The following is a 119,714-nucleotide window of genomic DNA, read 5'->3' on the forward strand; positions in this document are numbered from 1 at the left end:
TGTTTGATGTTTGAATCTGTCCGCACTCGAAATTCGATGTAACGACCAAGGCTTGTGGTGTGAATAAATACACTATGTATCCATTAGTCATTCAAACGCTTTTTTAACGCGCGTTGTAAAAGCGCCCGTGGCAATGGGGGTAAAGGTCCGCCGGACGGTATAGGCCCGTCAGTTTCGAAACTGTCAATATTTTGTTCTAAGGGGCCTTTAAAGGATTAATAGATAGCGCCTGTTGAAATTTTTGCGGCAAATCCGCCGATCCTCCGTGTATCACATGAACCGCTATAGCTAGACAGTAAAAATTTTCACAGATGATGTATTTCTGTTGCCGCTATAACAAATACTACAAACAGAATAAAATTTATATTTAAATGGGGCCTCCCATACAAGAAACGTGATCTTTTTGTCGTTTTTTGCGTAATGGTACGTAACCCTTCGTGCGCGAGTCTGACTCGCACTTGGCCGGTATTTTTTTTTGTGGTGAGACCCCTCTCCCTGTGACATTAATTGCATGCAAATACACATAAATGGTTTTTGCACTGATTGACTAGCACGTTATTATTTCGCGGATTAGCAGTACATCAATGCATCATCAGCAATTCTTTAATATTATTTATTTATTTATATGTATATTTTTCGGGGATCTCGGGGAAACGGCTCTAACGATTTTGATCAAATTTGCTATATGCAGGTTTTCGGGGGCGAAAAATCGATCTAGCTAGCTTATCTCAGGGAAAACGCGCATTTTTGAGTTTTTATATGTTCTCCTAGCAAATCTCGGTCTCACAAATATTTATAAACAAAGCGACTCCATGCCTCCCTAGTCCCTACCGACCTGTTGCATGCGCCACTGCTCACCCCGCCGCCTTAATTAGGCGCCGCGATGCGCGCGCGAGCGGAGCGGGAGCGGGAACACAGGCAGAAGCGAGTTTACGAATGCAGCGGGCTAATAATGGTGGTATGTACTACAGTCACAGTGTAAAAATTAGTGGACCGACGCCTTTGATGTTTCCGACGCGTTTGATCTTTGCGTAAATGCCGACACCGCACAAGAACACAGTAGGATTGTCATTGTCACAGACGTTTACACAACTGCCCAAAAAACAGCACATTTCAAATAAGACAGGTACGCTAGCCCTGTAAGTAGTACCGAGCTACTAACAATGGTGATGTATGCAACTCGGGTGTGCGCGGAGTGGCTTTTTGGCAACGGATTCGTGTGAGAGCGTTTTCACAATGTAAGAGCCTCTGACTATTAACGCCAAATATAAAAACCGGGCAAGTGCGAGTCGGACTCGCGCACGAAGGGTTCCGTACCACAATGCATAAAAAAAACAAAAAAAAGCAAAAAGAAAACGGTCACCCATCCAAGTACTGACCCCTCCCGACGTTGCTTAACTTTGGTCAAAAATCACGTTTGTTGTATAGGAGCCCCATTTAAATCTTTATTTGATTCTGTTTTTAGTATTTGTTGTTATAGCGGCAACAGAAATACATCATCTGTGAAAATTTCAACTGTCTAGCTATCACGGTTCGTGAGATACAGCCTGGTGACAGACGGACGGACGGACGGACGGACGGACGGACGGACAGCGAAGTCTTAGTAATAGGGTCCCGTTTTACCCTTTGGGTACGGAACCCTAAAAAGTAGGTACTGGGAACGACACTAATTCTGAATCTCTACTCTTTATAAGCATCAAAAATACGTATTCGCTATGTGCACGACTGGTGCTGCCCTCATTTTGTCGGAATATCTACGTTAAATCTTATGGAGTAAAATTAGTTCAAGCGGCTGCCGCTAGTACTAATGTCGGACATTCCATAAGATTACCCGTGTTTGTGACGATCAGCGCCACCGACTTCGCACGTTCCCAACATAAGAAAATACTGGGGGCGTGAACCCTAATTCTGAATCGCTACTCTCGTGGCTATGACCGCAGCCTTACCAATACTCATCCAAGCGTGTCGCGCCCCGCTCGCAGTGTAGCACCACCCTTGCACAGCAGCTGACAGACATACATACATGTGAGTAAGATTTTGACTCCATACCATTTACTTTACCGGGACTTAATCGCTTAAGTATAGGTATTTAAGCTTTAGGTACCTCCGTTTCGTTGACGGCAGAATCCCGTGGTTTCGGATTTTCATTCATTCATTCATTAGTGTAACTGATATAGTCCGTTTTTTTAGCATTAGAAAGAACTTCGCAGAAGTAAGCTTGTGGTTCCAAATCCGGCACTTTTAGCGGTAATCATTTGAAGTAAATTATATGTATTGACCATGCTACATTAGATAATTCAATAATTATTAACAATTAAAGAGCCAGATAAAAACTGCACGCTTGCTTCTGTGGAGTTCTTTCGAATGCTAAAAAAAACGAACTATAGGATGTCATTTTATCGTATCCTGCAATTTGCTGTCATAATTTTTTAACCGACTTAAAAAAAAAGGAAGAGGTTATCAATTCGAACGCATTTTTTTGTATGTAGGTATGTTACCTCATAACTCCGTCATTGGTGAACCGATTTGGAAAATTATTTTTATGTTTGAAAGTAGGTATATATGTATAGTTCGTTTTTTTAGCATTAGAAATAAGGTAAACAATCTTGATGTAACGTGTCTTTTATTTGAAAATCACATTTTAAAAATAAGTTACGGCAAATATGTAACCATTATGAATCTATTACGATCATTTATATTCTTTTGCCTTCATAAGTAATAGAGTCTGGCTACTGAAATTTTACCCAAATGTTTGGCGGGAAATTCAAAAAATCTTGGGCTGGTCACACTTTGTGTAGTAGGAATTATAGTTTTGATACTAGAAAATATTTTTGATTTTCTGTGCACACGTAAGGTACCTAAAGGATATAAGTAAGTTGAATATACGTAGACGTGCACTCAAAGACAGCTCACATCATTTCTACAACTATGTAAAGTACAGTCAACGATAAACACATATGCTTACACTTTCTCACCATATACCATTGTCACAAGGCGAAAAATGAAATGTAGTGTAAATAAGACCTAGTTCGATAATACCATAATATTAATCCATCACCAAAAAATTTAAATAAGTACGAGTACATACTATGCCAAATTTCAACTCAAGGTCAAGTTCAACTTACTTGTCTTACTACATTTGCATTTTTCTTGCTTGCTTGGTTTGCTTACAGAAAAGACAGACGGCGAATAGGTATTTAAAACTACTAAGGTCCACTTGCACCATTCCACTAACCCGGGATTAACCGGTTAAACCTGGAGAGCCATGGTTTTCAGTACAATTTGACACTAGGTTAACGGTTTAACCGCTTAACTCCGAGTTAGTGGGATGGTGCAAGTGGGTCTAAGTTACAATTAATAATTTTGACTAAGATGAATATTTACACATTTAACTAACCATGACTAAGGGTCGGTTGCACCAAACCGTCTGTCACCGTTAAAGCGTTCACTAAATGTATTTGTATGGGAAATTTCATACTTCACTGCTGTTTGACGTTAATCAGTCTGTTAAATGTGGTTGGTGCAATTGGGCCTTATTCGCTGTAGTTAAAATCGGACTCTAAATATTCTGCTTCTAAGTAGTTATCAAAGTCGGACAGCAAATACTCCGGCTCCGAGTCCCCTCCTGTATATTGATCAGAACTGCTAGAAGACTCGTCATCACCGACGCTTTTTTTCGCAATGCCTGGGTTGGTCCCATAGTAAAAAATGCTCAGTATAACCCCAAAACTTCCCTGTCAACGAGAATGCTAACTGCATTCTCGTTAACAGCCACACTGTATGGACATTGGACATGTTTCGATTTATTTTATATTTTTATATCAACTTTAACTACTGACCAGTCACTCCACAGATTTCTTCTAAATATTGGTTTTCAGTAAATAACTCCTTACGTTCCAATGTTTTGATTTTGTTGATATTTTCCAGAATTTCTAATTTAACCGTTTCTTTACACACTTGTCCTGTTTATGAGATTCAGGCATTAATAAATTTACGTACTTAATCAAACTTATAGGCAAATTTTAGAACTAGTACCTACTTAAAGTATCAAAATATTAGAGCACCAACCTACTAAATTGCTTACGACTTGTAAACATTGCAGTTTTTCTTTATATAACGCTTCTTGGCGACTGCGTACATTACCGTAATTGTTTGCGAGTTTAAATAATAGGTTCCGGACCTCACTCGGTATAGTCATTATTAATATTCTTTCAAATAAACCGCTTATATACCGCGAACAATTTGAATGGATGACATAAATTGACAACAGACTTTTAGCTTTTTTAAAAATCATAGACAATTGGTGATACCACAAGGAAATATCAGTCAACAAAATTTGGCTAGCCAGACTCTAGTTTTAGATTTTCAAAAAGCGTTTTTCAATTAAAAGACATGTCAAGATGGCTTACCTTATTTACCGCTTACCTTCTTTATAATGTTAAAAAAAACGAAGTATAGTTCCAAGTTGGTACCGTTTTTATCAAATCCTAGTTCTGATGATGGGATCCATGAGGACATTTTAGCGTCTCCCGAGCGTCGGCGTCTGGACGAATCTATGGCTGCTGCTCGACGCAACGTTGACGCAACTGCGCAGCGACGCCATTTTTCATAGCGCCGACTAGCGTCGCTCAAAAGACGCTAGTTTGTCTCTAAGCTTTACTTTCCTTCTTTCCCCTTCTAGCATGCAGCGCAACGACCGCTGGCCGACGGACTACGACCCTGATCCGCGCTCGCGGCGCGGCTCGGCGTCTTCTAGAGGCTCCAAGAAGAAGAAGTCCCCTCCTGCCTCGGCTACCTCTACCCCCAAGAAGGTTATTAAGCCGCAGAACCTGGACTTTGTTGTTACTGGGAAACAGCTGCTAAAGAAGTATGTATACCTAATATAATTAGGTAGGTAGATACAGATGTAGTGTATGGGCACGATTCGGATTTTGAAATAGACATCTATTAGATATCTTTTAGACATCACCAAAATACGATAACGATATGTTTAAGATCTAACCTGTCAAATTTGACATTTGCGCGATTCTGGACATACTCTTGAACGATTTCCACAGGATATGACTTAAGAGATCCAATTCACATCTAATAGATATCTTACTCTATCTAACGTGAAAGTGACATTGGTTGCCCGAATTGCGCTGTAAAAGAGAACTAGTTGATATCTAAACTATACCGTATCTAGAATGGATCTAGTACGTGTCGTCTCTTGTGAATATCTTGAAGTTCGAATACGGCAGTATTAGTGCATAATTTGTTTCCCATCGTATTTACTGGGAAACGTTCGTATTTGTCATATGATCAAACTCAGTAGATACCTACTTTTTGTACCGAGACTGACTGAAATTAGCAGCAGTAGGCTACTGCTATTTACTGCTACTGCCAGTAGCAGTAAATAGGAAGACAGGTTCGTAACGTAAGTATCCGTGAAAATACGATGGAAAATATTATATGTACTACATACCTAATATTAATAGCGACTATGCCCCTTTTTTATATAAAAAAAACCCTAACGCAATGAATTATTTTGATAAAATATATCTAGAGTCAGTCCAAGCTAACTTGGCAGCGATTTGGATAGCACACACTATGCTATACAGGGTGCTTCCTGTAACAAGAGCAATAAATTAAACTAAAGGCTGTACTCCTCAAACTGTTCATACAAAATAAATATTGCCTTCAATGTACGCTGACATCAGTGTATTGCAATACATTGCGTCTTAGAATAAACTTTAAAGTGTAATAAAAATCAAACCATGAGTTTAAATAAAGTTTTACTGAATTTAGACTTCGATGTATTTAGTGATAGCATATCGGTAATAAGAAATAAATTAATTGCATTTTTTATGGGTGATACTTCTAGCGCGGGTTCGGGCTTGGCTTACTGAAGTTATACGAGTACTACATGGGTGCACTTGTATATATATATATATTTGTATTTTCTGTATTTCGGTTTTTTCTTGAAGTTTTGTGCAGTCGGCGGTGGAAGTGCATGGCCACTTTATGAATGTTTTCCATTCCTAATGTGCCTATGCAGTCTTGCAGCTAGTTGTACACAGGAACCTTGGCTTGTGCTGTTGCTTAACTTGTGTGTGTAACTGATTTGTGATTATATTTCTTCTTTATTTACCTACTTAATTTTTATAAGTGAGAACCTGTAATTGGCTCTGTGAATCTATTTTAGTTTTTGGAAATGTTTTTAGCTGTTGGTTTTCCATGTATGTAATAAAAATAAAAATAAAATAAAATAAAATAAAATGAGTTATTTTCAAAAGTTGCTCAACAAATGTTGGTCAGTTTGAGGAGTACAGCCTGCAGTTTAATTTATTGCTCCTGTTACAGAAAACACACTGTATAGTATTATTTTAAACGTCAGAATTTCATAGAAGTTTGCAGTTCAAAACAAATCACGCGCCTGCTCTTATGAATCTAATGTATAGGATGTACACTATCGACAGCTTTGCTCTATTTTTTTGCTAGGCGTTTAGTCACGTGATTTAGTATAAGCCTCCACTGTCCGTCTGTCTGTCTGTCTGTCCGTCTGTATGCCTATCCGGCTGTATATCATGAACCGTGATAGCTATACGGTTGAAATTTTCACAGATGATGTATTTCAGTTGCCGCTATGGGGCTGTCCATAAATTACGTCATCGATTTTTGAGGATTTTTGACCCCCCCCCCCTATAATCATCCAAAAATCATGCTTCAAATGACCCCATTTCCTCCTACTTCATGCTACCGTCATGCGATATCCAGACCCCCCCCCCCTAATCTGAAATGATGTAATTTATGAATAATAGCCCCTATAACAACAAATACTAAGAAGTATGGAACCCTCGTTGTACGAGTCCGACTCGCACTTGTCCGGTTTTTATATTTTTGCAATAAAATTGAAATATATATAAGTACGAGTACTTCTTTCATTGACCAGGGGAGACCGCGCCAACTCCCTCCCGGGCACGTACCACCGTCGCCCCTCCCTCGACACCCCCAAGACCAGGAAACCCCCCTCACCGAGGAGACTCAACGAGTCCCAGTCATCCAAGAGCCGGGAGACTTCGCTGGAAGACGACGTGTCACTAGAGCTTAGTCAGGTAAGACTTGGACCTATAGTTCGTTTTTTATAGCATTAGAAAGAACTCCACAGAAGCAAGCGTGCAGTTTTTATCAGGCTCTTTAATTGTTAATAATTATTGAATTATCTAATGTAGCACGGTCAATACATACAATTTACTTCAAATTAGTACAGCTAAAAGTGCCGGATTTGGAACCACAAGCTTACTTCTGCGAAGTTCTTTCTAATGCTAAAAAAACGGACTGTAGTACCGTCTTTACCATAAGGGCACGCGGGGCCCGTGTCCACGGTCCCCATCGTCAGGGGGCCTCGATCGAACAGACAGAACAGACAGAAGATCATGGTAGAAATATGTTAGTTTAATTTGCTTTCTTTACTTTCGAAATGGGACCCAAATTTTTAGGGTTCCGTACCCAAAGGGTAAAACGGGACCCTATTACTAAGACTTCGCTGTCCGTCAGTCCGTCCGTCCGTCCGTCTATCACCAGGCTGTATCTCACGAACCGTGATAGAGCTAGACTGTTGAAATTTTCACAGATGATGTATTTCTGTTGCCGCTATAACAACAAATACTAAAAACAGAATAAAATAAAGATTTAAATGGGGCTCCCATACAACAAACGTGATTTTTGACCAAAGTTAAGCAACGTCGGGAGTGGTCAGTACTTGGATGGGTGACCGTTTTTTTTTTTTGCTTTTTTCTGTTTTTTTTGGTTTTTTTTTGCATTATGGTACGGAACCCTTCGTGCGCGAGTCCGACTCGCACTTGCTCGGTTTTTATGTGCCCGTGGGCCCCAGCACAGTTCAAAGGCCGGGCCACACCAGCTTGCGTGTGCGTGACGTGCGCGTGTGCGTGCGCTAAAATGTTGGAGCCGCACACGCACACGTCACGCAAGCGGTGTGCCATCTCATAAGGATCTGTACGTGCACGTCACGCAGCCGGTGTGCACAGGCCTTAAGACGGCCCTGGACCTAGGACTTATCCTAGGCATCACGCCTCAGCATCACGAGAAAATTATGCCTTATAGTCTTTTTGTAATGCTAAACAAGTGCGAGTCGGACTCGCGCACGAAGGGTTCCGTACCATAATGCAAAAAAAAAAACGAAAAAAAGGAAAAAAAAACGGTCACCCATCCAAGTACTGCCCACTACCGACGTTGCTTAACTTTTGTCAAAAATCACCTTTGTTGTATGGGAGCCCCATTTAAATCTTTATTTTATTCTGTTTTTAGTATTTGTTGTTATAGCGGCAACAGAAATACATCATCTGTGAAAATTTCAACTGTCTAGCTATCACGGTTCGTGAGATACAGCCTGGTGACAGACGGACTGACGGACGGACGGACGGACGGACAGCGAAGTCTTAGTAATAGGGTCCCGTTTTACCCTTTGGGTACGGAACCCTAAAAAACGAACTATAGGATTATCTAACAGCAGATATATCTTAAGATCTGTCTAAGCAAGGCAACCGACGCTTCATTTTCTATGACACTTGTCATTGTGGTATAGAAATCGAAGTGTCGTATGCCTCTGCGGGCTGTTTTAACGTGAGTCATCCTTTAACCACCAAGGGGTCATCCATTAATTACGTCACACGTTTAGGGGGAGGGAGGGGGTCAAGAAAATGTGACATATTGTGACATGGGGGAGGGGGAGACACAAACTTTGTGACGTCACTTTAACTTCATCAGTAACCGAAAATTTATTTAAATTATTTAGTTCGCTGTACATTTAAATAACAGTTTTTAAAACGAAAATAGTTTTTAATCGTTTAATTTTCTTTCCTAAGCAGTTTTGGGTTATAAAATTACTAATATTTATATCGTCAAAAATATTTTGATAAAATATTAATAATACTTAGGTACTTACTTAATTCGATTTGGCGATTTCGTAGAAAAAATGTGACGTCACACTAGGGGGGGAGGGGTTTGCCAAATGTGACCAAGTGTGACAAGGGGGGGAGGGGTCAAAAAACCTAGAAATTGGTGTGACGTAATTAATGGATGACCCCCAAAGATACAAACAGCGACACTCCTAATTGTCCATCGGTGGACCTTATTATAAAAGGCATAAGGTCCACGATGTAGGTAACAGTGCGAGCGATGGTACATGTCATCCACCTTCCATTTCCCCTGTCATTCATTTCGCAGGTCTCTCTGGGGACCCCGAGGACCCAGAAGCCTTCTCCGAAGACCTTGTCCGAGTCCCGGTCTTCTAAACGTGACACGTCCATGGAAGACATGACTTTGGAACTCAGTCAGGTACCTACACTAACATAATGTGCAATATGCGGAGTTTAAAAAAGTTGGAAAAGTTCTCGGAATTTTCAGGAAATTTACGTAGGAAATTAAGGATATTCTTATTATTTTTCATTTTGGAAACGGAAAATTTTGATACTCTATATAAAAATAGAGAGAAAAAGAGAGAAGTTACTGAAAATATTCAATGTGAAAATTTCGCAATTTTTGAAACGTTCAAACCGCATTTTTTATGAGCGAAGATGAGACGACGGGCTGTAATACAATATACTTATAGCATTGGTTTTCTTCTCTACTCCGCTGCATTAAAACTTACAACGAATGCTATTGGTTGATTCTCGCATGCCTCATCTCCGCCTTAGTGAAAAGGCAGCTAATCAATCAACCAAGCAAGATTCTATTATACATACATAAACTGTACATCAAAGGTCTCAAAAATAAATTCCTCATGCCCGATTTATCTGGAAATGATACCAAACTCGAGGTGGTAGGTAAATAGAAGCCGATATGCGGCGTGTAACTTTGGATGCCCCGACCGCTACCCACCAGGGGATGGCGGTTGGCTACCGGGCTGGATTGGCTTAGCTTAACGTATACTACATCTGTGCCAAGTGAATTCATCCGATACCAAAATTTGCACGTCCCATACATTGGGTGACACTACTTCCGTCACTATTATACTTACTGCAAAACGTAATTCAACGGTTCAAGACCAAAAAAAGTAAGAAATGTTGCCACTTTTTTACTAGCGCGTCTTATATTTATGTACAAATAAATAAATAAAAGTACTTTTTTAAATAATAGGAGTAAAATTACTAATGAATAAATTATCTTAGCGTAATTATTTATCAAAAGGAATTTACAATTTTAGAAACAAATTATTGTCTCAGTCTCACTTTTTTTGGTCTTGAATTACGTTTTGCAGTTTAGGTTAGAGAAAATTAATGAAAACGCGCACAAAGTCGCATGAAAAGGCTAGACATTTTATACTCGTAAATTTTCACCTTTTCTGATTTCCAGGTATCAGATTTTGAAGACGCTAACTCAAAATACGGCGTAAAGAAATTCAGCGCACTGGCAACATCCACCCCGAAGAAGAGGGCGTCTCTCCCGCAACCCTCCAAGTGGGACAAGGATAGTGGGCAGAGTGGGCAGGGTGGGCAGAAGACTGGGCGGAGCGTCAGCGTGTTTAGACCGCCTAGTGTCAGTTACAGGTGAGAGGACAGCTTGTGGGACTAGAGTGGGCAAAATGGGCAGAGTGGGAAGACTGGGAGGAGCGTCAGTGTGTTTAGACCGCCTAGTGTCAGTTACAGGTGAGAGAACAGCTTGTGGGACTAGAGTGGGCAAAATGGGCAGAGTGGGAAGACTGGGAGGAGCGTCAGCGTGTTTAGACCGCCTAGTGTCAGTTACAGGTGAGAGGACAGCTTGTGGGACTAGAGTGGGCAAAATGGGCAGAGTGGGAAGACTGGGAGGAGCGTCAGTGTGTTTAGACCGCCTAGTGTCAGTTACAGGTGAGAGGACAGCTTGTGGGACTAGAGTGGGCAAAATGGGCAGAGTGGGAAGATTGGGAGGAGCGTCAGCGTGTTTAGACCGCCTAGTGTCAGTTACAGGTGAGAGAACAGCTTGTGGGACTAGAGTTGGGAACATTGGGCAGAGTGGGAAGATTGGGAGGAGCGTCAGCGTGTTTAGACCGCCTAGTGTCAGTTACAGGTGAGAGAACAGCTTGTGGGACCACAGTGGGCAAAGTGGGCAGAGTGGGAAGATTGGGAGGAGCGTCAGCGTGTTTAGACCGCCTAGTGTCAGTTACAGGTGAGAGAACAGCTTGTGGGACTAGAGTTGGGAACATTGGGCAGAGTGGGAAGATTGGGAGGAGCGTCAGCGTGTTTAGACCGCCTAGTGTCAGTTACAGGTGAGAGAACCAGCTTGTAGGACCAGAGTGGACAGAGTGGACAGGGTGGGCAGAAGACTGTGGGAGGAGCGTCAGCGTGTTTAGACCGCCTAGTGTTAGTTACAGGTGAGAGAACAGCTTGTGGGACTAGAGTGGGGAAATTTGGGCAGAGTGGGAAGATTGGGAGGAGCGTCAGCGTGTTTAGACCGCCTAGTGTCAGTTACAGGTGAGAGAACAGCTTGTGGGACCAGAGTGGACAGAGTGGACAGGGTGGGCAGAAGACTGGGAGGAGCGTCAGCCTGTTTAGACCGCCTAGTGTCAGTCACAGGTGAGAGAAAAGCACGTGGGTCAAGAGTGGGCATGTGTGGGCAGAAGACTAGAAGAAGCGCCAGCGTGCTTAGCCAAGCTAGCCAGTTACAGGAGAGATCCCAGCGAGTCTGACAAAAGTGGGCAAAGTGGGCAACGTGGGCAGAAGACTTAACGAAGCGAAGCGTCAGCGTGTGTAGACCAGCTAATGTCAGTCACAGATACAGAACAGAGGGCCTGCCGCGAAACAATAAAATCGAAATTTCTTTATCTGCCTCTCTATCGTTCGGTACCTATGCAAGAGTGATAACGCAGATAACGAAAATTAAATGTTCGCGGTAGGCCCTTAGAACAGAACGGTTATTGGCATATTGAGAAAAGACACACTTTAAAATAACACTTGCACTGCGCGCGATGTGAATTGCCACTATTCAATTCTTGTATAAGGAATTCTTATGATTCTATCTATATGTCCACAGGCACGGGCCGTCGACGGAGCCCGACTACTCCTCAGTGTCCCCCGAATACTCTCAGTCCTCGGTGGAGACCTCTCCAGCACAGACCAAGATGGAGTGCAGCCAGGACTTGTCCAGGTAACCTTAAATCTATTACTATTAACATGCAGTTGAACTCCCTAAAGTTAGGGACTCAGGGCGCGGAACCGGTATTGAAATATCTGTTAATATCGTTCCAAAACCATTATATTATTTCGTTCAATAAAAAACCGGACCGAACTAACAAATTACGTTCTCTCCCCTAACCGGTAAGAAGAGGGAACGGAACTTTATGGTTCGCAGGGAACGATATAATACCGGTTACTCTTGGCTTTCGGAGACTTTCGGTTAAACTCGTTGTCATACGTGAAAGAGATAGCAATACTTACTCGTTCTATCTCGCTTCGATATTTTCAATTTAACCGGTTAATTTCGTTCCTCGAGAACTAAATGAGAACGAATATGGGATAAACCGTTACCTCAAAAGAACAGTTCTTTAACCATTAACCGCAAACGGAAACGAAATCCTTTTCGTTCCCGGGCGAATGAACGAAACCGGTTTGACTAATGAGAACGGTTTCCGAGCCCTGGTTAGGGTTGCCATATGAAACAAAATCATCATCTCGGCCTATATATGTCCCACTGCTGAGCACAGGCCTCCTCTCGAGCGCAAGAGGGCTTGGGCTATAGTCCCCACGCTAGCCCAATGCGGATTGGGGACTTCACATACACCTTTTGAATTTCTTCGCACATGTATGCAGGTTTCCTCAAGATGTTTTCCTTCACCGAAAAGCGACTGGTAAATATCAAATGATATTTCGTACATAAGTTCCGAAAAACTCATTGGTACGAGCCGGGGTTTGAACCCGCGACCTCCGGATTGCAAGTCGCACGCTCTTACCGCTAGGCCACAAGCGCTTTTTTTTTTGATAACATTGAAACAAAATATATCTGGACAAAAACATAGAAGGTAATCCATACTAAATTTATGGCGGGGAACAAATAAAATGTGACTAATGTGAGACTGTGACAAGAACAAACAATAATAGCTCTTTCGCTGCTACTCCTACTGAAAGATCCATAAGACTATCCTGTTCGGTCACTTCTCCCCACCCTCATGCCAGATCCAGTTTTAATACTAGATTCATGGACAAAAATGAGGACACAGGATAACGAAACTCTATGCGTCTCTCTATCACTCTTCCATATTTGTGCGACAGAGACAGTTGCGTTTCGATCGCTACGGAGCGTAAAGGATTGGCATGTTGGCTACGCGGCCTGGTACCTTCTTTACTCCTCCTAGTCCTCCTCAGTGCCAATTAATTCCCTTATTCCAAAACCCTTTGTAGATCAGTTGAGTCACTAGCCTCTATGATATGTAATAAATGTCATCATCATCATAACTTAAGAGCTTTGCTCTTGTCGGTGGAGTAATCACCAATCATTTCTTTCTTATACCAGTCTTTTGAGGACAATAGAGAGTAGGAGAGGGAAAATGATTGGTCATCTTATACGACATGACGCTTTTATAAATAACATAATAGAAGGAAAGATTGCAGGCAAGAGAGGAAGGGGAAGGCCGAGGATAAGCTACATAACACAAATAAAAGAAAAGGTAGCTGTAATGTCGTATAAGGAAATCAAGGAGGCGGCCCTGGATAGAGTCAAATGGAGAGAGCTACACCGACAAGAGTCTAACTCTTAAATTTACGACGACGACCAGTCTTTTAATTTCCACATACGATGCATTAATTTTTATTTGGCTGAGATAAGTGATTCTAGGTCTCCCTTCTTCTCTTGTCTTTTCAATCCTGCCTTCCAGTGTTTAGGAAAAAGTTGTCATGGCGTATAAGGTGTCCTAACATCATGCCTGTCCTATTTCTTATTGCTTTTAACATCAAGCATCGCTTTTCTCCTATCATTGTCAGGACCTCTTCATTGGTCTTCCTTTCAGTCCTGCTAATCCTCTACATCTTCCGCCAACACCACATTTCGAAAGCCTCCAACCTCTTTCTATCTTGTTTTCTCAGTGTCCATGTCTCACTATAATAACGTCAATTTGTTTTATTTCCTCTAGTTGCTGCGTCAGCACCTGGCTGGATGACTCTGACGACACGCGAGTGGAGGAGACCCGGCGGGCCGACGGCGAGTGGAACACGTTCTGGGTCAACTACAACAACTCTATTGCTAAGGTAAGGAGAAGGGAGTCTTTAGTGGCGTAGCTAGGTGTGGGCGAAGTGGGCCGTACGGCCTCGCGCCCCAAGAGGGGCCTCGCTAGGGTTGCCAGATCGAAAGGCGCTATTATCGGGAAACAATATCAATTTTTCGGGATTTTGGGACTTAAGTCGGGAAAATACATGCTAAAAATCGGGAGAATCCCGCCAAATCCCGACCATCTGGCAACCCTAGGCCTCTCGCGTGGTCCCTTCGGGCACAGTGACAGAATGGGCCTCGCAGATGCGATTTCGCGGCTAGATAAGTTCACGCTACGCCACTAGGCGTCTTAGTGGAGGCACAGAATAAATATACTCGTACTACCATACAACAAGGAAACTTCCTACAAAACCGGAGCAGGGGTGCGAAACTCCTGACTTCGGACAAACTCGGCTCCGCTCGGCTCAGCATTGCTCCGAGCAATTATTAGGGTTGGCACCACTTGACTTCCTTGTGCGTGCACGACCACAGATAAAATAATCACTTGAATTTTGACAACCCTAAATAGCCGAAAGGGATAGGGCCATATATTAGAAAGGGATAGAATGATTCGACCCTGAACCGCTGTCATCGGTTTTGTAGGAAGTTTCCTTTCTGTACGGTAGTACTATTATTTATTCTGTGGCCGAAGTTTGACAGCGGTTCAAGGACGCATCATGCTGGCCCTTTCTAATCCCTTTCGGGTAAACTCCTCCCTTCGGGCTAACTCGGCTCCGTTCGGCTCAGCATTGCTCCGAGCAGTTCCGAGCAATTGTTACGGTTGACACTACTCGCTTGATGTCCCTTTGCGTGCATGACCACAGATAAGATAATGGCTTTATATTAGAAAATTACAGCATGATTCGATCTTAAACCGCTGTCAAACTTCGGTTTTGTAGGAAGTTTAAAGACGGTCAAGCAAATCTTGTCAGTAGAAAAAGGCGCGAAATTCTAATTTTCTATGAGACGATAACCCTTCGCGCCTACATTTTTCAAATTTGCCGCCTTTTTCTACTGACAAGATCTGCTTGACCAAGTATAGTAATATTGCCACAGAAGAAATAATAGTTAGTACTACCGTACAGAAAGGACACTTCCTACAAACCCGAAGTTTGACAGCGATTCAGGGTCGAATCATGCTATCGCTTTCTAATATATAGCACTATCCCTTTCGGCTATTTAGGGTTGTCAAAATTCAAGTGATTATTTTATCTGTGGTCGTGCACGCACAAGGAAGTCAAGTGGTGCCAACCCTAATAATTGCTCGGAGCAATGCTGAGCCGAACGGTGTCGAGTTCGGCCGAAGTCAGGAGTGTCTCCCCACTGCTATTACTTATTCTGTGGTGCAGTTCCATTCGAAGGACTTTCAAAGGGATCACCATTAATTACGTCACACGAATTTCTAGGTTTTTTGACCCCTCCCCCCCTCCTTGTCACACTTGGTCACATTTGGCAAACCCCTCCCCCCCTAGTGTGACGTCACATTTTTACTACGAAATCGCCAAATCGAATTAAGTAAGTACCTAAGTATTATTAATATTTTGTCAAAATATTTTTGACAATATAAATATTAGTAATTTTATAACCCAAAACTGCTTAGGAAAGAAAATTAAACAAATAAAAACGATTATCGTTTTAAAAACTTGTTATTTAAATGTAAAGCGAATAAAATAATTTAAATAAATTTTTGGTCACTGATGAAGTTAACGTGACGTCACAAAGTTTGTGTCTCCCCCCTCCCCCATGTCACAATATGTCACATTTTCTTGACCCCCTCCCTCCCCCTAAACGTGTGATGTAATTAATGGATGACCCCAAATGAGTTATCGCCAAAACGATTAATCCCAATCTTTTGTTTCAAGGTCCCAATGAAGAGTTACTACGACCAGTGCCCGACGCCATATCGGACGGAGAATATCGACCTGGCAGATTTAGGTAACCAACCATATCCACATTTAAAAAACCGGGCAAGTGCGAGTCGGACTCGCGCACGAAAGGTTCCGTACCATAATGCAAAAAAAAAACCAAAAAAGCAAAAAAAAACGGTCACCCATCCATCAAGTACTGACCACTCCCGACGTTGCTTAACTTTGGTCAAAAATCACGTTTGTTGGATGGGAGCCCCATTTAAATCTTTATTTTATTCTGTTTTTAGTATTTGTTGTCCGCTATACGGCAACAGAAAATACATCATCTGTGAAAATTTCAACTGTCTAGCTATCACGGTTCGTGAGATACAGCCTGGTGACAGACGGACGGACGGACAGCGAAGTCTTAGTAATAGGGTCCCGTTTTACCCTTTGGGTACGGAACCCTAAAAAGGGCTGATTTAGACGGCGCGCGAACTCGCATGCGATTTTAGTTACATTGCGGACTGTTGGTTACATCCAATTCAACCGACCGATCAAAAACCGCAATGTAATGAAACTCGCATGCGAGTTCTCGCATCGTCTAAATGAGCACTTTTTAGGGTTCCGTACCCAAAGGGTAAAAACGGGACCCTATTACTAAGACTCCGCTGTCCGTCTGTCTGTCTGTCTGTCTGTCACCAGGCAGTATCTTTATGAATCGATACCTAGCTAATAGGCAGTTGAAATTTTCACAGATGATGTATTTCTGTTGCCGCTATAACAACAAATAAGGTAAGTACCCCTATTAACGAGGGGGTTAAGCAACTTTTACAAAGACAGCCAAAAATGAAACATAAGCTGGCTCTGTATGAACAAATACATATTTTTTTATGACAGTTTGTACATTGAAATTTATATTTCATTCGTTTTTGGACTTATTTTGGCCAGTTAAATAGGAATAAATAATTATTAAACCTAAAACGTCGAAATCGCCTATTACCGTGGTAATTGATCATTGCTACCCAAATACCGCGGATAAGGGTTCCTTTTTACGAGTGTAGATAAACCCATCGCATTTTTAGTTCCTTCTTTATATAAAGAATCCTTCCTAATAGTATACCTATTTATATTTATTTGACAATAGTAGTTAAATAAATAGTAGGTATCATATTTAATCAGATTTCCAATCATAAGATTCCATTAATATTTTTTTTGTTTTTCTATAGAAGGAAAAATAAGAGGATTTTTAATAAAACATAATTATGAAAGTGAATTCCTTTGAGTCTACTTACACCTACTAACTACACTAGATAATAATATATATGTGGTCGTATCAAAAATACATGCTGTATACAAGTATCTAAGTACATAAATCAACATAAAATAAATAAATATAAGGGGACAGGACATCTGACACAGATCGACATAGCCCCAAACTATGCAAAGCTTCTACTATGGATACTAGGCGACGATATACATACTTATATATGTTACTGTAAAAGCCCAAAGTACGGCAAATAAATACAAATTTATACAATAAAAATAATAATTCAGCCTAATATACGTCCCACTGCTGGGCATACTTATATACCTACATAGAAAACACCCATGCCCATGACTTAGGAACAAATATTTGTGTTCATCACACAAATAAATGCCCATCAACATCAAATTGATCCAATGATACAAGATTATGTGAAACCAAATATTAAAATAAATTAATATTGGATGTACTGCATCTTTTATTAACAACACATAATCCAAACATAATTTTAAATTAATTAAAAACTAAACTTAAATATAAACTGAATATGTATAAAATAAACAACCTACTGAAACCCGTACCGGGCTGCCCCCGACGCAAAGGTGCCCATCACGCTCGCTGCGTTGCCGCGTTGGATTGCGATTGTATGTTGGTGTATAATATGTTCAAATTAAAATAATACAAGAGGTTTTATAATAGTTATATCATGAACCTATTTATTTCCTAACAAAGTTGTAGGTGGGTCGGTATTGGGTTCCCATACAACTTATTACCCAGTGATGTCTTTTGTAACCATCGCTAAACGGTTTAATTCACATTATTGTAAAACTCATTTACGAGTAATAAAAATAAATAAAGATTGTGTATATTTTGAACACAATCAAAATGGAAGATACTAAATATTACGAAACATTGTATAAAACAGACTTGGCAGCCATGCTTTTGTTTTTATATCAATATTTAAACAAGATTCTCATATAATGGTTTCTAAGGAAACCTCCAGTTAAGTGCTTAAAACTGTAGTCAAAATTAAGAGTTCTTGAATAGATTTCATACCACGTTAATAGCTCTTTAGGTTTATAGATGGTTAAATATTTCAATAACATCAAGAGTTAAGGAAATATGTATTTACATATGAATATATAACCCTTCGACCTTAAAATACCGTTTCCGCTATTACCGAGGTATACCTCGAAATTAGGATCCACACCAAAAAATGGAACCCAACACCGAGGTTTTTAATTTCCTGTTTTTTACTATTGGTAAGCAAATATTTACAAGTTGAGGATTTGGTAACCATAAATATCATAATTAAGAATTGATATAAAGGCTTACAGCCGTATTCATAAACAGTTAGAGCATTGATCATCAGTTGCTGATAACCGGATGTCACAAAACGTGATTCATAAACACTTTTTAGCGCTAAACAGTTGATCATCTCTTTATTAAATCCTCGGAAAGTTATGGAGCCGTGGACCCTTCTTTATCTGTTTATTATCCCTAAAATACAAGATGGCGGTCACAAAACAGCTGATTTTGACAAGACAGCATTTCACAAATTAGTGCAAACGTCGATGAGACTTGTATCGTAATTTAGTGATTTGGGTGTTCTTTTTGTTTAAAAAACGTCTAAATTTAATAAATGAGTGGTTTAATATGTGTAAATAAGGAGATAAACCATTACATACCTAGATATAGTGCGCAAATAGCGGGAAACCTAGATATTGTGCCTTTGCTAGGAGTTGTTTGCACGATTGTATGTCGCATTCATCAAGATGCAAGCAATTTATGCGATACGAACTGTTATACCATAAGACTAGACTTCTACGACTGGGGCACCGGCGTCGGATAAAGCACCTCACCAACCTATATACCTATCATAAAAGAATGAAAACTACTCCCGGAACTCCTACAGCGCAAAGAAGTGAGTATACCTACTTTTGTTTCATACTCATTACCTGCCATAAAACGCTGATTTATTATAAGATCACGGTATTCTCAAGCTCTAACTAAAAAGTATTAATTGCGCACATATTACATAGCAACCTGTAAGGGCACAGCAATACTGAAGATACTTAATTGAATAATATGGGCAGGTATATAGGTACCTTTGTTGTGGGACATATCATATTCCAATTTGTAGGTGTATTATCATTATCACTATAAAAAACATAAACTGTGGTTGGCCTACTTTGGTTGGATTTCTAGGCACTGTTAATGCTGCCGCTGCACTGAATGCTGTGTGGTGCTATTTGCTATGAAAGAAGGGTGTACTCGGTTAATTGGTATTAATGCTAGCATACTTGAGTTCTGTGTTGAAGTCCACACTGAGCAGAGTTAATTTTTTACATTGTGATAGATAAATAAAACAAGTTCATGAGTTTTTAACTGAGATTTTTATTATAACATATCAACATATTTCATGTGTTAATTTAGGGAAATCAAACAACCCACTTAAATAAAACAATTTTATTACATTTGACAATCATTAAACTAGTTAATATTTTTTCTTTATTTCAGTACAACCAACTTCATTTGATGGCGGTGTGCAGGCCGGTTAGATGCCAGAAGAGTGTGGCCTCCGGATTGTGTAGCCAGCTCCGGACAAATAGCTGATGATGGAATACTCACAACCTGAAAAGAACACAGTTTCAATTAATATACTCATTGAATCAACCTATATCATCTTTTATTTTAAGCTTAAGTATAACATCCTAATGGATATGGCAATATGGAATAATTTCCATATTGTTGTGGTAACTATATGGAATAATGGATCTCCATCCAGGCAGAGATTCTGTTGTTGTTTGTCAATACCATAGCTATCTCACAGCAAAACTAAAGAATTACATACATGTCTGTTTTGTTCATACATACTTCTACCTAGCGTACCTACAGACACTGTTTCTTACCGGTAATTGTAGTTTGATAAAATGAAATTATACAATAATAACAAAGTTATGAATTGAAACGCTAATATACTTTTAAACAAATAATTAACCTACAATGGTGTGTTATGATTGATAAGTACCTTATGTAAAAATCATATTGATATCTTTGTTGATTTAAAATTATATAACCTACCAACAGCGACACTCCTGTGAATAATGAACATTTCTGCCTCATTATGAATTGTGCAGTTTGCCTTTTAATGCGGCTATTGGCTGAGATGTTTCACTGCAAACATTGTCATTGTCAAGTTGCATATATAAGCGCTTATCTTTAACTCTGCGCCCTAGGCGAACAAAAAAGGTTTTTAAGATAAATCACCACTTCACTGATAAATTGGTTCCATCGTGTGGTTGGTTAAGTATGTTATTCACTAATTCTAATTATAAACAGCTCCTAACTAGCTTAGTTAGCTCTGCTCTTCTAAAAAACACCGATAGTACGTCAAATTAAAAATGAAGAGGCCATAATTTTTTGGGTGTCGAGGTATGTTCATAAAAATACTACAACATTTTACGTTAAGAAATGAATAACCAAATCTTGCTCACCTGATTTATCTTCACCGATCATTTGATATGAATAGTGTCAATATCGTTTGTGTTTCGCCACCAGAACAAAATGTGTTGGAATCCGTGGTATTACGGTGGCGATGGCGCGCAGGCAGAATTCTTGACTTGAGATGTGCAACTGCCCTCTTTCCCTCATTCCACAATATATTGAAACTATAAGCAATAACACATAGTTTTATCAATATTGCTTGCAAATCTTGCAATGAACTTTACTCGTAACATATCGGTGGTTGCTTACCGAGTTTCGTAAAACTTCCGGCCGTGCAATATTATTTATTTGTTTTTGTGATGCAGAGGCTATTTTAATATATAATAACCCAGAAAACTGGTCAAAATTGTGCATCGTATTGTTCAGGATTTTATGATTTACCGCTAGTGCTGCTGTCAAACTTTTTTTTTTAATTAATGTTCAGCCATATTTTTGTCTATGATGTGCCAAGATGCCAACATAACGGGTCTAATCTGCTTATTAGTTAAGAAACCCCTAATAAACGTTTATAAATCATGGTTCTTATCAACGGCTTATTAAGCCTAAACAGTGGATTAGCTAATAAGCTGATCATTCCTCATTTAAGGATTTTTTATGAATACGGCTGTTGTCTTTCTGTAATATTCACCATTACTATGAAATCACTAAATAAAATACGCGTTTGCTTACTTGAGGTGTCGCGCGTTAGTATGGAGCGTTCAAATCCTGCGCCCCCGATGAGATAGTTTACGGTTTTCGAATTGATTACTTTGTGTTTCTTTAATAGTGCTATACTGATTCGACAGTCAATATAGAAAGCTATATTTGTGTGTACTTCAATTTTTATAAAGTCACTAGGCTTTCTTATAAAACGCCTTTTTGTACATACCGCGGTAATCAGTGTCGATTTTAATGGGCTCGTTAATAGGGGTACTTACTTACTAAAAACAAGAACATAAGTGGGGCTCCAAAACAACAAACGTGATTTTTTTTGCCTTTTTTTGCTTAATGGTACGGAACCCTAGTACTATTATTTATTTAGTGTCTAAAATTGCGCATACTGTGCGATTTAAGAGGAATTCTCCCTCCCGCGGACGCTCCGGCTGTGGAATGAGCTCCCTTCCGAGGTTTTCCCGAGGGTCTAACAGTATAGAGCTCTTCAAAATAGGAGTGTACAAATCTTTAAAATGTCGGCAACGCGCATGTAACACCTCTGGAGTTGCAGGCATCCATATAACTCGTTTAGTATACAGTGTACAAATTCAATAGGGGGCAAATCTTTAAACGGTGGTTAGGATAGGGCTTAAGGAGTATATTGAGTTATCTCAAAAGGCAAAAAATATGTTTTGCTTAGAAATACAATGAAAATATTAACCATACAAAAGAATTCGACCCGCAATGTAAGGCTACGGTGACTTGCTTACCATCAGAGCCGTATGCTTAATTGCCACGGATGTGGTAAAAAAATGGCTAATATATTCCAGATTACTCGGAAACCCGCAAGCGCTCCCCCGAAGACCTGAAGAACGTGAACAGCATCATCAGGAACGAGGGTCTCCGCCTCACCCCCCGGGAGACTCAGAACATCATCAAATGCGCTCATATCCTGGGCAACGTGCTGAGCACGGCCATAGAGAGGAGGTCCAGAGAGAAGGAAGAACCGGATAAAGTGCAGGAACTGCTTATTGAGACTGAGGTAAGTCTAAAGACTCTAAAGTAAAGTCATACTAAGCCAACTCTACAGAGATTTTACGGAGGGAAAGTGTGGAAATGTCACCTTAAAACTCCTATTTCTATGAAAATATGAGTGTTATAATGGCACTTCCATAGGTGAATAAATAGTAAACTTATTAGGCTGACTCTAGTTAGCAATGTACACCGTAGAGAACGTTTGTAAGTATTATAAAACTCTCCGAACCCTGTGAGAGACTCAGAACATCATCAAATGCGCTCATATCCTGGGCAACGTGCTGAGCACGGTCATAGAGAGGAGGTCCAGAGAGAAGGAAGAACCGGATAAAGTGCAAGAACTGCTTATTGAGACTGAGGTAAGTCTAAAGACTCTAAAGTAAAGTCATACTAAGCCAACTCTACAGAGATTTTACGGAGGGAAAGTGTGGAAATGTCACCTTAAAACTCCTATTTCTATGAAAATATGAGTGTTATAATGGCACTTCCATAGGTGAATAAATAGTAAACTTATTAGGCTGACTCTAGTTAGCAATGTACACCGTAGAGAACGTTTGTAAGTATTATAAAACTCTCCGAACCCTGTGAGAGACTCAGAACATCATCAAATGCGCTCATATCCTGGGCAACGTGCTGAGCACGGTCATAGAGAGGAGGTCCAGAGAGAAGGAAGAACCGGATAAAGTGCAAGAACTGCTCGTTGAAACTGAGGTAAGATAAGATAAATCAGTTTATTCACATAAAGCACTCAGTAGGTACGTACTTATAGGAAAAACATCGTTAGGAAACCGGTCCATTCCCAAGTCTCCATTCAAGGTCTAGTTTCCCCTGTAATGCACCAATATTGCTGAAATGGTGACACTATTTTCAGCTACAAAGTGGGCAGTGCCTCTACTCTAACTATAAATTGTCGTGACATATCCACACTCTGGGGGCCGATTTTTAGGGTTCCGTACCCAAAGGGTAAAACGGGACCCTATTACTAAGACTTCGCTGTCCGTCCGTCCGTCCCTCCGTCCGTCCGTCTGTCACCAGGCTGTATCTCACGAACCGTGATAGCTAGACAGTTGAAATTTTCACAGATGATGTATTTCTGTTGCCGCTATAACAACAAATACTAAAAATAGAATAAAATAAAGATTTAAATGGGGCTCCCATACAACAAACGTGATTTTTGACCAAAGTTAAGCAACGTCGGGAGGGGTCAATACTTGGATGGGTGACCGTTTTTTTTTTGCTTTTTTTTTGTTTTTTTTTGCATAAGGTACGGAACCCTTCGTGCGCGAGTCCGACTCGCACTTGCCCGGTTTTTGAAATTCGACCACTCGATTTCGTGTATTTCGTTAAATAATATCTCCACTACTAGGCGTTCAAATTCTACTACTGGAAATGAAATCGAGTGGTCAATACCACTAGATTCCAAATTTCGATCGCTCGTATTTCAAAAATTTGCATTTTCCACCGATTTTCAAGTGGCGAAATCGAGCGGATGAAATTCAAAAACCGGGCAAGTGCGAGTCGGACTCGCGCACGAAGGGTTCCGTACCATAAAGCAAAAAAAAACGGAAAAAAATGCAAAAAGAAAACGGTCACCCATCCAAGTACTGACCACGCCCGACGTTGCTTAACTTTGGTCAAAAATCACGTTTGCTGTATGGGAGCCCCACTTAAATCTTTATTTTATTCTGTTTTTAGTATTTGTTGTTATAGCGGCAACAGAAATACATCATCTGTGAAAATTTCAACTGCCTAGCTATCACGGTTCGTGAGATACAGCCTGGTGACAGACAAACGGACGGACGGACGGACGGACGGACAGCGAAGTCTTAGTAATAGGGTCCCGTTTTACCCTTTTGGTACGGAACCCTAAAAATCGGCCCCCTGCAGCTTGCTAAATTGATGAAGAGGTGATAATTATGTCCTTGTTCCAGGTTGACACAGACAAAGGCCAAAGGAAAAAATCAATGACACTAAACCTGAAAGAGACAAACGTACCCGCCGAAGTTAAAGAGGAAAAGAGAAGCGAGACCGTAACCACACAAACGGATATTTCTCTTCCGAACACGAAGAGCGCGCCGAGAATCTTCGAGAACATTCTCAGGCAGTTATCGAGAAGTTCCATAGACGAGGCGTCTTTGAGGAAGGCGAAGGAAAGTTTGGAAGTTGAGAAGAAGGAAGAAATTAATAAAAAGGAAGATATTGATAAAAAGGAAGATATTTATAAAAAGGAAGAGATTAATAAAAAGGAAGATATTTATAAAAAGGAAGATATTAATAAAAAGGAAGATATTGATAAAAAGGAAGATATTAATAAAAAGGAAGATTTTGATAAAAAGGAAGAGTTTGATGAAAAGGTAGTAGAGTAAGACTAAGTAAATGGTAATACAATAGTTATTTGTTTCACAGGGGCAAGCGTGTCTCACTCCGCGATTTCGTCGCTATGCTACATAACTAAATGTACATCCGTTCCACACCAATTTTGGTGGCTAGCCATAAGCCGCGCGTGGCGCTGTCGCCACTATGATCGTAACAGACGCGTTTTGTTAGAGCGAGTCTTCTGTACCTAGTACTATTATTTATAACGTGCCAGATGCTAAATGAAAATTGAAATAAAGAACTTAAAATACTCATTTAATAGTGATGTTCGTACTATTCGTAGCGTATGCTACGGGAGTCATATAAAATTTGTAATGCTAAGTAGGTACGTAAATTTGTAATGCTAAGTAGGTAGGCGGGATTCTACGAATGTGCGGTACCACGGGTGCGAAACTCCTGACTTCGGTCAAACTCGGCTCCGCTCGGCTCAGCATTGCTCCGAGCAATTATTAGGGTTGGCACCGCTTGACTTCCTTTTGCGTGCACGACCACAGATCACTTCAGATCACTTGATTTTTGACAACCCTAAATTGCCGAGAAGGATAGTGCCATATATTAGAAAGGGACAGTATGATTCGACCCTGAACAGCTGTCAAACTTCGTTTTTGTAGGAAGTTTCCTTTCTATACGATAGTACTATTAATTATTCTGTGGTGGTACAAAATGCTTGTGCTGTGTGCCGCACGCTGGTGGAATTCCGCCTTAAAATTTTGGTTGTCACAATGTGATGAGACTGTAGTATTTATGATAATTCCCTAGGTTAAAATTATATAATTTATGTACGGTCGAGGAATTAAACTGTACCTATAGGTGGTAAAGCAGACCTTGTCAGTAGAAATAGGCGGCAAATTTGAAAAATATGACACTCCTGAATTCGGTCGAACTCGGCTCCGTTCGGCTCAGCATTGCTCCGAGCAATTATTAGGGTTGGCACCACTTGACTTCCTTGTGCGTGCTCGACCACAGATAAGATAATCACATGAATTTTGACAACCCTAAATTTCGACCCTGAATCGCTGTCAAACTTCGGGTTTGTAGGAAGTGTCCTTTCTGTACGGTAGTACTATTATTTCTTTTGTGATATCGTCTCATAGAAAATTTGAATTTCGCGCCCTTTTCTACTGACAAGATTTGCTTGACCAACTATAGTTGCCATTTTATACCTTGTCTCAGTGAAGATAAGAAGTTAAGAAAAAGTAATCTAGTCGCCATGAATAGTCATATTTTTTAATCTTTTACCAGTATAGCTGTTGTATTTTACGTGTTTCAGTGTTACCATTTTTTGGAAATAAATATTTTATGCGTTTCAAAAATCTGTTTTTTATTCGCTATCGCTCGAAAAGATGGCGCCATACGTTTGGCCTATACTCGTGTAGATGGCGACACAGTTTGATATTTAACAATTTTAACACATATTAGTTAAAGAACAAGGATCAAAGTCAAATGGCGTTCTAAAAGTTTTAATCCTGTGTCGAAAGATGGCAGTAAATTTACTGTGACTTATTTACTTTTACAATACGCCTCTAGTTTGTTTTTTTAGCATTAGAAATAAGGTAAACAATCTTGATGTGTCTTTTAATTGAAAAACACATTTTAAAAATAAGTCACGGCATATATGTAACGATTATGAATCTAATACGATCATTTATATTCTTCTGCTTTCATAAGTAATTGTTTTTGATTTTTAAAAAGGGGTTTTCAATAAAGACATTTCAAGATCGCTTACCTTCTTGCAAGTTCTTTCTAATGCTAAAAAACACGAACTATAGCAGTTACTGTATGTACACCAATTTTAGGTGTAAATGTAAATAATACGATGTTATTATATTTTTATAATTTATTTAACGAACTATAGGGGTCATCCATTAATTACGTCACACGAATTTATAGGTTTTTTGACCCCTCCCCCCCTCCTTGTCACACTTGGTCACATTTGGCAAACCCCTCCCCCCCTAGTGTGACGTCACATTTTTTCTACGAAATCGCCAAATCGAATTAAGTAAGTACCTATCTAAGTATTATTATTATTTTATCAAAATATTTTTGACGATATAAATATTAGTAATTTTATAACCCAAAACTGCTTAGGAAAGAAAATTAAACGAATAAAAACGATTATCGTTTTAGAAACTTGTTATTTAAATGTACAGCGAATAAAATAATTTAAATAAATTTTCGGTTACTGATGAAGTTAAAGTGACGTCACAAAGTTTGTCTCCCCCCTCCCCCATGTCACAACATGTCACATTTTCTTGACCCCCTCCCTCCCCCTAAACGTGTGATGTAATTAATGGATGACCCCATAGCAGTTGCTGTATGTACACCAATTTTAGGTGTAAATGTAAATAATACGACGTAATTATATTTTTATAATTTATTTAACTTAAACTATTCACAATTTATTTAATATCTCGTGTTTATATTAAAGTCGCATGCAGTTAAAACCAAAATCTCTTCCATTCAACACCTAAAATGTATGACAATTTATATGTATGTATGAAACGAAAAATCTAATAAACGAAATAAAAAGTAAGACTGTTGAAAAACCTATTTATATAATATTAACATAATTTAAATTCATATGTTTCTAATTTCTTTGTACCGAATTTTTACCTCAGATCAGATCACTATGGCATTTCGAAAAATTTCAACAAAACTCAAAATCATAAGTACCTCCAATCAAATCCGTAAATATTGATACCGGCAAAATAGCCAAAAATATGTATTCATTAGCGTTCAGATATTATTGTTAATTTGCCAACGTATACATATTTACGATTTTGATTAGTACTCTTTTTATATGGTAGTAATATGTGACGTTCCACGGCAAAAGGTACCTTATGGCGGCCGGCGCTTACGTCGCATAGCGCCGCAATATTGGAGCGGCGTTAATAATAGCGTAAGCGCCAACCGCCATAAGTACCTTTACCCGTGGGACGTCACATATATTTTTTTTAAAGAAAAATCAATAATGGACACACACCTCAGTATGTTAGTTTTATGACATATGTACAATACGAAAACTAATAGCAATTAACTCTCTATTGTTAAATAAAGCGCCCATTGACGAATCAAGCCCTTCCACACTTTCTTTTTTCGTAAGACATACTTATGTGTGTCGCTTAACTTCAAACTCGGGTAAATCCATTGGACCCTCTCAGCAAATATCTACCCTATTACGTTTTCTTAATACCAAAATCGCATAATCTGACAGATGGATTTACCCGAGTTTGAAGTTAAGCGACTCATGTGACGTTCCGCCGGTAAAAGTACCTTATGGCGGTCGGCGCTTGCCCTGTTATTAACGACACTTCAATTAATAATGCGGTGTTACACGACTTAAAGCGTAAGGTACCTTTACCGTGGAACGTCACATATGACTGACGTTATGACAGTAAATTTTCGAGGAACGTCACATATGACGGTAAATTTTGTCTCATGTATTTTTAGAAAAACGTAGAATGCCTTTAGCTATTACTTTTCGTACTTTACGATTTGACATATTTAAAAAAGAACAGATATATGTATAGTTAGACCGTATAAACTCTGCAACGATTTTGATAGCCCACGCAGTGCAAGCGTCATTTTAAACGTCAAACTTCTATGAAATTATAACGTATAAATAACACTTACACTGCGTGGGCTATCAAATCCACTGCAAACTTTTATTGGTGCGACTATTGATTCAATACTATAACCCTTAAATGCATATGGCACCAAAATGTATATCTAGTTGTTATAATACGAGCGATATTGAGTGATACCATGGATTTTAAGAGTTATTAGTGAATTAATTTTCCATTAAAGTAGTCGACAAAATTTAAACGAATTATGTGAAATTAAATTATGCGAAATCGAAATTATAAAAACACAGATTTGAAAGTCCTGTTCAACATTAGGTAATTTATTAAAAACGAAAAGATATAAAATTTTATAATAACTTAATTTTTAACACCAGTTACAACAGTACTATTGTCATCGAAATCTTCAAACTATCAATTTTTAACATAAGTTTATTTCATAATAAAATAATTCTAGAATTATAATTATTATAAACAATATTTACAACTTAATAATAATTCTAGTAAGCGTACTTTCTCGAATTTTCATTTTTATTCTCAGTCGAAGTGTATGTATATGTGTCGTTTCCAAGCAAAAGGTACCAGACGCTTACCATCAGGACGCTTTGACAGGTTATCCATATGAAGACACTAGCAAATATCGTCCTTACGGTAAGCGACCAATTGGGACCTTTCACCAGACTTCGACACATTTTTCGAAACATTTACACAATTTTCGTATGACAAAATATAGCTAATTTTAATTTGACATAATAATAGTTTGTCATAATTTAGTTCTAATAAAAAAACATAACTTCGACTTTGAATATATGTGACGTTCTCAATCAAAAGGTACCATATTGTCGCTTGCCTTAAGGACGCTATGACAGGTTATTTGTATAAACATACAAGCGAATTTCGTCTTCATGGTAAGCGACAAAAAATGGTACCTTTTGATTATGAACGTCATATATTTGTGAACTTAAAACGAGGTTGTCATAATCTCTTATTTTATCAATAATTATATATTCTTCTTTAACTTATGATATAAAGCGTATTTATTTAATAATATTGCCATGACGAACAATTTATTTACTTGTTTGCAACATTTATATTAAATTTAATCAAGCGTGAGTTAGACTCCCGGTTTAAAAAATTCGGATAAAAATAACTAAAATTCAGTGGAAATAAGGACATCTAGTAGTACAAGTATAATACTTTTACGGTAGATGTCGCTAGGGCCTTAAGGCTCATATATGTGACGTTCCACTGCAAAAGGTACCTCATGGCGGCTGGAGCTTACGTCGCATAGTGCCGCAATAATATTGGAGTGGCGTTAATAATAGCGTAAGCGCCAACCGCCATAAGGTACCTTTACCCGTGGGGCGTCACATATGATAGAAATTATTCGCTGTATTGAGTAAGGTCTTGAGGCTCAGAAGAGCACCGGGCTAACGATCCGTCGTGGGTTCAAGTCACACCCAAATCAGTGAATTTTTCCACTTTTCTGTTTCTAATAGTGTACATTTTAAATAAATATAATAATTGCAAACAAGTTCTAGATAACTTATACATAAAACACAAATAGCATAATTTCTAACTAGTTATATACAGTTTTTCTTTGTTTTTAAACGGCACATTTCTTTTATTAAAGCTTTTCACCTACACAAGTATAAGGGAAGGGGTGGGAGTTGGTATAACCAAAGAGAATATCAAATAGAGGGTTACTGTCATGGTAAATTAGGGGTCATCCATTAATTACATCACACGTTTAGGGGGTGGGAGGGGGTGAAGAAAATGTGACATGTTGTGACAAGGGGGAGGGGGGAGTCATAAACTTTGTGACGTCACTTTAACTTCATCACTTTCATCAGAAACCGAAAATGTATTTAAATTATTTTATACGCTAATTATCATTTAAATAACAAGGTTTTGAAACGATAATCGTTTTTATTCGTTTAATTTTATTTCTTAATCAATTTGGGTTACAAAATTACTAATATTTCTTTTGTCAAAAATATTTTGATAAAATATTAAATAAATATATGCCGATTTCGTTGAAGAATTGTGACGTCACACCAGGGGGGAGGGGTTTGCCAAATGTGACCAAGTGTGACAAGGAGGGGGGAGGGGTAAAAAAACCTAGAAATTCGTGTGACGTAATTAATGGATGACCCCTTATGCAGCATACATTTACTGCCATCTTTTGACAGAAGATTAAAACTGTTAGAACGTCATTTGACTTTGATCATTATTCTTTCACTGATATGTGTTAACTTGTTAAATATTAATATTAACGCCATCTACTCGAGAGTAGGCTGAAGGTTATGGCGCCATCGCTCGAAAAGATTGCACCATACCTTTGGCCTACTGTCGAGTAGATATATGCAGCTATATCTAACGCCATCTGGCGTTAATTTCAATATTTAACAAATAACACATCAGTGAGAGAATAAGGATCAAAGTCAAATGGCGTTCTAACAGTTTTAATCATCTGTCGAAAGATGGCAGTAAATTTACTGTGGCTACATAATATAGTTTGACAAGCCGCCTCTATTTCAAATTCTCTTTGGTAAAAACCTTGCGCAGAAAATTGTGTATGTAATTTACCTAGCGTGTTATTGGCAGTGAATTTTTTAAAGGCCTGTGCACTCCGGATGCGTGTGCACGTTGTAATATACAGATCCTTATGAGAGACGGCACACCGCTTGCGTGACGTGTGCGCGCACGGCTCCAACATAGCGCACGCGCACGTGCGTCTACGCCAGTGTATTCTGGCCTTAATAGTGGCATTTCCACACTGTTAGACGGACTAATGAACACAATACACACAAGTTTCTATACAAGGCATACAACCAATTGAAAGGTTTTCATAGGACACTCAAATAAACAGTTCCGACAATTTGTATGTATGTATGTAACTTTCATACAAATAGGGAGGTTTAATTTGAACTGGATAGATTCCCGATTTTCCTAGACTATAACTATATTGCGTCAAATGAAAACTTACATTATGTAGTAACTAAGATAGGTGGGATATACGTTTTAAGCCTATTTTTGTACTAAAAACTTAGTTTTTTTAACAATAATATGGCATTTTTCGTATTTACAAATTAGAAATTAAATTTAGTGTTAAACCGATCAAAAGACTTGGAAAGACTGGTCTACTGAATAGACCGTCAGTTTGCTTGGTCTTTTCAGTAGACCGTGGTCTTTTAAAGACTTAAGATTTGGTTAAAAATAAAGCAAAAAGACTCCTCTATTATAGGTCAAAATTCTTTACGTTGTCTTGTTTTTGACTACTCTGTCACGCTTCTATTTGCCTTTTATCAAATAAATAGAAAAATTTAGTGCTATAGCATGTCTTTCCAGTTGTAGATTATAATTCTCTTGAGAAAAATTTAAGACTTAATTTCACTCCATACAAAAAGCTCCACACCGTCACATTTTTTGGGAACAAAAAACAAGTCAACGAAAAGAATTTTGACCTATATTAGAGGAGTCTTTTTGCTTTATTTTTAACCAAATCTTAAGTCTTTAAAAGACCATGGTCTACTGAAAAGACCAAGTATACTGACGGTCTATTCAGTAGACCAGTCTTTCCAATAGACAAAGCAACGAAAAGACCATGGTCTACTGAAAAGACCAAGTAAACTGACGGTCTATTCAGTAGACCAGTCTTTCCAATAGACCACGCAATGAGTACTCTAAAATCAGACCTTTTTCAATAATTTAAAATTGGTTTAGCGACAACGGGGTCTAGCCAAGATTACAATCATACATCGACAAACGCCAAACGAATAGAAAATGTATCGTAAGGACATTCTACGAAGTCACGTTATTTCCATACATTATTTAAGTTTCGATTGGAGTTTTCCGTCAATGATTGTCACCTTGGCTATGACCCCTGAACTCGGACGTCTCATGCTACTAATAGACCTCAAATCTTTCCAGTAGACCAGTGGTGAGCAAAGTACGGCCCGTAATGGATTTTATCCGGCCCGCCGCCGGCCCTATGAAATAATTAGTATATGGCATTGGCCCACGATTATCGCAAATCAAAATAAATGTTGGCTACAATTCTGGCCCTCCACTTAAATTTCTTAAACTTTCTGGCCCCCCATGAAGAAAGTTTGTCCACCAAAGTAGACCAACATCGTGTAGTATTTCAGATCATTCAGTAGTTTTATGCTATGCAGTTGATCATAGGTTTTTCAAGTAAACGAAGCTAGAAAAGCCAGTCTTTACGAAAGACCGTGGATTTTTTCGATCTAGAAACACTAGTCTTAACAAAATACCATAGGTCTTTCTCGTAGACCATCGGTCTTTTCAGTAGACCATCGGTCTTTCCAGTAGACCATCGGTCTTTCCAGTAGACCAAGCTTTATAATCCTCTAAAACAGCAGCCGATTCCTCCTATGATGCGTAGAAGACGATGGCTGCTGCACAGAGCGGTGCTGCCTCAGCAGGTCCCTGTGTTTCGGATCCAACATGGCGGTGTATCCGGCCGGCGAGCAGAGGTCCGGATGTCGCTGGTAGAAGGCGCGGTAGCCCTCGTGGAGGAGGTAGACCTCGGGGTAGTGGAGGGAGGGGTAGTTCTCCTTGTTCTTCTCGCGGTCGGAGGAGCGGAGAAAGCGAGAGCTGGAAAAAGAGAAAAGATTTAAAATACCTGAAGTACATATATCTTTTTAGGCACTGGTCCCACCGCGAGCTTATTATAGTTACTCGCCCAGCGGTGAGCTATAAATATCGCCGTGTCTCTTTTGGGGAGTGCTTATCTTTTGTTCGTGTTTATAGCCGATAGCTCATAACTTACTAGCTCGCGGTGGGACCAGTGCCTTAAACTATAAACAAATATAACTTAGCAAAGGGTATAGATAGAGCCTTCGACAGAGTAATAAAATGACATCAAATAACTTCGTGGTAAGTTCTGACGTTATGTTACTGCATCCTTTACGTATGGCATATTGAGGAAAGAGATGCAAGTGTTCTTGTAAGAGGTATAAGATAAAAAGTAGTGATGTACCGACTATTGATTTGGCCGACTAGCCGACTAGCCGACTAATCGGCGCTCGAATGGCCGATTAGTCGGCCGACTAGTCGGCTAGTCGGCCAGATCATTAGTTTCATATAAGTTCAGGTGAAAAACAATAGTTTTGCTTCATTTTTTGCGCTATTTATCATATTAGCTTGGCTAAAAGGTGTTCTACAGGTCCAAAGACCTATCACAAGAATTCTCGTTCAATTTATGTCTTTAGTTCTTTTATTTTACGATCCTGAGCGGTCTGTCCGTACAGCTTGTAGGAGGTATCTCAAAGGCTCTATTTCCCGTATGAAGTCGCCAGTTAAGAACCTTTCCCCTGTGGTCAGCGTCTTCACGATCAACGTCTAGCCCTCACAAGCCCTGTCTAAGTTTCTAAATTTTGCAATAACATTAATAGTTCCTCATGGCTCTACCGTTAAAAAAAAAATATCAATAAAAATAATTAACTGTCGAACTTGCACATGAAATTACACGAGAATCAGTTGAGATCGACCTGTAGAGGAAAACACCAGCCCACTAACATACGATAACGATCAAACGGTCAATTATTTATATGAACAAAAGTTTTCGTATGCATCCTGAAAGTAAAATAAACATAAAACATATGGTATTCTTTCACTAATAAAGTGCCGACTAATCGGCCATTTTTGCCGACTAGTCGCCGACTAATCGCCGACTACAAATGTGGCCGGATAGTCGGCTTTCCCGACTAGTCGGCGACTAGTCGGTACATCCCTAATAAAAAGTCTTGAAACAGATAAAACAAAGACGCCTTTATCAAGAAAAACACGATAAATATAGATTTAATAGAAATATGGTATTCGTGTTTATAAAGGTCTTTTGAATATACCAATGGTCTTTTAGGTAGACCGATGGTCTTTCGAGTAGACCACAGGTCTTTCGAGTAGACCGACCCAAAAACGCCTTGATTAAAGTCTACTTACAGCTTAGGTCCTCTCTCCAGGGAGAACTCGCAGTGGAAGACCAGCACCTTGCCCTGCGGCCTCGGTCCTTGGACGAGGGACAGGATCTGGGTGGGGGTGTACAGGTTCTGTGCCCCGGCGATGTGGCCGCCTTCGAACTCGTAGGGGTAGCGGCAGTCGATCACCTGGGGGAGGGGGGAGGGGTTATGGCGTGGAGTTATAAAGGCATAGAAAGTCAGAGATGCAACGGATAGTTGTTTGGCCGGATACTGGATACCGGATATTCGGCCTGACCATCGATTCAGATTAATTTGTTTTAAAATAATAAACAAGTACGATTATGACCGTGTCTGTTTCTTTAATCCAATTTGTTTACTCCGAAATCAAGCAATGTTACTATCCGGTATTCGACCAGATAGTAGGTCACTATCCGGTATCCGGCTGATAGTAGGTCACTATCCGGTATCCGGCCGGATAGCAAAGTAATGGCCGGATAGTAGGTCACTATCCGGTATCCGACTGGATAGCAAGATAATGGCCGGATAGGCCGGATACCGGATAGTAACCGGATATCCGGTGCATCTCTAATAGAAAGACAGTGCTGAGTAAGGGCCAGTCGCAACTATAACGGCCTCCTAGCCTAGTCGGTAGTGACCCTGACTACGACACAGGAGGTCCCGGGTTCGAATCCTGGTAAGGGCATTTACTTATGTGATTATCACGAACATGACCGTGTTCTTGAGAATCTTGAGACATGGTTCATATTTATGTACAGTCAAGTGTAAAAATATGTCCCAAACTTCCCAATTCGCTCGTCGTCGTAAATTTAAGAGTTAGACTCTTGTCGGTGTAGCTCTCTCCATTTGGCTCTATCCAGGGCCGCCTCCTTGATTTCCTTATACGACATTACAGCTATCTTTTATTTGTGTTATGTAGCTTATCCTCGGCTTTCCCCTTCCTCCTAATTCGCTATGGGACTTATTTTTGAGATGATTTTGTGCACCCATATTTTTACACTTGACCGTACATACCTAATATCTATATAAGTATGTATTAGGGTGGAGCGCGCTTGTATGGAAAAAATTTTTTTTTCGTAGATTCAATTCTAATAGTGCGGAAAAGTTGTCTTATGGTGAGAGTATATTGTGTGATTTTTTATATTTTTTTATGACGTCATCTTGTGCCTCCGCATCACCTTCAAAATATTTAAAGAAGTGGAAAAACGTGACACGTGTGTAACCATCAAAAATGATATAAAGCTTTATTTCCTGCCTAAATATTTAATTATACAGTTATTGTAAGCACCTAAGTAAACAAATATTTATTAAAAATATAAGTACCAATTATAAAAAAAAAAATATTGCTTGATGAAATGGGCCTTGAAAATCCATTACCGGCAGCATCAACATCGCTAATGTGAAAATAACCGAAATAAAAAAATAAAACATGATATGTATGTATTGATTATTGTTTATCATAAAAATATGTTTTTCTTCTTCGATATTATCCATTTCCCAGTTAAATAAACCATAATAAATGGTTTCAAATACCTAAGAAGAAACCACCAACACTACGTGAGTGCAAGCAACTTTTACTCTCATATGTATGTGTTAAATATTGTTTTCCTTTTTTTTAAAAAGGTTCTTACTTTAGATAAATATGTATTGGAATACATTTAGGTGTTAAAAGAGTTTTTTCTTTTATTTTGACTCCATAAAAAGTTTTGCAATATGTTTGAAGACTACACTCTTCTCACCGTATAACCCACTTCAGGACGACAAGATATTAAACGTGATTAATTACAATTTAAGTTATATACAACGACATACTAAGTGTCTTCTGAAACAAAAATAATCAACTTTGATAAATAAATCAGAAACAATATAATTGTGTACCTATTTATAATATTATAATCAATATTTAAGGCCAAAGCGATATATATCCCTCCTTCACTTAATCATCAGATAGAAAACTGGAATTCGCAGGAAATTTCGTCAAATTGGTATTTATATTTTGCAATAGCATGGATTCACTTTCATCGCTGACATAATGAAGACATAAAACATACTTTTTTACCACTACTTGGTCAATTTGACTATATTTCAAATATACGTCATTGCAGTGGACTTGGCCCATATTTGACTACTGGTATAATCAATAATTACTATAGAGCTGAATGTCTGATTGAACTTTTTATTCACCTAAAATAATAACTTTAAATAAAAAAGAATAATTAATAAGTAAAAAACCTAAATTTGTCATTTTAAGTCCAAATAATCCTTAAACAAAGTTGGTGCTATATACAGGACAAAAAAATTTCATACAAAAGTTCATTGACCTTGCGGAGGCACTTACTCCCTTTTAATAGTAAAGTCCTCATAATAACTTCTTATCTTAAACCCTAAAGGCAACTTTTTATCACTATTAGAAATCCAAAATCCAAAAAAAATAATTTCGCTCCACCCTAGTATGTATGTATATCGTCTCCTAGTACCCATATTACAAGATATGCTTAGTTTGGGGCTAGGTCGATCTGTGTAGGGACCAAATATTTATTTGTTTATTTTCATTGATAAGTCATTTTGTATCGATGACGGCGGCCGATCGTAAAATCAGGCAGATCGTAATGTTTTGACGATATAGAAACCAATAGTGACCTGCTATTGGCACCGGATAGTGACCTACTATCATATAGAAACCATGAAACCAATATATAGGTAAGATAGGTTCGTTAGGTTGCTTCAGATGCCCGAAGGGCAAACTGCCAAGAAATAGGAGCCCCGCGTAGCGGGGCTACGTCGACTCAGGGAACGAGTTAAAGATTTTCACGTTTCACGATATGCCTAGGAATTTCACGATATGCCTGATCTTACGATCGGCCGCAGACATCGAGACGGCCGCTATATGACGGCACCGATCCTAGGAAAACCGAGCTTAAACCGTAACCCTTATTACTTATATTAAATCGGCTATGTTTACCTGGAATTCGGTGACATTCTCAAAGTCACCCCGTATGAGGCCGGCCAGGGTGTCGCATGAGATGCTCTTCAGGTCCGAGTGGTTGCCTCTGGTCAGCGGCAGAGCGAACGGCTGACTGAAGTCTCCGATCAGGTCCGGGTTCACATCCGCTGTGGAACAATACACTTATTAAAATAAGTTTCTGATAAAAACTTCATTCTTATAAAAACTATTATTGTGTTGACTGTACTTCTATAGTATCTTTAGGTATTTAAAAAAGAGTAAACAAAATCCAAACAGTGAATAATAAGTACTATATCGTGTTCAAATGACTAAATTTACCACAAAACCTACTATGGCGCCGTTAACATATTATTTTTTACAATAAAAAACCGGCCAAGTGCGAGTTGGACTCGCACACGAAGGGTTCCTTACCTTTACGCAAGAAACGGCAAATAAATCACGTTCTTCGTATGGGAGCCCCACTTAAATATTTATTTAATTTTTAAAATTTGTTGTTATAGCGGCAACAGAAATACATCATCTGTGAAAATTTCAACTGGTTCACTAGCTGCTGCTAACTAGCTATCACGGTTCATGAGATACAGGTCTGGTGACAAGACAGGCGGACGGACAGCAGAGTCTTAGTAAGTTTTTACCCTTTGGGTACAGAACCCTAAAAAATACAAGTATACTCACATCGGTCCAAAGCCGACATAATCGAAGCATTATTCTCGGAGAAGCACCGCTGCAGCACAGGCCTGACCTCCTCACACTTCCTCCTCTTACTCTCCCCCCCCTCCGCCGGCTCCGTCCTCTTCTGACTCCTCTTCTGCGGAGACTCCAATATCGACAGCAGAGACACCCTCGCTTTACTCTGGGCCGGGTTAAAACTTTTACTCCTATACAACGGCTGCTTAACATTACTTATAACATTATTCTTAATCTGTCCCGATAGCAAATTATCAAAATTAGCTACTTTAGGAGAATTCGATTCTTCGATATCTAAAAGTTGGTCGTCGAACTCGGATACAAAACCGCTTTCCATCGAAGTAGTGCTTTCCGAAGTGTATATCCGCTTCATCGAGTCCTTCGTTGGCGTCTCGCTGAATTTGAGTGATTTTTTGACCGAGCCCGAGCTTGAGCTTTTCTTGATGACCGGAGAAGGGAATTCGAAGCTGTCCTCAAAGTTTAAGGCTCTCGCTGGGCGGTTGAAGGAAGTTGACTGTTCGGTGTCCGCTAAAGGTGCTCCGAAGACGAAGCTTCCATTAATTTTTCTGTTTGAAGGATTCCGGCCTCTAGATATGATATCCGGGCTATCAGTGGAGATGATTTCATACTTGTTGCATTGATCGAATGTGTCATTATCAAATTCTTCCTCTAAGTCGTGGAGGGTATCGAATTCTGCGTCTAATTCTTCTTTTTCTGGGACGAAAGTGTCTTCAGTCTTAAAATCTTCTTTGAATGACATTTGGAGGACGTCGGTGAAATCCAACTGGAAATGAGAAATATAAGTTGTTATAAATAAGTTATACATAATATACTTAGGGGCTGTCCATAAACCCCCCCCCCCCCGCCCCCCCCCCCATAATCACCCAAACATCATGCTTCAAATGACCCCTCTTTTTTTTTCCTCCTACTTCATGCTACCGTCATCCGATGTCCAGACCCCCCCCCCCCCTAATTGAAATGACGTAATTTATGAATAGCACATGCGGCTCACACCAATTTTGGTGTCTAGCAGTAGTAGTTGCCGCGTACCGCTACGGAACGGACGCCTGCTCGCGTTTGCGCCACCTAGCGGTCATATCTGTCGTTATAGACGCGTTTTACACCTAGTAATATTCTTTATTCTGTGCTACTGCATACACTTGCATATGTCGGCGGTCGGCGGCCGATCGTAAGATCAGGCAGATCGTAATGTTCCTGTGTATTGTTTTGAGGATAATCACATTAAACCAATATATAGGTAAGATATGCCTGATCTTACGATCGGCCGCCGACACATAGACAAAGTGTGTCAATGATTAATATCACATTTCTACGAAAATATGTTTATAATGACACTACTCACTTTATTCTATAATAGTCGGTCAGCGCAAAGTTAGGTTAGACCAACTTAGACGGACGTTAGTGCTAAAATGACATCTCACCTTAGTAGCAGTCCAGTTCTCTTGCTCAAACTGAAACGGAGCCCTAGTCTCCTCTTCAAACCTCTCACTCTCCATTTTAAACCGACTCCGCTCCTCGAAGATCCTGCTGATCTTCTTGAAGGACCGCTGGCTGCTCACCGGAGACTCGAACACCGGTGTATCTAGCAGCTTAAAGAGCGGAGAGCGGGTCAGAGAGCTTAAGTCTTTCGGTGCCGGAGTCGGTGAGAAGTTCTGTAGTTCACCGAGAACCTTCCTTGGTGTCAGATTGAATGAAGACTTTTGGTTCTGAAGTTCTCCGAGGACTTTTCTTGGGGTCGGATTGAACGGGGAGTTCTGGAGTTCTTCGAGAGCCTTCCTTGGGTTGAACGGGGAATTCTGGAGTTCTCCGAGAACTTTTCTTGGTGTTGGATTGAACGGTGACTTTTGGTTCTCATATGTGTGTTGGCTTTTGAAAGGTTTCGGGGTGAGTGAGAAGTCTCTTGATTCTATCCTGTTCTCGTATGAGAGTCCTGTAACAAAGTATGGCAATGAATAACTTTGCCAAACGTTATGGTTAATGTTAAATGTGTTAAATAGATTGACATAAATTAAATCAGGGGTCGGCAACCTTTTAGCAGCCAAGGGCCAAATAATAGTTACCGAAGTTGCCGCGGGCCGCACTTTGTTAATATTTATGACTTTATCAGACCTTGTCGTTTGTCAATACCACATACAAAATAGCCAGGTAGGCTCGCGGGCCGCAAGTGAGAGGTTCGCGGGCCGCATGCGGCCCGCGGGCCGCTTGTTGCCGTCGGCTGAATTAAATGAAGGGAAAAAATTAATTTCAGAAAATAAGCAATTTTTTTAAAGACTATCTTAATTACTTACCCCTTATTCATAACTTTACCGGCCTGATTTAGCTAAATTATGTTTTATCCCTTTCTTACAAATACATAAGTCAAAATGACAGATAAGGACAAACGATTTTTTTTTAATGGCTTTCCCCTCTTGACAAACGATTATTACGTTTACGAGAAAACCGGGCAAGTGCGAGTCGGACTCGCGCACGAAGGGTTCCGTACCATAAAGCAAAAAAAAAAACGGAAAAAAATGCAAAAAGAAAACGGTCACCCATCCAAGTACTGACCACGCCCGACGTTGCTTAACTTTGGTCAAAAATCACGTTTGCTGTATGGGAGCCCCACTTAAATCTTTATTTTATTCTGTTTTTAGTATTTGTTGTTATAGCGGCAACAGAAATACATCATCTGTGAAAATTTCAACTGCCTAGCTTTTTTTTGACCAAAGTTAAGCAACGTCGGGAGGGGTCAATACTTGGATGGGTGACCGTTTTTTTTTTGCTTTTTTTTTGTTTTTTTTTTGCATAAGGTACGGAACCCTTCGTGCGCGAGTCCGACTCGCACTTGCCCGGTTTTTGAAATTCGACCACTCGATTTCGTGTATTTCGTTAAATAATATCTCCACTACTAGGCGTTCAAATTCTACTACTGGAAATGAAATCGAGTGGTCAATACCACTAGATTCCAAATTTCGATCGCTCGTATTTCAAAAATTTGCATTTTCCACCGATTTTCAAGTGGCGAAATCGAGCGGATGAAATTCAAAAACCGGGCAAGTGCGAGTCGGACTCGCGCACGAAGGGTTCCGTACCATAAAGCAAAAAAAAACGGAAAAAAATGCAAAAAGAAAACGGTCACCCATCCAAGTACTGACCACGCCCGACGTTGCTTAACTTAGGTCAAAAATCACGTTTGCTGTATGGGAGCCCCACTTAAATCTTTATTTTATTCTGTTTTTAGTATTTGTTTTGTGTACTGAAAATTTCAACTGTCTAGCTATCACGGTTCGTGAGATACAGCCTGGTGACAGACAGACGGACAGACGGACGGACGGACGGACGGACAGCGAAGTCTTAGTAATAGGGTCCCGTTTTACCCTTTGGGTACGGAACCCTAATAAGGGGGTAAGCAGTAATTCTAAGAATCTCGGTTATAACATAATACTTTTTGCTACGTACTTTACTTGGGTGACAGGTTGAGGCTGTGCGGCGCCATCTTGTACTTGAAGCTGGTCAGCCGCGCCTCATCGCTTGCCGGCGCTGTTGCCTCGTGAGCCAAGTCTAGGTACTTACTGGACTTGCTGCTTTGATGAGATTCTCAACATGGATGGTGACTCTTCTAATTCTTTGTTGTTATAGCGGCAACAGAAATACATCATGTGTGCAAATTTCAACTGTCTAGCTATCACGGTTCATGAGATACAGCCTGGTGACAGTCTTAATAATAGGGTCCCGTTTTTACCCTTACGGAACCCTAAAAAAGGATCATAACTCACCAATATTAGGTGAGCAGTTCTCCTTGGAGCCCAGCCTCCGTTTGGGCGGCGTCGGGGACCTGGGTGAGAGGTTGAGGCTGTGCGGCGTCATCTTGTACTTGAAGCTGGTCAGCCGCGCCTCATCGCGCCGCCGCTTGGTGGCGCTGTTGCCGCTGTTGATCGTGAATGTGTCTGTGATGAGCCTGGAATCATATGGTGGAAATTAGATATTGTTTGTTTAAAAAAATATCAAAGTTCCCTGAAGTGAAAACTTCTTTAGGGCGCTGAGCACTTTTTGAGATGGGGAAACTAATTATAAACTCGAGACAGCGTAACGCGTAACGCTTAATGAAATCGCTAATAAAAGTGAACTCTAGTACTGGTGAATAAAACTCAAAATATCATGACCAAATATATTTAGATGCGAGGTCTGCAAGGTAACTTTACAATTTCTATTCGAATTTTAAACAATTAACGCTACAAATTTAAGACTGGCCAGCAATTTCGGAACTAAAGTTTTTCAATAGAAAGGAGGATGGGTCAATTATACATAGTGCTGCAGGCATTTTGGACTAGTCATTGAGTTTTCACTTCTATCGGCACTCCTGGAGTGCAATCTGTTGTTTTTTTTATTATATAATTATAGGCGAGCAGCTGTTTAGCTGTTGAGCCTATGTCACACAGTGTCCAGTACTATATAATATAGTTCAAAGTTTGTAAAGTCATAAATTAGATATTGTTTGTTAAAAAAATCAAAAATATATTTTTTTAATTACTTACATAGTACTTCTGTACTGTATTCTGACAAATAAAGAATTATGATTATCACTTAAGTTTAATTTTAAACTAAGTTTAATTTCATATATAATATTCACTCAATTGTTATAACACTTATAACAAAACCAAGTAATATATTAATAGAACATTAATTAATTAAAAAAAAAAACAATTTAATATCAACCTTATTATGAAAGCAAGAAGATTCAAATTCCTTCATTAATTTGTTCCATTGCTAAAAATAATTATGGCAGTGCATATAAAATTAATAATAAAATACAAACATCATCAACATCATCAATATTAATTAAGAAGTAGATAAATAAAATATATTGTACAGTCAGCAGCAGTAGTTGTAGTTGCTAAGCGGGCGAGGTGTTCAAAATTAACTTGACACACCCTTATTCTCTTAACAATAAAGTCGCGTCAAGATCATTATGAACACCTCGCCCGCTTAGCAACTTCTGCAGCTGACTGTCTGTACTAACTTATTCTATAAAATTATACCTGCTTTTAACAATCCACAGATACGAAGAAATGACACCACGGTTTAATTCACAAAAAAAATCCAAATGGCCTTCACCATTTTACCACCGCGGGCGTAAATTTAAACTTAAGTTAACAATAAAATTCCACCCTTAAGCTCATCGGGACCCTCTGCCATCAATATCCTATCAAGGGTCGTAAATAAATCGAATAAAAACCAGTTCCTTACCTCCTAAACCCTTCACTGTCCTAGCGTTATTGTGTTTTACTTTTTAAGATAACAAAAGATATCGAAAGTTTTTAAGGTTATGAGAACTTTAAACCGAATTTTAAGGTCAATTTCTCGTGCGAACACTCGGTAATGATTGTCATGCAAGTTATTTCACTGTAATACACGTTTTTTTGAGTCGGAAAGCGGGTTTTAACGAGAATGTTTAAGGTAGACAGAGATTGTGGTATGAATCAGCTGAGCGAGATGCGATTCGCGTTCGCGCGCTTTGGTTTTTTTTTGCATCGAGCTGTCAAGTTGCGTTTCGTTCGGAAACGCGTTTTGTTGCGAAGTTTTTTTTATAATGACTGTTAATGTTTCATTATTTGTTTTTTTGTTATTTATGTTAAATAAAAATTAATTAATGATCTCTAATGTTATAATCAAATACGCGCTGATTAATAACTTAAGTTTTAAATTATAGATCAAAGCCCATTACAAGTTCGAAAGTTTTTGATAGCAATATTGGATAGCCTACTCTACTCTTACGGAGTTTTTAATTATTAAGTATTTTCAATAATTATTATAATTAATGCAATTTGATCGTTACTGATTTAGGTAGGTATAGTAGTTAAACGACTAGAGTTAGACTAAGATCATCATTTCATAGAATTTTGACGTTTAGAATAACACTTGCACTGCGTGGGCTATCAAAATCTCTGCATACTTGGTCTAACTTCTAAACAGTACCTTACTTACTCAATTCTTTATCCATATAGCTGGAATTCTGTTAATATTAAAGACTAGATATAAATACCATTAGCATAATCTTTGCCTCCCTTTATAAGTAAAAGACGCTCAAAGAAATTAGCTTTTTATTGAATTATGTGCATTATTTACAATAGCTAATTCATTTAACAAGTAAATCGGTTACGCGATCAATATTTATCACACAAAATAGGGTTGGGGTGTCCCGCATTCATTAAGTATCGGTTTTTGAATAACCGTTTTGATTTTTTAACGGAAACTGGTTTTTTACGGTTACGTTTTTTCTTCAATCCAAAGGTGTTGAAACTTTATTTAACAATTAATTTTAGCAGTTGCAAAATTGTAGACTGTTTAGCTATTATAATTAACTTTTTTTAAACATTGATCTTATTTCACAGACACGATAGATATAAAAAAAAAAACAGATTTTTTAAAAGTAAGCTTGAGGCAAAGCTCTGATTGCATATCTGTCTGGTTTACTTAACTCTAAAATGAAAGTTTGATTAGGCAGATTCGGTAGTCCAATCAAACTGTATTTTTTAGGGTTCCTTAGTCAACTAGAAACCCTTATGTTTTCGCCATGTCCGTCTGTCTGTATACTCTGTATGTTTTTACGTACAAAAATACGGAGATATTCAAGTGAAAGATAGCGTGAATTGATTTTTTTAAACGGTTTATCGCCTTTAGCATTTCTCTTTGAGAAATTATCAGTGTATAGAGACTATAGAGTCGTCGACAATGAGTAAAACATCAACGTCAACGGTTAACGACACGAGGGTCGAACAGTCTGAGCAGGATTTCTGTCGTTGGACGACTTTTAGGCCGGTCTGCAGTGACGGCAGCGGGTTTATAAGCGATAGCGAGTTACCTTTAACTATAGTTCGTTTTTTTAGCATTAGAAATAAGGTAAACAATCTTGACGTGTCTTTTAATTGAAAAACACATTTTAAAAATAAGTTACGGCAAATATGTAACAATTATGAATCTAATACGATCATTTATATTCTTCTGCTTTCATAAGTAATAGTTATTGATTTTTAAAAAGCGTTTTTCAATCAAAAGACATGTTAAGATCGCTTACCTTCTTGCAAGTTCTTTCTAATGCTAAAAAACGAACTATAGAACCACCCAGCTACAGTCAAGTACTACAACTATTTGAATCAAATATACAAATTTCTATGTCTGTTCCTTCTTCACTGAACCAATTTAGATGACATTTTGCATGGAGGTTTGTCGCGCGGGTGACAAAAAATAGGTGAGTGAAACCGTAAATTAGCAAGTTTGAGGCCTTAGGAAAGACATACGGTAGTTTTTTCCAATCATCATCATCATCATCCCACGCAGACAAAATCGCGGGAAAAGACTAATAGTCAGATCAAGAAAAGTCTGCAGCGGATTTAATAGCCCACGCAGTGTAAGTATTATTTTAAACGTCAAACTTCTATGAAATGATGACATATAAATAACACTTTCACTACGTGGGCTATCAAATCCGCTGCAGACTTTTCGTGGCTTAACTCTAAATTGCAAAACGTAATTCAACACCAAAAAAAGTAAGACAATGTTGCCACTGCAATAATTTGTTTGTAGAATTGTAAATTCCTTTTGATAAATAATCACGCTAAGATAATTTATTTATTAGTAATTTTACTCCTGCGATTTAAAAAAGTACTTTTATTTACTTATTTGTACAAGACGCGCTAGTAAAAAGTGGCAACATTTCTTTTTTTTGGTCTTGAATTACGTTTTGCAGTTTAGTAATTTTATAATCAAGTTCCTTCGCGGATTCCATCTCCGCTCCCGCTCCCGCTCCTCTCGCCAGCGCGCGCGCAGCCTCACCCAACAATGGCTGCATTCGGTGCACTTACCGTTTTCTTATCACAAGGGTGGTTTTTTTGAACGGCAAGGGGAGTTGCGGATTCTCAACGAATGCCGTTAAACGGTAACGGAATACATGAATACAGTAGAACCAAGGTAACTCTGCACGAATTTTGTAATAGTGTGGCAATGTCTCCATTAACGTCAAATTTTTATGAAAATCACCATGCACGTCTGTGCAAAGTTAGAATTCCAGTTCAAACTTCAACATTTTTATTTGCCAAAAATGCACGTACATATTGTACATAATAGATGTTATCAACTTATCATACACCGAATGTAAGTATCAGCGCATTCAGCCAGAAGGCATGCAAATCAGAAACATATTTACAGAATATACAAATAACTTATCAGTATGTAATATTTATTATACAAATAACTTAAAATTGAAATTATAACATGTCAAAACTGAAACGAAAATACGGCTATGTCTATGTTCTCACTAGCGCAGATTGCTAATAAGCATACAGTTCGCTTATTCACTTGTTTTTATGCCTTTTAGACTGATTATAATGGATAGTATAATGTATTTTTTAAGCTTTCGCTCGGACATTGTTTTTTTATTATAAGAGTCCTCGGTTGGTAGAGTTTAATTGTTTTTTTTTTATGTTCCCGCTTTAATTTAAATTACTCCATTTAGCCGAGTTAAAAATACCGAGGCGAGGTTCATATCTTAGATAGGTTTATTACGAAAAGGAATGTAGGATTCATTAACTAACTAAAAAACATATTTATACAGGTTCATCAAGTGTTCAATGAAAAACAAATTCAAAAATCAATACCCCGTCCTATTGTTAACAAATCGATACAAACCAGACCTAAAAACCATACTTTTAAGGTTCAAAACCCTTTAAATCTCGTCGTTATTTAAATCAGAGTACGTAACGTCTTTTGTTGGTCTTTAGAATCAAGTGCATTCATAATTCAACTATAACGCATTAAGCGACTTTTGAACTACGCTGCATTTCCAACCTTATCACATGTAAATAGGGTTTAAGATTGTGTAAGAACTATCGGCGCTTACGCAGAAGCATGCGCGTGGGCAATATGGCGGTTGCAATGACACGACTTGTTGCTTTGATGAGCTTTGATCAAACTAACGATCCTGTATTGTGAGAACTTATCATTTAAAAACAGAATTTATTTCATAATATAGCTTGTGTCTAATTTAAGAATCACATCATATAAAGATAATTTACTTGAAATTTGACAACCCTAAATAGCCGAAAGAAATAGTGCCATATATTAGAAAGAGATCATGATTCGTCTTCGTCACTAAACCGCTGTCAAACTTAGATTTTGTAGGTAGTTTCCTTTCTGCACGGTATTAATATTATTCTGTGGTGTCAGTTTATAGTTCGTTTTTTAGCATTAGAAAGAACTCCACAGAAGCAAGCGTGCAGTTTTTATCAGGCTCTTTAATTGTTAATAATTATTGAATTATCTAATGTAGCATGGTCAATACATATAATTCACATCAAATTATTACCGCTAAAAGTGCCGGATTTGGAACCACAAGGTTACTTCTACGAAGTTCTTTCTAATGCTAAAAAAACGAACTATAAATGTGGATTCAAAACGAGCCCTAAATCCTATAAATATAACTAAATGCGGTTGTCACATGATGAACGGCAAGAGATTCGGAAACCACATGTGCCAGCCAAATATAGATTCAAGGTTGTAGGAAGGATATCGGCTCAAATGTTGCGTGGCTTCCTGTTTTTACCACATGACAACACCTGCTGATCTGGAATTAACTGCCTATTTTGGTTTAACTACGAAAATAGTAGTCAATTCGAGTTTTACAACATTTTTGCGGTATGCTGATAACCATATAAAACGTTAATTAGTATTGTACTAAGTATTCCTGTAAAGTCAAACCGTAAAAAGTCTGTAGCGATTTTGATAGCCCACGCAGTGCAAGTGTCATTTTAAATGTCAATCTTGTATGAAATTATGACGTATACATAACACTTACACTGCGTGGGCTATCAAATCCGCTGCAAACTTTTATTGATGCGACTATAGTCAAATTGAGTTTAAAAATTTTTTTGCGGTATGTTAAAAACCATATTGTGGTTTAAATACTAGATGCCGATATGCAGACAAGTACTTATGTAGTAAATGGAGATACGGGTATGTACAGTTAGCTGCGAAATGACTGCCCCCTTGCATAGAAACTTGTTTGCAGGGGGGTAAGTTATCTCTGCAGCCTCTACTAAGAAAACCATCATAATTCAGGAACATAATTATAACATAGTACTGGGTTTTAGATCTAGTAACTATCGTTACCGACTAGGCTACGGAAACTGTTAAAATAAACATATAATTTACATATATTTAATCAACGTAACAAAATCAATCAAAGTCCTTGTAGAATAAAGTTACATCGTACCTACACTACCTAGTCTACTACACATTACTATACTTCCTTTTTTTTAGCATTAGAAATTAGGTAAACAATCTTGATGTGTCTTTTAATTGAAAAACACATTTTAAAAATAAGTTACGGCAAATATGTAACAATTATGAATCTAATACGATCATTTATATTCTTCTGCTTTCATAAGTAATATTTTTATATTTCTATAAAGCGTTTTTCAATTAAAAGACATGTCAAGATCGCTTACCTTCTTGCAAGTTCTTTCTAATGCTAAAAAAAACGAACTATAATGTACCGATAGTTATGTAATTATCGGTACATTACAAATTACAATATCTTCTTCACAGCAAAAACTATTAAGTTAAAACAAAACGGACATTTAAAGATGCTATTCATATTTTAGTCAATTAGATAAAATCAACAAAAACTAAAGCATGATTAAATCAGACCCTGTAATCCAGCCGAAACGCAATCAGATATAACGTTGGGGAGAAAATCGATCGAAAAACCGTTACCGGCTGCACTGGTAATGCCCAACCCTAGTGCAACAGTAAAAAAAAAGATTGTTTGCGATAATTATTGGGTGTTTTATTGGTCAATGTTTTAACGTGATTTAGTTTTTAGGTACGATCAGTGTTGTAGGTTTATTTATTATTTCTGTAAAAATAAAATTCTGCAATAATATAATGTTTTGACATGAGTGCAAACTATTCCAGTGAACATACCTACATAAAATTGCCAAAACCTCCTTGGAATTGACGTCTCGTGCCAGTTAAAAAAGGCAAAAAGTATAATTTAGATAAATGACATTACTTAGCCATTAAAAGAACCTATTAATATGATAATCAAGGTGGAAAACAATCGAATTTTAAGCAATTATTGATATCAACGCTAAATAAATAAGAAAAACAATTGGCCAACACCAATTTTATTACCACACGGCTATAAATTAAAAAAACGATAAAATTCTAATCTACGCGAAACCCATCTGCAAAGGTCATCGTACCGCCAAAAAAAAAATAGGGCAGAAAGTAACGCCTTCGTCTCAAGACGCAAAGGTGCGTTCGGCAGCTGGTACAGCTGCGTTCAGATTGAAAATTCACTTGTCGCATAATCTATAGTATTGTTACGTTAAGTTTGTATTGTTGGCAGATGTGGGCGCACGAGCCGTTACCTATGACCTGATAACGGAAGTCATTGTGAATTTGACGTCTTTTCATGGTTTTTATAGGTAAGAATTATGTTTTTAATAACTGTAAGGGGGATATTGGGGGTCGTTAAGGTACAACTGGATCCTTGACCACTTGTACAGCCAGCCTATGATAAGAAAGAGCGTGACAGCCACACACATTAGCTAATCTTGCAATGGCCTGGTACTGGTACCAAATTTAGGAAAATTTTAGAAAAAAATCTTATAATTATTACCCCCCGAGAAGGGGGTTAAAGAGGGGTCTTATAAGTTTGACATTGTTTTGGAAGAAAATACACTTACCTACTGTTTTCATTAGAACAAGTTTAGTAAAAGAAGCTACTAATAATATTCAAAAAATCTAAATTTCTTTAAACTGAAGTTCAATAATCATAATCATTTATTCATTGCATCCATGGTATTTTACAAAGGAAGTAAAGATTAAGTTTAGTTATAATATAAACCATGACTGTATCTAACCTATAAATAATCCTTAATTAAGTCAGAATACCGTTATTACAGAAGCAGATGATATTTCAAATAAGGAAGGAAGGAAAAGACGTTACGAATCAATATAAGTCAGCATCTCACAATATAACAATAAAAACACATCAGGTCAAAGGTCTCACCAACGGTTTTCGTATATTACACCCTATTCTCAACTGCATTCAGCGCATTTCATCTTACGAAGGGAACATTCGAATTTCAAAATCTCAAGACTTATAAAGTTGAATTTTTTTTTAAACCATAGACAATCTTATTTGTAATCTTGGCGCGTGCGGGGGAGGCACATCTGCCAACATAACAATAAGGTGCAACAAGTGTATCGAGCAGCTGTTTGGCTGTATGATCACTGATCTGTGCCTGATCCAAACACGTTATACTTATAATAACGTTACAATCTGAAAGGCATATTGTACAGTGCGTTTTCAAAAGACCATACAAGTTGCCCTAAGTGAAATTTTCTTAAATGGACATAAAATAAACCGGGCCAAGATTTTGCAGTGGCAAAGTATGTCAGTGTCAAATTTCTACGAAAATATGTCTATATCTATATTTCCTGAGTTTGTTATTTATTTCAACTTTATTGCACAAAATGTACAAATGGCGGACTTAATTGTTTATTGTTTATTTACAAAATTATATAAGCATTACAGTCAATAAAAACCAAGTCGCTTATATACTAGGACAATCATTCATAATACATACATTATCATTAAGAATTCAATTATAATTACATAAAAATAAAAATTCATACAAAATCTACACAATTATTATTTAAATAAATTAAAACTTTTTGGCTTTTAATGCCTAAAGGCATTTGTTTTGTTCAAATCGGTGTAAGGTTCTTAAAATTCCATTTTTTACAAATACTTTAATAGTACTAATAGTAATAGACAAAAAAAACTTTTTTTTAAACCGCAATTGAAAGCGAAAAAATGAAACCGGAAGAGCACGTGCGCTTCATTCAAATAGACGCATCCGATTCACTTTCATTGAATGTATGAAAGAGTTGTATGATAACAATAGTGTATGGTGACACTTGGTTATTGACACCTTTATAAGATAATTAGTTTAAGCCGTTAGCTGTCATATTAAGCATTTCCATTCATAACCGGACTAAGTATATTTAATACAAAATCTATATAAAACCGTAACTTTTTCGCTGTCAAATAAAAGAAAATATATGTATTTGTTTAAAAACGAAACAGGCGGTAAAAAACAAACAATTAAAAAAATAAAGTGAGCATGATAAAGTACCTTTTCAATCGAACATCTTATTGTTTCAACTGATTTCCGAACGAAACCAAAAACAATCCCGCCGTTTTTTTTTCGCATCCCCGCACCCGAGACCGTTAGCGATCGATACCCGCCATTGTGCATTGTTCTCTATTCAAAATCGAGGGTGCATTATGGTATTATGACGTATTGACTATCTGTGGTTCCACAAAGTTACATTTGCTGTTATGAGTTACTTTTTGTAACGAAGTGCGCGTGGGATTTGTATGTGGTTTAAGTTGGTTGGTAATTTGTTCGCTAGCAGGGATAAGTTGGTTTTATTGAACAAGTTGAGTTGATTGCGTTGACCATTAATCATTAATATTGTATTTTTTTAGTACAATATTGTGGTTAATTGGATATCGTTAAACCATTCGTTATCCTGGTAATAACAACTGTTTTAGTCAAAACAATGATTTTAATTGATATTATTTAAATTCCGACCAAGAAGAGTCTGCAGCGGATTTGATAGCCCACGCAGTGAAAGTGTTATTTTAAACGTCAAACTTCTATGAAATTATGACGCATAAATGACACGCACTGCATGGGCTATCAAATCCGCTGCAAACTTTTTTTGGTCCGATTCTGAACACCTTCTGAAAAAATCCGCATGTTTTTTATTGACCCTCCTAAAAACACTTTATTGTACAAAAAAAAAACAAGAAAAGACACATCAATAGTAGAAAGGCGAACTTATACGTTTAAGGTATCTCTTCCAGTTAACCTTTGAGCAATTGAGGTAGAATTGAATTCGGGATCCTTCCTGTAGAAATAAGCAAATAAAGTAGATACTCGTATCAGATAATGAAATAAAATTTAACTTCCCTATTGTTTCATTTACCAAGAAAAGCTTAAAAACCGGAAAATATAACGCAATTTAAAGACGGAAATCTGCGTCCTGGTCACACCACACGGGCAAGAAGCAAGCCAAGCTTGAATCCTGCGGGCCCCTCTTTCGCACTTACGTACGAATTAACAAGTGTGACAAAGAGAGAAAACTATATCGGCAGGCCCTATGCGGTCGCCCACGACATCCGGTCTCGAATACCCCCCCCCCCCCCATTAACATCCTAAGTATCATAACTTTAATAAGGACATACGCCCTTTTTAAAACTAGCAACGGATTCATTCACTTTAAAAAGGTTCTTTATCGGGTTGGATCAGCGGTCGGCAACCTGCGGCCCGCGGGCCGCTTGGGGCTCGTGAAACTGTCACTTGCGGCTCGAGTGCCGTCTTGGCTATTTTGTATGTAATAGTGACAAACGATAATGTCTCATAAAGTTATAAATATTAACAAAGTACGGCCCGCGTCACCTCCTTTAACTGCTATGTGGCCCTTAGCTGCTAAAGGCTGGCGTCCACTAGACTCGCCGAGTCGAGTCGAAACGCGTAGCCGCAGAAATTCGCCTGACGAGCAATACGCGCGGAGAGTCGAATCGGCGCGCCGCGGCTATTCGTCAATGGACGCAGTTGCATAGAAAATATAGGAGGCGAATTATTGCGATTCGATTCGATTCGCCTCGGCGAGTCTAGTGGACGCCAGCCTTAAAAGGTTGCCGACCGCTGGGTTGGATTGTCTTTGTGCAAAGGAATTCGGATGTCAATACCACTCAATACTCAATAGAGGCGGACCAAAAAAAGTCTGCAGCGGATTTGATAGCCCACGCTGTGCAAGTGCCATTTATACGTCATAATTTCATAGAAGTTTGACGTTTAAAATAAAACTTTCACTGCGTGGGCTATCAAATCCGCTGCAGACTATTCTTGGTCTAACTCTAGTGACAATTCCCTATTAAGCATTTTTATATGATATGATATAAATAGGAGGTAAACGAGCAGACGAAACGGCATGGTAAGCGATTACCGTCGTCCATGGACACCTGCAACACCAGGCGGTTGTAAGACTTGAAAGTGCGTGGCCGGCATTTAAGATGGGAGGACGGTCTTTTCTTGAAGGCTTGAAGTTTTCTTTAATAAACACAATAATATGCACCACTTTGCCCCAACTCAAGTACCGTGTACTTAAAAACCCTTACCGGAAACTCAAAATCACCTGACATTTCTAAGAAGGCGTGTGTGGTCTCAAACCATAGACAAACACCATCCAGAATCCCGAACGAAAATCCGAATTGGTTCCAGAGCTGCCAACTTAACATCTGCTGTTGCTAAACTTCAATTTAGTATGAGAGAGTTCTGATTTGAAATTTTCCCGGCGACGCGTTAAGTTTGCGTTCCATTTTTGAGCTTCGAACACGTGTTAGGTTTTTTATGGTGCACTGTTCAAGGGCATTGATTAGAGCTTTTTTTTTTAAAACCTGAAGTCTGGCTACTGATATTTTGAGTTAATGTTTTCAGTCATCGCTAAAGATGCTGCGTTATCATTTAAGGGATCTCTTCGAGATAACCTTTGCGGGAATTTCGATTTTAAACGAGCCAACCAAAAATACTCAGTTTTTGTGTTTAGTTATCCTATGTCGCCATTTCAATGCTAGAGTCGGACCAATCTAACTCTGCATGGCATTTGCAATGACAAAGTGTGAAAATGTTATCATTAATGTCAAATTCCTATGAAATTATGACGTATATAATTGTTATGTAAAATACTTAATGAAATAACCGCATTTGTATTTGTATATGCAACAATATATGTATGTATTGTTGTTGTTGTTATATGTTGTGTGTTTGTTATTTAAAATTGTTGCAAAGTTAGCTTAGACGGACTCTAAGGTCTCTAAGTCATTTTAGTTTATGCAGATGTCCTATTATTAATATAAAACAAATGTATTATCACACGCAAAGCGCTTATTCTGGGCTGGACGCCATATTGCATGTATGTATGAGACCTCCCACTAGCGCCCTCACGCGTGGCACATATGGCGTACGCAATGGGACATGAAATTTTGCATGTTTAGTCAAATATAGGCTTACACTAACGGTTATGAAGCCATACAGAGGTAATGACTTAGTCCAATGTTAAAATACACTCTGGTAAACAAACTTTTTCAGTAGAAATAGGCAAGAAATTAAAATTTTCTATGGAAGTTCTAAAATTTTCCCTCCGCGCCTATATCTTTTAAATTTGACACCTTTTTCTACAATGGCTTGTCAAACTGTATTTCACAGTTGCACTATTTAAAAAAAAACATTGTCTATGGATGGAGACTATCGAATGATTGAATTTGTGGAAATTTCATCAAAATAAACCTTTCTGAGTGAATTTCGGTAAGACTATCTTCCAAAAAGGGATGTGATTTATGTTATTATTTATTTATTTATTTTTAAACTTTATTGCACATACAAAAAGTACAACAGGCGGATTTAATGCCGTTATAGGCATTCTCTATTTATTTTCATATAACCTATTATGTTATTTAATGAGTTAAATGACATAATGATCAGCCATATTAAAAATAAACAGTTCAAATGCACGGCCGTAATAACGTAAAAAAATATTTAGCTTAAATCATTATAGAAATATTACGAAAATATTCAAAATCGTAAGTCGAAAATGACAGGCCACACATGAAAGACCATAAACAAGATAAATTCGTTCCCATTGTCCGCTGACCGGAAAGGATAAGGCGTTGATGCCACATCCGGTAAGTAATTGAGAACATGACTTGCTGATACGGAGATACAGAGGCTTCGTGAAGAACTTAATTATCTAAGGACCGATGTCCTTTTAAAAGAACAAAATCAAATCGAATTGTGAAATAAGGAATAAAAGAAGGTTCCAAATTCAAAACTGCAAAAATTACTTAAAATTACTGGCTACAGGATTGTTGGAAAATGGGGTTGGCAACTGTCAAACGTTTGCATAGATGGCGCCATCATAGCTTGCCCCTTTTTCTATGAGATTTGGCTTAAAGGGCTGGCATCCAGGGTATTAAAAAAACAAAAAATTTACTCAATTCTAGGGATTGACAGGGCAACCTATGATGGCGCCATCTGCTAAAAACTTCCACCGAACAACACCATTACCTATACCTACATATACTAATTCAAGAAAAACAAGACAATCATATAAAATAATTAGGCCAAGCCCGAGATAGCTCGAGGCATTTAGTGTTCCGTACGGCTACCATCAGTTTGGCATTGACATAAACGATATCGTGAACGTAATTAACGTACTTCCTATAGGTATATATCTTTCGCACTAATATGTCAATGTCAGTACGAGCGAGATGCATAGAAAGTAAATTACGTTCACGCCCACGGTAGCGTTTATGTCAATGCCAAACTGATGGTAGCCGTACCGCTCGCATCGTTACATTTTACAGAGGTTGTTTGCCTGTTTTTAGGATACCGTATTCAACTACACACACAGAACAATAGTACAAAGTGTCTAAGTGCGAAGGCCGAAGGCCGAGCTTTAGCAAAATGTCATCGCTTTAATAGCATAGAGCAATAGTACAAGTGTCTAAATGTGAAGGCCAAAGGCCGACCTCCGTGTAGCCCGAAGGCCCGAAGCGTCCAGGATGTCAGTGCTTTAACACAGAACAATAGTACAAGTGTCTAAATGCGAAAGCCGAAGGCCGAGCTCCGCGTAGGGCCGAAGGCCCGAAGCGTCCAGGCTGTCAGTTCTGTGTTTAACCACAGACATCTTGCAGGCTTCGGGCCTTCGGCCCTACGCGGAGCTCGGCCTCCGGCCGTCGCATTTAGACACTTGTATTAATTACCTGTGTTTAGAACTGACCTCCTGGATGCTTCGGTCTTTCGGCCCAATGCGACTTCAGCCTTTGGATCTTGCGACTTAGACACTTGTACTTAAAAATACTTGGAAAAGTTACGGGAGGCGCGCGTCTGTCGGACGCTTCGGATCTTCGAATCGCTCCTTCGGCCTTTGCATTTAGTTAGATTCTTGTACTATTGCTTTGTGTTTGAATACCGAAGTCGAGCATCTCGCGAATGCTTGATGTATTATAATAATTTATTAGAGTAAGGCCAAGCGCGCACCACGATTTTTTGTCCTGCGATAATTTTGTCGCAGAAATGCAACGTATGTGTTTATATGTTAGTGCGCGCATATGCGACAAAAAAATCGCAGAGATTTTAAAATTGTGATTTGTCACATTTTTCCGCGATTGTCGCAAAGTGAATTGCAGCATGCGGAGTTGTATGGCCCCGCGCGCACTATGATAATAAAATCGCACCCGGCCGGACCTCAGTCGGCATTTCGCTCTCCAAACCCCAACATCCCAGCACCTGCATCTCCAATGGAGTCTCAAAATGAGACGCTAGATGTTGACCATTTAAGTAATTATGGAAATAGACGGGGATCACCTTTGTGTTATAAATGCTCAAAGTCATACAGCAATCGCATATTAAAGACACGTTACATGACAAGCGACTGGTACGAAATCCATGTTGAGAATGAACAAATCGTCGACTTTTTCATCGCAGTGCGCGCAGTGAATTTTCTGCGATATATTACAGCGCGATTCTAAAATCGTGTCGCAAAAATTAAAATCGTGGTGCGTGCTTGGCCTATAATACCTTAAATGTATACTCCTTCAATTTGAATTTAGAACTCATTATTTTTTTACTTTTGATTTTATTTCTAGTTTTATGCCATATATATAGACTTTAATATTATTTAGAACTGCTAAAAAACAAGATCGGCTTACTTTAAATATTTCGTCAATTTTACCTTTGTTTCTAAAAACTGTGATATTTAACTGTCATATACTATTAATGTCTTCCAAAATTATTTACTCGTCACAGGACGGAGGGGCTACCGCGAAAACCGGAATTCGCAATTTGCGGGGATCTTTCTCTTTTACTCCAATGAAGGCGTAATTAGAGTGACAGAGAAAAATGCTCGCAATTTGCGAACTTCTATTTTCGCGGTTATAGCCCTGAATCTTGTTGCTCACCGATCCGTTCAAAAATATACATAAGTACCTACTGAATATAATTAATAGATATTATAATTATAGAATTAATACAGAAATGTAATGGTACTTAATGAAAAGGAATATTGTGTATATTGTTTCGACGAATCAGATACTCTCAATAAAATCTATACATGAGGCCAAAGCTGTTCATAAATATTAAATGACTTTATTATCTCTATACGCCTTACTAACTCTATGTGTCCTATTGTGAAAAAAAAACACAACGACGGTCAAGAACGGAATTCTTAATTTGAATTTTTCAGATTTGTGAGATGCCTATAGTCCATTGGTTGGAAAGCCCGTTCGAAATTTAAACTTATTTGTAATATAATAAGGTCGTATTTTGTAGATCTCTCTCATACTTATAGTAGGCTATTGAGATAAAATTAAATATCCCACAAAAATAAGCAAGCAGAATTAAACTTTGTGTCAAAGACATAAGTCATAAATTTCAATGCCAAAGTTTTAACTAAGGATGTTTCTCGCTAATGCCTACTATGAATTGACCAGTGTAAGCATCAGTTAGCTAGCCCTAAGCAACCAAAGGTCAAGCTGCAGTTGAAAAACTAATAAAGATAAAGTTAAGCTGATAATTTTCCCGCCGTCTCCATGCTTCTTTAAGTTGGGTATTGACTGGTCAGCTGCCTGTTAGCTATAGTTTTCGCGAAAATCGCCAGGACAGAGGTGAAAATTTTTGTATGAAAACTTGCAACTTTAAATGCATTTTTTGACCAAACTATTGCAGTCTAAAATGAAGTCAAAATCAGTCCATCGACTCAATTTTTTGCAAGCTTTCTAATGGTACCCCACACGATTCTTACAAATGAAAAAAGTTTCAGCCTACCCCTCTCAACCCCCTAAATTTCCCCCTTTAATACGAAATAAGCAGTTTTGACTTATTTACAATATGAGTGGTGGTAATTGCTATAACTGTTCCAAATTTTAGGTATCTATGTCAAACGGTCTCTGAGAAAAACGTATTTAACTGATTTGCAAGACCGAAGTGATCCCATAAGTGTTCCGTAAACAAAGTTTTGTACGGAACACTAAAAATTTACATTACCTATAGGTAACGGAGAGCTCAGGTGAATGATTAACACACACAGCTAAGTACTAATCGCAAAAACAGTATTGAATGAATGAGTGAATGAGACTTCAGCGCACGGTATTAAGATAAAAAAAACTTTAAAGAAACGTCTAAAATCCATCTCTCAACTCAGTCGGCGATTCTAATTGATATCGGCACGAATCTTCGAGCAACACCGGCTTCCGACACGTCGGAAGGGAGGGGCCCTAGCGATATCTCACCGTACAAATCATTCTGCCATTTTTCGCGGGGGGAAGGTGCACACAGTCGCACTTCTCACACACTTACATACAAAATCCAATCAAAGGCCCTACCGCGAACCACGTTCGACGTGTTGCCTCTCTAAGGCACTTGTAAATTCATACGTAAGTGTGACAGGGAGGCAACATGTCGAACGTGGTTTGCGGTAGGCCCTCTGTAATGACGACACAAATACATAGAAAATGACACACGTCAAAGACAAATCTTGCAAACCTCGATCTCTTTTTGTGTACGGACGAGTGACTAGTGTCTCAACACGCACACTAACACATTTTCTTTGAAGTATGTCATTGTATTCTGAGAGATGAGAAGTCGGATTTGTCGCTCTACCGATCCGCAATTTGTACTGAGCGAGTAAAATCGATAAATCCAACAATTACTTGAGACTAAAATATAATAATTGTATTTAAATGTAATTAAACGTATGACATGTAAAAAAAAATATTACATGTGAAATGTAACACTTTCTTTTTGTAAATTTGATGTCCCCGACCTCTTTTTATAACAAAAAACCGAGCAAACAGGCATTTTTGTGCAGCAGTGTTCACGCGCGCGTCTGGACTCAGTCTAATGAAAAATCCAAGTGCAACTAGTTTTATTACCCGCGCTAGATTTTATTGACGCGCTAATCTTGTACCTCGGCAGAGGGGAAATAGTGCGAATGCCGCCTCCCTTCCGTGTTGCTCGAAGGCACGAATACTAATTTCAAAAACAACATGTTATTGTGTGCATGACTGTCTTACGTAGAATAAAATACATACATCTTGGATACTCTTACACATTATATAAAAACGAGAAATTTTATTGCACTTTAATTGACACTGCGGAATCGCATCTCATTTTAATAATGTGACCATACTTTGTTGGTGAAGCTGTAATGAGGGCAACATTGTATGACGAATTGTATTTTAATGACATTTCTGGAGTTTTTCTGCAATGCAATGTGCTTATCTTTGAAGTAGGTACCATAAAATCTCCAAAAGCTCTTCAGACTTGACTATGATCTAGACACGCGGCAGCGTGTCAAGCCAAGTTCAAGCAAAGGAACTGGCTAGCCAGCGCCGAGTGTAATATTACACGAACCACTTGGTGCCACTTTTGACCCTTCTATAACTCAAAACATCTTTGACGTAAACACATAAAACTACGTGTGTTTAATTATATCCATAAGGATATCTAGAAGCCCAAATTTCATGAAGCTAGCTCAAACGGTTATAAAGGTATGAAGGTCAAAAAGTCGTAAATTTTAAGACTGACTTATGACTTATAGTACCTAAACCTAACCTACTTCCAGATGACCTAGAAGGATGAAATTTGGAATCCAGCTTGGTTATTGTGTGTAACCGTAGGAAAAAATCTAAAAATAAAATAAAGTTAAAAAATAGGGGGGGTCCCCATACAAAAAAAAACACTTTTTATTGGGACTGACATATAAGTACCTAAACCTAACCTACTTCCAGATGACCTAGAAGGATGAAATTTGGAATCCAGCTCGGTTATTGCGTGTAACCGTAGGAAAAAATCTAAAAATAAAATAAAGTTTAAAAATAGGGGGGGTCCCCATACAAAAAAATATTTTTTTATTGTAGCGTTGGAACCGTTACAAGCAGATATTTGAAACTACCCCAATATATGTATTATTATATTTGCTATATTAAAATAAAGTTTAGTCAAAAAATAAGTGGTGTCCCCATACAAAAAACTTTTAATACGCTCTAAACAACCGGCCAACGGTGTGTCGTCGGCGGCGCGCGGTACCACATAATTATACAAAGAACAGAAGTAAAAACCATACAGCGGAAACACAAGAAAAAACATTAAATCTCAATACCTGCCTAGTTTTCTTTACAAAAAGTATTGATATCCCACCAAAAACATAAATGTAAAAAAGGAGAGCCAAGTTCAATACAAAAATTATGCTTGGCTGTGGGGCTCGCCGCAAAAAGAATGGAGATCTAAATGAGTGCCACTGCCAAGTTCTATGCAAAATCCAAATATGTATTTATAGGAACAAAATAACATTATAAACAAGTATTAAACTCTATTTCCTTGCTTTATTGGATACCTATAACAATTGCTGTTATTTAAAAAAATGTGAGATCTTAAAGTAGGTTAGATTTGGCTTGGCCAGGTTTTATCAGAATTACAATATATATAAAATGATTGATATAATGAAAACTGGCCAAGTCAAATCTAACCTACTTTAAGATCTCACATTTTTTTAAATAACAGCAATTGTTATAGGTATCCAATAAAGCAAAGAAATAGAGTTTAATACTTGTTTATAATGTTATTTTGTTCCTATAAATACATGTTTGGATTTTGCATAGAACTTGGCAGTGGCACTCATTTAGATCTCCATTCTTTTTGCGGCGAGCCCCACAGCCAAGCATAATTTTTGTATTAAACTTGGCTCTCCTTTTTTACATTTATGTTTTTGGTGGGATCTAAAATTAACACAAATATCTTCGTTTTGGTGTGACTTTCTTTTGATATTCGAATACAACATTTTTTTAAATAAGCAATTGGAAGAAGAACAGAACAACTAAGATATATCAATATGTAAATACTAATGTTACTGAATTTCGTATTAAACCTGTACGTATTAAAGTAGATTAATTTTGTGTTTGACCAACATTTTCATCCCTGTAAACTTTCAGAAAGCCGTTAAGACTGTCAAGAGATTATTAGAACCGCAAAAACTACCATAACTCACGCAATAAAAAAAACCTTTTGCATATTTGCCGCCTTTTCAACTGACAAGACGCCATTTTGGAATCCATCCAAAACAGGATGCTCTCGAGACTCTTTGACTAATGTTTTAATTATGACTGGTTGAATGGCATCCTCGAAATTTGGCCAGCTTTTGTGACATGCCGAAGGTAAGGTTTACTCGGGTAATTCCGAATGTCGAAAACTGTCGGATAATTCCGAAAAGAGACTTTTATTATGATGGAATTAAGGGTGATTTTCATAAAGTGGTTTAAGTAGTTTCATAAAGTAGTTTCATGGTGGTTAAAGTACCGAAAAAGATTAATCAATATTCAAATATAGATAAATAGATTAATCAATATTTAATGCACATACTCGTAATACACAATAATAACCACATTCGCTGCCCGAATTTAAAAGAAAAAAATAGAGTTAGACCAAGAAAAGTCTGCAACAATTTTGATAGCACACGCAGTTATTTTAAACGTCTAACTTCTATGAAATTATGACGCACCTACAAATAACACTTGCACTGGGTATGCTATCAAAATCATAGACTTTACTTGGTCTCTAACATTAATAATTTATCAAAATGAACTGTCACCCATTTTTTTATCTTGTCTATGGCATTGACAGCTTCCTTGGCCTAAATGTCAATTGAACTAAATGGGTCAGTATATCCGCTTATCAGTTGAGTAATTTGTTAGATCATAGGCTAGCAACTGAACTTAGAAGCATTCTTTATTGTGCAATTGTCTATGAAATCGATTAGCAAAACGCAGAAAAAAATAAAAACATTCCGCCCAACGAAATGTTTTTTACCCTAAGAGCCCATCGCCCACATTTTTTTAATTTGCCGCCAATTTGTTTTTCTTCTAACGGCAATGGCTTGCCAAACTTTAGAATACTTATTTTTAGTTTATGGACTTTAGCGTCGACCTCATTTCGAGTAGTTTCTGCGATAAAACTAATCACACTAAGTGCCCCAGTTAAAGAATTACACAATGAGATCATTGTGACCATTTTAATATTTTTGTTTCTACATCACAGAAATAATAATAGTACCTACTACCGTACAAAAAGGACACTTCCTACAAAACCGAAGTTTGGCAACGATTCAGGGACGAATCGTGCTGTCCCTTTCTTATTTATGGCACTATCCCTATCGGGTTGTCAAAATTCAAGTCATTATTATCTTATCTGTGGTGGTGCACGCAAAGGGACTTCAAGTTGTGTCAACCCTAATAATTGCTCGGAGCAGTGCTGAGCCAAACGGAGCCGAGAATACCCGAAGGCAGGAATGTCTCCCCACTGCTAACAAGTACTTCATGATAATTTTATATTTTATGTATACATAATTAACTTTAGATTATCATCAAACTATGTTTTTTTGCTTTACAAGGGGGCAAAGTTAATCTTTAACTCCTCGTGCTAATATTGATATCCGAGCAAGCGAAATATCCTAATTTGAGCTACGAGCGTAGCGAGTGTTTCGAAAACTTATTAGGTACAGTCAAGTGTAAAAATATGGGTGCACACATCATACTCAAAAATATGTCAAAAAGATCTCAGCGAATAGAACTTTGGGATATATTTTTGACTAAGTTTTATGCACACATATTTTTACACTTGACTGTACTTTTAAAACTTCTTAGATTTAATCCAAAACATAAACAAGTGACATTCTATTTATACTCATTCATCTTAAATTAACAACCTCCATGATAAACCCAAAACAATCAAATATAAACTTTAACATTCTATAAATACAGTCCTATTTCCAGGAACATATCGCACGGTTGGGGGTGCGGGCTATATCGCCGTCTCACCCGCGCCGCGTATATAGGAAAGAGACAGGAGACTCGAAACCGTTAGTGACGTCACCGCTGAAACGACTTAGTTTTAAACTTGGAACGACCGTTTGGGTTTACAGTTTGAAAATGGAATGTTTAGGTTTATTATGAGTTATGACTGGCTAGGTTCATAAATAGTACTTTATGCACGTGGTTAAAATAAGAATTAGTAATAGGGTCCCGTTTTACCCTTTGGTTACGGAACCAAAAAAAACTATACAGGATGTATTCTTAAAACACAAAACCACTTTAAGACAAAAAAGATTACACCGTCTTAAGAATATGTATTTTAGAGAATATTTATAGTGAGTTTGAAACCCGAAATTTAAAAGCTTATTTTTTTCAAGCAACGCGCATGTTTCAATCAAAAAATTCCAACCGTCCATATACTACGATGTGCGCTTACCAAAAAGTGGACCCTATTTTTATGTATCTCGGTAATTTATTCGTTACTTATTTAATTATGTATATTTTATTTTAGCCGAAAACTGAGTTTTCTTATCTTACAGATGGTTAGTCAAAATAAATAAAAACCTGTTTTGATGTATCCACGATATATCACATATAATAAAATATGTAAATCACTATATAACACTCCGTTCTCACGGTTCCATACATACGTGTTTATTTATTTATATACTCAATGGGACTTCGTAGAAATCGCTAATGATACTCTATACTTAGGTCTCGTCACAGGGAATGATAGATTTATACATGCACTATGCACGAATGTACCTAGATCAATCCAATGCACTATGCACGAATGTACCTAGATCAATCCAATGCACTATGCACGAATGTACCTATACCTCGTTTTTTTTAGCATTAGAAATTAGGTAAACAATCTTGATGTGTCTTTTAATTGAAAAACTCATTTTAAAAATAAGTTACGGCAAATATGTAACAATTATGAATCTAATACAATCCTTTATATTCTTCTGCTTTCATAAATGATAGTTACTGATTTTTAATAAGCGTTTTTCAATTAAAAGACATGCCAAAATCGCTTACCTTCTTCCAAGTTCTTTCTAATGCTAAAAAAAACGAACTATAGATCAAATCAAATATCTAGACTTAAAAAAATGTCATACTGCCCGATTCGAGCTTTAAGATACGTCAATTAATAGATCTAGAAACGATACGGATAACAATGTGCCAGTGTCGAAAGTGACGTTTTTGTTTGAAGAAACGTCACATTTGACACTGACATGTCTAATCCATATCGTTTCTAGATCTATTAATTTACTGGCCGTGTGTTATCCAACCTCGACACTGGCGGAATCATCAAGCCCTGATGGAGCCATAATACACAAAAATTGATTGATTGATTGATCTATTAATTGACGTAGGTATCTTAAAGTTCACGCGATCACCGGTCATCTGTTATAGAAAAGTAAGCGCCGGAAGCTCCGGCCCGCACCCGGCCCGGTCTAACCTGAGTCATCTTATAAACGGTAGACTTTTGTAACAAAGTAATGTTTACATACGCATATTTATAATAATATTATGTTTTATAATTACAAAGCAGGACGAAGATTACATAATCTAAACAAAACAGGGCGACCGTTATTTTATCGCAATAATTATAAATATGGCGGACCTTGTGATAAGCAGCCGTCGAATGCAATATATGGGTCATTGGTGAATGACAAAATATACATTAAAATGTCAGTTAAATTATTACAAGTTTTTATTTGGGAGGGAGACCAAGAAAAGTCTGCAGCAGATTTGATAGCCCACGCAGTGCTCGTGTTATTTTAAACGTCAAACTAGTCAAAATAGTTGACGACCGGTCTGGCCTAGTGGGGAGTGACCCTGCCTGCGAAGCCGATGGTCCTGGGTTCGAATCCCAGTAAGGGCATTTATTTGTATGATGATACAGATATTTGTTCCTGAGTCATGGGTGTTTTCTATGTATTTAAGTATTTGTATATTATATATATCGTGCTGAGATGATGATGATGATGATATATATCGTTGTCTGAGTACCTACAACACAAGCCTTCTTGAGTTTACTGTGGGACTTAGTCAATCTGTGTAAGAATCTCCTATAATAATAAAAAAAAAAACTTAGACTGTGTGGGCTATCAAATCCGCTGCAGACTTTTCTTGGTGCGACTCTATTAAGTAAGACACATTTATAGACGAGTCTATCGCAAATTTATTTCTAGTATCAAAAATGAGAAAAAAATGTGTTTGCTGTCACTCTACATCAGCGGTCGGCAACCTGCGGCCCGCGAGCCGCATGCGGCTTGTGAAACTGTCACTTGCGGGCCTTGCGGCCCGAGTGCCGCCTTGGATACTTTGTATGTAATAGTGACAAACGACAATGTCTCATAAAGTCATATTAACAAAGTACGGCCCGCGTCACCTCCGTTAACTACTATGTGGCCCTTGGCTGCTAAAAGGTTGCCGACCGCTAATCTACATAATTAATGTATAAATCCAAATATTACTCTAATAAAGTAGATTTTTTAACAGTTGATTTTAAATATCTCGAGCAAATTGATTGTATAATTAATGAATAAGTCTAGTGAGATAAATAACTTTTTGCTCAACCCATGCCCCAAAAAAAAGTACGCAAAAAATGCTAATTATCCAGTCCCGTGAGAACTAGATATTTTTTAATGAATAAGAATGAATGCGCCAAACTAACCTGCTAGAAAGTTGTCTATTATCCGCCGTCCTTAAAAAGGGTGCTCTATTGTCTATTCCGCACTCCATTGTGACGGTTTGTCTATGACAATAGAAACTGGTTCAACGATTTGTTTATGCTTTGCATTTTTTTTTAATGCAATTTTTTGCAAATTAAAAACGTGGCTGTTTTTTTTATTGTTTTAGGTATACTGTATAGGTATGTAGAGTTAGACCAAGGAAAGTCTGCAACGATTTTGATAGCACACGCAATGCAAGTGTTATTTATACGTCATGATGTCATAGAGGGTAGATTTTGTTTACTTTTATTTAAATGCCTAAAGATACAGACTACTTATAGCACAGACAATACATCCTCTAGACTGAGCATAGTCGCGCTACCCCCTCTGCCACGCATACGGTAATTTTACTCGATGTTCGAGTCGAAAGTATCTTTGTGTGACGTCCGTGTCTTTTAACGGACGAATCACGGCACGGGACTTCGCTCACTTCGTCCCGCGCACCCCCGCATTTGGCCTCATCGGTTGCATGAAAAATTGCTCTAAACTCGGTCTAGAAGATTCCTATATATTAACTCACATTATAGACGGGTCTAACGCGAATTATATTCAATTACCTTGATTTACCGACGTTTCGACACAAGTTTCACTGGTCGTGGTCGCGGCTGACTGATGTCCCAGCAAAATGTCAAAACAGAGATTTGTGCATCTACCCGACGAAAAGTGTATGGAAAAGTTTGGGGTAGACATCACATTTTGAGTGAATGTGAGTTATACTTGGTCAAGCAGACCTTGTCAGTAGAAAAAGGCGGCATATTTGAAAAATGTAGGCGCGAGAGGATAGCGTCTCATAGAAAATTTGAATTTCGCGCCTTTTTCTACTGACAAGGTTTGCTTGACCATCTATAATATGTATTCAAAACGCGAAAGTTTCAAATATTATAGAGGATTCCTAGTCTATGACTTATAATATAGTCTTTTAAGTAAAGTTATAAATAAAACAAAAGCTTGACAGACCCTCCTAGTTCCCGGAGTTGGTAAAAACAAAACAAAGCTTGTTATGTTTATTGCCTACATCCTGCCGTTGATAAACTTAGACTGGGGTCAACGACCGCTGATTTGAGCTTTCAACACGTACGGGTATGTCACCATACAAATACTTGCCACCATACAAGTGCTTAAGGACAACAGATAAGGTAAGCAGAGATTTTTATCAGAGAAAGACAAACAATTAAATTGTCTTTATACATAATTATAGTTACTATAGGATATAAAAATATCTGTACACGCCTCTATTGTCAAGGCGTTAGAGTGCTGTTCAGATATCTTTGAGCACCTCGGTCGCTCAGATATATCTGATGGCGACTGTACATCTCGCGTCGAATGATGATGCCTATGAAAGTTCTTTGAAATCTATTTTGCTTGAGCTTATAGGCCAATTCGAGTGTTAGTAATTCGATCTGTTTGCAACAATAAATGATGATATAGACGGTCAAGCAAATCTTGTCAGTAGAAAAAGGCGCGAAATTCAAATTTTCTATGAGATGATATCCCTTCGCGCCTACAATTTTCAAATTTGCCGCCTTTTTCTACTGACAAGATCTGGTTGACCAAGTATATATTTAATGGAGATGTTTCCCGTTACATGATAATATGCGCTAAAGAATACTCGATAATTAGATTTGTAAGACAATCAAAACCGTAAGACGTTGCAACAAGTCATACAAAAGTGTAATAAAATAAATAATTCCATAAAATTGTTTACTTTGACAGGACGTTGACATCTGTCTAAAATTAGATCGAAAACATCTGTCCGAATCGAGATCTTGGTCAACCCTAACACAGCTTCCTGGGAAGCTCTGACCATAGAGAATAGAAACAATATCGCGCCTTTAAATTTATTGCCATTATCATAAAAATTTACGCAAACTTCGACCTTAAAGCCAAAGGAATACGAGTTATAATTGATTTAATCAAGAATCCCCTAAATTTGCACAATGCGATGCGGAAGCTTGAGAAACGAAAAAAAAATAACAATTGACAAATCAGATGATACAGATTCGCACGGGAAAGGTCGTGACCCCGGCGGAATAATGCCTTCGCCAAAAGCTGTCTATGGTTTGGCGAAAAGTTCCCGCGCTCTGCGTTAGAAAAAAACAAAATGTCAATCATTAAAATATGGAGCGAGAAATGTATATAGCGAAATTATAAACCCTAACGTTTGATATGACTGTAAAATTGACAATATATAAATAATAATAACATTTAATATTTAAAATACACAGTCGTTATATAAACAGACTTGCTCTGAGTATGTCAATTTAAAAAGTATATTTTCCGTCAAAATTAGAACTCGACGTACAACAAAATTGACAAATAAATTACAAAACCCCAAATGGTGCCTTTTGTATCCTTTTCAAGAAAAATGTTACAACATTTTTTAACACTCGCCCGTATTTGACACTTTAAAGTACTTATTGGAAAAGTAAACGCTTTCGGCTTTCGAAATTCAAATCCCGTTCCTATTTCAAACGCCAACGTCTTAACGGCCTTCCTGTTCGAAGTTTGAATCCGTAGGGCCTTCACGCGTGATCTTTTAATGCGATTTTAACATTTTAACTTTTTTAATTTGCTCTTAATCAAGTTTTTAACCGATATCAGTAAGTCATGTTGTTATTAAATGTTTTTCTTTTAGATACCCAATTGCCTTATCAACTAATCACCATAACCTCGGTTATTTTTTTTTATCTCTACTAGGCAATAATAGTGTTCCTATTCTTAAAACGCTTAAAAACAATAGTGAATCTTAACTTAATAATATAAGATAAAAATATAACAGGTAACAACTAAACTAATAAGGGCTAATTTTATTGCTTCATTCTAATTTTAGGTCTTTCCCATGAATACTAGTATTTTACAAAATATCTCTATAAATAATAAACCACAAACCAAAAGAAAACCACATAATTTTCATCCGATCACTTTGAACTCGCGCAACAGAGACGAAAGGATTAGAAAGAGATAGCGGACGACCGTTGAAGCCTGTTCCATAGAGCAGGTTGTTTTTTTCTAAGACACTGATTTTGTACTAGTCCTTTTCCCATATTCTTTTTTTAAAACGTGTTTAGACGTTACGCTGAGGCATTCAAATGAGGCCTTCGCCCATCAGGATTGTTTAAAAAAAAAGTTTTAATAGTAATAAAAGGTTATGAGACCCGCTTTGCCTATTCGAGACGAGTTAGGAATATAAAACTAAAGAGTATTTTTATAGTTAGTAGAACTTAATAGTAATAAAACATGGTTTTAAAACAGCTTAAGCTTAAGATAGACTGGACATGTGTCGAAGGAATCTAATTTTTTTCGAAAAATATAACAGGGTATTTGACTACTAGTCAAATCAGTTTCCTTTTTTCGAACTGTCAAAACGATTTTGCTACTATGGAATTTATATGAAACACTAGCTTGTGACGTCACAATCAAATTACCTACTCTTTATAGTTTTATACGGGTTTTAAAATTGATATTGTGTCTAAAAGTAACTGCTGTCTACGTTTCTCTATTAATCTTCTGGTGCTTTATTTCATGCATGGTGTAAAATAATTAATTTTAAATACAGTCAAATCTATTATCAATATCATAATAGGTGTAGAACAAGACTGCAAAACTTTTTAAATAATTTTATTTTAACGTTTTTAACGTATAAATTAATATAATAATTGTTTGACTTCAGTTTGTTAAAATAAATGTAACCCGTTCTATATTGTAAGTTCTTAGCTTCCTACTACCCAAAGGTTGTCTTGAAGAGATAGCTTCTTAGCGATAAGACCTGTTGCTACCTAGCTTTATCTGTATTTCATTTTCTGTAAATTATAACACTAGGCTAGACCGGTCTAACGGCTCGATTCGGAAAATGAATTAGATTTCTACTAGACTTCAACAAGTTACGATACGGATAATTTAAAGATATTTGTAAGGGATAATGCCGTGAGTGTTATGGGCACTTTTGCACCGGACGCGATAAGGAACGGGTTTTGACGGATAGTTACTTTCGTAATTATTTAAGATGTATTATGTATTGTGTCTATGAAATAAAAGCTTTCATTTCTTTGTAAGATGGATATGTCAAATTTGGCGTTTCCGCGATTCTGGAGGTCCTCTTGAACGATTTCGACAAGTTATGACTTAGATATCCAAGTCACATCTAGTCGATATCTAATGTAGCTCTAGTTGATCTCTAAATCGTCTCAAGATCTTATGATTATCTCGAAAGCCGAATAGGCCTGTAAGTATAAATATATCCTTGTGTTTTTTACTAGCGGCACGCCTATGATGTAATGGGAAATGACGTCACTACCCATACGAACGTGCTCGTCAAGTCAATTCGACTGTATATGGTAGTTTATTTGAAAAGTTTACCATTTCTTTGAATTTCCGCTTACAAACTAATCCATTTAGTTGTCTGTGGAATAGGTAATTTTTAGGGTTCCGTACCCAAAGGGTAAAACGGGACCCTATTACTAAGACTTCGCTGTCCGTCCGTCCGTCTGTCACCAGGCTGTATCTCACGAACCGTGATAGCTAGACAGTTGAAATTTTCACAGATGATGTATTTCTGTTGCCGCTCTAACAACAAATACATACTAAAAAGTGTGGAACCCTCGGTGGTCGAGTCTGACTCGCTTGTCCGGTTTTATCTTGTTAGTCTCATGATCTAAGTATTGCCAGCTGCCTGCGTCCATAGGTATTTTTACTCTCAAGTTTTTTTTTATTGGAAAAAGGTGAACATTTGACCACAATCTCACCTGATGGTAAGTGCCGATGCAGTCTATAGTTCGTTTTTTTTAGCATTAGAAAGAACTCCACAGAAGCAAGCGTGCAGTTTTTATCAGGCTCTTTAATTGTTAATAATTATTGAACTATCTAATGTAGCATGGTCATTACATATAATTTACTTCAAATTATTACCGCTAAAATTGCCGAATTTGGAACCACAAGCTTACTTCTGCGAAGTTCTTTCTAATGCTAAAAAAAACGGACTGTAGGATGGATGCTTACCTAAAAGATGTCTATTCACTCTCGATTTAAAGAGATCCAAGTACAATTACAGTTACAAGTACAGTTAGATTAACAATCCTACTTCACCCATATTCCCAATATGGCTACTTCCGCCAATTCATATCAATATCAATGTTATAGTGGCCTTGACACTATACAGGGAAACGGGAAGTGCATATTATAAATAATAATAAACAAATTGATAACGGGATTTTCTTATACCAGGCGTGGCTCACTCCGCGATTTCGTCGCTTTGCTACAGGTAGCTAAAAGTACATCCGTTCCACCCCAATTTTGGGGAAAGCCATAAGCCGCGCGTGGCGCTGGCGCCACCTAGCGGCCATATCTGTGCTGATCGTAACAGACGCGTTTTGTTTGAGTGAGTCTACTATACCTAGTACTATTATTTATTCTGTGCTTATACATAACATTTTTTTTATAGTCAGATCTAGGTAAGTTGGCAGCGTTTGTTTTATACCACATCCGTGGCAAACAAGTTTACGGCCCGCCTGCTGGTAAGCAGTCACCGTAGCCTATCACTCCAGGGGTGTTTCATGCGCGTTGCCGAGCTTTTAAAAACATGTGTATTTTTTTTAAGAACCTCATGATAGCATGCGTATGTGTGCAAATGTCATAATAGAGGTTTATACCTTTTGGATACGAAATCCTAAAATAGTATCTTTTCAAGGGTGTATCGTAAAAAAAAGGGTTTAGATTCCCTCAACTTTGTGATACCTACAGAAAAAACGCGAGCTAGTTACATAAGCATACTACTTATAAAATGTGTATGACGGTCATACTATGACCCTGATTTATTTTTTATAACTACAAATAGGCTTTATAATATAACACTTAAGTACCTACCATCTAACATTCTTTGGATTAACGATTCTTAAACCTTAAGTCAACTACATAAGGTCCTTTATTGATCAATTGCTTTTACCCACAGATAAAAAACAAAGATTACAAAAAGCTAGAACAGGCTTCATTCAGCCGTTATCTCGCGTCTCATCTTGCGTCTCTCTCTAAGTTTAACATTCCTGTTATGTCATCATTTACGGCTTGAGCTTATAATATAATACTCAGTGTTGCCAACTTGGCATAAATGATGCCAGATCTGGCATATTTTCACTCGCTTTGGCACCAACATTTTCCATTTAGCATCTGGCATATTTTTTAGCATAATTTAGTCTTAAGCCAATTTTGCACCAACTTGGCAGCAACAATATGCGCCATCGCCTTATGTGGTTCATATTTTCATATGAATTTTAACTTTTGTGGACGGATTTACGTCAACGGACTATATCAAGTTGATCAAGCAGATCTTGTCAGTAGAAAAAGGCGGTAAATTTGAAAAAAGTATCTGTTTTAAGTGTCTAATTTCAAGTGATATTTTAGAATTTTTTTAGCATAGGTGTTTCAAAAATCTTTGGCATAATTTTGGCATAATCTAGACATTAATCTAGCATTTTTTCAAAATCCGAGTTGGCAACACTGATAATACTACAACATACGACGACCGGTCTGGCCTATACTTCGTTTTTTTTAGCATTAGAAATAAGGTAAACAATCTTGATGTGTCTTTTAATTGAAAAACACATTTTAAAAATAAGTTACTGCAAATATGTAACAATTATGAATCTAATACGATCATTTATATTCTTCTGCTTTCATAAGTAATAGTTATTGATTTTTAAAAAGCGTTTTTCAATTAAAATACATGCCAAGATCGCTTACCTTCTTTGAAGTTCTTTCTAATGCTAAAAAAAACGAACTATAGTGGGTAGTGACCCAGCCTGTGAAGCCGATGGTCCTGGGTTCGAATCCCGGTAGGGGCATTTATTTGTGTGATGAACACTAATATTTGTTCCTGAGTCATGGGTATTTTCTATCTATGTATGTATTTATCTACATAAGTATGTATATCGTCGCCTAGTACCTATAGTACAAGCTTTGCTTAGTTTGGGGCATAGACTAGAAATCCTCTAGACCGAGTTTAGAGCAATTATTTCATGAAACCGATGATGCCAAAAATGCGGGGGTGCGCGGGACGAGGTGAGCGAAGTCCCGTGCCGTGATTGGTCCGTTCAAAGACACGGACGTCACACAAAGACTCTTTTGACTCGAACGTGGAATAAAATTACCGTATGCGTGGCAGAGGGGGTAGCGCGACTATGCTCAGTCTGGAGGATGTTTTGTCTGTGGTTTAGGGCTAGGTCGATCTGTGTAAGATGCTCCCCCTAGTATTTATATTTATACCCGTACTACTATAATTACAATATTAACTTATTGTAATGTTGGCAATAGTCTGACGTCATTGCTTATTCAAAACGAGATGTGACCATCTAGTTTTTTTTTTGTTGAAGTACTCAGTCCGGAATCTATACAGATCCGCGGTCCATAGACAAAGGCTTTTTTTTAGGTCCTTTATAGAGCCGCCTCACGACTCCCTCTGCCCTCCATTATGGGAGATTACGTGATTGCCCCGAAGGGACCAGGGCTGCCAGTTACAAAAAAAATTACAAGTGTAATATTTTTTTCTTAGGCTTAGTACTTTTACCTATTTTGTAGTGATGTAAGTAAAAAAAAATCACACACCACACAAACTGTCACACATGTCACAGTAGCCGTATATTACTAAGAGACATCAATGACATCATACACGTGATAATTTAATAATCTGTATGTTTTATGTTAGTTATTTCTTAAGGGGCCTACTGATTACCAGTTCGCCGGTATACGGAACGGTTGTACGGAAATAGCCAGTGTTGCCAACTCGGATTTTGAAAAAATGCTAGACTAATGTCTAGATTATGCCAAAAAATTTTTAAACACCTATGCTAAAAAAATGCTAAAATATCACTTGAAATTAGACACTTAAAACACATACATTTTTCAAATTTACCGCCTTTTTCTACTGACAAGATCTGCTTGACCAACTTTATATAGTCCGCTGACGTCCATCCGTCCACAAAAGTCAAAATTCATATGAAAATATGAACCACATAAGGCGATTGCGCATAATGTTGCTGCCAAGTTGGTGCAAACTTGGCTTAGACTAAATTATGCTAAAAATATGCCAGATGCTAAATGGAAAATTTTGGTGCCAAAGCGAGTGAAAATATGCCAGATCTGGCATCATTTATGCCAAGTTGGCAACACTGGAAATAGCACCTTTTGCGATTAATGTACCACATTTCTGGCAAATAAACGATATTTCTATTTCTATTTCTAACTGACAGGCCGATATCGTCCGGCGAAGAGGTAATCTGTTTTATGGGCCCCTTTAGTTTTATGTGTATATTCTATGTCGAAGGGGGAGGCCTATGTTCAGCAGTGGACGACTTATGGCTGAGATGATGATGATGATGATTCTATATCTTATGGTCACGGTAAGGCACAGATTCCGTCTCAAACGTTCTGAAACAAATGAGCTCGTGATGTGATGTGCCATAAACATAACATAAAAACAAAGGCTCTGTGACAACCCTAGCGCCCATGCGTGCGCGCAGCCATTACGCCCTCTAGAGCCCTCAGCTCCGCACGGAGTCCCCGTCCCATATACTTTGCCAGCTTCGGCATTCAACTCAAATCGTTAGATCCAAGATGGCGGACAATCAAAGGGATGAACATCAAGTCGAGTTCATCTAAAGATAAAATAGGGTGTTTGACTACTAGCAGTGGGGAGACACTCCTGACTTCGGGCAAACTCGGCTCCTTTCGGCTCAGTATTGCTCCGAGCAATTATTAGGGTTGACACAACTTGACGTCTTTTTGTGTGCACGAATTTTGACAGCTCTAAATAGTCGAAAGGGATAGTGCCATATAATCGCTGTCAAACTTAATTCGGTTTTGTAGGAAGTTCCTTTCTGTACGGTAGTACTACAGTGAAACCTGGTTAATTGGCACCTGGATAAATGGAAAACCTCAATAATTGCAACCAAAAGTCCGGTCCCGGTCCCTTGAGACCAAAAGGCCTCTATAATTGAAATTTTGGAACCTCTATAATTGCAATTCAGATTTTAGTGCTTTTCGTAATTTTGCCTCTATAATTGACCACATCGCAACTTAAGACCTCTATAATTGACACTGTGCTAAAAAATCCGTTATTTTTGCTCTTGTTTTTACCTCTATTATTGAAACGAGTCTTGCTTATTACCTCTGTAATTGCAATAATGTAGTTATAGACAGCAGAAACAATATTTTAATAGCAATTATCATTTTATTTATATCTCCATCCAGAATTTAATTTATTTATTGGGTATCTATCACAGCCTGTAGTAGGTGAAAGAGTTTTGATCAATAAAAAACAAAGTATGCTTTTTACATTCTAATAAAACTTTCTTCTACAATTCAAGAGAATTTTTTAAACCCAAATGATAAGAAAATAAAGTGTACTGTAATTAATGTAGTGTAAAAGTGCAAGTATAGACAGAAGCAATATATAAACCAGAAACCCAGAACGTAAGCGTGTAAATCAGTTTAAATGGTTATTTGCACCTCCATAAAAGAAATTTGTCAGAACGCAACCTCTACTAATGAAAACCTCTATAATTGACACAACGATTTTTTGAACCTCGTTAATTGAAACGACCTGCTTAAATGAAAAACCTGGTTAATTGACAAAAACTGGCCGGTCCCTTGAGATTGCAATTATCCAGGTTCCACTGTATTACTTATTCTGTGATATTACTGAAATAGATGCCATTTCATTATAAAAGGTGGCTAAAAAATAACTGCACAAATCACGATACAAACCCCCCCTTAGAAAATAGACCAGCCAAAATGTATGAAACAGCCAATTTTTTTTCTCGATTTCGAGGTTGTTCCCATAGTAAAAGTTGCTCAGTATAATCCCTAAACCTCACTGGCAACGGGAATGCACTTATTTTTTAACCTTTAGGTTGGAGGTGGCAAAATACTATTTAGTTAATATGAATGTTATGATCCCTTCACACGATAAGAAGAATTTTTTAGCCAACCTGTATATATGTAGGTATACCTACACAAAAGCTGAGGCCATATTTTGATCTGTACCCTACTTGTGTTTGGGGAAGCGTTGGTATCGATCCAACAGCCCCTGGTCTACGACCCTGCGCGTGCGCCGTTCGTTCACCCCGACAGATGTACCCCCGCCGTTATACTTAGCAGGGTGTGACGGAAAACTAGGAAAATATTATTGTTTCTTGGCCATAGTAATTAGGAACGGGACTTAGGTGAAATAAACTATTGTACAGTCAGCAGCAGAAGTTGCTAAGCGGGCGAGTTGTTCAAAATTACCTCGACACGCTCTTATTCTCTTAACAATAAAGTCGCGTCAAGATCATTTTGAACACCTCGCCCGCTTAGCAACTTTTGCTGCTGACTGTACTTGTTGCAAGTAAGAGATCGCTTCTATGGTATAAATTGAAGTGTGTCTCAAGTCTCAAATATACCTAAGTTGGAAGATAGTTTATGAAAGATTTATATCTTCGGGGGTTAGATGGCCTCCTAATTCCAAGAGTGATTTTAGTACTAGAGTTAGACCAAGAAAAGTCTGCAGCGATTTTGATAGCCCACGCAGTGCAAGTGTTATTTATACGTCGTAATTTCATAAAAGTTTGACGTTTAAAATAACAACTGCATTGCGTAGGCTATCAAAATAGCTGCAGACTTTTCTTGGCCTTACTCTATTAATTTGGAACCATCTTCTGTTTCATTATAGTTCATAATTCGACTTGATTTTGTCCTTTAGGACTAGGGTTGCCAACCGTACTATATTATATAGTATTGTACTATATTTTGGCTCTCTGTACTTTGGAAAAATATATAGTATGCTAAAATACTATATTTTTGATGGCTTATTCTGGAAAAGACTATATTCCAACAAAAAAAAGTTGGCAACCCTATTTAGGACGTCGAGACTTGTGAGACTATAACAAAATCATTACTTTTAAAGTAATGATTTATAATCTGGTTTAACCAGATTATAAACTGACCTACCCTATCCTTGTCTATTCCCACACTTCCTTCTAATCCAGCAACATTCCAGCGTCAAACCGGCCGCGGCCATTACCTCTATACTCTATGCCTTCCTTTTTTATTTTTTACAGAACGTGTTTTAGATTGTAACCTAACAGCCAAACGTTACACACAGATCGATATTTGATGCAATAAAAATAACAATAGCTATAAAAAGATAAATGTAAAACTATACCTAAATTAAATGTTGATAAAGCACATTTTTCGCTAACGGCAACACCCTTTGCGAAACGCAGGTGGTATCACCCTAAATAAAATTGTAAATTTATTTAGCTAGCAACCCCGAAAGCGAATTGTTTCAAAGATATCGTATCTCATTTAATTTATCTCGTAACATTACTGAAGGCGGCGCAGTAAAGAACCTTTTTAACTTTTTAAACCGCTTTCAAATTTCGAACAATAGCGAGCAATTTGGTATTCGAAATTTTGCACGCAATGTTGGCTAATAAGGAATACTTTCATTATACATATTTTGTACAAGTTTTTTAGTACAAAAGGAGTATTTTTAACGTGATTTTTGTAATGGCGTCTCATACAAATGTAATAATATGTCTGGCCGTCTGTATGATGACACTTAAATGCTAAATGTACACTCGAATAGGGTAATTGCGTTAGTTTTTCGTCCGGTGTCAGTTTCCGTCCACTTGACGAATTAGTAAATAATACATTTCATTTATATTTTGCTACTTGCGAAATATATGTTTTATGTAGACAGATAAATTGTTTAGATATTAAGGATGCAATAAGTCCAAATTTGTGCAGCAATGAAGGATTATATTCAAATTTCGTCAAGTGGACGGAAACTGACACCGGACGAAAACTAGCACAATGACCCTACCATGTGTGCACCGCATATGTCAATTAGTTTACAATGTATGTTGTATCATACGTTATGTAGATTGTTAGTTTAATCATCATCATCAGCTGACATATTTTATCAAAAGCTTGCGACATTAAGTGCGGGTTGGAGACTTTACAAGCACCTTATTTTCTTAGCAAATGCGTGTATTTTTCTGCAATAATATGTTACACAACGAAGACCGCAAAAATATCTGACACGATCGTGTTTGTAGAACCATAGGAACGTGTCACATATTTTTGGGGCTGAAGTTAAACATATTATTGAAGGCGACTGTACGTAAATAGGCCAGAAAGTTAAAAGTATCTGCTACATACTAATAGTTCTACAAACGAGGCATATTTTGTTTAATAAAGCTATTTTTCAAACAGGGTACGGTGAAAGATGTCATCCCCATACAAATAAAAACATATTAATTTATATAAACTTATTTAATATTAATTAATAATCATCATCATCGACTTAAGTCAATGTCCAAGAAAAATCCGTAAAGAAAGGTTAAAAGTCGATGCAACGGTGTGTTACGTCTAAATGGTTAGCGTATAGTCCGATTCATAAGCTAAAGCGATTTACTTTAGCAATCAAAACTAGAATATCTCTATTTTATTTAGAAAGCAAGATCAAAAATAAACGACCAGTAGAAAATAATCTAATTAAATGTGCCATTCTCAATCAAAAGGGTTCAATTGTCGGTTGTCAATAAGGTGCTTCAATTTGAAATCAACCTTATGAACAATCGATAATGTGGTACCGTTTATTTGAAAATGTCACAAAAAAAAAATCCTAGGTAATGACTGGTCTTTTTTACCCCCAAAGTCAGGATACTGTCCCCGTACCACGAGTCACTGACAGTGACAAAACTGACATAAGTATATACGCACGTCTACGTAAATAACTTTGTAAACATCTCACTCGCACTAAGTTTAATATGAGAATGCGAGCGAGATGCATAGAAAGTAACATTTTCTCGGATGTCAATGCCAAACTGGTAGCAGTCTGGTGAAAAACATAACATTTTTTTTCATTCATTTAGGCAACAAACAGTCTTATACAAAAATAATGTAATATTAGGAAATATGTATGTTCATAGATGAGTGCCTTAGTGATAGCTTCAGCCTAGCACAGCTCAGAAAGCTGTCTTGAATAAGGTTTTAATTGATGCCCGGAATAAGGTTTTAATTGATGAAAATTCTCCCCGGTTACACAAGTTAATTTCCCCAAACAAAAGACTAGCGTTCTGCATCGACGCGCAATCCGCTACCGCTTCCGCTTGTCGCTTGCACGCATGCGCCTGCGCACCGTGACGCGCCGTTAACGTACACGTTGTACGTTAGATAAACACATGTCATGCCGACTGTCAACAGTCAAACGTAATTGACATTAGGCAATAGAAGACCCTAGGTTTGTCCTGAATTTGCAGTCCATACTTAGTATAGTCCTCCTTATCGATTTCGATGACGGCGACCTCAACAATGACGGATTACGCCTGTTATGGGCCCGAATGTGGCTGGCCAGGCCTTGGTCTTAAAGACTCTTCTGCAAGTGTTACAATAGAGTTGGCCAGACGCGTTGTATGCATACGCGTAAGAGGGCTTCGGTCTCTCTTTACGTTAATTACGTTGTTGGCGTTTGGCATCTAAGATGTTGAGGCGGTTTTCCTCAAACGATTTGATGCGGTTAAAGACCAACCTACAGTTAAAGGTCTACCGCCAAGATGACCTGTGTGTAGCAAGCTCCTCCCAACGCTCAGGGTCGATATTGCAAGCGCTAAGGTGTCGTTTGATCACGTCCTTATAACGCAGATGCTGACCGCCGTGCTTCCGCTTGCCTTCCACCAATTCAGACCATAGTTTACAGAGGCGGTCCACGTATGACGACCACTTATCTTTGTTCGCGTCGAATGGTTCAATCTTACCGACCGTCATTGCGCCCACACGACACCACACGCTTATGCACAATCCAACATCGAGAATAACATGAGTTCAGCTCGTCGCCAATGTAAAATATGGGACTACTACGGGAATAACATTGAAAATACGTGCTTGCAAAACTATCTGTATTAAAGGAATGAACATCGCAAAAAGACACATGTCAACGCAAGACTTATCATAACCTACATGCAGTATGCATACAACACAAGTTCCTTTATGATGACCAAATCTGACTAATCCGAAACTTGATAACTTCGGCCGGATACTACTAGGTACCTCAACAGTACTTATTATAGGCAAATATCTGGGTGTTTTTGTGGATCGGGGACTGTCCTGGTACCAACATCTCGAATATGTTATATTACGTTTACGAAAGCTTAATTGGATTTTTAAAAATTTAAGACATGTGGTGCCAAGAAGCGTTCCGGGTCTAAATGGCCACAGTAGAGACCTTTTAAAAGAAATCTACACATCGTTGGTTCAGTCTGTGTTAACCTATTGTTTGCCTGTTTGGGGAGGCGCTGCTAAGACTCGCTTTATAGACGTAGAGAGAGCCCAGCGTAGTCTTCTCAAAATTATGTACTTTAAGAGGATGTGGTTCTCAACTGATAAACTATATCAAATGTGTAAGTTGCTTACTGTTAGAAAACTATATATACTAACCTCTGTTCTAAGAAAGCATAAAACCACAACTTTTGATCGCAATCTCTTGACAAGACGGAGGAAAGATATTGCCATGCACCTACCTAAAACCAACACCACTTTTGCTAATAGGCAATATAATAAACGTTCTTCGCACCTATACAATATTTTAAACAAAGCACTAGATATATACCCAAAGCTACAATACGATGTAAAAAATAAGGTAGTAAATTGGTTAGTAGATAAAAATTACGATCAGGTGGAAGACTTGCTAGGATATGTAGCCTAGCCAAGCCGCACAAGTACACACACACACACGCACGCACGCACGCACGCACGCACGCACGCACGCACGCACGCACGCACGCACGCACGCACGCACGCACGCACGCACGCACGCACGCACGCACGCACGCACGCACGCACGCACGCACGCACGCACGCACGCACACACACACACACACACACACACACACAATAGTTAAGTATATGATAGTATAATACTAAATAAATTGTAAATTAGATATGGAAGAGCGGTGCCTCCCAGCACAGGTTATTTTGTAAATAACTTACAGGGAGACACCAGCCATTGGTAAAAATATGTAATGGTTTTTAATGAAATAAAGAATTTTTTTTTTTTTTGTATTTTTGTATAGGCCCCGTGCATGAAATATAGGGCAGCATCGCCGTCAGAATTTTGGCGCGAGGCATAAATGTGTCGTTTATGCTTCCGATGTAGCCCACAAGATGGCAGAACCTATGCACAAGGAAACGTACCGACGAGAACGGTAGATGGTAGCACTTGCTTTGGCAATGTACATGTGCACATGTTTCCTATTCAGGCCACAAGATGGCAGACCCTACGCGCACGGTCCCTATTATATAATACCTATTTAATCCCTTTTACGTACAAAACAAAACCAAAGTTTCATTTTTCACAGATAATAGAGGTGTGGCATAGGGGCCCATTGTTGGCCCGTACCATAGACCACAGCCGTAAAAGTTTTGTTGTCTATGGGTTTGTTTTTTTTAGTGTGGGTTGCAAGTGGTTATTTATATGGGTTGTGTTTGTCAATGATTTGGATTTGTAAAAATATAAAATTAATGGTTTTATTAAATACAATTCGAGTTTTTTTTTAATAGACTTAGACCAAGCTAAGTTGGCAGCGATTTTGATAGGACAACCTAACCTAGATTTTGCAACATTTTATGGTGATGTCACCGTACCCATCTTTGAAAATTACTATAAAAACCCGGACATGTGCGAGTCGGACTCGCCCACCGAGAGTTCTGTACTTTTTAGTATTTGATGTTAATAGCGGCAACATAAATATGTATTTATGTCTATCTGTGAAAATGTCAGTCTAGCTATCTCGGTTCATGAGCTACAGCCTGGTAACAGACAGACGGACAGTGGAGTCTTAATAGGGTCCCGTTTTTACCCTTAGGGTACGGAACGTCAAAAAGTGGCTAGAGTCCGAGTAGAGACCGAGAAAAATTTGCAGCGATTTTAACAGTGTTGCCAACTTGGCATAAATGATGCCAGATCTGGCATATTTTCACTCGCTTTGGCACCAAAATTTTCCATTTAGCATCTGGCATATTTTTTAGCATAATTTAGTCTAAGCCAAGTTTGCACCAACTTGGCAGCAACAATATGCCATCACCTTATGTGGTTCATATTTTCATATGAATTTTGACTTTTGTGGACGAATGGACGTCAACGGACTATATAAAGTTGGTCAAGCAGATCTTGTCAGTAGAAAAAGGCGGTAAATTTGAAAAAAGTATGTGTTTTAAGTGTCTAATTTCAAGTGATGTTTTATAATTTTTTTAGGATAGGTGTTTAAAAAATCTTTGGCATAGTTTTGGCATAATCTAGACATTAATCTAGCATTTTTTCAAAATCCGAGTTGGCAACACTGGATTTTGATAGCCCACGCAGTGCAAGAGTCATTTTAAACGTTAAACTTCTATGAAATTCTGACGTGTAAATAACACTTGCACTGCGTGGGCTATGAAAATCGCTGCAGACTTTCCTTGGCCTAACTCTACTATTGCCAACGTAATACCGCAATGAAAGACGAAAGTAAACTCTCGCTTTCTTCAACGAAACGGAAACATTTCTTTTAACAAAGTTCAAGAACCTACTCTATGGTCAAGGTTACCAAAATGGCGGTGACGCAATGGCTGCTTATAATATAGCATTTTTAGGGATCCGTCAGTGGGGACTTGGGGAGACACTCCTGACTTCGGGCAAACTCAGCTCCGTTCGGCTCAGCATTGCTCAGAGCAATTATTATATTAGGGTTGACACAACTTAACGTCCCTTTGTGTGCACGACCACAGATAAGATAATAACTTGAATTTTGACAACCCTAAATAGTTAGAAAGGGACAGCATGATTCTACCCTGAACCGCTGTCAAAGTTCGGTTTTGTAGGAAGTGTCCTTTCTGTACGGTAGTTAGTACTATTAGGGTTCCGTACCCAAAGGGTACAACGGGACCCTATCACTAAGACTTCGCTGTCCGTCCGTCCGTCCGTCCGTCCGTCTGTCACCAGGCTGTATCTCACGAACCGTGATAGCTAGACAGTTGAAATTTTCACAGAATAGATGATGTATTTCTGTTGCCGCTATAACAACAAATACTAAAAACAGAATAAAATAAAGATTTAAATGGGGCTCCCATACAACAAACGTGATTTTTGACCAAAGTTAAGCAACGTCGGGAGTGGTCACTGGTCAGTACTTGGATAGGTGACCGTTTTTTTTTTGCTTTTTTTTTGTTTTTTTTTTGCATTATGGTACGGAACCCTTCGTGCGAACATCATCTGTGAAAATTTCAACTGTCTAGCTATCACGGTTCGTGAGATACAGCCTGGTGACAGACGGACGGACGGACGGACGGACAGCGAAGTCTTAGTAATAGGGTCCCGTTTTACCCTTTGGGTACGGAACCCTAAAAACAGAATAAGTATAATAATTAATAAATATTTAAATAGGGCTCTCATACAACAAACGTTTATTTTCCCATTTTTGCGTAGTACGGAACCCTTCGTGCGCGAGTCCAACTCGCACTTGGCCGGTTTTTACACGTGTATAACCAAATACTGAATTAAGATTGTTTCCAATGCTTTAAAGTTGAAAATCTAGGAATTTAGCATATATGTAAATGAGGCCTAAGGAGTGCCACAATATAAATTGTCTTTTTCTGACGTAATTGTGAAAAAGATCTATAGATATCACCATGGTGAAGATAGGTATACCTACCGATTTTTTTTTTTCATAAACATGATATATAGATGGTCAAGCAAATCTTGTCAGTAGAAAAAGGCGCGAAATTCAAATTTTCTATGAGACGCTATCCCTTCGCGCCTACATTTTTCAAATTTGCCGCCTTTTTCTACTGACAAGATCTGCTTGACCAAGTATAGTTGTGATATAGTACAGTGACCTGCAATAATATGTTACACGACGAAGGCCGCAAAAATATCTGATACGATTTTATTTATAGAGCCATAGGAGCGCGTCACATATTTCTGCGGCCTCCGAAGAGTAACATATTATTGCAGGTGACTGTACCTAGTTTTTTAAGGCCGAGCCACACCGGCTTGCGTGTGCGTGTCTGCGTGCGCTAAAATGTTGGAGCCGCACACGCACACGTCACGCAAGCGGTGTGCCACCTCTCATAAGGATCTTTATACTACAACGCCGCACGCGCACGTGCACGTCACGCACACACAGCCGGTGTGCACAGGCCTTTAGGATTCCGTCCCGAGGGTAAAAACGGGACCCTAGGCTATTACTAAGACTACTGTTCGTCTGTCTGTCTTCACCAGAGGTCACCAGTCTGTCTGTATCTCATGAAATACATCATCTATGAAAATTTCAACTGTCAAGCTATCACGGTTCATGAGATACAGCCTGGTAACAGACAGACGGGCAGACGAACAGACGGACAGTGGAAACTTAGTAATAGGGTCCCGCTTATACCCTTTGGGTACGGAAACGGAACCCTAAAAACTGAATCATAATTGATCAGCCACTTCCCGAGGAAATCCCACAAACTGATAATGTAATATTGTATGATAGCGAGGAAATGCTGCCAGCATCTACGGCACCATGCCGCAGGTGGATATTTTGTAATCATTTATTTTAAGTTTAGTTTTATTTATTTTTAGATATAGTTTAAGTTTTGTAGGTTAGTTATTTAATTATGTTTTTATAAGTATGTATATTAAGTTCGAATGCACTAATAAATATATTGTATGATTATATACCTAATGTAACAAAATACACGTCAAATATTCGTTATTCAAATTTATCGATATCGAAACGTCATCCAATGTTTATATAGCTTTCTCGTTCACTCTCGCAACGACTAGCAGAGACCGAGCGAGACAGGTATGCAACCTTGGCGGGAACTTCTCATAACCTTAAAAATGGTCTTTATGGTCTTTTAAAAACTGTTTTTCAACATGTTTTATTTATTATTGATATGAATGCTTATATGTTTTAAGTTTTTTTAATATAAAGTAAATAAAAAAAGACCAAGTCCACCCACAATACATATAGGTACCTAAGTCATGTAAATTAATAAAATGATGAATGAAAACTTAACATATCAATATGCATATGCGATATTAATGTTATCAATGAGTCCTGGTTCACAAAACCATTAAGAGAATAACAATCATGTCATTAAAAAAGTAGAACGAATTGATAAAATGTTGAAACATGGCCTCCTAGTGTTGTTTTGACCAATTCATTACAAAATCGGCGATATCTTTTAATTTATTAACTGTATATCACAACAAGAACTTCCTGGGTCAATGTTTTTAATTAAAAAAAACATTGTTGACGCGGATACAAAATTACATGCCTAGTCTGATATTTGCAATTTTAAAACATAAATTGAATTATCGTGTTAATATAAAGATTATAAAGCATAGCATAAGGATATAAAGTTCAAAATAAACAGATAATAATAACATAGAGTAGTTTTTGAGCCCATTAGTTGAGCCGGCGGCCGCGGCACAAACTTTTTTTTCTAAAGCTTTCAACTTACCCAGAGCACTGGCAGTTATTTTCACAACTCTGACTGCTTTCGCCCCACATTTTGATACACTTAAAAAGTTCTCACTACACTATTACAAGTCCATTATCAAATCAGTCTTTTTCTCTCTCACAGATTTTTATTTCAGTAGCGCGTTGCACCGTGATCCGACCCGAACCACGGTTGGCGAGCGACTAAGCGGCTGAACGAATTTGAATTCCCGTGCCTTCGGTTTCGTCCTGTCTGCCACCCCTGCGATCTGGGAGCGACGTGGTAGAAAAATTATACCATTTTGGTAGCTTTTTGGAGATGAGTAATGGTAGAATCTGTAACATTTTACTAATACGTGCATATTGTTTTCTTTAATAAGGTATTTATTTACGAATATGATTTTGACGATATTATTTGATAAATTAAGCTTCTTCCTATTCCTGATTGGAAATTGATCGATAATAGTGTACTATTTTCATTTCTAACTGAGGTACAAAAAAAAACGTAAAAATACTGCATATTTTAAAAACATTATGACTAAAAACGACTGCCATTTGTATTAACCCATGGGATTTTAAGTGCTATATAGTTAGTTATTTTTATTGCCTGACCTGACATTATTGGAAATAACAGAAAAATGTACTAACTTAACTAATTAATTTATGTTCACTATGCAGAGTTTTTCGAGAGCAATAAAATGTTTGTTATCTATATAATTTCATTTATTTTAATTACTTACCTACTTGTTTATAATTATTATTTATTTAATTTTTACTCTCTTCTCTCTTAATAGTAGGACCAAAGTTATCACTTTATTGGTGACGAGAATTAAAACGATGTTTTATATTATTTCCCATTTTGACATACCACTTTTTATTTACATAACATTTTTTATTTCACAATATGTTGTTTTTTCAACCAAACCATTCAATTTAAACCAACAAGCACTTAATATATATGTCCATGTAAAAAATCTGAACTCCATTTAATCATAAATTAAATCTTAATCTTAATAATAGTAATCAATATACTCTGACTTTATGTATAGAAACTGTTGAGATTCAAATATTTAGTAGAGATTTCGTTTTTGAAGCTGGCCACAAATCCTGCGCCTGGGCCCACCCGTCTGGCCTCACCACCTAACTAGATCGGCTATCTTGATCCTTTGTCACGGCATTAGCAACCTTATTCTTATAGCCACAAAACCGAAATCATTGCCGTAATCATTGAAATGGAATGTCATACAAAAATCATATGGGAAACGAATCCTGTTTCCACTCACACAAAGACGTGCCATGATTATCAAACTGTTCCTTATGTCAATGAAGTAAAGTCTCTTTTTGAACAGAATGTGATTTTATCCCGCGCCGCACGCACACAATCTTACCGCATTCAAAGTTAAACGATAATGCGGCTCCGTACACCAATTCAAACTAATTTAAACCTTAAAATCATGAGCACAAGGTATATAGTAATTCATAGAAACAATAAGCTAAGTCCATACATAATATACCAAGTTATTCTGCGAGCGATCAGCTGACGAGACAGCACTTACTTAAATGACGTAACGCACATTCTTGGTTTAACTTTATTTTGACAACTGCAAATGCTTTTTGGTTGTTCCTGAGAATTCCTGTCAAATCATATGGTTGTGCTAAGAGGAATGTCTCTGGTAAGGGCTTTATAGCGCCACAAATTTGGTTTTGCCGACAGTGAAAACTATAGCTAACCATGCTTCGTTGTGTCTTCAATAATTCGCATCGGGACAGCAACGGTTTTAGCCGCAGATATAAAATTGTTAAAATAAGTATTGATGTTTTTGGACCACCGACACTTCGAATTATGAGATATGGACACATTAACACTTTTATTCCCTATGCTAAAAATCTGTCTACAAATATGTCGGTAATAATATTAAATAACTTTAGAAAAGATTAGAAACCAGCTAGCAAATAAACCTGCTAGCGTGTTATCTATTAGTTATCTAATAGTTAGGTCCCCATGAAAAGAAAATTAAGGGAGAAGTTGCTATCTCAACTCCGAGGAAATGATCCGACAATATTCGGCTAAAGCGAACCAATACTGATATTATGTTAACTAAAATTGGACCGCATCGACGCTTCAATCGCTTCATTAACCTTTTTAGCGATATAATTTTAGGTTTTGTATGTGTTGAGGAAAGATTGAGACTTTTGATATCTAAATGCATGCCCAGTGAATAACCGTAAATTTATTCAAAATTGATCGCATAAAAATAAGTGTAGGTAAGGTGAATGTCCCAGTTACATACTAATGCCCAATAGATGACACCCTTCTGTTACTATGTCATTTATAATGGCGTAAGTTTAAAGATGACATTTAATGACATGTAGCTACTGATGATCACTGGTTGCTTGCCAAAATATAAAATTCTTGGTTTTCCTAAAAAACAATCATCAAAATAAATTAGTACCTATAGTCCGTAAACTAGACATACGACAAAAAAAAATACTTTACACGTGAATGTTCAGTATTCAAAGTAAGTCAAATATACAAGTAATAATAAAAGTTAAACGTTATTTTATCACACATAGTAATAATAGCCAATCTCCATTTCGCTCTTGCTAAGTTATGCCGATAGCGTTGTACGTTTTTTGTGACGACCGCGGACGTAAGGAATAATACTAGATATCTTGGATTACCACGTTTTATCTATTTTAAGTAAGGTGTTTTTGGGTAACTTCCAAAATGGTTATTGCTAAAATAAAGAACGGTATAACATCTGACAACATTTGTGCAGCATTAGGTACAGTTGCTACCAGATATATCCGACCAGCCAAGGTGTTCACAATATCTGAACACGCACCCTAACGCCTTGACAATAGAGGCGTGTTCAGATATTTGTGAGCACCTTGGCCGCTCCGATATATCTGATGGCGACTGTACTAATGTAATTTTTATGCAAATTTGTGCGTTTCACTTGCAAAAAAAATTACATTACTACCTAAATGACCTTTCCAAAAGACAGCAATAATAGCATGTGGTTTGCAATACATCACGGCATTTGGTAGATTGATTGAATTCGTTGCACCTACTTAGCCAGCAATTATCTAAAAACGTATGGCATTTGCTGCATCGTCTATAGAAGCCTTAAGGCATAACTGCAGAGAGAGTAGGTATACTATTCTGTTAAAACTCATTATTAAGATTAGATTTGTTATGTTACTTATTAGTATGTATTTAACAACTAGGTACTTACTTTCATTTTCCTTGTTTATGATAAAGTACGGGTTTTTTGCAAAAATTAAGGAAGAACTGTCATAAACTTCATCTAGAAAACAATTGTACCTTTATGCTACCTGCCCAGTAGTTTAAGAAGCAACAAAAAGACCAAATTACCTACAGGTAATCCAGATATTACGTGAGAACGCTTTAAAAGTCACCGAAAGATTAGAAGAGCTGTAAAAAACCTCAAATTGAATAAAAGGATTATAGAAAATTTTAGTTTTGCTGCCTGTTATGTAATAAACTTATTAGTGTTGCCTTTATATCTTCAATACACGTGTCACCATTAGAATTGATTTTTTTCTACCTATAGACGGTCCAGCAAATCTGGTCAGTAGAAAAAGGCGCGAAATTCAAATTTTCTATGAGACGACATCCCTTCGTGCATACATTTTTCAAATTTGCCGCCTTTTTTACTGACAAGATCTGCTTGACCAACTATAGTTGGCAGAGCGCAGTACCTAAAACTTTTTTAATTTTAAACAAATGATGGTAGTTTTTTGTTACTATATCGCTGGTAACACATAATTTGTTTTTTTAGCGATGTAATTCGTTTTTTTTCAAGTTTTATAACAGGTGTGCTTATGTTAAGCTTTTATCCGGGGAGCAAGATTGATATTGATAATTTATTATATGAAAAGTCCTATTATTGGCGGCTATTTATTTTGGAGGTCTCTCAGGAATCAAATACAGGGTGGCAAAAAAATATATGCATTCCCGTTGCCAGGGAGCTTTGGGATTATATACTGAGCAACTTTTACTACGGGACCAACCCCGAAACTCAAAAATAATTTGGCTGTTTCATACATTTTGGCTGGTCCATTTTCTATGGGCGGGTAAATTTTTATGTCGTGATTTCGGGTTGGTCTCATAGTATAAAAATAATTATATAATCCCAAAACCTGCCTGGCAACGGGAATGCAGTAAGTTTTTTTTTAGCCACCGAGTATATAATATTTCCTAAATATACAAGGTGTTGTAACCTGGAGGTATATGGCGACATATACAACATACAGAGTCGTATAGGGCCCCCCCACATCTGGCGTCTTTCGAGCGTCGGCGTCTGTCGGCGTCGGTCCAGCGCTATGGAAAATGACGTCGCTGCGCAGTTGCGTCGACGCTGCGTCGACGTTGCGTCGACGTCGGCCATAGAATTGTAGACACCGACGCTCAAAAGACGCCAGATGTGGGGGGGCCCTTATGTCCTATACAATTTATACATATTCATGCACACGATTTGACGACATATCATAAACAATTACGTTTTGTTTTTTGGAAGAAAATTAAATTAATTAATAGTCTTATAATTAAATTTGTGAATCGTAAAGTAACTTAAAGGTCAGTTAGCTATAAGGTATTTACTTTAAAGCTTTTTATTTAACAATTAACGATAATTAATTACGATATCGTGATGTCGCAGCATCCACTGAGGGCCAACCGCGAACCACGTTCGATGTGTTGCCTCTCTGTCGTACTTATAAATCGTACGTAAGTGTGACAGGGAGGCCTCTGTATGTCGTACCATCGCCCACACTGTTAACTGACAGTTCGTAAACCTTATTACAAAAGACATAAGGTCCAGCATTGGACAGTGTTGCAGTTTGTACGTCATTAGGATAAAACCAGATGAAAATAACATATTTATTTCACATCGCAGGACATAAGTGGCATAACAAAATAATGAGTCATTAAATTCTGGTGATAGTAATTAAAGAAAACGACTTCAAAAAATATAAAATTATAAATTAGGTATTGAAGTCGGGGCCAAACCAAATCTTAAAAGTGTCAACATCAAACCTCTTCGCTGACTTCAAACCTCAATCACTTCGACCGTTTTATTTTAATATTAAGTTTATGGCAAAAATTTCATTTTTGGTACAATCTTTTATCGATGACTGTACTTTTCTTACGACAGACAACTAATACTCATCGAGACAATTCTAAAAACCCCTAACACAATTAGGTTGCGTTGTTTCATCACAGAGTTCCTATGGCCACCTCCTGTCTCCATCATCAGATCAGCTCGATGGTACCATAATATTGCATTGTCATCCGATTTATACATGCATGCAAAATTTCAGCTCAATCGGAAACCGGAAAGTGGATCAAATTTAACTTACAAGATTTGATTACACACAGACAGACAACGGTCAGGCGAAAGTAAATAAAAGCTTATAATAAAAAAAGGTCAACCTTTATAATTTTTGCCCTGTTACAAATCTCACTCTGTATATTACGTGTATATCGTAATAGAGCCTCGTGACACGTTTCCTGCACATATCCAGTTTTTGCTGACTAGCATCACACATATTTATAAATCTGTTCGGAACCAGTTCTAAATGAGTTTTTTAGTCCCAACAGCTGATTGCGTCGAGTAAATAATCTTTTTCGGGTTCCGTACCCAAAGGGTAAAACGGGACCCTATTACTAAGACTTCGCTGTCCGTCCGTCCGTCCGTCTGTCACCAGGCTGTATCTCACAAATCGTGACAGCTAGACAGTTGAAATTTTCACAGATGATGTATCTAGACACGCGGCAGCGTGTCAAGCCAAGTTCAAGCAAAGGAACTGGCTAGCCAGCGCCGAGTGTAATATTACACGAACCACTTGGTGCCACTTTTGACCCTTCTATAACTCAAAACATCTTTGACGTAAATACATAAAACTACGTGTGTTTAATTATATCCATAAGGATATCTAGAAGCCCAAATTTCATGAAGCTAGCTCAAACGGTTATAAAGGTATGAAGGTCAAAAAGTCGTAAATTTTAAGACTGACTTATGACTTATAGTACCTAAACCTAACCTACTTCCAGATGACCTAGAAGGATGAAATTTGGAATCCAGCTTGGTTATTGTGTGTAACCGTAGGAAAAAATCTAAAAATAAAATAAAGTTAAAAAATAGGGGGGGTTCCCTTCCCATACAAAAAAACCACTTTTTATTGGGACTGACATATAAGTACCTAAACCTAACCTACTTCCAGATGACCTAGAAGGATGAAATTTGGAATCCAGCTCGGTTATTATGTGTAACCGTAGGAAAAAATCTAAAAATAAAATAAAGTTTAAAAATAGGGGGGGTCCCCATACAAAAAAACCATTTTTTATTGGGACTGACATATAAGTACCTAAACCTAACCTACTTCCAGATGACCTAGAAGGATGAAATTTGGAATCCAGCTCGGTTATTGTGTGTAAGCGTAGGAAAAAATCTAAAAATAAAAAAAAGTTAAAAAATAGGGGGGGTCCCCATACAAAAAAATATTTTTTTATTGTAGCGTTGGAACCGTTACAAGCAGATATTTGAAACTACCCCAATATATGTATTATTATATTTGCTATATTAAAATAAAGTTTAGTCAAAAAATAAGTGGTGTCCCCATACAAAAAACTTGTAATACGCTCTAAACAACCGGCCAACGGTGTGTCGTCGGCGGCGCGCGGCACCACATAATTATACAAAGAACAGAAGTAAAAACCATACAGCGGAAACACAAGAAAAAACATTAAATCTCAATACCTGCCTAGTTTTCTTTACAAAAAGTATTGATATCCCACCAAAAACATAAATGTAAAAAAGGAGAGCCAAGTTCAATACAAAAATTATGCTTGGCTGTGGGGCTCGCCGCAAAAAGAATGGAGATCTAAATGAGTGCCACTGCCAAGTTCTATGCAAAATCCAAATATGTATTTATAGGAACAAAATAACATTATAAACAAGTATTAAACTCTATTTCTTTGCTTTATTGGATACCTATAACAATTGCTGTTATTTAAAAAAATGTGAGATCTTAAAGTAGGTTAGATTTGGCTTGGCCAGGTTTTATCAGAATTACAATATATATAAAATGATTGATATAATGAAAACTGGCCAAGTCAAATCTAACCTACTTTAAGATCTCACATTTTTTTAAATAACAGCAATTGTTATAGGTATCCAATAAAGCAAAGAAATAGAGTTTAATACTTGTTTATAATGTTATTTTGTTCCTATAAATACATATTTGGATTTTGCATAGAACTTGGCAGTGGCACTCATTTAGATCTCCATTCTTTTTGCGGCGAGCCCCACAGCCAAGCATAATTTTTGTATTGAACTTGGCTCTCCTTTTTTACATTTATGTTTTTGGTGGGATTTTTGTATACAACAAACGTGATTTTTGACCAAAGTTAAGCAACGTCGGGAGTGGTCAGTACTTGGATGGGTGACCGTTCTTTTTTGCTTTTTTTTTTGTTTCTTTTTTTGCATTATGGTACGGAACCCTTCGTGCGCGATTCCGACTCGCACTTGCCCGGTTTTTATGATAATCGTGAGTTTACGCATTAATGAGTCTAGGTCTAGATAATTACGTCACATTTGAGGCCTTTTAGCAGTGAGGAGACACTCCTGACTGCGGGCAAACAGTGTTGCCAACTCGGATTTTGAAAAAATGCTAGACTATTGTCTAGGTTATGCCAAAATTATGCCAAAGTTTTTTGAAATATGCTAAAAAAAATGCTAAAATGTCAACTTGTAATTAGATACTTAAAACACATACATTTTTCAAATTTTCCGCCTTTTTCTACTGACAAGATCTGCTTGACCAACTTTATATAGTCCATCGACGTCCATCCGTCCACAAAAGTCAAAATTCATATGAAAATGTGAACCACATAAGGCGATGGCGCATATTGTTGCTGCCAAGTTGGTGCAAACTTGGCTTAGACTAAATTATGCTAAAAAATATGCCAGATGCTAAATGGAAAATTTTGGTGCCAAAGCAAGTGAAAATCTGCCAGATCTGGCATCAATTATGCCAAGTTGGCAACACTGCGGGCAAACTCGGCTCCGTTTGGCTCAGCATTGCTCGAAGCAATTATTAGGGTTGACATAACTTGACGTGCGCGACCATAGATAAGATAATGGCATGAATTTTGACAATCCTAAACAGCTGAAAGGGATAGTGCCATATATTAGACAGGGACAGCATGATTCGACCCTGAACTGCTGTCAAACTTCAGTTTTGTAGGAAGTTTCCTTTCTTTCTGTATGGTGGTAGATAGGTACCTGTAGGTACGTATATACTATTATTTATTATGTGGCATTAATGAGTCTAGGTCTAGATACTTACGTCATATTTGAGGCCTTAGCCCCTTGGTTGCAGGTATTTTAATAGCAGTTTATGTGTCTCCTACAACATAATGAAAGGCATTAAAAAACGAGTGTGGCTTTACGAAATGAGCTGAAAGCGAGTTTCTTAAAAATATTACCAACGGTGAATTGTCAATGTCATTATTACCGTGACAATAATTGTGATATTGGTAAAACAGGGGCTTGGGGTATAGAAATAGAGCTTAGCTGTCTTTGAATAGTACGGTCACCATCAGATATATCGGAGCGGCCAAGGCGCCAATAAATATCTGAACACGACCTCTATTATCAAGGTGCCGAAGTGCATGTTCAGATACTTATTTTGAGCCGCTCGGCCGCTCAGTTGTATCTGATGGCGGTTGTAGTCTGAACTCTGGGCTATAACCACAAAAATCGAAGTTCGCAAATTGCGGGCATCTTTCTCTGTCACTCTAATTACGCCTTCATTGGAGTATAAGAGAAAAATCCCTGCAATTTTCGAATTTCGGTTTCCGCGGTGTACTGTACCAACGGTACCATACCGGGTATCACAACATCCTGGCGTTCTTTATATAAGTATCTTATTATAGTTATTATATTCTTAAGTATCCGTAGCCACTATACGCCACAATGGCCCGTCCATCTCATTGTTAAGATGAACTGAGGTGTCAATTAATGGCCAGGGCCCACAGGAAGTTACAAACCTTGTAAACTTCTTGTAAACTTATTCAAGTGCTTTGACTCCATTGTGTTTTAGAAAGTGCAAATAAGCTGTTCTTAGACGGCTACTTCGGTTTTGAGTATTTTCAGTTATTGTACTGTATTGTGCGCAAAGTGAACATACAAGTTAAAAAATTAACAATAAACATGGCGACGGGTGGTCTTATCACTAGGTATAGTTGCATCTCTAGGACAACCTATAAGTAGTTCGTTTTTTTTAGCATTAGAAATAAGGTAAACAATCTTGATGTGTCTTTTAATTGAAAAACACATTTTAAAAATAAGTTAATAATATTGTTACAAATTATGAATCTAATACGATCATTTATATTCTTCTGCTTGCGTAAGTAATAGTTTTTGATTTTTAAAAAGCGTTTTTCAATTAAAAGACATGTCAAGATCGCTTACCTTCCTGCAAGTTCTTTCTAATGCTAAAAAAATTAACTATAAGGATATACGTAACTAACTAATGATACCTACAAAAAAAAGATAACTATCATTCCTATCATTACCTACATATGTATTTAAATCACTTTGTATTATGTAAGTACTTGCATTCACAAGGCTATCGGCTTGAGAATGCTTCGATACTCCCCGATATATGTAATGGCGACTGTTTAGGGTTTTTTTTAGCCTATTAGTGTGTCCCACTGGGCAAAGGCCTCCCTTATTTCCCGCCACCAGGGGTGCGAAACTCCTGACTTCGGTCAAACTCGGCTCCGCTCGGCTCAGCATTGCTCCGAGCAATTATTAGGGTTGGCACCACTCGACTTCCTTTTGCGTGCACGACCACAGATAAGATAATCACTTGATTTTTGACAACCCTAGATAGCCGAAAGGGATAGTGCCATTATATATTAGAAAGGGACATCATGATTCGACCCTGAACCGCTGTCAAACTTCGGTTTTGTAGGAAGTTTCCTTTCTGTCCGGTAGTAGGTACTATTAATTATTATATGCTAATGCACACTCCCGCCACTCCACACAGAATGTATTTTATTTATTTATTTATTTAAGCTTTATTGCACAAATTTACAAAAAAAGAGTACAATTGGCGGACTTAACGCCTTAAGGCATTCTCTACCAGTCAACCATTGGGCTAAACAGAGACAGTAATTAATTTGGTGCAGGATTGTAAATAGTGGATATGAGAATAGACACAAGTCGACACTACAAACTATATAAAACTATAATGTATCGAGGTTGTCCCGCCATATCTGTTTGGGTCTTCCTCCGCCCAGTCCCATTTCAGCTTAGCGGCCTTCATGCCCACACCCAATGCCAGTTTTGGAACGCAGTTCGGTGTTTCTAATACGGTCGGTTCTGCCTGTACTGTAGGTAAACAGTATTTTTTAATAATTTTAACTCAAAAGTTTCCCCAAGAGGAAAATATGCGTAAAAATCAGCTCACGTATGGCAGTTTAAACTATTTATATACATCCTATACCTACTTGCAAAGTATTTATGCAATACTGTTACAATCTGGAGCGGTGTTCTTAGAATTCGTATTTGGTCGTCGTTTTTATCTCGACGGAAATGCCTTTGAGAGTTTATTACTGTTAACACTACAGAAGCCTAATTATGGACATTATTTCCTTCCTTAAACAATCAACTGTCATTGTGAATTGTTGGAAAGAACACTTATAGCCGCGTATCGTAAGTATATAGACTACGAGTATGTTGCCGCTTGCACACCTAGCCGCTCCTGACTTCGGTCTTCGGTCAAACTCGGCTCCGCTCAGCTCAGCATTGCTCCGAGCAATTATTAGGGTTGGCACCACTTGACTTCCTTTTGCGTGCACGACCACAGATAAGATAATCACTTGATTTTTGACAACCCTAAATAGCCGAAAGGGATAGTGCCATACATTAGAAAGGGACAGCATGATTCGACCCTGAACCGCTGTCAAGCTTCGGTTTTGTAGGAAGTTTCCTTTCTGTACGGTAGTACTATTAATTATTCTGTGCCGCTGCGCTGTCATTCAATGGAAGCTCTATGTCTCATCTCTGTAGAGGTCCCTTGGAGATAGTTTTAATTTAATGTCATATCATTGAGTAAAGAATCCATACCAAACAATGATATTGTCGTATTCGCAATCCGTACCACGCGAACAAAACGACGTAAGTGCCGTTAAGTTCATGGCACTTACGCCTTTAGGCCGCGAGACTCATGTTCTGCTTCTATGGTTTGCTGTCAAAACAACAACAACTCATGGCGCAAAATACTGGTTCTGTGAGATGGTTCTATACGTTAAGTTAGTAGATGAAGTTTCTGTAGGTTAGGTACTTAATTATCGTTGCTAAAAATCTAAGCGTCTGGTGACCGAAGAGCTGGCGGCTACCTCGCATAACGATCAGCATTGCGATACAGCGGGGAAATGCCGCCAGCATCCTTGATACAATGCCTCAAGGGCCTATTTTAGATTTTTAAACTAGTTATTGATTTCGTTTAGTAGTACCACTGTATACAATATGTATCTTGTATGTAAATATCTTTTACGAGATACAACGTTTAACCATAGGTACCTATTGAGCTAATGTCGGTGTAAAGTTAGCAGACTAGCATATGTTTGACTTGATATCAGTCAGCCGTTACGTTATCAGTGACGTCACCACGGCACGGCGACACGGACATTCGCCGGAAGTTTTGCGCGTGCACACCATGATGAATACAACACGTGTACTGAGGAATGTCTGTGATTTTAGATAGTCCCTTACAAATAGAATAATATAGTTTGGCAAACATTACCGAGGAAAAGCTGGAATACATACATACATACATACATATAATCAAGCCTATTTCCCGGAGGGGTAGGCAGAGACAAAAGAAAAGATGGCAAATTTAAAAAAAATTAGGCGCGAAGGAATTTAGGTCTATAATTTCGCGCTTTTTTCTACTGACAAAGTGGGTTTGCCAGAGTAAGTATATCTTTTTAGCACAATAGCTCGTAAACGGTCTCTTTATTCTTTAAAAAAATATGACAAAGTTGTATTTTATCCACTAGGATGGTAAAGTAATTTAATAGAGTTAGACCAAGAAGTATGCAGCGATTTTGATCTCTACCATGAGTTCCGTGAATGACAGTCGATATCGAGAAAGTTAAGGAAAATGTATGGAGTAATTGTACAGTGCCGCTACCGGTCACCTAAAGAACTAAAAATTTCAATTGGTACCATGAGTTACAAACGTTTTCACGCGAGTTTTCCATACGTGCCTAACATCACACCTAAAGGCCAGAAATGGCAAAGGTGACTGACGGAAAGTTTTGTTTTTAACAAATGCCAAATCTGTTTAACATTTTCTACTCGTATTAATGAATGGTGTAACGTCATAAAACGCAGTGCACCGTTTTGTGCCTGCTTATTATGTAAACAATATTTGCTGTAGGTAAGCACTGTTAGTTTCAGAAAAACATTAAGTACTTAGGGGAAAGTGGGGAGGACACGCACGGTCACCTGCAAGAATATGTCACTCTTCGAAGGCCGCAAAAATATGTGACACGCATTTATGGCTCTACAAATAAGATCGTGTCAGATATTTTTGCGGCCTTTGTTGTGTAACATATTATTGCAGGTGACTGTACAGAGCGAGAATTCGTACAGTGGCTATACTTGTATTCGAGATTTTAATTATCTTGACGCATTTATACTTGTATGGGTGACTCCCGCCCTTGCAGCTACCAACAGGACGAATGGCGGGTACTTTTAATAGTTTTCATAGGCCTAACGTCGTCGTCGTCGCCGTCTACGCCTCGGCTAGTCTGTGGCCATGAGTAAGCCCATTCATAATAAAAAAAAAAAACTTAATCACCTACTGCTGAGCAAAGGCCTCCCCTCATTTTCTCCACTCAACCCTGTCGTTGGCATTTTCTCAGCATTTCGGGTATAATATAATGCATCCAAGTCGTCCCGTCCTCTCCTTTTGCGCTTAAGACACAAGAGAAGGCCATCCTTCAAACTACTTTTGTTTTGATAGGCCTAGAGTAAAAAATGTATGAATCCTCCCCACTTTCCCCTACATTCAGTTTAGTATTTCTTAGCGCAAAAACTTAATGCCTGTGAAATACGTGTGGTTGCATATATTGCTGAGCCACTTGTTAATTGAATTTATAGCTCTTAAGATGTTTCATAAAAAAAAGTATAACAGTATTTTGTAGGTACCTGTCATATCATGTTATTACAGTATATGGTAGAAAATGGTAGAAATAAACAAATATCGCAGTCAACCCTAAAAACTAAAGGTACTTTCAGGAGGCGTTAGCAAAAACAAAACAATTGTTTATTAGTTTTATTACAAAATTATATTATTGTAAATAGGTAAATTAAATACTTAATAAACACGAAGTTTTCCCTATGTAAAATATAGGTAACGAAGGAAAACAATATCTAATTGGCTACTATTAAAAATAATACAAGGCCATTTGTTTCAAAAACCAATAAGCAAATAGGCATACATAATTATAATACTTAACAGTAGTTTTCCCTATAATAATAGAGTAATAATGTATCTATTTATTAAATAATAGTTAATAGGGCGTTTGCCTTTTAACATTCCGGCACAGATTTTCAAAGCATTTATTGCAAAGTAGGTACCTGTCAAAACGCATGGGCAAAAACGGATGTTCTTGTTAGAAAAAACACATGTTTCTCAGAAAAAAAAACTATCGCCCATAATCTGTTACGCTCATTGAAAAAAGTATATCTGTCAAGTGGCTTAACAAAACGTTGTTCAAAAATCAACTGTAAATCCTGGTGGTAGAGTGCATAATAAATCATTACAGTTATCTCTGGTCGCGAAAAGCGCGCGAAACCGAATGGCCGTTGCGGTACCGTTGTAGGCGTTGACTTTCAAATCTGGAATGTGCAATCCTGAACTCTCCCGCCAAGTGTGACCACTGTATTCTCTCAGCTCTTCAATTTTACTATTTTAAAATTAAACTTTATTTATTAAGTCTTAAGGTGTACTTTATGATCTGTTTGTAATATTAAGCGCATGTTAATCGTGGTTTTACTGAAATTGAGACAAATTTATTATTGCGTTTTGTTTATTAAACTCTGATGCAATATTGGTCCCTATTGTATCGTGTTAAAGTTCGTTCGATTATATTTATAAGTACTTTACATCTTAGCAAGGGGTCATTCAAAATGGTGGCAAAGATTAAGTGATTAGGAATATTTTCTAGATATTATAGAAAACGTGTGTGGCAGCGGCAGCTATTCGATCACGTTTATTTAATTAGTAATAACCCTACTTGCATAAAGTGGCTGAATAAGGTTAATGTACCCATATGATCATGGAACACAGCATGTGCCTTAGATCATTCATTCATTTATTTCTTGCTTCCATCATGCATGGTACATTTTTAGGTAGTATTGACATATTTCAGGTAGGTATCACATGAATCCTACATGGAATCAAGGAACCTATGTAAGTAATCTATGCATTATCTATCAATGGACAGAAAGCACACGGGAAAGGGCTCTTTACCGTATATTTATCTTATCTCGTACAAAACGGATCTATATTATTTATTACCGGTGCGCTATCGATTTTCAAGTTTAAAATCGTGGTTTCCGATATTATGTGTCTATTTTAATAAAGATAGGCGGCGCCCAGCTTTTCAGAGTTACATAAATCTAGCCACCGGCCACCGCCACACAGATGTTACTCAGCCGTATTCGAACAAAGAGATACGTCAAATACTAGATATTGAAACATTGAAACGATATGGATAGGATATGTACCTATGTATTTGAAATAAATTATTTTACACCATGCATGAAATAAAGCACCGATAATTATTAGAAAAACACAGATAGGAGTTATTTTTAAACACTAGTTCGATTTAATAAATCGGATAGAAATATAAAGAGTAGGTGAGTTGGCCGTGACGTCACGATGTAATGTTTCATATAAATTCCATATTAGCCAATCGTTATGACAGTTGTAAAAAACCGGGCAAGTGCGAGTCGGACTCGCGCACGAAGGGTTCCGTACCATAATGCAAAAAAAAAACCAAAAAAAAGCAAAAAAAAAAAACGGTCACCCATCCAAGTACTTACCACTCCCGACGTTGCTTAACTTTGGTCAAAAATCACGTTTGTTGTATGGGAGCCCCATTTGAATCTTTATTTTATTCTGTTTTTAGTATTTCTTGTTATAGCGGCAACAGAAATACATCATCTGTGAAAATTTCAACTGTCTAGCTATCACGGTTCGTGAGATACAGCCTGGTGAAGTCTTAGTAATAGGGTCCCGTTTTACCCTTTGGGTACGGAACCCTAAAAAGTAACTGATTTGACTAGTAGGAAAATACCGTATTAAGTAGATAGGTAGGTACTTATCTCAAGTTTTACTTTTAACTATACTTGGTCAAGCAGATCTTGTCAGTAGAAAAAGGCGGCAAATTTGAAAAATGTAGGCGCGAAGGGATAGCGTCTCATAGAAAATTTAAAGTTCGCGCCTTTTTCTACTGACAAGTTTTGCTTGACCATCTACAGGTATTTCAAAACTCTTGTGTAAAATTATTAATTTTATATTCAATAAACGCGTGTCTTTCAGTTATTTGTGTTTTAAGATACTCTTAAATAATTAACTTTCTGGTTTTTCATAAATTTGAAGCGGTCCCGACTGTTACAGTCGGGATCCGAAACCAATGTCCCACAATAAAGGTGATGGCGCGAATGAAACTACAAATCACGTAAATAGCTCCGAGACAATCCTACAAAATGATTCCATGGACTTAACACAACGTGATATGGACTTCGAGTTACAGGAAATGACGACTGATAATGGTGAACCGAATCCATCAGTTGACCTAAGTTCACCTAAGGTCAAGGGTAAGCTTAAGGCAAGACAGTTTCCCAAGGTTAGTACTGAGACAGTTATTACGACAGAACATTCCTATGCAACCAAGAGGAAGGACCACGCTGAATGGACATTAGTTACCAAAAATCCAAAACGCCGTTATGTGTTTAACCCAGAATTATCCGTGGGCACAGAAATAAGCATTACTTGCAAAGATATGCTGCCAAAACAATTTGCGCTAGCGAAGCTGCTAAAAAGTCATGATATTCTAGGTATCATTAGAGTCAGGTACGTTAATTCATATAAAGTGCTTGTCCAATTTGATAATGAAACCAGCGCTGAGCGGCTTATGTGCAAGGTTGCTATGCATGAGGAGTTGGGCTGGCGGTGCCAAAAAACATACGAGGTTGGTGTTTCTTATGGCATTATTAAGGATGTGGATTTAGATTTAAGTGAAAAAGATATGATAGAGAGTATGACATGCGGAGTAGAAATAGTTTCAGTAAAAAGATTAAGTAGAAAAAGTTCAGATGAATCAGGATGGAAGGATAGTGAGACCGTACGTGTATGTTTCAAAGGTCCCATATTACCACCTTACGTTTATATACATGAAATGCGAGTTAAGGTTGAACCATACTTATTTCCAGTATCACTTTGTGCCAATTGCTGGCGGTATGGTCATACAAAGAAAACGTGTTCCAAAAAATCTACTTGTCCTAAGTGTGGAGGCCAACATTCAAATTGCGAGACAACTGTATTCACATGTCGTAATTGCTTAGGAAATCACATGGCTTTAGACAAAATTTGTCCACTCTACCAAAAAGAAAGAAACATAAGGAAGATTATGGCTGAATTTAATTGTACATATAAAAAGGCGTTGAATAAATATGAACCAGGTTCTAGTAGCCCGCCAGCCCCGGCGGCATCAATGTATCAGGAAAACTTTCCCCCTACGCTTCGGACAACTGAGACGACTTCAGTGGCTGAAAAATCAACAGTGGAGCCTGCGGTAATCGAACCAGCATATGCAAAAGTAGTGGTGACCCAAGCTGAAGTTCATAGTGATGCCCCAGGTAAAAAAATATATCGTTTACTCCATCTAAAAAGGCAAGCCGTACTAAACCTAAACGCAGGAAGGCCGAAGTGAGAGAAAAAGATGACAGTATATCTGATAATAACTTATCAAGTATGGAAACTGATGATAATGACGTTCTACCAGAAATAACGAGCAAACCCAAGGAAGTAAGTGAAAATAAACTTAAGTTTAGTTCACTAATTGATAAGTTAAAAGATATCATATTCATGAAAAACTTGACGATAGTTGAAAAAATAAAATTAGGGGTTCAAACTGGATTAGAATGGCTTTTATCTTTTGTTATGAAGAATATACTTGACATGTCCTGCTTAAAATCCTTTTTTAACGCCACAGATGGCTAGTAATTTAAAGCAGTGCAGACTTAACATGTTGCAATGGAACGCACAGAGTATTAGACCAAAGTTAGTATCATTTGAAAATCTACTTATTCAGGAGAAAATCCATATAGCGGCACTTAGTGAAACATGGTTAGATTCCGACTGTTATTTTCGCATTAGTAATTATAATATATATAGGGCGGACAGATCAGATGGATATGGTGGTGTTGCAATCCTTACGCATAAATCGATTAAGTCTGAGCATTGTCGTGTTCAACACCCTAATCCTGGTGTAGAAGTTGTCTACGTTAAAGTGTTTAATTGTGATCAAATTAAAAACGTGATTTCAGTTTACTGTCCGTCTTCTGTAGTGACTCAGCAGAGTGATTGGGATTTTATTTTTTCAATCGTGCAACATAACGTGATTATCATGGGTGACTTTAATGGCCATCACACCAACTGGTCATATAAAACGGATACTCGCGGCACTCAAATATATGATTCTCTTGTGGACTGTAATCTAGTTTCTCTTAATGATCACAGCCACACAAGAGTGCGCCTAGTGAATGGAATGTTACAGGAGTCGTCTCCAGATATTTCTATAGTATCTACTGATCTTTATTTTGCATTTAATTGGAACGTTATGAAAGAATCACTAGGAAGCGATCACCTAATTATAAAGATTTCTACATATTTAAATTCTTGTGTTAACTCTGCTGTACCAAAGAGAAACTATAAAGAGGCTCAATGGAATGAGTACAGAATGTATTTAGAAAATAAGTTTGCTGATTTGTCTTTGCCTGAAGCTCCTCAAGAATCATATAATTGTTTTTTAAGTATTATAAATGAAGCTGCTGATCTTTTCATACCATATATTAAAATTAACAATAATCCAGCAAAAAAATTCCAACCAAAACCATACTGGAACCAGGCTTTATCCAAAGCCGTTGCCGAAAGACGTTTAGCTCTCTCATTGTTCAGACGAAATCCTACACCACAAAATCTTGAGGAACTTCAGGCTAAGATAAGAGACACTCAGAGACTTATTAGAACGCGTAGAAATGAAAGTTGGCAACAATTTTGCAACTCCATAAGCGAGTCCTCATCAGCCTCTGAAGTTTGGTCTCGGATGAAATGGGTAAAGGGCTATAGGTCTTCTCGGCCTCATGTTAGTGCAGAAAAAGCTCATAATCTTCTTTGTTCTCTCACGCCAGATTATGTATCTCCGCCGACGCCAGTGATTGAGTCGGGTGGCACGGTTATAGACGAACCATTTACATTACATGAATTAGATTCTTGCATTAAACCAAAAGATACTGCTCCGGGTCATGATGGGATAGCTTTTTCTATGATTAAAAATCTTCCTGAGAAAGGAAAACTCTTACTATTATCATTGTACAATAATTTCTACTCCATAGGTTTTGTCCCTACTCAGTGGAGAGAAATTAGTGTAGTCCCGATACCTAAACCCGGAAGAGACCCCTCCTCTGACTCTGCTCTTCGACCAATCTCTTTAATTTCATGTGTGTGTAAAATATTTCATTCTATGATAAATAGGAGGGTGGAATGGTTCATAGAAAAAAGATGTATGTTTGCCGAAGAAACTGTTGGTTTTAGAAAGTGTCGATCATCTTTGGATAATTTAAGTAGCTTAGTTAGTCGGATTCAGACCGGATTTTCAAAAAATATGATCACTTTGGGGTGTTTCATAGATATTGAAAATGCATATAATAATGTAAATGTTCCCATTTTAATTGAAATACTTGACAGGCTACGAGTTGGACATCATATTTGTCGATATCTATTGAATTTCTTAAAGGAAAGATACCTCACAATACAAACTGATGCATCTATGTTAAGAAGATCAACTGGTCGCGGGTTGGCTCAGGGAGATCCTACTTCGCCATTGCTTTTTAATGTTTATACTTTGCATATTCAAAAATCAATTACAAGTGTTTACTTTTCACAGTATGCAGATGATTATATTTTATATGTTACAAAGAAATCTATAGAGGAGGCCGAGGATGTATTACAAAAGTCCCTTAATGTTTTTAACAAATTTCTGAATAATCTCGGTCTTGAAATATCTTCATCTAAAACTAAGTTATGTGTATTTAAAAAAGGTATTAATAGAAAACCTGTAAGCATCAAAATTAATGATAAAAAAATAGAGTTAGTCGAGTGTGTTAAGTATCTAGGAATGTGGTTGGATCGATCTCTTAGGTGGGAAAAACATATTAACGAATTAGCTCAAAAGATTCAGAAATATTCCAATGTTTTAAAAGTTTTAGTTGGACCGGGATGGGGTGTCCATCCAAAACATCTCCGAAGATTATACTTTGCTGTGATTCGTAGTCGAATAGATTATGCGTCTTTTCTTTACGACGATAGTTGCGATTCTCATTTGTACAAACTCGATAAAATTCAAAATCAGTCATTGAGGACTATCGGCGGTTTTATTAAGTCTACTCCTATACACGCAATGGAATGCGAATTGTGTGTACAACCGTTGTACATTCGTCGCATCTATTTGGCATCCAAGTTTTGGCTAAAATCTAGATCTTTTGAAGATAACACAACTATCAAACTCTTAGATGGATTAAATAATGACTTACAAGTTCGAGACACTTTGCGAAATAAAAAACCTCTGCTTCTTACCATTCATAATATGTATAAGTTAACAACTATGTATTCCAGTAAAGTATTAGAAATGTTTACTTTGGACCAATGGGTAAATCATATAGATATTTCTAAATCTATTAAGTTAAACATTACTTCTATTAACAAATCTAAGCGCGAGTATGACAAAGTTTCACTAAGAACTTTTGTTAACAATTTTTTACGTACCAATTACTCTGGATTTTATTGCATATATACCGACGGTTCTAAGGAAAAAAACTCATTAGGTGCTGCGATTTATGACCCTCAATCGAACGTATCTGTTAAATTACATATAAAATATGATATGTCAATAATGCACGCCGAGTTGGTTGCCATTGCACAGGCCTTATCCTACATTCAATCCCTAGATTGCAATCATATAGTCATTCTGTCCGATTCTAAAAGTGCTCTGCAGCATATTGCTCGGTGTACCACGAAACATCGATGTCTCCCGGTTGCCTATTCCATTTTAAATATCATTGATAAATTACAATCGCAAGATAAGACCATAATTCTGCAATGGATTCCATCTCATGTAGGTATAGCCGGTAATGAAGTAGTGGATTCCATAGCCAGGCTGGCTTGTCATGGTGGAGTAGAATGTAATACCTTGCCTTTTTATACGGATTGTATCATTTTAGCCAAACAGAGAACCTATACTTTATGGAAAGAATACTTTGATAAGAGATCAACAGAGAAGGGTATTTGGTACAAGACGATCCAACCTCATCCTTTAATGACACCGTGGATTGATTGTTTTCTTAATAGACGTGACATTGTATTGATGATGAGACTACGTTCTGGACATATCCCATTGAATAAATTCGGTTATTTAATGAAGAAAGTTCTTTCTCCTAATTGTGATGAATGTGATGTATTAGAAGACGTGTACCATGTTATAATGGAATGTGCCCGGAATGAAGCTGCTCGGATACAACTGGCTTTTTCAAGCCATAATAATATGTTTGATGTTGGGGGCTGCAATAGCGTCCTGGCTGCTCCTCTGTCGGACGCCGCCATGGCGCTATTGCAGCTTGTACGAAAGGCTTTAGTATGTAGAATAAGTTAGTTGTAAGAATATATTAATTTGTGGTTTTTTATGGAGCGACATGTTCACCTCGGTGACAAGCTCTAAAAATAAAGAGAAAAAAAAAAAAAAAAATCTACAGGTATTTGCAAATCCAAGATGGCGGGTTTAGCAAGAAGTCCCGTGCTAATGTGAAACCTCAACGTCTGAAAGGATGTTACTGTTTGAACGCCGGCCGCAGAACCTAAAAGTAAATAGGCCGAACTAAGTGTAAATCATAGAGGTACAATAATATAGAGAAGACATGGGGGAGGGGCCAAATGACCGAACGAGATACACTTATAGAACTTTCAGTAGGAGTAGCAGAGAAAGTGGTACTATTGCTTGTCCTTGTCACAGTCTCACTTTTTGTTTGTTCCCCACCTTTTTGTTAGTATGGGCTATGGTGGGCAACAAATAACCCGACCGAATTACGTAGATTGTTTTTGGTATAATGTCAGGAATGTTAAAACGTGTTTTTAATATTGTCGCATTGCGTATGTTTTGTCCCTCACGGAGGCACGCGCACACCACTTCTATAGGATGCTACTTCTATGGTGTAAATAAACCGCCATAGGTTTATGAGAACTCACTTGTATACTTACTTTTGGAATTTGCACTAACTAAGCGCCTACTATAGTAAGAACGCAAAGCACAAATAATTTCGTACATGGACCAGCGTGTTCCTATCTCTATGGCACGCGCATAATTTGCTGTCCCGCTCGCAGAGTTTCATTGAGCCAGCATCACGGGCGGGACAGCAATATATACGCACGTGTCATAGAAATAGGAACTGACTGGTCAATGTACGACATTTTTCGTGCAGAGCGTCCTTGCTTTAGAGTCTGTCTTATCTATAGTTAACTCTACACGAACTTTGACTCTTTCATACATTTTTCCCGCAATTTTGCGCATTTTTAGGGTTCCGTGTTTTCCTGTCTGTCCGTCTGTCACATGTCCGGATGCGGCGCCAATGTGTAGTGCAGTGTGATAATCACATTAAAGCCTCGTTTTTAGTCAAATGTAAGTCTATTTATAAAATATATTATTCCGGTTGTAGGTTTCTTAATAATCTTATGGTTTTCAAAGTAAGTATGAATTTTCCTAATTTGAACTTGCTTCCATACTAATTCTTTCGCCCAAATCTGTCAAAATACCATTAAATCAAAATGAACTCTACGGCAAGCTAATAAAGTCAAAAATCGCTCGTATCAAACATTACAAGTGCGGAGTTTTCCCGCGCTTTTTCAAGAGTTCATTGCCGGTCATGGAACAGGTATTTGGATTTCGCGCAATCCAATTTGAATCTTATTAAAATGAATTTAAAGTTGACATTTAACTGTGCTATCTTTTTCTCACGATCAGCATTCTGAATTCGAAAAGTACTTGTCCTTTGAGTTTTTTTAATTTTAAGAACTGTTTTATTTTTTGTTAAGAAATTTAAATATTTCTTAATTACCTACTAAAAATAGCTTTGGTCAGTTGAGGCAGATAATTTACAAAGTGTGCTGTTTTTAGGGTTCCGTACCCAAAGGGTAAAAGTAAAAACGGGACCCTATTACTAAAGACTCTACTATCCGACTCGACTGTCTGTCTATCTGTCGTAGCTAGACAGTTGAAATGTTCACAGATGATGTATTACTGTTGCCGCTATAACAACAAAATACTAAAGAGTACCGAACCCTCGGTGGGCGAACCGACTCGCACTTGTCCGGTTTATTACAAAAAATAAAGTTGAGGACTTCATTTTGTTCCTCTTTACTTATTTTCGTCCTCTGTCAATCTCTACACATCTCTACATAAGAGTACACTCAAGCTAACAATATACCTACCTAGTTATTTGTATTAAGGGGCCCACTGATTAACAGTCCGCCGGACGGTATCGGCCTGTCAGTTAGAACAAAATTTTGACAGTTCCGAACAATTGACAGTGGGCCCCTTTATAATAGAGAAACTACTGTCGAATACCTAGCATAATTTAGTTTTAAGACTGTTGCTGTGCCCTACCAGGGTCCATGTGAAACTCACTACAACTATGTACTAACACCAATGTAACAACCATGGATGCAATAAATAAATTATGAATTATGAAAATTTAACCTGAGCGTGAGCAAAATACCATGAGCGTAGCGAGAGATTCTAATTAAGAAACCTGAGTATATAGCGAGACTCGACTCAAATCAAAAGGCTCAAATGTGTATATCTATCTATATGTAAGTATATATAGACTTGTAGAGTCAGATTTGCGATATATGATGATGATAGAGTTGTATTTTCATTTTGACCGCTGATTCTGATTATCCAATTTATTAATTATCAACATGTTATGCTGGTATGATAATGGTGGGTAATGTAAGCTTTAATATGGTATTTAATCATGTCGAGCGAGCTTTACGGATGCAACTATAAGTGTAGTTTACACCCAAATACCCAAAAACCATCAATCGCCAGTCAACCAATACATTTTGCTTTAATTTCTACATTTAGTATCATTTTACATCAACACGACCAGAACGGGTCGTGTAAAGAAACGTCTTAAACGCCTTTATTTTAGTGGCTTAAAAGACTCGCATCCAGGCCATAATTGTTTAAAAAAAAACTTATTTCAGCGCTGGCGGTTAAGGCGTTTTTAGATTTTAACTCGCGTGTTGAGCCTACGCCCACATACCTGTCCCATAGCCAAAAGGTTGATTTTTTCCAATGAGGTTTCCTACGACTCTTCCCAGAAGTTGGAATAATGGAATGCGGCGCGACAAAGCCAACCTGTTCCGAAATTAAAAAAAATGGTCGTTGAAAAAAGCAGGCTCAGCTGATTCGGCTTTGAGGCGCCCCTGTACCACGAAACGCTGGGACAGAGGTTTTATCGCTAAACTGTCGTTTTGAGATTTTGATTTAAGGCTCAATATTAAATTTTCTTAAGTTACTTCTGCTCTAGATGATTTCATGATTAATAGAAATTACTATGAACAGTTTATTAAAGTTTTTTTTGGTATTTTTCATTCATAAAACTACACAAACATCTCGCAACGAATAATTTACCCTAAATGAATTTTTGGCGTTTTTTACTATGTATAGTAATAATTGCACAGTGATATCTTGTAATTGACTAAGTTATATAGTTTTAAAATGAAAGATACGACTTTAAGTTTCATAATAAAGGCACCGGCCCAACTTGTTTTGCTGTCACAGCTGATTCCCGCCAAAATATGGCGTCAGCCCGCCGGCGTCCGAAATACAATAAACCACTCTTTTATAATTGCTTTTGTTAGAAAATATCTCGTTAAATATCGTGTTTTGGTGTTAACAATGGAGGTTTAGGTCTCATTTTAGCGTTTCTCACGTAGCGGACGTCGATCAGCTGTTTTGGCGGGAGTCGCCATATTGAATTCCGTTCAGACTGGTTAGTTGCCAGGCGATACGTAATATGTTTACTTATGAATTGGGGGGCTATTATCGAAGCGGCCGGAAAACAATATCGCACCTAAAAATTAAGAGTCACACGAACCTGCCGGCAAAATACTTCCATTACCGTAGAAGTTGTGCTTTCATTTGAATACAACAACAACATGGTTTTTTTTTTGTTTTTTTTTTTTAGATGTAACTTGACTTTATCAATTACTTAATAGGTGTATTCGGGTAATACCGAATGTCGGATGATTGCGAAATTCAGATGAAAATCACCCTTAATTCCATCATAATAAAAGTCTCTTTTCGGAATTATCCGACAGTTTTCGACATTCGGAATTACCCGAGTAAACTTACTAAGAAAATAGAGATTTCTTTGTAAGTATGTACAATATTACAATTCTACCAACGAAATTAAGCACAGTCAGCAGCAATAGTTGCTAAGCGGGCGAGGTGTTCAAAATGATCTTGACGCGACTTTATTGTTATGACAATAAAAGAGCGCGTTAAGGTAATTTTGAACACCTCGCCCGCTTAAAAACTATTACTGCTGACTGCACCAGCCGCCGCCGTATAAAAGAAATAAAATTATGCTCTCATTTTAAAACGACAACTGATAATTATAACAAGGAATATGACATCCGTGCAAGGGTTATTTTAAACGTCAAACTTCTATGAAATTATGTCGTTTAAATACTTAACACTTGCACACTATGGGCTATCAAAATCGCTGCCAACTTAGCTTGGTCTAACTCTATGATGTTTTCAAGTAAATGTTCATATAGGTTTGAATAGCCATAAGCGGAAATGCATTGACCGTCTCAACCGCTCTTTTTACAGCGTTGCAACAATCATCCGTCAGGGATGCAGTGGAAATTGATGAACTTCAATTGTATGGGAGCGGCTTTTTGGCGGCGAGTTCGTGTGACTCTTAAGCTTAATTACCGTGTATCGTAAAATGTATTAAGTTTACTTATTACCAATTTCTCTACAAATTTTGTACATTAATGAAATCATAAACTGTGGTGAAATCAAAACTTGTGACATTATGATTCATAATTTATGAAATACCTAATGTATTTCCTAGACCTAAGCCTGACCTGTAACTTGGTGTTATAAATAAATTATTTATATTTGTGGAATCTTGGTGGACTCGTTTTAAAACACCACTAAAATAATTTATACAATTGTACAACGCACTGTCCCTTTTAACGGTAATAACTGTAAACGAAATTACTTTTCAGAAGCTTACTTTAGAAAGCATTTGTCCCAAAAAAAGTAGACAACATAGGTCAATAGTAAACCTTATTCCTTAGCAATAAGGTTTAAGATGTGTCATTTAACAGCATGGTCGACTACCGTAGCAGGTAATCCGCACTAATAACACAAATCCCTATTTTCGTTGGTCTGCCACGCTTGAAATGCGCTGGTGAAGTGACCACCCGGTATGGTTTAGTGTCACAAGGTCCATGTTTTACACATAATTATGGTCGTAATAATGTAGGTAAGCACGTTGCTATATTCTCATCCTAAGAACCTGAGTTATATACCTAGAGTTAGGCCAAGAAAAGTCTTCAGCAATTTTGATAGCTCACGCTCAGACTTTGACGTTTAAAATAACACTTCCACTGCGTAGGCTATCAAAATCGCTGCAGACTTTTCTTGGTCTAACCCTGAACTTACAAGTTCTTGAATAGAACAAAGTGAAAATTAAAATTAAAGAACAAAGTGAGGTAAGGTGTCATAAGTAGATGGCATATTTTCATAGAAATTCGCCATGGTGACCCTTTGTCATTCATGCAAATGCCAATGACTCAGGAAAAAATATCTGTCATCATCATCATCATCTCAGCCATAAGACGTCCACTGCTGAACATAGGCCTCCCCCTTGGACCTCCACTCGTACTGGTTGGAAGCGATCCGCATCCAGCGTCTTCCGGCGGCCTTAACAAGGTCGTCCGTCCATCTTGTGGGTGGACGTCCTACGCTGCGTTTGCTAGTCCGTGGTCTCCACTCGAGCACTTTTCGACCCCATCGGCCATCTTCTCTGCGCGCAATGTGGCCTGCCCATTGCCACTTCAGCTTGCTAATCCGGTGGGCTATGTCGGTGACTTTAGTTCGTCTACGGATCTCCTCATTTCTGATTCGATCACGCAGAGAAACTCCGAGCATAGCCCTCTCCATAGCTCGAAAAATATCTGTGACACAGATACATTCGAATCCATGGCTATAACCGCGAACATCGAAGTTCGCAAATTGCGGGCATCTTTCTTTGTCACTCTTATTACGCCTTCATTGGAGTAAAAGAGAAAGATCCCCGCAATTTGCGAATTTCGGTTTTTGCGGTAGCCCCTCAGGCAGTGTCACTATTGACAGTACAGTACATACAGTACCGATTATGTTACCCTGTTTATGCTCTGGTTTCCTAGGATAGCGGTGCCGTCATATAGCGGCCGTCTCCATACAAATACTACGACATTCATATTTAGCCGTATTATTTAGTATGGAGATGGTCGCTATATGACGGCACCGCTATCCTAAGGAAAACCGACTTTTACTAAAAAAATATCGATCGATAATATCGAGCGCTCAGCTAATAGGCCCTCCGAGATTTAACATGGAGGTCATGTGCACTCATGACGTAACCGTGAAAAGGACGTATATCGCCGTCCTGCTTTATAACCTCCAAAATTCGCCGGTACACGTGTTTTAGAACATTTTCATTCTCTATAGTTCGTTTTTTTTTAGCATTAGAAAGAACTTGCAAGAAGGTAAGCGATCTTGACATGCCTTTTAATTGAAAAACGCTTTTTAAAAATCAAAAACAAAACAAAAACAAAAACAAAATGAAAGCAGAAGAATATAAATGATCGTATTAGATTCATAATTGTTACGTATTTGCCGTAACTTATTTTTAAAATGTGTTTTTCAATTAAAAGACACATCAACATCAAGATTGTTTACCTTATTTCTAATGCTAAAAGAAACGAACTATAATAAATGCAAGAATGTACAGTCACCTTCAATAATATGACCCACTAAGAAGGCCGCTAAAATATCTGCCACAATCTTATTTAAGTAGAGTAAGCGCATAATATGTCCCATATTTTTACGGTCTTCGAAGAGTAACATTTATTATTGGAGGTGACTGTACATAGTTAAAATACAGTTATTTAAACAAGCAAAATGTATATAAGTCTCATTTTGTATGGGAATTTGAGTTTACAAAACGTCCCGCCCGCTTGGTGCGCTGTTCAAAATCCCACACAAAATTAGACATAACGCAAACGCGAACGCACGAACTTTGGTCTAACCACAGAATAAATAATAGTACTACCGTACAGAAAGGACACTTCCTACAAACCCGAAGTTTGACAGCGGTTCAGGGTCGAATCATGCTATCCCTTTCCAATATATAGCACTATCCCTTTCGGCTATTTAGGGTTGTCAAAATTCAAGTGATTATCTTATCTGTGGTCGTCCACGGACAAGGAAGTCGGGTGGTGCCAACCCTAATAATTGCTCGGAGCAATGCTGAGCCGAACGGAGCCGAGTTCGACCGAAGTCAGGAGTGTCTCCCCACTGGTCTAACTCCACTCTATAGTTCGTTTTTTTTAGCATTAGAAAAAAAGGTAAACAATCTTGATGTGTCTTTTAATTGAAAAACACGTTTTAAAAATAACTCACGGCAAATATGTAACAATTATGAATCTAATACGTCATTTATATTCTTCTGCTTTCATAAGTAATAGTTTTTGATTTTTAAAAAGCGTTTTTCAATTATACTGGAGTCAGTTATGTAACGCTGCCATAAGCCGGGTACTCACTAGCGAGCTGTAACCGAACATGCGTGATACAGTAACGAGGTTCTAGTGTGTACGCGTGTTACAGTTTCGGCTCGCGACGTCGCCGGAACGCTTTCACCGAGCGTACTCATTTTGCGAGCTGTAACTGTAACCGAACAGATACATTACGAGGTTCTAGTGTGTACGCATGTTACAGTTTCGGCTCGCGACGTCGCCGGAACGCTTTCACCGAGCGTACTGATTTTGCGAGCTGTAACTGTAACCGAATAGATACAGTACGAGGTTCTAGTGTGTACGCATGTTACAGTTTCGGCTCGCGACGTCGGCGGAACGCTTTCACCGAGCGTACTCATTTTGCGAGCTGTAACTGTAACCGAACAGATACAGTAACGAGGTTCTAGTGTGTACGAGAAGGCCAAGCCGCTGGAAGCCGGATCTATCCTGAGTTTTGGTTTGTAACTCCACGATGTCGGACGAGTATTTTGCGCATGTGCAGAATACATACTAGATGCCTACTCGATGATCATAAACGGCCACGAAGATGTGGGATTCATAGAATTTATCGGGAAAGTAGTTCCATAGAATACACTACATAGTACACTATTTTCCCTGTAGGCGTCTATCAGCAATAGTAGTTTGTGTTACAAGGGATCAAAATGATATATTTCCGTCAAGGGCGTATATTGAATCCTGAATGAAGCGATGGATTCTAAAGTAGAATCCTGAGCGTAATGAGGGATTCAAGTGTTAACGCCCAAGACGAAATAATTTTGATACCGTGTGACACATATACTGCTTTTCACATCAACTATGAGGAAAATAAAAAAATCTTAGTGTTGACACAATCTGATGCTTAAACAGATTATTTAAGCAAAAAAAAAAGTGCAAATAAATATAAAAATTGTGTGCTTGAACAGAAAAGTGCCGCTTTGATCCCTCCTAGCAGGGAAGAAAAGTGCCACTTTGATCCCTCCTATTTGCAGGGAAGTAAAAGCCTTTTTCCGAATAGGTGATGTGAAAAATACATTTATCCTCTGACCATTCACTCATGACGAATAAATACTCGATATATAGCTGGTTCGCAGCGGCTAGCAACAACTAATCTTGACGTCCACGAGCGCAGTGCAAGCGTCCTTTGGTTCGCGACAAAAACCGACAACCGTCGGATCGCTGCGAGCCGCTCGTGTAGCGTTCGTTGCAGGCTCGCGAGCACGTACACACTATGTTTTTGGCAACAGTAACAGTTACAGTTACGTGCAACGTTACGGGTTCAGAAATGAGTACGTTGTAAACGTCGGCTCGCTGCGAGCCGCTCGTGTAGCGTTCGTTGCTAGCTCGCGAGCCACGTACACACTATGTGTTTGGCAACAGTAACAGTTACAGTTACGTGCAACGTTACGGGTTCAGAAATGAGTACGTTGTAAACGTCGGTTCGCTGCGAGCCGCTCGTGTAGCGTTCGTTGCAGGCTCGCGAGCTACGTACACACTATGTTTTTGGCAACAGTAACTGTTACAGTTACGTGCAACGTTACGGGTTCAGAAATGAGTACGTTGTAGATGTCGGCTCGCTGCGAGCCGCTCGCGTACCGCTCGCAGCAGGTTTGCGAACCACGTACACACTATGTTTTTTGGTTACAGTACATGCAACGGTTACAGTTACAGCTCGCTAGTGAGTACCCGGCTTTATTGGCTCCCAGGCTTGAAATGCTTAGAATTACTCAAGGAACATATGTGATGAAGCTCATAGCTTAATAAAAAATTTTTGGGTCAACTTTATAACTGCTTCCGCTATTAAAAGACATGTCAAGATCGCTTACCTTCTTGCAAGTTCTTTCTAATGCTAAAAAAACCGGGCAAGTGCGAGTCGGACTCGCGCACGAAGGGTCCCGTACCATAATGCAAAAAAAAACAATAAAAAAAGCAAAAAAAATAACGGTCACCCATCCAAGTACTGACCACCCCCGACGTTGCTTAACTTTGGTCAAAAATCACGTTTGTTGTATGGGAGCCCCATTTAAATCTTTATTTTGTTCTGTTTTTAGTATTTGTTGTTATAGCGGCAACAGAAATACATCATCTGTGAAAATTTCAACTGTCTAGCTATCACGGTTCGTGAGATACAGCCTGGTGACAGACGGACGGACGGACGGACGGACAGCGAAGTCTTAGTAATAGGGTCCCGTTTTACCCTTTGGGTACGGAACCCTAAAAGTCTTAGTACTAGGGTCCCGTTTTACCCTTTGGGTACGGAACCCTAAAAAACGAACTCTAGTAAGTATTATTTGAGCCGCTTAACTTTTAACTCGGGTAAATCCATCTGTCATTTATGCGATCTTGGTATTAAGAAAAGGTAATCAGCTATTCACCGCTGCTGCGGCTATTGACTTGACGCTGTCGTTAGTTTAAAAAAGTTTCATATCTTTCCCAAAAAAACTAAAATATACGGAAAAAAACGAAAATTTCAAAACGTATTGAAAAACGATTTGATTTTTTCGAGGATTTTCAACCCTTGGTTAAGTGACACAATTGCGGATTCCATTCCCACTTCATTTATTTGTCAACATGACAATGACACACAACATCTTTTATTCATAAATGGTCGGAAATCGGCAAACATTTTAAAAATCCTTGGCCAGTTTGCTGCCAGCGGTATTAGATAATATGTGCAATCAGCAGCAGAAGTTGCTAAGCGGGCGAAGTGTTCACAATTACCTTGACACACTCTTATTCTCTTAACAATAAAGTCGCATCAAGATCATTTTGAACACCTCGCCCGCGTAGCAACTTCTGCTGCTGACTGTACCATGGCCCACACTGTTAACTGTATATCGGTGAACCTTATGCCTTTTGTAATAAGGTCCATTGATGGACAGTTAGGAGTGATGCTGTGTAACTCACCTCAATGAGGTTTGAAGTGTGATTGACAGTTAAAATGAGATATTTCGTGGAACATTAGTTATACCATAGAGACATATAAGTTCTCTATGGTTTATACTATTTAAGGCGTATCCAGACGGGACTGACGAAATCAGTCGATTTGTTCAGGAAAATAATTGGTTAATCTCATCTAGCGTCCACACGTACACAAATTAAATCACCAATTTGCATTCTACTATGAAAATTGGCATTTTTGTGTCCGCACCTGCTGATGTGATCGGGAAATCAAATTGGTATTTGCGTCCGCACGGCCACAAAACAGATAAGTACAGAAGTCAATCACATGTATGTACTTTACTTTTCATACCTACACTCGGCGGTCGCTCTAGGGTTGCGATTGTTGCGAACTATGACTTATGCACAAAAAAACTATTGTGGTAGTGGCACTCGTATCCATCGTATCGTATCTCGTATCTAGTTGTTTGATTTATTGTTGAGGATGAAACGGGAAGAATGGAAATATAAATTAATAATAACATTAATAACTCAATTAGGTATTTGAATTTTAATGTCATTGTTATATTACAAATTTGCCACAGAAAATATCTTGCGATGATTTCGATATTGGCGAAATGCACGATTATTGTATTTTAAAGTGTAATAAATTCGCATTCTCATGTACAATGTAATAAATTCGCATACGCATTCTCTCTGAAACCACTGGTAGCTTAAAAAACGACAATTCACCGGTTAATGTTGAATTTAAACAACCGTCCACTGTATAGTTATAATAACTTTTTGTTTTGTTTCTCCATTATTGCACAAAAAAGTTCACAGACGCGTGTCTCAAGCTGATGGCACTCACGCTCGCACTGGTCCCAACTGGTCCGAGATATCGTGTCCGTGAGCAGTGTCTATGTGTGCGTTGCTTGAGCGCGCTTTGTATGTAGATTGATTTCTGTACCTATCTCTTTTGTGGCACGGCCCTGTTCGATCGGAGAATTTCATCAGATTGGCGAAAAATTATCTCGTCTGGATACAACTTTATGGCATTAAGTACGGAATACATTAGTTTCGTGGTTTTAAGTATCCTCTTGCACTTGCATAGGTATACTTTTTATTTTAATTTATACAATAAAAAAATAAATAGTTGGAAACAATCTACACAGATCGACCCAGCCCCAAACTAAGCAGAACTTGGACTATAAGTACTAGGCGACGATATACATACGTATATTGATAAATACAAACTTATATATGTTGGCGGCCGATCGTAAGATCAGGCATATCGTGAAATTCCTAGGCATATCGTGAAACGTGAAAATCTTTGGCTCATTCCCTGAGTCGACGGAGCCCCGCTACGCGGGGCTCCTATTTCTGGGCAGTTTGCCCTTCGGGCATCTGAAGAAACCTATTAACGAACCTATCTTACCTATATATGTATTGGTTTAATGTGACTATCCTCAAAACAATACACAGGAACATTACGATCTGCCTGATCTTACGATCGGCCGCCGACATATACATAGAAAACACCCATGACACAGGAAAAAATATCTATGTTCATCGCACAAATAATTGCCATTTAATCATTCAACTCAGGACCATCGGCTTCATGGCAGGGTCCACAGACCAACCCCTACCTGGCAGGGTCACTACCCCATCACTATCCTCTAGGCCAGACCGGTCTTCTAACTTGTTGATAAGAGTAGATACTTTAATTACTAGGTACCTACTTAGGTAGTAAACAAAAGAAAAATGCTTTTTTTACAAGCTTTTATTTACTTTCACCTGTCCCGTTGTCTGTCTGTAATCAAATCTTGCAAGTTAAATTTGATCCACTTCCCGGTTTCCGATTGAGCTGAAATTTTGCATGCATGTATAAATCGGATGACAGTGCAATATTATGGTACCATCGCATCGAGCTGATCTGATGATGGAGACGTGACAACGCAACCTAATTGTGTTAGGGTTTTTAGAATTGTCTCGATGAGTATTAGTTGTTTGTCGTAAGAAAAGTACAGTCAGCGATAAAAGCTTGTACCAAAAATGAATTTTTTGCCAAAATTTCTTACATAAAACAGATCGAACTTTAGGTAGTCAGGTTACAAACTCCAAAATTCGCACATTCCTCATATTTTTTGCAAAAGGCCACACAACTCACACCCAAATCACGCGCCGGGAAAAAAAGTAACAAAGGAAATTGTCTATGGCCAAAGCGATCGATATATGACCGCAATACATTTGATATTTCAGAATGGGTCGGTCATCGAGTTGTTTAGAGATCCGTAGAGTTAGACCAAGATAAAACGCTGCAATGAATTTGACAGCACATACTGCGCAAGTGTTATTTTTATTTATAAGTACGTCGTGATTTCATAAAAGTTTGACGTTTAAAATAACACTTGCACAGTCTGGGCCAGCCATTCTCAAAGTGTACTCCATGAAACCTTTATGCGAAGCGGGGCTCCGCGAGAATACAAATGTTTAATTCGGGGCTCCGTCAAGTCAAGTACTTCATTTTCCAAAAAGGGTTTCGTCAGCAATATAGCTTGAGAACCACTGGTCAGGGCTATCAAAACCGCTGCAGACTTATCTTGTTCTAACTGTATTTATATTTATTGAGTCTGTTCTACTTTAGAAAAGTTTTTCTCATAACAGATATAGGTATTGCTGGACTCTTGCTGCAGAGTATTAAATTTTGAATGAAATTAATGAAAACATTTATTTTCAGGCAACTATTGGCCCATAGATAAATACCTTAAAACTAGCATACATATTATTTATTACAAAATATATCTTAAAACTAAAAACACAATTATAGTTGCGACGCAGTTCGCAACCCCGCAGTGTCAGGGAGCCGGCCGCGGAACCGCCGGAACTTGACACCCTTCGGCCAAAACTCCTCCTTGGTGAAGGTCGCTAGATGTTCAGTCGGAACGCTCAGCACAAAAGAATTAAAATTCACATTGTGTCGAGATTCCAACTTCACGGCCCTCAGGATGAATCCGGACTTGGCTCGTACATACTTCACGATCTCCTCGACCTTCGTAAGGTAGTGTAATCGGGACACATACAGCAGCGTCGTCGGATTTTTCCCCAGTCTTCAGATAGTAATCTAAGGTAATCTGCTTAGTCTGGCAATAAAGCAACGTTATCAGTTGAAAAGGGCGGCAAATTTGAAAATTTATGCGCGAAGGAACGATCTTCCGTATAAATTTTGAATTTTGCACACATTTCGCGCATTTTTCTACAGACAAAGGTG

At 38.0% G+C, this 119,714-nt stretch overlaps 2 protein-coding genes and 3 long non-coding RNA genes across 5 annotated transcripts; 2 read left to right on the forward strand and 3 right to left on the reverse strand.

Annotated features, from left to right (window-relative positions):
- Window positions 1-2,705: 2,705 nt before the first annotated feature.
- LOC134677506 (uncharacterized) lies at window positions 2,706-4,141 on the reverse strand. Its single transcript, XR_010100034.1, has 3 exons — window positions 4,069-4,141; window positions 3,840-3,962; window positions 2,706-2,858 (listed from the first exon to the last, which is right to left on the reverse strand). It is a non-coding gene; the product is annotated as an uncharacterized LOC134677506 (long non-coding RNA).
- Window positions 4,142-4,682: 541 nt separating this feature from the next.
- Window positions 4,683-24,869, forward strand: LOC134677653 (uncharacterized). The gene is made up of 9 exons (XM_063536114.1): window positions 4,683-4,867; window positions 6,932-7,094; window positions 9,226-9,336; window positions 10,354-10,547; window positions 12,007-12,120; window positions 14,099-14,213; window positions 16,077-16,149; window positions 22,299-22,510; window positions 24,435-24,869. The coding sequence occupies exons 1-9, from the start codon at window positions 4,683-4,685 to the stop codon at window positions 24,867-24,869; spliced, it is 1,602 nt and encodes a 533-aa protein (XP_063392184.1).
- Window positions 18,664-20,004, forward strand: LOC134677613 (uncharacterized). Its single transcript, XR_010100058.1, has 2 exons — window positions 18,664-19,252; window positions 19,849-20,004. It is a non-coding gene; the product is annotated as an uncharacterized LOC134677613 (long non-coding RNA).
- LOC134677614 (uncharacterized) lies at window positions 19,706-21,434 on the reverse strand. Its single transcript, XR_010100059.1, has 3 exons — window positions 21,085-21,434; window positions 20,413-20,999; window positions 19,706-19,962 (listed from the first exon to the last, which is right to left on the reverse strand). It is a non-coding gene; the product is annotated as an uncharacterized LOC134677614 (long non-coding RNA).
- Window positions 24,870-30,151: 5,282 nt separating the features above from the next.
- On the reverse strand, window positions 30,152-85,466 carry LOC134677654 (M-phase inducer phosphatase 2-like). Its single transcript, XM_063536115.1, has 9 exons — window positions 85,341-85,466; window positions 41,852-42,033; window positions 39,911-40,026; window positions 39,518-39,868; window positions 38,064-38,859; window positions 37,386-37,534; window positions 34,428-34,591; window positions 31,446-33,080; window positions 30,152-31,019 (listed from the first exon to the last, which is right to left on the reverse strand). The coding sequence occupies exons 1-8, from the start codon at window positions 85,388-85,390 to the stop codon at window positions 32,834-32,836; spliced, it is 2,055 nt and encodes a 684-aa protein (XP_063392185.1). The 5' UTR covers window positions 85,391-85,466; the 3' UTR covers window positions 30,152-31,019; window positions 31,446-32,833.
- Window positions 85,467-119,714: the final 34,248 nt, after the last annotated feature.

Source organism: Cydia fagiglandana, chromosome 26 (assembly GCF_963556715.1).
Source record: "Cydia fagiglandana chromosome 26, ilCydFagi1.1, whole genome shotgun sequence".
Classification (NCBI taxonomy): domain Eukaryota; kingdom Metazoa; phylum Arthropoda; class Insecta; order Lepidoptera; family Tortricidae; genus Cydia; species Cydia fagiglandana.

Coding starts and splice junctions, on each gene's coding strand:
- LOC134677653 (XM_063536114.1), top strand. CDS start 4,683: ATGCAGCGCAACGACCGCTGGCCGACGGACTACGACCCTGATCCGCGC. Junction 4,868..6,931: donor GGGAAACAGCTGCTAAAGAA/GTATGTATACCT, acceptor TTCATTGACCAG/GGGAGACCGCGCCAACTCCC. Junction 7,095..9,225: donor TGTCACTAGAGCTTAGTCAG/GTAAGACTTGGA, acceptor TTCATTTCGCAG/GTCTCTCTGGGGACCCCGAG.
- LOC134677654 (XM_063536115.1), bottom strand. CDS start 85,390: ATGTGGGGCGAAAGCAGTCAGAGTTGTGAAAATAACTGCCAGTGCTCT. Junction 38,860..39,517: donor AGAACTGGACTGCTACTAAG/GTGAGATGTCAT, acceptor TCTCATTTCCAG/TTGGATTTCACCGACGTCCT. Junction 34,592..37,385: donor AGAATGTCACCGAATTCCAG/GTAAACATAGCC, acceptor CCCCTCCCCCAG/GTGATCGACTGCCGCTACCC.